Genomic DNA, 102,811 nt, shown 5'->3' with positions numbered 1-102,811 from the left:
TAAAGATGCAGTGTCCAGATAAAATAGATCATTTATATTAAGTTGCTCTTTTCCAATAGGTTAATAAAATAATAAAGTGCCTGCTCACACCTAGAGGCTCCCTTGTCTTTGCCTCGTGACTCCTATTAAACTTCTTTGCTACAGAACAGTAGACCCCACAGTGTTGTGATAACAGAAACATGTTTAAGAATAATAATTAGCAGTGAGATCATTATCCTCCTGGCTTTTCTAGTTCCATCAAAGATTTACTCGTGTGGAATGAAGTCAAATCAGTTGAGATTTACGGTGGTTAGGGTCAGGATGAGGGGAAAAGCTGCAGTTGGGACGAACTCGATCCAAATGAGTGACCACAGCGTTTTAGAGAGGGAGGTGTGGGAAAAACCAAGGTCATGTTGAAAGTTTTAGAAATATTTTTGTGAAAAAAAATTAATAAATAAACAAAGCTAATATTTTAATACATTTAATAGTGCACTTTGATTAACCTGTACAGCAATAATATTAATAAAAAAGATAAAACACATTATCTGTAACACAAAGCTTACCATGTACAATAAAATAACAAATGATACAAAACAAAACATATCTGAGGTATAAATATATTTACTTTAAATTAACTGTCATTGTCATGCGTTATATTTTGGCAGAGACACTGTTACAGGTATAAACTTGTAGAATATAAACAAATGGCTTAGTGAATTAATTACACACTCCACATGAACAGTCTGTGATAGAAGAGCGTCAAAGCTAGAAGTTACGTGGACCCAACTCTATATAATTACTTTTTAAACACTGTGAGATAAGAGAGATAGACGCTTACGCAAAAAGATTTGTATCCTTCTATAGAAAAACACATTCATTCTCCCCTCTTTACAGTAAAACCTGTAAAATCCCCGCCTTTATAAAAGGGCTTTTTTCTCTCATCTTTTCTTGTAGCTGGAGGTTTATGTTGCAGGTTTGAACAGTGTCTTCTGTTCTTTTGTGCACAAAGTATTGAATATGTATAGTATGTAATATATTTTAATAAAACAGAAATGCAAACAACAAACCGTAATTCAATCAACAAAACAGTGACGTGTTTGAGACTAAAACGAACATTGACACCTTCTAGGTTTAGCTTTCAGCTTTTTCTCCATTTGGTCCATTACACCTGGTTTTTATTTCCCTGCTGTTCTCTGTAAAGTCGCTAAAGATCTGGCTTTTGGCACTAGCTTGGAGGCTAAACCCATCGGTTGGATCTTTGCAAACAAAAATCGGCTTCTATATAAAACCCCTGACTCATTCAAATCCTTCTGTAGGGATTGGAGTGACTTTTATCTGTCAGTGAATGAGGCCCTGACTGATCAGTCCTTTCATTTTGGTGAGCCAGCCACCAGCCCTCCTCTGTCTACATCTAAACACTAAAACCCTGCTTGCAATCGCCCACCTGTCATCTCACCATATCCTATCTATTGTTCCAACTCAGTCTGTGGATTTGCATCTTTCTTCACCCACAGATTCATTCAGCAGCTCTCTATAATAACGTCTACCGCTCCTCCTGTGCTTTGCTGTAACAGAAATGTTGGTCAGAGGTAGCATGAGGTGGATGGTCAAAGCTACTTTTCTGACCCAAAATAGTTTGTATGTACACGGTTTCTTCTGCCTGTAAACCGACATGAGTAAATATGCATTCACCATTTGCTGCTTTGAACACATCCCGCACACACAAGTTCATGCATACCTTGAATCTTCTTTGCTTCTCAGAAGCAGTATCATCCCTTTAGATAAAGTCTAAACCACATGTCTTGAACTGACAACAAAAAGTTAAATCTGTGTGCGAATCCTTTTCAGCAGTCCCAACACGATCAGTTAACTCTTTCGACCCGGGACAAGCAAGTCCTTGAAACCAGGTTACAAACTTTGTCTTTTGTTTGTGGAAATAATGACAGTCTGACTGCTCCTTGAGTATTTTTTGCAGTCCAAGAATCTGTTTTGGTCCGAATTGCATCCTTCCTGCTTATTTGTCCATGGAAACCGTAAAGGAGTCTCTTATTCTTGCCACCTCAGCGGCACACAACTGTCCGTGGAGTTTGTTGTACCACTCTGGAAAACGACCCCTGAAAAAGGAGAAATAGAGATGGTCTTAGGAGGATTCAACTTTATGAAATGTTTGCATATTTATTTTCTAGTTATAAGATGCAGCTTTTTAAAATTATTTTATCATGTCAATATAGTGCATGAATCAGGAATAAATAAGTGGCATGCTCCTTGATAGGGGTAGCAGATCCAAATACATCAGATGTGAAAGCATTCTATTAAAGCCATTACGTAAATTCATGCCAATCAAATTGATCTGATTTGCACTCAACTCATAAAGCCCATCAAACTACATGCAAGTGTTTTTGGAATAAAGTAGTAAGATGTTGGATTGAATTCACCAAATCAATATGGATCAAATAGGCTGTCTGTCTCTATCGTCTAGCTACTTTCCAAAAAAAGTAAAAAAAAAAACAAAAACAATCCACTGGACTCTGTTTTCAAGTTTTTCAAGATTTTTCAGTTCAAAATGTCAGAATTAGTGTTGAAAAAAACTTGTTTTGGCTTAGAAAACATGCAAATTGAACCAGAAGAATGGGTCCGCCCCTCAGGAATTGATTTGGATTCTTTGTTAGCTTGCAAAACTCCTCTAGCTACATTCATCCTGGGTTCTGTGCAATTCACCAACCTGAGGTCGATTCTGGAAATGTGCGTGAGTCTGGATTTGTTGGCTCCACAGGGTTCTACATAGTAGCGTGAGGTGAGCACATTGGCACGGACACCCACCACTGGAACCCCTTCATGGTCCACAGACGTAGAAACAAGTGCGCACGCACCCTTCGGCAGGTCTGTGATCCATGTTCTGTTAACAAGCATCAAGATACTATTAATTAATTGACAATATTAAGAAAGCAGAGATGCACTGAAACAGGAACAACAAAATAGCAAGAGAACCCACGATGAGGAGAAAAGAGTCTACCTTAGCACCAGGTGGTCTCTAGTGGGATGTGGTGCCATGGCGTTTCGGACATACTGGTAGATCTCCGTCCGCTCATCCAGGGTCTCCACCACTCTGCTTTCCAGTAGGTCCTCATCCCAATGCCCTTGCTCTCGTAGTACTCGTGTCAGAACCTCATCGGGACTTGCTGGAATCTCTACTGTTACTTTCCAGAGTCTGAGTGGAAATCCATCGTGCACCTACAGGAAAAGGCCAGATGACATTACACCAAGAACACCCAGTCATTTATGATGGATCTTCTATCTACTTGTTAGCAAACATACAGTGACTTCTAACAGCATTCAGCTCTTCAGTTTATTGGCATACTTCAACCACAAGCTAGAAATGTTTCCTTTGTATTTCATGTGGTAAACCAACAGATGACACGTGGTTTTCTATTTTTAACAGATAAAGAATCTGAAAAGTAGGAATCAATTGTCTGTCTGTAGCCTCCTTGGAACCATAGTTTGTAAAAACCACCTCTCTACCTTTACAGATGGAAAGCCTTTGTTATATTTCTCTGTAGGTTTTAAAATTAAAAGACTGCACATAGCCAATTCACAATAAATAAGAGAGGCAGGTACAGACGTTATTAGCAGTATTCTACCAGATGGATATGCTTCGATCTAAACCAATCATTGATAGCTCTAGCTGTCAAGTAGGGATGTCCTGATCCAGTTTCCGATACAATGCCATTTTGAAAAATAAGCTAAAATACCAATATTAACATGAATTATGCATACTTTTATGACTTAATTTATACTGTATAATGTTAGAAAAGCTTTATCAAGTGAACAGAGAACCGTAATCAACAACAAATCTACCATAATCTACTACTATCAGCATGAAAAGATGCTGGCCGATAAAATCGGATATTCGGATAGTGGTTTTTGGGCTAATATCAGACCAATATCCGATATTCATATCAGATCAGAAAATCCCTAATATTTAGGTAATTCTCCTGTTTGTTCAAAGCCCCCACTAAAGTCTAAACACAGCCTTTGTGTTTTCTTTAACTCCCTCAACTCTAAGCAGCTTCCCCACGGCATGATGTTTCACCACCATGTTTCACCATAGGAATAGTACAGGGTGATTCTTTTTGTTTTATCTTGTTTTGAAGGCACAACCTTCTGCTTGTGTGCAGAATCCCTTAATGTTTTTTCTCAGCTATCCAGATTCGCTACATGATGTCAGTCAAACTGCAAGCAGGATTTTTCAATGTCTTTTAACAAAAGCTTTCTTTGCCACTTTCCTATAGAGGTCAAGGTTGTTGAGCACATCTTAACGTTTTCTTGTCAGATAATTATTTAATCAAAGCTGTAGGTAAAGATCCCCTAGATATATCATGGCCTTCTGGGTTGCTTCTCTGATTAAAGCCATAGTGTTTTAATCTTCTGGTGATGATTTGATAGTAAATAGGAATGAGCATATTTCACCTATTTATATAAAATTTTAAAGACCCTGAATTTTTCCTTTTTCACTTCTGTCTTGTCCTACTTTGAGTCGGTCAATCACAGAAATAAATAAAAAATTGAAGTTTGTGGTTGCTAAGATACAAAAGGTGAAAAGGTGAGAGTGGAAATCCAGTGTCAATCATTTTCCATCTGAGAGTAAAACATGCAGCTGCTGTGCTGCTGCGACTTTCAAACTGGAGAAAAGATAAGCCTACCCAGGCCTTTAAGCATGTTCAGCACAGGAAACGCAGGCCTAGGAGAATGAAAAAGTTGTGTTTGTGTGTGTTGGGTGCTGAGGCTGATGTCATTCTGGGACAGAGTCCAGAGCAGATGGGATGGTAGCGAGAAGCCAAGAGCACAGCCGTTTTCACACGGATTCCTTTCTAGACAGGAAACCCTAACTGCTGTTTTTCCACTCACTATTTAAAGTTGCAAGGCGAACGGGAAGGCGAAAGGAAACAGAGGTGGCAGCTTGTTTACACACCTCAGACAAAATAACTCATCTTTCTTTATTTTTCAGGATTTTCATAGGTTAATTGTGTGGGCTTACCTTCCTGTAGGCCAGCTCTGCATGCTCAGGCGTGGAGCAGCTGTCGTAACCTTTGAACTTGTCTTTGGCCTCCTTCAGGAGCTGGTCCAAGCTGTCCTGAAGGCAGGCTCTGTAGCCCCCCTGTCCTGCCTCCTCACCAGCCAGCTCCTCAAAGCGCTGCGGCAGCAGAGCCTGCTCCACGTAGGAGTTCCTGCAACGGTTCATCTCTTCGGGGATCTAAGAGGAGGAACCCAGTAAACGCAGGGTCAGGGCGTAACAAACTGATGTAGTAACAGATTTTGTTCCACAGTAGCTTTTGAGAGAGGCTGAAATAAAGTTCTGCTACAACAGTGTAGTATTTTAGAACTTGTAATTAGCGCTACCTGGTTAAGCATCTGAAATTAAAGCAGAATATGGTTTCTTTCTATTTATAGGCCTGTGGTTCTCATTCTTGTTCAGCTTTAGTGCTCAAATTAACTCCCGACAATGCAGATAAATAAGATCCTCTTAAAGGTGAGCTCATATCTTGATAAATATATGTTCATTTCACCCGTCCTTCCTTCTGAGTACCGTACAATATAAATCTAATTAGAGAGCTTCCTCCCTCATTTAGAGGCTTTATTGAGTTTACTTGCTGGATATGAGCCTGATGGGAAGGCAGGAAGTTGGTCCTAAATTGAATCAAGCTTTAAATTATAGTGATAACTCAGTGTGTGCCTTTTTAGCTTTTACATGTCTGAGGTGAGGGTATAAGGCAGAATATGGTTCAGATAACGTTTTTATATCGGATTATTTGAGACCTTGCAGAGCGAACATATAGTTCTCACAGGTATGTTCTGTGCAAATAATTGTTTAGGGATAAACTGAAGATAAACAAAATAAATTAGACTGGATGAAGTTAGTCGGGACATTCGTCACCAAGCTACTTGCACAACGTCAGCATGATTTGCAGGAATGAGTTGTACAACTCGGAGTGTTTACACAACATATGCATGGATGAAAGGCATGTGACAATGACATTAGGTTTGCTCTCTAAAGACTTTGGAATTGAGGGTCACTGTAACTCATGCTGTGAAAAAAAAAAATCTGTAATCTGTCATTAAGAGAGAAAACCATAACAGTTTATTTCTTCTAGTATGCCTTTTGGACGTGGGGTGCTTCAGGGGCCTATATTAGGACCCGACCTTGGGTTTATTTTGAAATGTAGAATTTAATTTTAATGTTTTGTAGGTGATTGCCAATGCTAACATTCCTCTAAAATAAAAACTAAAACTAAACAGGATACTCATGCTGTTCATTATTGCTCTGAGTTCCTACATGAATTAAAGTTTGAATGGCCTGGATTGATTGATTTTAATCTTAGATTAATTAAGCTTAAAGTTTATTTCCTGCTGTTTTGCAGAACTGACCCTGAAGAGTTTTCTGCAGTCCTGGATCATGTGGGCCAGTCCATGAGTGGCAGCCAGGTTCTCATTCAGATCCCTCTGGTCAGGTTTGCCCAGCGTCTGCTTCCGGTTCATTACCCTGTCACAAGCCAGGAGAGAGAGAGAAAAGGGTTATTCATCATGAAAGAGTAGAAAAAAAACAATCTAACTGTAACCGGCTAATGTTGGTTTCTGTATGTGAAACAACATAAGTTTGTTAAAAGGTTTACGCAAACTTTCCGAGCTTCCTTTCCATCTCAGCCCTCCACCTAAAGGATTATACCCTTTTGTTTTCGTGAAGTGGCCTCTTCCTGTTTTTAGAACCTAAAGCATGTTAAATGTTATGTAACCAAAATAGAAAAATGGAGAGAGCTTGTCAATCGCCAACAAGATCCCTACCAGCATCATTACAACAGTCTACAGAGATGTGCATAAGAGTTTTTGGATGCGATTCATCTCCAAAATGTAGACAGGAGAAGTTCTGCAATGATTAGTGCGGGAAGCTGAGGGTGTTACTGGGGTGTAGGGTAAGCTGCATGAACAGCTTCTAGAGCCAGAAACTCTATCACCGTTTTTAACAGGCGTTACATCTGACTTTTTGCAAAACTGGCTGTTTTCTAGATTTCTTTAAGGTATTTTTATATATCCATTTCATTAATTTAAAGAAAACAACATAATAAAAGCTGTGCACGTGACAGATGAAATCATGACTGAAAGAAAAGGAGCAGAAAGAAGTAAAAAAAAAAAAAAAAAAAACATCTGCCCCCATTTTCATTAAATACTCATTAAAATTTGATAATAACAACCATACAAAAAAAACAACAAAAAAACAACTGAAATTGTTGATATCTGTTAGATTTGAATAGATAGAAATACATTTAACAAGAACAAGTGATCACAGATCAAAGCAACCCCCCCACCCCCCAAAAAACTGTCCCATTCTAATCTTTTGATGATTAATGAGTCCATCTGTAGGCAAACAGTACCATGGTTTACAACCTGACATATTTTAAAAGGATAAACTTATCAATACAATATGGTGGTGAAGACTCTCAGTCATCCAGGTCATAGTCATTCCAAGAAAAAAAAAAGTTAAAAATAAAACACTGGACTTTGTTTCCAAGTTTGAAGATGTTTCGCATCCCACCCAGGAAGTTTTATTTCCTATTTAAAGTGTTATCAATACAATACATCTGTCATTTTCACCATTCCACTTTTTTCTCTTTTTCGTTGAAATAGTCTGTCTAAATAGCTGCCACATTTAACACGCTTTGCATTAATATCTACTGGACAATAAGAGGCACATATCATTTTAAACCTTCTATACAATAAATTTGAAACAGCATGGTAACCTTAATGCACCATATTGTTCGACTGAGCTGCAGAGACAAAATAAATGCAATATATGGTATTAAACTAACTAATTAACAATTTAATGACCCTCCCAGAGAACGGGTGTCTACTACTTTAGAGGCTTCTCTAGGATCTGACAAAGTGAGGCTGTCTGGAATCACACACCTGGGAGAAGAGCTCTCCTTGCGGCGCAGGGTGTTAAGATGGAAGAGTGACGGCGCTAAGCACACGGCCAGGTTGGTGGGCGTCATCTGGTTCTCAGCCACACACGCCGTCACGTCACTAAGCAGGCACAGCAGTGTGCGCAGCGCCTCCCTGTTCTCATCTGGCAGCAGCAGCACAGCGGCACGGGTAGCCTGGAGGCGGAGCTCTTTGGGCATGTCTGCAGGAAGGAGGAGGAGGCATTTTTTGTTACATCTTCTTATTAATTCAGTTACCCGCAGTCATGCTGCATCATGTCATCGATTTATGCAGAAACTGGTTAATTCAATAAGGATATTGTGTTGGGAGCCACTTTGGCTACAGAACAGTTGAATATCTGTTATGTAAGGCACAAAGTCTATAATATATTTCTTTGTTTTTGTATGACTTTATTAGCTTAATTCCATTTAAATACTTCAGAGACCAGAGGTTAAGAGACTCATTTTGCTAAACAGGATCATACAGAAGAGGGAAAACTGCTATCATGTGATTTAAAGACTGATTTTTTGTTTTCTTACATTGATAAATCTGCAGGAAGGTCTCAGACAGCTTGCTTGTGAGCAGTGGCTCGGGCAAATCCCTGAAATACTGCTTCAGCATATCAGCTACATCATAGGCCGACTGGCCCTCATAGCTGACCCCTCCACCATCGGCGCCGCTGGCCTCGTTCATTTGGCGAAGAGCTTGGATGCGAGATTTAACTCCAGATTTTCTGAAAAGGCCCACCTTTGAGGAGGAGGAGGAGCAAAGGGAGAAAGAAGAACATCATACATCCAGTAAAAATAAACCCTGAAGTAAGCCCTTAACTGATTGCACTGGATTAGCTGTGAGAGTATAAGAGTGTATTGAGCTGGCTTCCCAACTATGCAATACTTTGTGGGGAACTAAATTAAAGTTTGTGGTTGGAACATGACTATGCTATAACAAAGCACACAAAGAAAACCTAAAGTCCAAATCCCTTATCAGCCTTTGCAATAAAACTGATTTAAATGTTTTGATCTCATAATTAGGTGTATCTAAAGTGATTCATGCTAAGCTCATCTTTTCAATGGATAATTTGCTTTGTAAAAAAAAACAAAAAACAAATAAGTACATTCTTGAATCATCCAGTAATCTGGAATTTAGAGTTAATTGGAGTTACATCACAACAGAAAATGTTGACTGTTTTTTGCCAGACGCTTCCATGACACCCTTCCTAACATGCATTCTTGAACAAAAATTAGAAAAATAAAGCATTAAAATGCTTTTGGGAGAAAAACGGGGACTAAATGTCCAGGCTGAGTGTTTTCCAGCAGCTTTTGCCACCTCTTAACAGAGGCGCCTTGTCCTGCTTTGAGAAGAAAGCCATCGTGCTTAAACAGCTATTTTCTACACATAGGCCCATTCTGCCCCTCATGAATGCACACACACACTTTTGATCTTTTACTAAAGGAAACAAAGCCATAACGCATGGCCTGTGCCTTACATAGTATTAAAAACCTTTTGACTTTTACACATTTTCTTCCACACAGTATTCAGGCATATGAATGCTGTATGTTTAAGATGCAAGGAAAACAACATTGGGAAGGTTTTGGGATCTATATTTCTCATTTAACTAAGTTCATAAACTGATATAGAGTAAATAATAGTGATTGGAAATTTGATCAACATGATTTTAATGAACAAAAATACAATTTGCACATATCTATCTACAAGTGTACATCTGTGAAAATAGCATACCTGGTCAAGACATTGATTGCGCAAATAGCGCATGGCCTGCTGGATACCCTGAGGGAGGGGCTGACCAGTCCGCTGGACGATGACCTGGAGTGGCACGCCAAACACGTTCCGGTCTTTGTAGTCGCGCACTTTGATTCGCTTCATAAACTTTGGCACAGCCCTGAAACATAAAATGGCACAAAGGAAAATAACAGTAATGTATATTAATTCAGATTTAAGCTAAGGACATTCCCATCTCTTTACAGAAAAAAAAACAGTTAAGGTTTCTATAGAAATAACCAAAAGCACGCCTTAGAGCTTAACGTGAGCTGCTCTGCATTTTTCCGTCCAGTGAGATGGAGATTTTAAATGGAGTTGCTTTTAGTGCCTGGTACTTTGTGTCCAGAGATATTGATGCTTGTACCCAGCATGCCTAAAGCCACGATCAGATCATACAGAACCGTTTTGTTTCACGCAAAACTGCCCACAGATTTATGGATGTGTTCCTGCATGGGTGTAAGTGTGTTTAGCAAAGTGCCTGTGTGCGTGACTCAGGACAAGTATATCTTTGTAGGACCAGCTCACAAGACTGGAGTACTTCTGAGAACCCCAGTTTGTGAAAAACAAAAAAGAAGAAGCTTTTTATGATCTTGGACGGAATTCTGAATATGTAGTGAGCAACAATCGGACTCTGTTTTTCAGAAAGACCCTGACCCGTCATATGACTGTCAAGACGCCTTCTGTTCCTAGAGGAAGAATGGCATCGAGTGAGAGAAAAACATGAAAACAATCCCAACTGCTTTCGTTCAAGTTTTCATCAGAAAATATATAAAAACTGGAGCCTGGAATCCGTTGTTAGATTTCAATTTTAAGGTACCACTAACACTATTGGTCGCCCCAACTGTGAAGACATTTTAGGGCCCCCTGGGCTCTCTTTTTTTTCTATAGAGATGCATGGACAGCTGGGCTGGAGACCATAATCACCTGATTTTCCTCTTCATCAGACCTGACCCATAACCAATGGGTCAGAAGCTTCAAAATGAAATCTTTTCCTGTGAGTATATAAACCACAACAGTCTTCAGTTTGGCTGCTGTTACTTTTGAACAAGACCCAATTTGAACTATGTTCAGTGTCAATGAGTTTAACAAAGAAAAAAAAAGCCAGAAAAGTACAGAAGTTGTGAAAGAATATTTAGGAGAAACCCATTATTTTCTGTTTTCTAATGCAAGTCTCAGAGGCAGCAGGAGAGTTACCCTTTAGCAGATAACAGAAAGGTCAGGACAGTTTAAAGCTGCCATTTTTTTTGAGCATCTACTCCATCTGTTTTAACAGATTCTCACTTAAGGTAAATTAAAGTAAGAAATGTAATGCTAACTGCACTGAGTTCTAATATGAGAACCAGCGTTCACTTTTAACTCTGTTTTTTTGTCAGTTATCCCTTTATCATAAAAAAAAAACTTTTAAGAAGACAAAGGCTAGACAGAATGTGTCTGGCATTCCCTGTTGCAAATCATATTATATAGCTTCTATAGAGAAATCAGAATTAAATTAATACCTTAAATTATTTTTCATCTTTCAGGTTTAATATGACTTTTAAAAAAAAAAAAAACAGAGATATTAGGTTGAAATGGGTCAGAACAAAGAAAAAAAAAAAATACAACATACGCACAAAAAAAACAAACTGCAGCAGTTGTCTGAGACAGACTTATCCACCACTGATATTTTATAAAAGCGAATTATGCGCCTCAGCCTTTTAACTTAAAGGGCATTTTGGAAAAGATAAGTTAAGAAGGGGGCAGATTTTTCGTGCCTCCAGCACAGCACCTTGCGTGTGAACAGCCATAATTGCGCCGTTAAAAAGAAGACAATATGCACCCCTTCCCAGCAATTATGGGCCTGGGAAAAGAATGTGAAACCCAACCTCTGCGGACAGCCGTCACAGCACCATACAACAACTTGCAGATGGACTGGACTCGGGTGGGGGGATTGTATGGAGTGGATTATATTTTGGGGACTGGGAGTGGTGGGGGCATAAGTTACATGAACAAATGTGACCAGATGCAGGCAGAGAGAAAACAAGTTAAGACTCCTCTAAAGGGCTTTATCAATTTCAGTGCAGCCACTCACCAACTGAAGCCATGCTTGTTTGTTGGAGTGTGTTTCTCCAGCAGAGCAGTGAGCTGCAGAAGGGAGAGTTTCTGCAAAAGATTCATCTGCAGAACAGACTGGCAGCTGATCTGGAGCTGGGCTGAAGCCAGGCTTGGCCGATGAGAGTTCTGGAAGCTCGGCCAGCGGAGCTTCTGCGGTCTGGAAAACAAGAGGAAGGCATAAATTGAGAACTCAGAACGTAAAGCTGTGTTTAACAGACAAAGGAGTTAACCCCCTTGGACTTGTGTCATGCTTTTGTGTGTACAGGAATGCTTAATAAAAAACAAAAAAAATAAAACAAAACACACTCTGTATACAAATACTGTGTGTGGTCGAGTGATCCCTGTAGGGATTACGAAGACGTATGCATGCAGCAATTATGAGATTATCCTAAAGAAACCAAGAGTAATTCTGTTGGTAAATTCCCTAGAGTGTAGAAACAGTTCCCATGGAGACAAGGCGGCATTCCTAAGAACCCAGCACCATCATGTAAGAGGAGGAGAAGTCTCAGCTTGTTCCTCTGTTTATTTAGTGCCAATTTTTTTTTTTGGAAAAACGCTTTAGTTATTGGTAACTAAGTGTCAGCAACATGTAGTATATCAGTTAAGAAAAAGCAATACTATTTTTGAAGAACTTGGTTTGTTTTACTGACCTGCTAGTTCGAGTCAGAGATGCTCCCACGCCTGAATCTCTTCGCTCCCTCATCCCATCCTCAGCATCTCCCAGTGGGTTTCCTGTGCTGTCCTGGTCACTTCCGTTCTCTGTCTCTTCCAGCCTGTTCTGCATAGGGGAGGATGGGCATGGTGACGCAGAGTCTAGAGCAGAATCCGAGTCCCCCTCTTCCTCTTCATCCTCCTCTTCCTCCTCCTCACCGGCCACGGCCTCTGACCAGGCATTGACGAAGCCTGTGACATGTTGAAGCACCTCGTCCAGTTTGTGTTCGTCTCCTTCCTCCTCCTCTCCCTCATCTCTTTCGTCATATGGAACGTTGTCGTAGAAACTAAGCCGGCTGTCGACTGACCCTGAAGAAGCGCTGCGCTGGCGCCTGCTCTGCCGACCCCTTAGGATCACAGAATTCCCGTTGTCGTTTCCGTTGTTGTTACGCAGACTCCCATCCTGCAGGGCTTTGGGGAACGTTCCAGGCTTGTGGCCCTCTGGCAAATAAAAGAAGATCATGCCACCTTCTTCATCCTCCTCCTCTTCCTCTTCTTCTTCTTGTCTGCTTTTGGGTTGAGCTCTGCATTTGTTTCTGCGGTTCTGCTCATTGATGCACATCCCATCACTTGACTGGCAGGGGATGGGCGGTGCCGATTTGGGCATGGGCGGCTGGTGATTCACCTCCTGCTGGAGAAGGCTAAATGGATCAAAGCCTTCCAGATACATCCCTCCTCTCTTACTGGAACCTGCTGCCGTGCTATGACTGCGCGCTCGAGTCACCGGACTGGGCGTGCTCACGGCGCTGCCACTGCTGGCCTCGGACTGGCTGCTTCCAGTACTTCCTGTGCTCCCGTTGCTGGTCTGAGTGGAGTACGATACAGAGCGGTTCCGGTTGAGAGTCATGGTCTGAGTGGGGTTGTGTTGGTGATTTAGATTCATGCTTGAGATGTCCACGCAGTTCAGCCTCCTCAGTTTGTCGTCATCGAAGCCTTGTTTCATGACAGGTCCGCTGATTTCTATTTTCCCTAAACCAGTGCTCCCCTTCTTCTTCCTCTTGGAAGAAACGCTGCCGCGAAGTCGCAAACTCTCCATCCTCTTCAGGAAGCTTTTAGCTCTTGAACGAGTGTTTTTGCCACCATCTCCTCCTCTGTCCAAACCACCTCCAACTGTCCCTGATTTGACATCAAAGGTGAAGTGCCCGAGGGTCTCCAAGGGTGACGGAGGCAACCCATCAGACAGAGAGTCTTCATTATGGCCTGCTGATCCTCCTGTGCCTGAGGATGAACACATGCTAGCTACTGAGCTGGCCCTGGTGGCACCAGCAGGTACCGCCTCATTTACAGAGGCGGCGCCATTGATCTTCTCCTCTCCTCTTCCTCCACTCCCGCTGCTGTGGATGGAGCCCACCTCGGGCTGTTCGCTGAGGTCAGTCAACACACTCTCTGAACTGTTCCCTTCACGCAGGGTGAGCTTGCCCTTCTGGGTTACTTGGTCTTTGGGAAAAGAGCTTTGTGCTGCATCTGTAGAGAATGACGAAAAAACATCCAGCTCCTCCATGCGGGACCATCGCTTGCTGTCCCTCTGGAATGTCCAGCGGCCACTGATGGCACAAGGCTCATCCTCATCCGAATCCTCACTCTGAATAGGAAGCAAAGGAGGGGACATGAAAGTGAGGAAGCAGCATAGAGGAAGGGGGGCATAAAGGAGCGGGAGGGGTAGATGGTTAGGGGACATTTTCCATTTCTTTCACAACATTCCTCACTGCAATCCAGGAAACTATCTGGAGTTATGGATTCTTTTTTCCACAAGACATCTAAATTTAACCTAACTGGAATATAATTATATACAATCGCTGACAAATCCTGTCATAACACAGGAAACTTTACTAAAAGTTAGAGGATTTATCAACTAACAATGATCTAAGTTCAGGATATGATAAGTTGACTCAATTTCACATTGATTGACAAACACATATTAGATAACAAAGGTGGTGCCTTTGCTAAGCTTCAATTAATATAGCAGCATCAGGTCCAAAAAAGTGTATATCCCCCCCTCCAGTTTAGTTAATCTATCGCAGACCCTGAAGGGAGTTCAGGAAATTCCATTATGACCCCCATAGCTCACAATGTAGCCAGCCAGACTGGGGTCACCACCCCCATCCCGTTGTCAGATAGAGACAGACTTATCCACCACGAATGTCATTTAGAAAAAAAAAATCTGATAAAGAGCATTGATGTATCTGCAAACACAAAGCTGAGGGGCCACATTTAAAATAAACTCTAGAGCTTTTAAAATAAGGCTATAAGCAATTTATACCTTAGCTTTAGAAGATGGTTATCTTGGTATCTTCATACAATATAAATTCATATTGGTTAAACATGCACGATGAAGTTGGTGATCTAAGACAGGCCAGACAGAATTACACTTCTGGGGTTATACATATCGAAAAAAAACACGTTCAAATATTCTATATTTAAAGCTGGAATTCAAATATTTGCAGGTTTTCTCTTTTACTTTGGTTAAAAACTCTAATCTAAGCTTCATTTTCAACTTTAATATATTAAAAAAAATAAATAAAATACAGCAGAAGCTGACAAGTTTTGCCGACTTACTGTTAAGCTAAATTATGTCAGCCAAATAATTGTCAAAGTATATATTTACAGGTCCTCCATCAAATTTTGAAAACATATCACTAAAAGATACATTTATAGCTAAAAGATACATAATACAGAAAAAGAAAAGATATAAATTTAAACAATGCCTCTACAGTCAAGTTGGGCGTTGTTTTAAAGAAAATAAGTCAAGCTTTCTTTCATCTTTCCAGAGATCTAATTTGTTTTTCTCTTACTTTTAAACTCTTTACTTGGTCATTTATTAGTGGAAATCTGAGCTAATCTGTTTTCTAATAAAAATAATGGTGGTGCGGTTCAACTTGATCATTTTTATTATATAATAAAGATTTAATGGCTTCTTTTGTTTGATAAGATATATACCGTAATTACCCAAATTTCCATGGATCATAAACAGTGTTTTAACTGTCATCACATTATTTTGGAAGTTTATCTTATCCTTATCCTATTTTCCTTTTCACCCCCTGTCTAATCTAAAACTGAGGTAAAAAAAAGAGGTATAAAAGCAAAAATATTTTAGTATTATATACAAACACGGATTTCTTTATATTTAAACTGTGTTAATTCTATTACGTGTAGGCGATTCATTTTAATTTGATACGAAATAAGCCATTAAAGGTAATTAATCCCACTAGTTGTTACTACTAGTTATTGAGTAAATACCTACCAAGAGCAAATAAAATGAAAGCTTGTTGTAGTATGTTTTAGGTTATAGCATAAACATAATCAGCATAAACAGCGATAAAGTTTGAATGCTGGAATATTTTTAAGATGGCGGAAGTCTGATTAAGTCTGTTACCCTTCTCCTTGGATTAGACATTGTCTTCATCTTTTAAAACCCAACTAATATGGATTTAGACTGAACAAAGAAGAGAGTTTTATACTGCAGGTTAAACATGAACTGCTTATAATCTTTAACTGAATCAGCTTAAAAATCGAGATTTTTCTTTTTAGGCAGCAATTTAGCCATGCTGCTCTGATATTGGCCAATTAAGCAAAAAGATCTAAGTATCCAAATACCTGTAGGTGTAATTCAACATAAACATACCTCTCTGTGATGGTTTAGTTAAGCTAGGCAATCTCAAATAAATAAATTAAAAAAGCAAACAACATATCGATGGCTTGGGTGTCTAGTTATACTCGCAGAAATGAGAGATAATCATGTTTGAATTGTTGCACACAGAAAGAAGCAACTCCTCTGTAGAACTGAGCCATTTGTCAAAGTTTAGTAGAAATCTTATCCACAGACATCAACTTAAAGCATCTGCTGCAACAGTGACCAATTTGAAGTTTGCAGAGTGAAAATGATTTTCTCCCCACCAATAAATCTAACATGGAGCAGAAAACCACAAAACTCGGGAGACGGGGAGGTGATTTTAAAGGAACGGGGAATGTGAAGACGTGAAGAGATCAATGCATTCCTAAGTAGTCTGGGCAGGGGGTGGGGGGGGGTTGGAGGGGTGCAGCGTCTCATAAGTGTAGAAGGAGTCAAAGAGGTTATTTGCCTCCTTGGCTCCTCTACCTTTCTGTTGGCTCCTGAAATGAAAGGTGACACAGGGAGGGTCATCCTAATGAATACCACCACCCACCAAAAAAAAAAAAAAAAAGGATGTTACTATGCAGCCCTTCAGGCTGTTATGGTTGATTTGAAACTGGGTAATTACTGTCACAAACTGTCAGTGTTTTTGTCAAGATTTTTAAACTGAACACTGACTGGACTTTCTGTTGAAGAGGGTCCTGGAGTTTTTAAGACAAAGTCTCTAAATACTTCTAAACAAAGACTTTCATTTATAATTTATGAAAAACAATTGAACTTTATTGATCTCAAATAGGACAGATTTACCATTTCATTAAACGCATCCCCTTGGGGAGCAGTGGACTGCCATTGTTTAAAGGTTTATGAGTGTTTTATTTGTGGACGTATATATTCTGATACCACCAAATGAAATCTGGTGCAAATGCGTTTATTTCACAGATACTGCTATATCAATCCCATGAAAATGGAGAGGGTATGGCCCATCTTCAAACCTATAAGGACAGCTATATATTCAGCTATAATGATCAACCAAGTAGATGTGGCATTAATCAAATTAGAGGCTGAGATGTCCTCTCACGTTTTGGAGTGTGACCAACAGAAAAGAAAAGTTTCTGACCTATATATAAAAGTCAGTGTGTGTCAGGAAATAAACACTGGACAGCCCCCTGAGCACCCCCCACCCCAACTGTGAAAGATTGTGGTTACAACATTAAGCCATAGGGATGCTTTCCTTCAGCTCAGACAGGAAAGCTGGTCAGAGTTGAGTGGAAGATGGATGGGGTTGATCACATGGTAAACACAGGACTATGAGCATCTACTAGAACTGTGACCCTAAATGTGTGACTAGAGCAAAAAAGTCAAGGTCTAGGTCAAAATGCAATTAAAAATCTGTGAATCTGTTGAGAATTTATGTTGTTTCATATTCTCTTCCAATCTGACCAAGACAGAGCTATTTTGTATAGGATATTAAACAACCATTTCAGTCTTCAGATGTACAAAGGTAGTTAAGATTTCGGAAAAACTGCAGATCACCTTTAAATATGCAGCTGTATTTTAAGTGAAGGAACTTTACATACAACCTATAAAATACGTTGAGGTTTGTGCTTGTAACTTAAAATCAGTCACATCTCACATGTGTTTACATAACTGCTTTGTTCTTGATTTTTCAGATGTACAAGAACAGAAGACATTAGGTTGTGTTAATGTGACCCCTTGAAGTTCCTCCCTCTCCCCTTAGGGTCCCTGCAGTCTAGATGTAGAAATGTATTCAACAGGTGTCTCTGCTTTAAAGATGAGAGAGAACTTAACCCTCCCCTGTGGCCAGCGACCAAACTGACAGTCAAGGTGAGGAAATGCCATTGTATTTCTAAAGAGGTTGTCTGAGCGGTTATGCGTGTGTACTTACTCTCTTTCTTTGGGGGGAGATCTCCAGTCTCATTAAAGCGCACTTGTTGAGAGTGTTCAGCCTCCTGCAAGCACAAACAAACGTTCAAAATAGGCCGGCTTTAAAAGTTCAAGCTCATTGACCTTTGCTGGAAAGTGCAACAACCAGAACGAACGGAAAAAGTGAGAAACATGAGGAAAAACTGAGCTGGTGGAAGAAAAAGAAAAAAAACGAGGAAGCTGAGGTGCAACCAGTCTGGCTAATGAGCTGCTGAAGGATAATCCTCTAGAACAACGGGAAGAGCCTGATAAGTAGTGAAATCTGCAGGAGTGGAGGAGAAAATGTGGGGAGGGGACAGAAAGCTTATCCCTGCTGCCACCTGGAGAAGGGTGCTGGGGTTGAGGTCCACCCTCTGCTCAGCTCTTAGAGCATATCATGTAACAATGGAGAGATGAAGCGATGGGAACTGAGGGATAGTTATGAGGTGGAGGATGGGGGTAAAAGCCCTCTAAGACAGGAGATACTGAGATGATAGCTTTCAGATGCATAGATAGACACCGGCTGGGTTTTATGACCAGGAGTTGGAATTTAATTAGCTGGTTGACTTAATTAAAGGAGCATCACCCAACTGCTAATGGATGCTTTAATACGACAGAGCGAACAAATGGTTTTTAAAGGGAATGCTCCTGCTGTTCAAGGCTCTTTTTCAGTGCAAAAACATATTCAAGATAGCAACCTCCCACTAAGTCCTATTTAGAGAAAAATCAAGTACTTATTCAAAATTTGAACAATTGCAAAGGATGTTTCAAAAACACAAAAGTGTTTTTTTTTTTTTTTTTTTTTAGGAAATTGTCCAAATTCATTCCTACACTGACTGAACTCCAGCTGAAGATGCTTTGCTAAAGTGCTATGCTACTATGCTTATCCTGTTTTCTTATGTGGTATCTGTGAACAAAACATTTCAAACAAAGTTGTTCATCTGTTTTACAAATTTTGCTACTTGGTAATGAGATGCATTTGGGGCTCTCTCTGGGCACATATGGTTCCATCGACTCATTTAAGAAAAAAAATACTGTCATGCATGACATATAAAAAAAAAAAAAAAAAAAGAATAACAATTAGTGCAGTTGTGTTTTGTTATCCGTTTGTGATCAGTGATTTTTTTGAAATAGAAAACAAATAGAATGTTACTCTGTTTTGCACTAAAAACCAAACCAAGCAACCTTGGGTCAACTTAAATGGGGGGGAAGGGGAGTAAAAGATTAATAGAGTTCAACAGTGAAAAACTGTCTCTCTTTACGTTACTAAAACACTGTGTATATCTGTTCGGGACTCAAAAGCAAAATAATTAAAGACTATAATCAAAAATTTATTGAAATATTTAGCAAATAAGAGAAAAAAGAGAAATAGGTTAAAATAATCAAATTATAAGGACCACTGTTTCTCATCTGAGCATGACACTGAGCAGCTTCACACTGTATAAACTGGAAGCTGCAGCATAAAAAAAAAACTATCATCCTTAAATCCTAATTTTTTTTTACATGATTTAATAATCTTTGTAGCCTTAAATAAAGTTTTGTTAAATCTTTTTTCACTGCTTATGCAGGCTACTGGAGATACAGTTAAAAAGATCAAACCAATAACCGACATGGGGTACCTGTTATTGTGAGTCATAATGCTTATAAATTCAAGACACCCCAACTAAAAACCTTTACTCCCACAATGCTGTTGCCAATCTAAAGCATTAGAACAATGTGAAATTCTGTGGAACGATGGATGAACCTCATTAAAAACCGAAAGGCAGGAGTGAAAAATCTGCATGCTGGATGCAAAAGCTGATTCCTTCTTATCCTACATTTCCTTTATCTAATAAGGAACATTCTGAAGCAAGTCTCCCTTTGAAGTTATCTGCTTCAGACTTTAAATAAGGGCCATAACATAACATCACAGAAACATAAAAAGCACCTATACCATCAGGGAAAAGGCTTAGGTAGGGGTTATCTCACCTGCAGAGAGCCTCAATAGCATCTCGATCAAGGAAGTCGTGGTCTCTGGTGACTGAGGATATGTTAATCGGAAACTGGGAATCTGAAAGAAAAATAAAGGAGGTGGGAGTTTCTTTTCAGTGTTGGCATTTCTCTGCTCCTGATTCAATCAGCATGTTGAGATAAAACTGAAGTTACCGTCCCAAAGACAGCCACCTGCTCAAACACCTAGCTACTCCCACCCCCCCGGCCAACCTTGATGAAAAGCTAAAAAAAGGAAGTGGCGTCTTAGCCGACCAAACAAACACAGCTGCAGCTTTCAGGCCGTGCAGGCAGGGGGGATGTGGAGCTCAGGGGGAGCGAACAGGGGATTGATTGAAGAATGACAATAGGTACTTCATTGCTGCTACTTCCCTCTCTGCTCCTCAGTAACAGGACCACTTCTTCAAGTAAGCAGTCCACTGGTACAGTATAAGCACAATGCCTTAGAACTGAAAACACTTGTTTTCTTTTAGTTAACGAGTTCTGCTGAGGATGGAAGGCATCTTAAGTTGTTGATGATGGAATGTGTTGTCAATACTTTGCAAAAATAATCTAAAAATGAGTAAAAATGTCTTAAATTAAGTGTATTTACCCTTAATTTGAGATTTGAGATCTCTAATTTCAGTTAAATAACATGATCTGCCAATGGAATTAGCATTTTTACTTACCGGTACTAAAATAAGCATAAAATAAGATGGATATCGTGCAGTTGACTGCCAATGGAATAAGGCAATTTACATTTAAAATAAGAAAAAAAAACCCCGCTAAGAATCTCACTTACCTGTTTTAATCAAGAGAAATGGTTCATATTTTAAGAAGATTTACTTTTTTTTTTTTTTTTTTTTGTAGTGCAACCCAAACAGGGTTTTTGGATCTACATTCTTCAGGGCCATGATAGGAAAGTGCCAGACATTTAAGACTAGAATCTTTAACCTACTGGTGCTGATTGAAGCTGCTCTATCAGTCTGTTTATCTTTAGTGGGGCAATACTCATGACCGCACAGATAATCCAGATCCTTCCACACAGACACAAGGGGACAAAAATGAGCACTGCATGATGAGTACTGTTGTTCCTCTTAAGTAAAGATGACAGCAACATATGAGGTGACTCTACCCTAAAATGTTTGTTTTTTCTGTTAATTAATGCATAAAAAGGTCCCCAACAGCTGCATAGAAACACAATAGCCATTCAATTCAAATAGAAACCCTTTCACGGTTAGGTGCAAACTTGCAGCGACCCGTTGATAGGCGAAGCTTAGCTCTTCTGTCATCATTATGTAATTACATAAAGGCAAATGGTATGCTACATAAACTGCTGGATATGCTTTGGTTAGGCTGTATTTTAAAGCTCAACCGGAGCCGGCAATGGGGCCGTTTGTTCGATTTTGGGTGTGTTTACGAGGCAAGTGTTTTGGTTCTCAGCAGTAACTGTACACAATATGTTTGAAATGTGGAGCACACTAATGTATGGATGGAATTCCTTCCTTTCATTTGTACGTTAGGAGAGAAAAGAGCTGCTGCTAGGAAACACTGAGGAGGAATGTTATACTATGCAAAGAGTGTGTGTCTGCACAGATGCATATGTGAATGCTGATCCTTTGTGTTTCAAACAAAGAACACGTAGAAGGGTGTGTGAGTGCTGTACGATTACATAAAAATAAAACACTCTGGACTGAGCAAGGGGCGGTTTTTCTTATCAAGGAAAACCAAGGCGTTTCTACTGTTCCAACATTCCATCCATTCAATTAAAATGACAGAGAGAGAAAATGACAGAAATATGAGATTATCACAGAAAGGACAACTGATTGCATCCGTTTAGCATGCTTTGGGTGTTTTAAGTTTCTCAACGTGTTTTTTACCTTCATAAAGCTGGGCATATTGTGGGAACCCCGCAGCTCTGAGCCAGGTGCAGGCCTCTTTGGCTTCGATCTCTAAAAAACAGAGGCACAGGACCAGTAGAAATACGTCAGAATAGAACAATAATGGATAATATAACAAAGATGATAAGAAAACACATAATATCAACATAAAAAAGGTAAAAAAAAAATAAATAAACCAAGCCTGACCATGATTATTTTATTAAATGTTAGATTTGGACGATTTACGGAAAAACATCTCCACCCCATCCCATCAGGCCTCCTTAAGTAGTATTTGATACAAATCTGAAATCGCAACAGAAAAATGCCATGCCTATGTTTAGCATGTCCTTGTTAGTAGTTGATAAACCAGTTGGATTTGCCTATTTGTGCGGCGCTGACTATCATAAGCAATAACAGCTGACTTCCTGTGTCACAGAATGGAACAAACTACATACGGATATTTAGTAGCTATAATAACTGTAGGGAATTGTAGTAATGTGACTCCAATATATGAAATCCACCAGACGGTTGTTTCTTAAAGTTATTTTGTTTCTTCAGAGGTCATGAGGGAGAAAAAAAGGGATAATTCAAAATAAACTATTAAATTAAGTTAGCCATGACAATTTCTGTAAGTACTTGAGTGAAACAAGACTCTGCATTTACAAGCACAGAAAGGAGATAGAAATGGAAAAAAATTAGGTATAAAATGGGAAAATTACTTTGAAAACATGTAACTGTGCTGCTTACAAGCCTCTGATGATGAAGCCATGGAAGAAAGAAAGAATAAAGACTTTAAAGACTTCCCTCTATTGAAAAGAATTATAATATACTAAATAAATTATATAAAATCAGGCATGTTGCTTTTAACTCTCTTTCTGCTACCTAGCGTATTTACCACACTGCCAAACAAACTCTTTCAAAAGTGCCTTTAAAGACAGGGTGTGACATTCAGACTCGCTATGCTAAGTGATGTGACTGAATGCAGAGGTTCTCTGTGTGTCAGAGGAGCCTGGGACAGTCTCCCAATTATGTGCGAAAGCCTTTTAAATGATATATGCCAAATGGCCACCAACACCCCATCAGGTCTGTATAGGCAAGCTCTTGGAGAAAGAGAAAAAAAAAAACAGCTTTAAGGCCTTTGAACACTGACTTTACGTAAATTATCACTGTGGCGACTGGACAGAGAGCACAAATGTGGCACAACAAAGGCAGGAAAACAAAAATGATGACCGACAGTAGAAAGTTAGGCTTTGTTTGCATTTAGCTTCTGCAGTTTTTTTAAGCATGGCTTATATATTATTTTTCAGTTTTCTTACCGTGTTAACAACTTTCTACTAGGAATAATAAAGAAATGAATTCAGAAAACAGTGGCAGACAGGTGTGTTTACAAATCAGCATTAACATTTGTTTCTTGTAAACAAATGATTTAACTATAAAACCCTCAGACAGACAGAGAGGAATCCTGTGAAAGGTCTAGTCTACACATTATGCTAGCATTTACATACCAACAACAAGCCTAGACGGCAGATAACCTCTATAACAACAAGGTGTGACACGACCACAACAAATTTTCTCCTCTGTCACTGCAGGGGCAGACAGCTTCTGGAACGTTCAACAAACTGACCGTTTGAGAACCTTCCTCTGTTCCCTTATGACCATAAAATGACATGTCTCAAAAAAAAAAAAAGAATGTGTGCCTGCTTAGTTCTGTATTTTTAGAGCATAGTAAACTCAAAGAAAAATAGAAACCAAGCAGTAATTATACCCATATTCCTCAAAATGATGGCTAGAGATTCCTGTGCTTGTGAATCGGTTGCCATTTATGTGTGCAAAAGCCAATCCCTATGTTTGCAAAAACCAACCACATGTTTAGGGACAAATCACTGTGAACGCAGGAAGGCTACTGAAATGCAAATTAGACATTCAAACAAACTGAAAACGTCCTAACCAAAAGATCCAGAATAAAATAAACAAATATGGGATCCAGTGAGCTGTTTTTGTGGCTACCTATCCGCAGACATCTGCTGGCTTAGCATGTATATCAAATCTATTTCAAGTAATATTACATGATTTTCCAAGCTGAGGAGACATTAAGCTGAATAATCTGTCAAGAAAACTTCCAAATATGAAGCAGAGCTTTGTGTTTAGTTTTTGTTTGGCCCCAGGAACTAGACGGGGCTATGAGGCATCTGGAACAAACAACTAAACAATAGAGCTGCTCTACGCATGCTTGAAAAGCACCTAGCGAAGCAAGACTCATCACTGCAACCAAAGGACCTTCCACCACCCTTACCAACTACCCCAGCCAACTGTCTGACATGTTGCTTTTAATTTTATTTTGCTACCAAATATCCATCCCAAGCCCTCACCAGGGAAACTACTTCACTTCCCCTTCCCGCTTCCCACACAGGAAGAGAACTGCTATGAAGTGCCACGGCCACTGACCGACCACTTGGCTGGAAGGGCCCTGCCTTCATTTGTTCCTGGCCAGATAATAGGTGGAGAGGCAGCCAAGGCAAACATGAGCTCCGGTGATTGTGTGCACAAAAAGAAAACCTCGTTGCGGTTAAAGACAGAAACAAAGCCACACCGGACGAATGTGTTAGAGCACACACTTAGAGCTTAAACTGTGACGGCAATGAGGGTCAAACACTGGGCTAATCCACAATTAGAGCGAAGCTTTAGCAACTCCTGTTCATCTTTAGAAGCATAGTAAATCCAGATTACAAAAAGAAATCAGTACTGAATCAAGTCCTGAAACCAATTGTAATGGAGTATTCAATATGCCGTGGATATTAAAACCACATTCTTTTTCTGTCAAACAGCACAATTAGATACATCTTAACAAACGATTTTACATCCTTGACTTCAAGTTTTTTGTTAAAGGAGGAAAATCAGTGGTGTGAAACTTCCAAATCACAAAAGCAACATGACAAACTTTTCTTCAGAATCTAAAGTTAAAAAACAAATCTAGACCAAAAAATTTTAAGTTACAGACCACAAAACAGCCTGTGTTTCTGAGGGGCCAAACAGGATGCCTGGAACCTCCCTGTCAGCCAGCGGATATTTGGCCACAACTGAAGAGCCTACAGCACCATGTCAGCAGCAATAAGGTCATTGTTAACAATGTTTATACAATTTTGGCAGATTGCTTCATCAAACCTCTATTCTGCAAAGACTGATCTAGAAAAACCCTTTTAGTTGGAGTTTTTTCCAGCCTTAAATCACCTCAGGTTGATATGCCTAGGAGAATCAGCTGAGAAGGATCATTATTATAAAATATGCAAACAACTCATATGAGAGGTGTTTATTCAAACACTGCAGACAGAGATCGTATATCAAATTCAAAACATCCACTGCTGATGACTGTATCAACTTCTAAAATTATCCATTGTGGTTGCTCTTTCTTTTTGCCTCCTCTTACCCTGTGTTGTCTTTTGCTTATTTCGACTCTGCTGGCCCCTTCTCCTCTCTTGTCTCCCTTCCGGAGGCAGGAAATTCTCACAATTGCCGGCCACAGCTTCCCTCTATCGCGGGAGGCAATGGGGTCTGGCTAGACTGGCTCTGAATGCTCAGCTCCAGAGGGAGTTTGTCAGCAATGCGCAAACAAAGGATGCTGCTCACAGTCCCCCACCTTAAAAGGCTCTGCCATGGCAAACTGGAGGTCAAGAGTCTGAATACAGTTATCTTTACCACTAGTCCTTTGAAGCTGCAGATTGAGGAGAATGTTTTAGGTGACCTCTGTTGTGAACTGCGGTAGCTTATCTGAAATTGCTTGATCATTGGCGGGTTTCCGAAGGGGCGACTGTAAAGAAACCCCGAAGGGCAGTCGTAAGCGTTCTTATCAACATCAGGTCTGAGTAGGTCATTTTGAAAGAGCTGCAAAGTGGGTCTGGGCAGGTAGGGTGATAAACGTGTCTCTGACAGAGGTGTTGCAAGCAAAAAGAAAAGCCACAAGGAGGCCAGTTTGTTTGTCTGGATTTACAGGTGCTGGTCATAAAATTAGAATATCATGAAAAAGTAGATTGATTTCAGTAATTCCATTTAAAAAGTGAAACTTGTATATTATATTCATACATTACATACAAACTCATATATTTCAGATGTTTATTTTGTTTAATTTTGATGATTACAAATGACAACAAATGAAATCTCAAATTCATCATATCAGAAAATTAGAATATTACTGAAGACCAATAAAAACAAAGGATTTCTAGAAATGTTGGCCAACTGAAAAGTATGAACATGAAAAGTATGAGCATGTACAGCACTCAGTATTTAGTTGGGCCTCCTTTGGCCTGTATTACTGCAGCAATGCGGCGTGGCATGGAGTCGATCAGTCTGTGGCACTGCTCAGGTGTTATGATAGCCCAGGTTGCTCTAATAGTGGCTTTTAGCTCTTCTGAATTGTTGGGTCTGGTGTATTGCATCTTCTTCTTCACAATACCCCATAGATTTTCTATGGGGTTAAGGTCAGGAGAGTTTGCTGGCCAATTAAGAACAGGGATACCATGGTCCTTCAACCAGGTACTGGTAGCTTTGGCACTGTGTGCAGGTGCCAAGTCCTGTTGGAAAATGAAATCTGCATCTCCAAAAAGTTGGTCAGCTGCAGGAAGCATGAAGTGCTCTAAAACTTCCTGGTATGTGGCTGCGTTGACCCTGGACCTCAGAAAACACAATGGACCAACACCAGCAGATGACATGGCACCCCAAACCATCACTGACTGTGGAAACTTTACACTGGACTTCAAGCAACGTGGATGAAGTGCCTCTCTTCTTTTCCTCCAGACTCTGGGACCTTGATTTCCAAAGGAAATGCAAAATTTACTTTCATCAGAGAACATGACTTTGGACCACTCACCAGCAGTCCAGTCCTGTTTCTCTTTAGCCCAGGCAAGACGCTTCTGACGCTGTCTGTGGTTCAAGAGTGGCTTGACACAAGGAATGCGACAGCAGAAACCCATGTCTTTCATACGTCTGTGTGTGGTGGTTCTTGAAGCACTCACTCCAGCTGCAGTCCACTCTTTGTGAATCTCCCCCACATTTTTGAATGGGTTTTGTTTCACAATCCTCTCCAGGGTGCGGTTATCTCTCTTGCTTGTACACTTTTTTCGACCACATCTTTTCCTTCCCTTCGCCTCTCTATTAATGTGCTTGGACACTGAGCTCTGTGAACAGCCAGCCTCTTTAGCGATGACCTTTTGTGTCTTGCCCTCCTTGTGCAAGGTGTCGATGGTCGTCTTTTGGACAACTGTCAAGTCAGCAGTCTTCCCCATGATTGTGTAGCCTCTAGAACTAGACTGAAAGACCATTTAAAGGCTTTTGCAGGTGGTTTGAGTTAATTAGCTGATTAGAGTGTGGCACCAGGGGCCATCAATTTTGAACCTTTTCACAATATTCTAATTTTCTGATATGATGAATTTGAGATTTTCATTTGTTGTCATTTGTAATCATCAAAATTAAACAAAATAAACATCTGAAATATATGAGTTTGTATGTAATGTATGAATATAATATACAAGTTTCACTTTTTAAATGGAATTACTGAAATCAATCTACTTTTTCATGATATTCTAATTTTATGACCAGCACCTGTATGTTTTATAGTAGAAAGAATGAAACCTATGACTTGGAGTCTCAACCACTGGGTGCAAGAAAGGAAGGCACAGCTGGACACTGGAGTTGATGTAAGCAAGATGTGCACTGAAATCTAAATATGTACAACAGATTTTCTCTCTCCTGCTGGGTATCATGTTTTGTGATTTCCATTCAGAGACAGTTGGTGTTCATGGAGAGGGTCTGCTTGTCAGCTAAGTGATATGGTGGCAGAGAAATCACCATCTGGTTGGCCTCAAGCGTTGCCTCTTCAACACACATGGACAAAGCGAAGAAAAAAATTAGGTTACTCACATCAACCATTTAAGTTATTTACCACCAGCTGTTGCAGGAACGCAGGCGTAGATCCACAGGAACATACACATGCAAACCACACAGCTGGCCCAGATGGATCATCGCTTCGCTAACCCCAAAGGCCCCTGTGGCCCTGATGACAGATTTATGCTCTCAAAGAAGCCCTTGGTCCCTAGATCAGGTGACCAGGCCTTCTCCAAACCCTCAGCAGAGCTTTCTCCTGCCAGATGATGATCTTCCATCCCATAAACATTCAAAGACGTTCACAAGGAAAGTAAAAGCTGAACATATGGTTACACTCGCCTGGCACACAGACCCAAGCAGGATGTAAATATCCCAGATAAGGTAACAGCTCACTTCCTGTTTCACAGAGTGCAGATGAGGCGTGCTTCCTACTTCAGCTTCTCTTAGAAACTAAATTCTCTTCAGATTTTAGTTAAATCTCCCGAGTCAATTAAGCCAAAACTAAACAATCAAACCATTGATATCTTCAGTATCTCTACATTGGATCAGGATAGATGGACCTGTGTTGGTGTGGTGTGTGTGCCTCAGAGCACGTTCCTAACGGCTTTATGGTTTAAGTGAACCTTTCTGAGCTCATATCTGACCCTGACGTTCGTGACTGATAAGAAGCTGTTATCCTGGAACAGACACAACTGTTGGGACAAAAGTAAAGACCGGAGAAAAGTAAAAAAAAAAAAAAAAAATTCCAGTCAGGAGAAAAGAAAAAACTGAAAACAGGATTCCATACAGCTGTGACACAAGGTCAAAAGGCACAACCAGCTGAGAGAGCTATAAGCACTGAGAACAAAGATTTCTACTATAATTTAAGGGACGTATTGTGCCTAACATAGAACAATGAGAAGAGATTGTGTATCAGGTTATTGAAGAACTAAATCTTTACCATCAGCTAAACCAAGTGCTTTTCTGTTAAACTAAACATGGTTTGAACAGAACATATCATTGCCATTGTAGTTTATTTTAATTATCAAATCAAGCAAAATCTATGCAACAAAAGAAAAGATAAACATATTTTAATGAGTTTATTTGGGATAGGTTCCTATTCTTCTTCAGGACTTTCCACTTCATTGCTTTGCTGTCAGTCAAATTACTGATTTCATGCCTGATTATTGTCTTTCTTGTGATATAATCTCAAAGAGGCAGGATATTTATTTTTCTTTAGGACACTTGCTTAAAAAAAAAAAAAGCTTTTTGTGTGAAATCATACAGTGAATTACGTAGTTCGTTCCGTTTTTGTATAAATGTATTGGTAAATGGAAAAATTACAGCATCTTTAAGGCAGAAACTTCCAACTGAACTCAGTGGCGCTGATCTCTGCTGGAAACTTATTTTCTGGCTGCTGTGTGTATTAAAAAAAAGAAAGAAAGGGAGGACCTGGAGAAGATTTCTATCAGGGTAGAGAGGCATCTCTGACATGTGTGTTTCTGCTTATGTTTGTGTGTCTTTGTGTAGGTTGGAAAAGGTTATCAGGTAAACAAAACCCCAGGATATTCAGTGGATTGTAAACAGGACTGGGGACGTGAAGGTATGCGACAAGAAGGGGGCAGATTTCTTATCTGACAGCCTGCAGCGTAATGCGCCTTCTAGACGGCAAGAAGGAAACTTATGCGCAAGGGTCGGATTCTAGAAAACTGTGACATAGACATAACTGTAAATATGTATAGAAAGGTCACATTTCAATGACAGAAAACACAGGAAACTGGGAAATGGCAAAAAGTAATACAAGTTAAAAATGTAAAGGTAAGCCATTAGAACCGTTGGTTTCACCGACTTACGTGTTAATATCATGTTGAAACGTCAGGGTCCTGATATCCGCTCAGATCCACCCGCTCTCAGTACAAAGTCCGCATAATAAATCCAGAATGGGCAAAAAAAAAAAGTAAAAGAAAAAAAAAACGCTATACAGTTGTTCGGAAATGTCCTTTTTTCATTTTGCAAAGCAATATATCCATTTGTATATCTGGTTATATTCAAAGTTTTCCCAACTTCCAGCTCCTTCCGACGCGCAGGACGCAGCTCCCAGCAGGAATGTGAATGGAGAGCTGTGTGATTCAAGCTTTAGGAATGGGTAACTCTGAGGTGGCTCCACCCCCCATCCACATCCACTCTGCTGCGCTTCCCCACCTGATAAGGAGCAGCTGCAGACTCATGGAGTTACTAACAAGTAAAGGAGGGGGGGTTACAGATCTTTCTAAGCGCAGAAAGTGGTGCGCTCATCTCTTTAGACTCCATCAAAGTGATGAACTTCCCTCCAACTAATTCCTCTGTGCTCACTTTCAACTCTACCACTCCCCTAATGAGCTGCATTTGACTCCTGGGTTGAAACCCAGTTTGCATATCATTAGGAATGAGTGGAGACAACTGTGAGACGCTCCTTTGTGTTGCCAGATTAGTCTGAAAAGCGCAAGTGGTGCCGTGAAAGGACTGTGGCTGCAGGTATGACAATGCGTTAATAGCGACCGCCCTTCACCGTGACGCGCACCCTGCGCACGTACGCGCACACCACACTGACCCCAGCCTGATCTAAAAGCCTGATCTTCAGTCTTAGATTAAATAAATTTTTTAGATTCTCCTGATTCTTTACATTCTGTTCGACTTTGATTAGGAGGCCCACCACTGCAGCACCCTCATTGTTTCGATGTTGAACCCTTATCACAAAAAACAAAAAACAGTCTCAACAAAATAAGTTAAAATATCATTTGCAGAGTTGGAAACAATATTAGACAACAATTTCAAAACCCTCAGGCAACCACAACTCCATTAACACACACCTATTCACTAATTGGAATTAAAATACAAAATACCATCCATCCATCTTCTTTCACTGATTCTATCAGGGTCAGGTGGGTGGGGGGCAGTGCCTACGTCCGGCACCAGTCTGCCCCAGGGCAACTCAGAGACCCATAACCATGCACACACACACCTAAGGAGTATTTAGAGAAGCCAATTAACTCAACAATGTTTCTGAACTGTGGGAGGAAGCCAGAGTTCCTACAGAGAACCCACACATGAAAAGGGAGAACATCCAAGCTTCTTGCAGAAACATCCCCAACTAGAACCTGGAACTTCCTTGCTGCAAGGCAACATCACTGCTCCACCATGGAGCCCTAATCTATATTTGTAAAGTTGATAGTATACAGATCACCATGAGTAAATTACACATTATTCTAAAAGTATTGTCCTGAAACCTTTCAGAACACTCTAAGTTTGAGATAATGCTAAAGATGCTGACCAGAGCCCAGAAACTATTAGCAGCATCTCTAAATAGCAACATGAATTGCTCTTGCCTCTGAGGTCAACTAAGAAGCTATAAAGTCTGCAGAGCGAAATAGCTATGTTCCACCACAGGTTCATCCCTTATGGAATGAGATTGTTTGATTTAAACAAAAACCCCAGGCCCCACCTCTAACTCTCTTCAACATCATCTTCAACATTCTTCTTCAAGGCGGCTCTGAGTGCTGCTTCAGTTATGGGAGGTTATAGAAAGGGGCCAGTGCCTGTTTGACGGGGCAGTTTGACAGGCACTGGCCGTCAGGCACTGGCCCTTGTTGTGACGGCTTTACTAAAAAATAAATAAAAATAAAATAAATAAATTAACAGAATAGACTAACTGACTGGTTGCTTGATCCAATATAATCTTTTACCTTTACTGTTTACTTCAACTGTTGTTTAGAAACGAAGGCGTGTCACTTTAAGCTTTAGTAATATTATGATCGAATCCCAGATTTAATCTGCTAGATCAGTGGTCTACAACCTTAGCTTGGTGGCTAACTTAATATACTTAACTATGATCTGTGTTTTTGTATTTATCGTTTCATAATCAGCCCCTATGAAAACAACACTGCGCCCCCTTTGAAAATCTGTATAATGAAATGATGTTGTGCACTGAAAGTGTACCTGAAGATTCCCATTGTCCATCCATGGGCCTGACAGCCGGAGCTCCTGCTATGCTTCTCACTATCCTCACTCTGCTTTCTTCTCCAACTTTGTTAATAAAAAAAAAGCCATCCAGAATTTCCCCTCGGCTTAAATTCACAATTGACTTTTTATTTTTACTGGTAATGTTCATATAACACATATTTTCTAAATCTTTACAGAATCTTACCTGGTTTAGTCGAAATTAATACCGTATTTTGATATTCATATAATATTTTCAGTGGAGTTCATGTAGTGTACAAAACAATCCCAACTCTGTAGCATTAAACAGATTTTGTATACTTTTTTAAAGATCCTGCACTTTAATCACATTCTAATATCCGCATTATGCTTTGTAAAAACAAGGTATTTGTTAGATAAAAGTTAGTTTTGGACTCCTTTGGTTGTTTTAAAGGAAACTAACCTTTGTTGTTCTTGATAGGCTGTGTACTTGTTTTCAATTTTAATGCTAGTTTTTATTTCATACCCAACAGACAGTCTCAGAGGAGGAAAGAAAAGGGCAAAGGTGTGTCTTTTTCCTAATCTTTTCTGCTCAGACTGTGTGGGATTCAGCAAGCAAGATGCAAGAGTAATTGCATAAATGGCATTGATTATTTGTTTTAAAAAATCGTATTTTAAATAACTCAAACACAGCCATTTGTGCTGCCTGATCTGCAGCCACTGAGAATTGTCACGGTGCTCCTGATAGCCAGTCATCCCCTTAATATTACTAAAAGTTAATCTAGTTTTATCACTTAATAGAACATTCGGTACTGGCTGAACAAAAGAATTCAGCAGCAGAAGGGTACATCACTGTGTGCGGCAGCTTTTAAAAGTGAGAGAAACCTTTGGTATCCTCCCAAAGCTGCAGTTATCCCTGTGACTATTCTTTTAACATGCTATGACAGAGAACACAGTGAATAGCTCTAAGATAACATTTCTGTTTTCATAATCTTGTTTTGTTAAAGATGATGTATCATTTCACATTTTTCTAAGAAACCGGATTATATGTTTTATTAACTGTAAACTGGGCTCATTATAGTCACAGGAATCAATGTTTGACATGCATCTCTGATTATACTGTAACTATATGTTAAAATTTTACATTTTGTGCTGACAGAAATGTACATTTGCTGAAAAAAGGGCATTGCATAGTGACATACACAAAGTATTACTGTAGTAGTTTTAAATTGACCCTATCAACTGAATTTAAGACATAAAGTTATCTATGATTATGTTAACTGGTAATATTTTCATACATTTTTGATGCTTTAAAGATAAAGTTCTTTCATCTTACTCAAAAATCTAGCTAATTAAAATGTCCCTTTAATTCATGATCTTGGCACTGATCTTGGCTCATTCCATTCACATGTCTAACTCTGCCTGGTTTCTCATCACTGCTCATCTGATCCACCTGCTCCTGCCTCTATTTAAGGGGCTTGTACCGAGTCATCAGAGCCAGATTATTCTTGTTCTCTCTAGCCAGTGGTTAGAGTGTTTTTTGAGTTTCTTAGTGTTTCTGATTTCTGATCCTGCATCTCAACCATAGAGTATGTTCATGTTCTGATCTGTTTGCCTGACCTGGCTTCAGACTCCTGGACCTCTGAGCCTTCCTGTTCCTGTTCTGATCTGTTTGCCTGACCTGGCTTCAGACTCCTGGACCTCTGGGCCTTCCTGTTCCTGTTCTGATCTGTTTGTCTGACCTGTGTCCGGACTCCTGCCTGGGAGGCGCTTGCTGCACTAACCAGGTTTGTGACTCATGTTCATAATATTCCCCCATTAGATTTACGTGGTCACTAACCCGTGTTTCCTCTCCCCAAAGTTTCCTGCCTCTGACGCCCTAGCTGCAGCCACTGCAGATCTGCAGAACCATTGTTTTTGAATAAATGCTTTTGAAGTTATTACATTGTCTGTCTGGCCAGAATATTGGGTTCTCTGTTCTGAGTCGTGACAGCTTTGTCTCGATGAATATGAATGCAAACAACAGATTAGGAATCCAATAGTGTCTTGGAGAAGAAATTTGGCTCCTTAAGAAGCAGCTCAGTTTGCTTATACTTTAGAGAGGCTCTTAGTATCACTTTGGCTCCTTCCATTTTTCTTCACACCACATCCTTTTTTCCACGATCTCACAGTGTTAAGGTGGGGCAAGAAAAAGGGAAAGCTGGTAGAGTCGCCGTGTGCCAGGAAATGTCTGTTTTCCAAAAGTTGGAAAGCGAATGAATGGGGTGGAAAGGATGATGCAGAAAATCCTGGATAGCTGTGTAGTTTGTTGTTGGCTGCCATCGCAACCCCAGCTGACGCTTTTGTCAGAGTCGATTCAGTTCACTCTGGGTTTTTTTTCCCCCTCTTACAGAGGGAAATTTGGTCAGTCAAAGACAGTCATAGCATAATCCACACACATCAAGATGATTTCCACATTTATTGATGATCAAAGGTATCATAAAGGAAACGAAAACAAACCCAACATAATAAAACAGCTTAAATGTAGCCAGAAACAGAGATCCTGCCAACTGAATTAAAGAGTGTGTGTGTATGAAGCAATGTAAAAGGTTGCATATATGTATATAATATGAAAAGTGATTTCTATTTTTTAGCGATAAATTGTTTTTGACTTGTTCCAAGTAAACACTGGATACTGAGACAGCGTAAAAATCGAACCTCAATATTTTATATGAATCTCAATTATCCGTTAAAAACCTGGAAAATAATTACATTTGCTTTTTCAGTAGCATAGATTTGATTGACGCCATATTTTCATGCACTTATGTCATTTCAAAAATCTTTCGTTTTTAGGACAGAAATGTTACCATATGTTCAGTCTGTTTATTTTATTTTATTTTTTGGCAAAACCACTTAGCTCCCTAAACCTACATTAAAATGATTATATGTGATCTATTAACAAAAAGTAGTGATAGTTGTAAAGCAGAAAGAAAATTTTATATTTTTTTTATGATGCTGTTGTATGCCTATATCAGCTTCACACATAAAGTAATAGAGTTGTAGTAGAGTAGTAATTTTTCCTTTTCTTTCTTTGAAAACATCTCGCTTAGTCAGACTGTATTAGTCCGGACTTTGACTGGGCCATTCCGACACACAACCTTTAATCTAATCCATTCCATTTGAATTGTGTCTTTATTTTTTCCTCTCCTACTGGAAGGTTAACCTCTGTCAAATCTCTGCTCTTTTTTCTAACAGGTTTATCTCCACAGTTGTCCACTATTTAGCGTCATACATCTTCCTATCAACTCTCAACTGCTTCCATGGGTTTTTTCAAGAAAAGCATGATGCTGCTAAGATCATTTTTCACGCTGGAATATGTGCTGTGCTATTTTTTCACAGCTTTCCACATATTGACCTAAAATAATTAATTGATCTTGCTTTGGAATGTGTCAAGATGAGAAAAAAGGCAGAGGGATGCTCTTGCATGATGCTATGTCTTCACATTTTCCGAAATTACCACTGCAGGATAATTTGCAATATCTCAAGTCCAGATCTGTCTGGAACTATACCTATATCTGTATTTTTCTATTGGATATAAGTATTTACTGCTATCTGCTTCAGAAGCATCAAAGGTTTAAACAAAAGACTCACTTTGACAACAATGCACAATCCTATCACCAAAACAAAATGAAGAAGGTGTCATTTTTATGAGCTCATTAAATTAAGAAAACTTCTGCAAAATTCGTACCTGCCAGAAGAAGAAGAAAGGTAATTGCCTTTTGTGGGGGTGCAAGTTGCAAAGAGAGAGAGAAAAAGAGAGGAAGTGCAGATGAAGAGAGATTACCAAACAAGGCCAAATCTTGGAGCTTAAAAAAAAAAACGACCACCCAGAGTCTGCACCCAAAAGACCCAACCCTAAAACCTCTCTCTTCTAAGATGCGTCCACAGCGCCTTTGAGGAGACGAGGAGGCTCTTGCTCTCCAAGATGTTTTCTGGTGATAATTGCGCAAGAATAGCCACGACTGTTGATGAATGCGTGTGGTAAAGTGTGAGACATCACACAAGGAGTCGGGCCGCTGCTGCCAGTAGCTGCAGGGCAAATGGTCGTGTGTCTTCTAGGGAGTCTACAGTTTCCATTCATCAAAGCTCATTGGAGTGCTTGGCTTATGATTCAGATTAAAGTCAAATACAAGTATAATAAGGGCGCGGGACAAAGAAAGGAAATGACGAAAGGCAGTGATGTTAGAGGGATTAAAACCAGAACTCCATGAAACTGTTCCCCAGAAAGGGAATTAGAAATACAGACTAATTTAATACGCTTGGTTTATTGGATTATTTTAGGTTACACCTCTAAGTTAAGCACAATCTGGCATTTCATTTTTTTATTTCTTCAGGTGCTGAACGTTAAGCAAAGCTACTGTTGCGAGCAGTAAACTTTACAGTCACCTCTGACCTCTAAACATAAACTGAGAAGAAACCCAAGCAAATCAGCACTAGAAATGATAAATCAATAACTTAGTAAAGATCGAGGGAATAATAATAGGAGGAAGCATAAGAAGTGAAAGAAAATGTCTTGCAGCTTCAAAGAGCCATCCTCTGAGTTACAGCCCTGGGCTTTACCAGCCCTAACCCCAAGCAGAGGGGCCAAGTGAAGGTCAGTGGATGAAGGACTCAGTCCAACACACACACACCCAAGGCTGTGTCAACAAACATTCCCAGTGGAGATAATGTAAAGGTTATAGCCATCTTTAGGGAAAAAAAAAAAAAAAGATTGGGTTGTCTGTTCTCTGTGTATAAACAGTAGTAAACCATTTTACTCTCACTTAGTTGCAGAAAAAAGAAAGAAAAACCTCCAAAAATATAATTGCTTATTTGTTAAAATGATTCTTTAGACTCTATGTGAACAGCACCTTGCAAAAAATAAAACAAACAATAAAAAACTTCAAATTATCCTGCATGTTGTCATGATTAGTGTACTTGACTGACCAACAAAATATGCTGCAGGGAAAAATACTGCATATCTACCTGAACATAGTTGGTCGGCCACTCAAAGATGGCGGGATGAGCAAGGAGAGAATTACTCAAAGAAGCAGCGAGCATCTCCTATTGTATGTGTGGAAAAGCTGCAGAGATCAACAGCTTGGATGGAGGAATTTATTCAAAGGCACAAGTTTGGTTATTAATTAATTAATGGAAACTTTTGTCAAGAACAAAACTTTTATTTATCTTGTTTTGATTTTTGAGGAATATTATAGAAAGAAAAGAACAGATGACTAAAAAGATTACTGATAATTTTGTTTTCATTCTGTTTTCCAAAATTCATGCAATAATTACGGTACACGAAATGGATGGATAAAAACAAAAAAATAAGCAAAATTACATAAAAAAAAGGCCAAAGTTCTTGATAACTTGTGGCTCCAAAGCAACAGTTTGATGACCTGTAGTCTATCCAATGAAATTGTAATAAAATACATTTAACACTTTGTTTAGGAGTAAGTTAAAGGTATATAAAGTATAAAGTCCATGTACTTTTCCTTTCAATGATGTAGGTTAAAATAATGTGTGAAACTATGGAGACATAAATAGAAAGGGTGGAGGCAGTGTTCATAATCTTTTCATAACAGGAATCTTCAGAAATAGCCCATCTATAGTCTCTGGGATCAGTCCAATAAGACACTGATTAGAGGTAGAGAGGGAGAGAACATGCTCGCAAACGCACAATGGTGAGGAGGAAGTGCAAGCAGGGAAAGGCTCTCTCTGTCTCACACACACAAGCACACCCAGAGGATGTTTGAATCTGACAGACGACCAAGCGTCTCACCAATAGTCTCTCCGGGCCCTGATGGACTGACCGTGATCACAATAGAGGCAGAAGCCTGACACGCAGTCTTTACACAAACAATTAGGCGGTGTGTTTCTGTCAAAGCTAGTGTTTTAAATTGGATTTATTTATCATAATATTCTCTTACATCCCCCCGGGAGTAAAGGCTCTATGGAACAAGGGGCTGTTAAAACATCCAGCTTTAGCAGGAGCTTTAATTGACATTAATTTTGCCTGCACATCTACTTATAAAGTTGAAACCTAAATCGTTGCATCTATGCAATAACTTCCTGGCACGTTCAACGTCTCATTTTTCTTTTACTGCTTCCCTTCAGGCTCCTTGTTGGTAGTGTTCAAGCAATTTTCTCTAATATTGGTCTTTAATCAATCGTCCAATAAATTATAAAACCACACAAATTTACATAGTAGTGAGATCCTGTCCTGACGCTTCCACTTGGTTCCATATGTGTAGACCAGATTCAAAGCTTGACAACTATTACTTAGAATATTTAGCGTTAGAGGGGATCCTTCAGCTTAGAATAATAACTGAGGAGTGGAAGATGGAATATGTGTTTAACTGATTTGGGTAATATCAGGGATTAGGTAGAATCTGTACCACCTGAGAAAAATATTATTTACATTAAAGAAAAAAGCTACCGGCAATGGTATGCCAATAAATTTCTTTTAGACCAAACAGTTCTGGGGGCTCCCTCAGGAAACAGTTAACAGGCCAACTTCCTGAAAACCTATTTTTTTACCTCCTCTGTTTGCTTTTATCCTGTTCATGCTAAAGTAGTCAACTGAAGACACGAATAAGGCCTCAGTTTTGAACAGAATAGAACATAAGTTTATTGATCTCCAATGCCGAAATTCACTTTTGACATCGGCTCTTTGACTTGTGCTCATTCAGCAGACAGTTATGTGATCTAGATCAGTCTGGACACATTTTGAACTACGTTGGTACTCAGAGAGTCCTAATTGATGGAATAAAATGTAATTTATAAAAATGAAATTGGGATTGTTTGTAGTTCTGAATATTTTTTTGGTTCAAACCACTAGAAGGATAGAAAAAAAGATTTGCAGTATATTAGATATGCATCACTTAATCAATCAGACATCACAAAAAGCCAATTTTCCCCTTCTTTGGCTCCAGTTAGAAATCAACAGCTGAAATTATAAAAAAAGACAAGAAAAAAACAAATAAAATGACTGCAGGTCCACCTTTGTAGTTTTATATATTTATATTTTATGTTTATTAAAAACATTTGCATCTGTAGAAAAATAAATCTACATCACAATCCTGAAAGATTATTTGAATTTTTTTGCTGTGATAACTGATTAGTTTATCTCTTTTTATTATAAAATACTTAATTAAAAATACATTTATAACACTGACTGTTTATAGCCCGGAGATATAACAAAACAAGGCCCCTTTCTGCTATCCAAACTTCAAAATAGGAAAGACGAGCACATGGGATTAGGTTAAGCCAGATGTGCGTTGATCTTCTAAAGTCGGAAAATAGATACTCACTTAAATGTTGCCCCTATTATAGTCTGAACAATAATGAAAGAGTTTAAAATAACAGGAAATCTCACAAACAAAGCGGGATTAGGATCCAGGTTTATGTTAGCATACAGGGAGCAGGATAGTCTGTTGGTAAAACAATCTATGAACCGTGAACTGGAGCATTATTTCCCAAGTTTGACCTTTTGTTAATTCAAAAACATAGATAATTAATTTAAGGTATTTTTACATTTCTTTAACAGGGTGCCAGTGATTAAACCTTTGAGTATAATATTATATTTACAGTTCTGTCCTCTCAAACATCAGCAAGTTAGCAGTATGGTGGGTCAGAAAAAGCCTTGTTGACATGACAAGAAGATAAATTGTTCTGAAAATGCAGGTGTTTTTTCAATCTTATTACATTTTTAAAAGCATAAATTGTGAGTCTGGGTCTGCCAGCACAAATAAAGACCTTATGATTCATGGTAAAACATGTTTCATTTTAGTTTAATGTATAACCCTGAGCAAAGACCCTTAGCCCCACACTGCTCCCCGGGCGCCACACAATGGCAACCCACTGCTCCCCAAGGGGATGGGTTAAATGCAGAGATTTAATTTTATTGCTCTGTACTTGTGACAGTGTAATAACAAAAAAAGCTGTTATTACACTATTATGAGAAAAAATATTTTGTTTTTGAGAATCCTCCTAAACTCGACATGTTGGGATAAAAACCAGATCTTCTTAAGCCTGGTTTATGCTTAGAAACCAGGTTGTCTGCTTGTGTGTCGCAGTAAACGCGGATATATCTCCCCAAAATTGTAGGTGACCACAGACAGTGTTGCAGATAGTGTCGCAGAGAGGAGAGAAAGGAGGCCTCTGATTGGCCAGCTAGAACAACGATTCTGCAAAGAAGTGAACAACTCTAATTTTCCACGCCACAAGGACAGCACATATACAAGCAATTCACGGAAGAGAAACATGGCACCCACCACACCCACAATCCTAGCTGGTCCCTCTTGTGTTTTGGCGTGGAATAACATAGCGTAGATCATACTTCAAAATTGGGCATAAATTAAAAATATCTGAGTCACACCTGCGTCACACTGCTGCGGGAGTATACACAGCCCTTAAGAACACTCAGGTTTTACTTGTCTTCCCTCATGCTTCCTTGTGTACAGCTGTTTTGACTTTGCCGGTGGTAGGTTTTGCTCCTCTGAAGCTTTGAACACCATCGTAATGAGAGTGATACATGTGTAAAAATTCAGACTGTCAAACAGAGGTTTATAAGTGCCTTGGGTTTGCCAAGAGGAGATTTTCTGTACCTCAGCTGTCTGTAAATGATTCCCTTAAGCATGCCTAATGCAGCTAGATCAACTCTCTTTGTAAAATGCTACCATATGACTGTCGACTTTGCACATGTACACAGCAAATTCAACTTTTTTGCCTGGAGTTGCAAGATTCTCTAGGAAACTCTTAAAATGCACTTCTTCCTTCTTCCCTACCTGTTAAGAAGGTGAAACTACAAACAAACTCATAGAAATCATTGTTTTAATGGGAACTTTTACTTATTTCACTGAATGAGTTGATTGGTATCTCAACAAATATAAATGTCCAGGGATCTATTTTATTGCTCAGATTTCTTCTATTAGTCATGGTTAAGGAAAGCAGAGGAGGGGAGAGTTTGCTTTAGGGTGAGAAGGAGATGACAGAGGAAGGAAGAGCAAACCCAGAAGGCATTTTTAAGAGCTTAAAGAAAAAGGCAGACACATGCTATGAATTAGAAAAAAAAAATATCTTTGAAAAAGGCAAACAAAACAAGAAGTTGCCAACAATTTGGACTACCGGATAAAGCTAATAATATAAAAATGCATTTAGAATATTTTAAGTATCAAACATTTTAAAAAGTCACAAAAAAAAAAGATTGTGTTCCCAGAAACACCAGATGACTGCGAAGGTTTATATCACCAAGACTGACAATGTTAAAAGGGAACATCTTAAGACTGACAGAAGGAAACGATTTGGTTGGATATTTCTACAGGCTCAGAGAGAAGAGGAACAGCTTTTCATTAGCCAAAGAGTTTGGCCACATTTTCCAAGAATTACAAGAGGTAGCGGTCTGCTTCGGAAACCAACATGAATATTTGGGGAGAGGTTAATGATAGCAGCCATATGGCTGTGAATGGAGGAGCGTTCAGAGCTTTCCCACTGTGCCTGGAAACTTCCAGCTTTCCTGTTCCAGACCAAGTGACATATGATAATTGCATTTTTTTTTAATTAACATGTGTTGCACATTGCTCCATTTTCCAAACACCCCTGTTTATCAGACACATGAAAGGAAACCTACAAGAATGCTGGTGTTTATCGCTCTATATGGTTTTAACATTAATAAAAAAAAGGAAGTTATATATTTATATTTGATGCTGTTTTATATATCAAAAGATTCTTTTTGTAATATCATGGCATACAAGCTTTGTATTTTTAAGTAATCCATGCCTTCATCCTTTACTGTTTTATTTTTCAACTGTGTATAACTGTATTATATAGATTTCATATCGAATTATTTTGTTGAACAAATACTATATATATATATATATATATATATATATATATATATATATATATATATACATACATATATATATATATATATAAATAATCAAAGTGGCTTCACACTTAAAATGACATAAATTAACATTCCTCCCGTGTCCACATGTTGTTGCTATACTGCTGCTATACTGCTGGGGAGCAGATGAAACTATGGTTTATGAAGCAGGAGAATAATCCCTTAAGTGATTTTTGTCCACACATGATTAACTGTAATTTCATTCTAATATGTTAGGAGCCAGCTTGTAATAAAATTTTAAAACAGAAAGTCAGTGATTTGTTTGTCTCTTTTCAATGAAGATGGGGCATTTCTGTCCCTCCTCTAAGCACTCACAGATGGGCCTGTGGAAGATGTTTATCAATCCAAATCTAGATTACAGATTAATCTAACAAGCAGGAAATCTCTACTGCCTGGGCAGCTGTTGTTTAAATCTTTGATATTGTCAGTTATTGCCATTTTTTGACAGTCCCAAATCTGGGTAAAAAATGGTGGAAGGAATTGGGACAAGATATATCCAAAAAAATTGAGAATCAAAAAGATAAGGTTAATTTGTAGTTTTAAATATATTAATTGCATTTTCACCCTATTTTTGTTTCTCACAATGTAATTTCACTTGCAACATATAAAAACATATAAAACATATAAAAATACCAATTACGCATTGTAGTCAATTCTGACCCCTTGGACCCCTTTCTACAGAAAGGGGTCGAATAAACTGGCCCTATGGTACTTACTGGGTGTGCCTTTAAAAATCTTTCATAACAATCTTTTGCATTGCTTTTAACAGAGTATTAGATTAGGAATTAATATCCATACAAGCTATTTCCATACAACCAATATTAGTAATGCAGAAAAAAAAACCCTGATTGAGATATATGCCTACCTTTCAATGTTTATTTCATTCATATGCCACTTGTGTAAATCCATTGTATTTTCATAACATTTCATAAAATCTGAGAACTCAAATGTGCCCCACAAGGCAAGAAACCTACATTTCATTTGAATAAATATTGCCCAAAAGGTGCAGTACGGCAATATTTATTACAAAGCCAAACAATAATGAAAGGTAAAAATATATATTGAAGAATATCATCCAGGTTTTGATATTTTTATAATAAAACTACTTCTCTGACTTTGTTTTTTTTTTTCTTTTTTTTTTTTTAATAGAATAGAATTAAATAGAAAATCCCTTTATTGCCCCACAAGGGGGGAATTCTGGTGTTTACAGCAGCAAAATGAATATAGAAAAAATGGTGAAATAATATGGACCTTGGAAAAATGTATAAGAATAAAATAATAGTGAAGAGTTTAAAACTAAACAATAAAATACTGTAAGTGTTTTAACAATTTAGAATTGTGCACCTGGAGAATAAATAACCAATATACAGCTATGGACATTTTTACAGTAATAGATATTTGAAAATAGTAGCAACATCAGAGATGTAATAAATGACAGCAGCATGTTATTTAACTGACTATGATAGAAACTGTGAAAAATCAGCATGAATGTTACAACTTATTGAGGTTGTTGGGAAAAGTGGTGGTTATAGATTCCTACAGCTGTTGGGAGGAAGGATCTGTGATAACGCTCCCTGGTGCATTTAGGGTGCAGCAGTCTATCACTGATGGAGCTCGCCAGTTCTGCAATAGCTTCATGCACGGGGTGGGAGACATTATCCAACAGAAATGTTAGATCATTTGTCAGGTAATGGTATATTTATGCAGCCCCATTATACTCATCAGACAGCTGTTTGGGTTCTAAAGTACCAATGGACTTCTTTCCAAAAGCAGAAAAGGGTGTATGCATGTTAGGATCATGTTTTATTGCCAAAAGGCATTCTACAGGTTCAGCTACCGTTTTAGCATAAAGCAACAAGTGCAAAATTGTAAAGATTCAGAAAACCTGATTAGTTAAAAACGTAAGCTGTCATTTCTTTTTTTTTTAACCTTCCATTTTCATGCTACAAAACAGTTTCCTCAATTATATAAACTGTTAAGTAGCCTGGATTTTAGATCTGGTTGTTATTATTATTATTATTATTATTATTATTATTATTATTATTATTATTATTATTATTATTATTATTATTATTATTATTATTATTATTATTATTATGCCTCAATTGAGGCAAAGACAGCAGCTAAGTTAGGTTCCAATGTATATAGAACATAGAGCATGTGCTCCTGCTCACTTTGCAGTTTTGTTCCTGAAACCAGGCCACCTAAGCTTTAAAGGAAATACAGGTGTGAAGTACTTCTTTAATGTGCATCACAAAAATAGAGTGACAGTGATCTGTAAGAATGTAGAGTCTGCTGATAGCATCTGCCACTGTGATGATTTGTTTGGAATGAAAGCAGAGTTGGCGAAGGCATAGAGGAGCTGGCATTGGGGAACATCGGTCAGTGCCAAGTGGCTTTCAGCAGCAGTGAATCACACAGACTTGGGTGCAAGTTGTGAGCTGCAAAAGGTCTGGAATGAACCCTGCGGCAAAGTTTCTGTAAATTCTGTAGCTGGACGTGTGAGTGTTAGCATTACAGAGGAGCAGAGGAAAAAATACAATGAAGGTAGAAATTATTGAGTTACATTGTTTCTAGTGTCCTTTTTTTTTTTTTTTTTACAGGAATTCTGTTTGAAAATTGAAATTCTCCAGTTAGTTTTTCTTCCTGTTTGCATTATCTAGCAGCAGACAGGGCAGGAAGTTGAAGCTTTAGTGTTCTCCGCTTTGACCTGTGACCTCGTTCCAACCTCTGACCTCCTTAAAAGTCACATGACAGACTGTGCAGATGTGAATCCTGTCATGTCGAACACAAACCAGGTTCACCTGGGAGACTGCTTCCTGATCCTTCAAGTCAAAGTACCCCGAACAGGATCTGAATTTCAGATGGATCTCTGCAAGCATCTAACATCTAAAGACTTGGAATGAAATTCAGAGCTTTGGACAAGAGTGAGTGATGCATATCAAAGTAAGATATTGAAAATGACAGGACGAGTAAAGAAACCTACAGATTTAACGGCTTAGTATCTCTTTAGATGTCTGGATTTACATCCCTGTCTGTATTTATTGGTTGTTTATGTATGGTGGAAATATTTAAGAGAGGAAGAGAAAGTGAAGGAGATGGACTCGTCTAAATACAGGGAAAGTTGAGATACAGATTTTAAAGCTGTGAATAACGTTATTTACTTCAGAATTATTTGTGTTGGTCTAAAATCACAATAAAAACCTTGACATTCATGATTCTAATGTGACAATTTGAGAAATCATTCAAGAAGTATAAAGCCTTTAATAAGGCAAAGAGACTAACTTTGGGATTTTTACAGTTGCAACTTTGATTATTGCATAAAATAACATAAATATAAAAGGTATGTCAAAATCTATTTTCAAAAACACAGGCATATGTCACTATTGCATGTATGCCAGTATTTTGGAAACTTTCATATCCACCAAAAATTCCCAGCACTGGATCACTTGAAATAATTGCTCCTCAGTCCTTTCACAAGTGCCTGTTCTCTTATTTGCTTCAAGCACACTTCAGTTTTAAGCTGTCAAAACACAACAGGAAAGAAGAGAAGAGCCAGCCATCATTGCTTGGTTCCTCGTGAGACAACATTCAGCTACTAACCTTGGGATAGATATAGTATTCCCAAGGCAAATGCCTCCAGTATTCAGAAATCACAAAAACTCAATAAGAAATAGTTTCTTTTTTCAGTTTCTGTCAGCCACCCCTGGCAAGAGCAAATTATTTTCAGGAACTCCGGCGAAAGTCAACAAAAAGGGGTTTTGATATGATCATGAAGGCGCTTCCTTGTGCTTGAATATCTAAATATTTATTCATATGCATACCTGACCCAAATCCAGCATGATGGAATGCAGGGAATCTGATGAACTGGGCTAAATGTAAATAAAGAGACTGAACTTAGGATAAGTGAGCCACTGCTTAAAGGGATGGTATCCTGATGCATGGATCATTTTTAGCTGTTTCTTTTTTATTATGCCTTTAGCATCTTATTGAAGTAGTACATCTTCCAATCCTTGTATAGAGTATTGAAACAATATGAATGCCTCATTTAAAACTCAATGCCTTATTTTAGTCCATTTTTAAGGTTTTGTCCTACAGACAGACATCACTAGTTTATTTATTCAGGAAGCTAATGGATGGCACTGGCTTGTTTTTGGGTGGAGACACTGGGTGATGAACAGGAGCCACAGTCAGACTTGTGGCTCCTCCTCATCCTTCTGCTTCCTATTGGTCCCAGGAGGATATCTCAGCCCCTGAGTGCGGAGGAGGACTAATCCTGTCCAGCTGGAGTTTTGGGCTAGAGAAATCAGAGCAGCAGTATTTCTAACTCTCTGGAGTCTGGATTGCATCACTGACTCTCCTCCATTTGTTCAGTGCCTTTATTTTCTAAATTCAATAGGTGTATGATCATAGTAAGTTACAGTATTAGCATTAAATGCAATGTATGTATGTAGATGTAATTAAAATGATCTTGAGAAGCAGAATTATAATGGGTAAAAAAAAGTTTTTTTTATAGGTGAAACCAAACACAACATAAACAAAACAGACCAACATGGACACCCCCAAAGGTCAGAAGTCCAAATTGAAAAGTGAAAGTAGACTATAAAAACAGCAAACAATCCACAAGAAAGGCCTTATGGGTAACTATAATCAGTTATAGAAATACACTTGGAGGTAAAGTAACAAAAACATTGTAAAATAATTTGTACATTTTATCCCATGTTTATTCACTCAAAAAGTATCTACCGCTGAAGGCTCAACCAAAGGGAGAAATATGTTTACTTAATTATGTGTAGCACCTCATCATCAGTTAGGTAGTAAACCTTACTTGGCAATAAAAGCACTTTTAAATCTGATTCTAGAAAAGAATGAAAGATTTGACAATTTGGAACAAACTTGAAATTCCTCACCTTTTGAAATTACAAATCAGAATATGTTTTTTTAAGGATTCTTTTAGCTGATGATTCGTTGTTTATATTAAAACAGTCACAAAAGTGTCCCATTTGGCAGGCTGCAGAAAGACAGACACAAAGGGGGAAAGACCCAACATGTTTACTCATAATTATGTTTTAAATGGACTCTGTCTGAAAGAAGGGATACTGTCAAGAAATGTCTAAAAGACATTTTAAAATTGACATGTGGTCAACTTTAATTCATTGGGAATTGGCCGTCGAATATGATGTCTCAGGTAGTGAAGGGGAAATGTGTGATCTGTCAGAGCGGTTAGACTAATTAATGCTGGACGTGTATAAAGTTTGCTGACCCTGACCTCACCCACACATGCACAAAACACATTAAGTTGTCAAAGTGTCACTTTGCCGACAAGCAAGTGCTAAGTGCCCCAGCACTTCTATTATTCCTGGCTGTAAAGAGCTAAATTAGAGGCTGGCCGAGACATGGAGGGTGACAACGCTCAGCCAGTTGCTTTGTATCCACCTATTTAAAGAGCCAAAGGGGTTAGTATCTCAGAATGACTCTAAGGTAAAGGGTCACTGCCACCACCTCTAATTCTGCAGGAGAAACAAACATTTAATTGCTGACTAGTCAAGATTATACTCAACCAGTATTAAGGTGTGTGCTTTGACTAAATTCTAAGAAGTTAGAAATTCATCAGCAGTAGCCTCATATAGAAAGTGGCAGCTAAACTTTTGTCATGTTTGTGTTTCCTCTTCCAAATTGTAAGAGTTCTATACATAATCACTAACAAAAAAAATTATCACAAAACAGATTTAGACAATAAGTGGTTCTAAAATATGCTTGTTTTTTGTCATGAAAATAATTTATTTTTTTATATTATCCCTTTCCGTCTTCTTAGCAGTCAATTGAAGGATTTGGGGTAAAAGTAGAAATTATTTAGAACTATTTCTGTCAGTTCACATTGCTAAAATTAGACAAAAGGTAACATTTGAGACCAGGCCAGCTGACAGCTTTTCTAGGGTCACAGTCATTTTGGACCGACCCTGCCAATTGTGTTATTGTGTTGCATGTCAGGATTATTCAAGATCATGACCTGACTTTGGGGACATAAAATGTGAGGACATACATTGAAAGCTGAGAACTCTGTGAAGGATTCGGACAGCTTCAGTTGGGGCTGCGAGCATCAGTTGTAAATATGGCACAGTGAACCCCAAACTTAACAAAGCATCAAAACTCTCATTCTGTTTTTATGTATGTTGTATGTTTAAGGTTCAACCTAGACCTTTCTTACAATTCTCCTAGAGAAGAAGCGATTTTTTTAGACTATAGACCTGTTTCCATCATGTTTTGTGTCCATTTGATGTATAGCCTTAGAAGAGCAAATATTTGACTGGAACTTGAATAACTGTGATTGAAAATGGGTCAGTATGTTGATGTTTCTGTTACATCTGAGGCTCTGTACCTACTGTCTGACTATTCCTGATGACAGCACGCTAACTGTAGAAGCTTTCACTAACAAGCAGTTCTAACACCAAAAATTAATCATATTTTGGCTGTTATTGAGCTTTCTTTCCCATATACAACAGACCCAGGAAGTAAGGAAGCATCTGTCATGTTATACATCTAGTTCATTTGACATGAATGATTGTAAAAAGATACTGCTTTAGCTCTTCTGTTGCCCATTTGAGAGTCTTTGCGATTGCTTTTGGTTTCTTTTCTACAGTCATATGTATTGCTCCTATCACTGACATTTGCATGATCAAAAACATCACCCTAAGGATTAGCCTGTCATGTCCGGTAGGCTAACTCAGTAAATTAAAAATGGCTCACCCACTGACTGCTTAGAGTCCCTAAAAGCAGCAGGCATGCAGGAAATGAAGGCGCACCGGAGAGTAAACAAACCATGAGATCAGGAACCCAGAGAGGCATTTAAGTCACCAGAGATGATAATGTTTTAATGGGGCTCTATAAGTTGGCTTAAGCACCCATCTGGAATAGATTGTGTCAGAATGTGCTTGTTTCACAGCTAATGATGAGTGACGAGTCACGCTATCACACCACCCCTCATCATTATGCTTACAACCAACCCAAATACTCACACTCTCTGCTTCTTACACAGAACCTTAAAAACAATACATGTGTCCTTTACTTTCTCACAATTATTCAAGTTACAGCCTCAAACTCTAATGTAATTAATTGGGGGTTGTGACATTGACATGTTGCATAACTTTGTAGTTAAGGGGAAAAGTAAAAAATCTTTTTGAAAAGTGTGGTTTACATTAGTATTCCCCTGTACATTCCTATAAAAGACAATGCAACCAATAACCTTCAGATGTCACCTTATTTAGTAAAGAGATTCTACCTGTCTGTAGTTTAACCTTTGCATAAATCAAGACGTTATGTGAAAGCCCCAGAGGTTTGTTAAAGAAGATGAATCAACAAACTTATGAAGACTGGGAACACAGCTGACATGTCAGGGATAAAGTTGTGAATGGCAGGGTTAGATTCTAAAACACTATCCTAAACCTTGAACATCCCACAGAAAGTGGTAAAATCCATCACCTGATAATGAAAAGAGCCTAGCATTACTGCAATCCCACCAAGGCATGACCGTCGACCTAAAGTGACAGGGGTGCAAGGAGAGCATTAATCAGAGAAGCAGCCGAGAGGCCCCTGGAGCTGTACACATCTCTAGCTAAGGCGGGGGAAATCTGTTGTAGGGACAAGGCCATGCAAAAACCTGGAAGAGTTAGAGAAGGTAAGTAATTAAAAAGGCCATGACAGGTCCCCATTTGCAATTTGGCGGAACCCATGAGGATTCAGAAAACACGTGAATAAAGGCAGTTTACCAAATTGTATTAGGTATTTACACCTTCCAATATGACAGCATCCCCTCAATATACAGCCATGGCTGCAATACTGGTGAAGACTCTCAGTCATCCAGGTCATAGTCATTCCAAAAAAAGTTAATAAAAACAAACCACTGGACTTGGTACGAAGTTTGAAGACATTTTGCTTTCCACCCAGAAAGCTTTCTCAATTCAAAATGTCTTGAGTAGAGTTGAGTTCCAGACTTATAGAGTGGCCCAAACAAAAGCCTTATTATGGCTTAGAAAACATGCCAATGTAACTGAAAAACAGGTCCACCCCTCAGTAACGGGGAGTTGTTGAGGTTGTTGTTCGTCTGAAAAATCGGATACTGGCCCATGCCTCTTTATAGAGGAGTCTTTAGGATCGTTGTTTTGGCCTGGCTAAACAGGCGAGATGTTGAAGGAAGTCATTTATGTTAAGAGAGAAAAAACAACTTTAAACAGAGTGGGTGGACTCAGATTTCAGCTCTCAAAAACTTATAACGTAGGGATAGAGTTGATTCCTTTCTGCCATCATCTCAATCATCTTTACCATGCAAGGGATCAAAAAATCTCACCTGTTTAGCCAGGCCAACAACAACCCTAACGATTCCCCTTTACAGAGGCACGGACCAGTATCAGGTTTTTCATGCCAACAATGACCTCAACAACTCCCCATTACTAAGGGGTGGACCGTTCAATTTGCATCTTTTCTAAGTCATAAGAAGGTTTTTGTTTGGCATGGCTATAATTGCATGGTTTGATCAGTAGTTTTTATTCGTGGTCCTCATGTTCCACTGCCCCACATATTTTAGATTTTTTTTTTTTCTCACTGCCACACACCTGACTTCTATAAAAGAATGACTGAGGGTCTTCTGAAGCGCTTGAAGCTGCTGAGGAGGTCATGCGATCATTTGAATCAGATGTGTTCCAACAGAGAGACATCTAAAACATGCAGGGCACTGGTGTTTGAAGAACAGGCTTGGGAACTACTGGTTTAGATCAAAAAATATTTATGTGTTGGAATGGCCCAGTCAAAGGCTAGAAAACAAAATAAGAATCATTTTCCAGAAGACTTAAAAACAGGTGTTCAACAATGCTCTCCCATAACTGTGACAAAGTTAAAGCTTGTAGCAAGAACAAGAGGTCTCCAGATGTGTAAATGTGGTAGATATTTGAATGAATGAATGAATGAATGAATGAATGAATGAATGAATGAATGAATGAATGAATGAATTAATTAATTAATTAATTAATTAATCAATTGCTATCTCAAGTAAAAACTTTAAGATACAAATATTAAAATGAATGATGTCTTTAACTGGATGTTAGTGCCCATGTGTGGAAAAAAAATCATACGCCTCACAGTTGTAATGCAGCTAAAGGTGATTCCTTAAAGTATTGTCTCTGAAACATTTATTAATTTATTTAATTATTATTTTCTTTCACCATAAACTACTTGTGTGTTAATCTTTCTATAAAATACCACAAAACAATAACTGGTGTATATACTATCAATAACAATGCAAAAGCGTGGAGGTTTCTTGGCTTCTCACAACCACTGCTGAACATTTTTTTGATATATTTAAAACTGCACACATACCCACACCTGTAGGGTTTCACTATTCCAGTATGGATTTTCCACTGACCTCCATTCATTTGTGGGTTAGTTAGACAGCCTAACCGTTACCCTTACCATGAACTAACCATTACAGGTACATACCTAACCCTAAGCAGAACTCAATTCACACCTTAGTGTTACCAGCCAACCTGAAGAATGGCTGGTCCCCATGATGTGGCAGTATAGGAAAAATCTGTCCTCGCCTTGTAGGAAAAACAACTACAAACCCCCACACACACACACACACACACACACACACACACACACACACACACACACACACACACACACACACACACACACACACACACACACACACACACACACACACACACACAGGTGTTTAGATAAAGGTGTTTACAGACAAACAAACTTAAAATATATTTCCAAATGGGGCTGCCACAAGATACATCTTTTAAGTAGTACTGCTTATCTTTTTAGTGATATTTTGCTTATATATAGGTTAGTTGTTTGTCCCTGAGACACTTTACCTGTTTGTTCTTTGTTATTTTCTCTCTCACTCTCCCTACATGTATAAAAGCGGACTTGTAGTCACTTCACGCCTCTTTCTATCCTCTATTCTTGTCTCCTTCCTAACTTTTACTCGCCTCTCTTCCTTTCCTTTTCACTTTTTTTCTGTTTACATTGCTTTTAAAATATCCCCCAGTCAATAAAATATCTACTAACATATATATCCACATGCATATAGATCTTTCTTTCTTTCTTTCTTTCTTTCTTTCTTTCTTTCTTTCTTTCTTTCTTTCTTTCTTTCTTTCTTTCTTTCTTTCTTTCTTTCTTTCTTTCTTTCTTTCTTTCTTTCTTTCTTTCTTTCTTTCTTTCTTTCTTTCTTTCTTTCTTTCTTTCTTTCTTTCTTTCTTTCATCTCCCAGAGGACAATGCCACAGTGCTACATTGCCAAACAGGTCACATAAAAACATAAGTGAAGAACAATTCATAATTGTAGAAATATGTTTACAATGTCATTACTGTGTGCAGTCCATGTAAACATAAGCCTATGTTCCTTTGATTTTTATTACTTCCCCCTGATCTCCCACTGAGGTCCCACAACTGTGCCGCCCAAACATTTGAAAATGCTTAAATGTACACATATGTGCCCACTCATTTCTCACGTTATAAAACATAAACTGAAAGTTAATGTTTTATAACGTGAATCGTAAAACTAAAAACAAAAATTCTATACATTCAGATAATTTATAAGAACATGATCTGTGAGGACTACTTTTTCTGAGATTTTTTTCTCTGAAGTAAAAAGCTATCTTTATGCATATTGATTTCCTATAAAAACAAATTCTAGTACTGCCTTTAACAAGAAACAAATTCGCCACACAGCCTCCAGGTAAAATAAATCACACAAAAACTTGTATTCACTTTAACACATTTTCCTTCAGTTCAGCATACCATGTTCTTTATAACTGTTAGCTCCTCATCCCTCCCTCATGTGCTTCATCCCTTCCGGGGGCCTTTGTCAACAAAGGATGACTTTCCTCTAATAAAAGCAGCCCTGCAGTATTGATTAAAGCTGGTGACGCAGCTTCTTCACAGTGATTCAGACTAATAAAGACAGTTCTGTCTATGTCAACAAAGAAGCACCTCTCCACACAGCTCGCATGCTTTCCTGCTGACGGATAAAGCAAGGGGCTTCTAAGTATACTGGAAAAAAGGTTTAGCATGAACTGATTGCTGCGGTAGGAGAGAAGTCCATAATTTAGACAAATATTTGGAAACAGCATTCTTGGAATGCAAAATCAGAATTTCTGTGAATGTTAGCACTCAAGGAACCAACTCTCCATTAGTGCACGTTAGCTGCCTCTTGAAATGAAGAGATTCCTTGTTCTGGTCAGGTTCTTAGTCTGCTGTTTGGGTCGCTGAGCAAGTCAAGTGAGGGGGACTGAACAAGTGAAGCGAGCACAGCAAATTAAACAAGAGGAAGTCAAGAGGACTACTTGCTGAAAAGTGTACAACATCCTTCTTTAGTTAGAAACACATAAAAAGGGCACTATTGAAGTTTTTGTTTATGAAAAAAAGACTAAATCTACAGCTATATGCTTTATTTAGACAATTATTAGGCACAGAAAAAAGAATATACACCCCACAAATGTGTCACCTTTTGGTCAGATCTAACATGAAACAACTGACATGAAAAAGTAAAATCTTAAGCAAATATAATTGTGTGGAAATGTTTGGTACATTTTTAGATTAACTTTGCTTTCCAGCATCTTAGACACATTAAAGTTGAGTACTAGACCTGCAAAAGCATTTAGATCATTATAAGGCTAAACATATTCTTATGAGAACTGTTTCAAAAATGAAATATTTGGCTCATAGAGCTTTGCTTACTCAAAACAATCTTCCACTTTCTCTTCAGCTGAACACACAAATTAAACCTTGATCAATTAGACCAATAAGAATTAGACACATCTCTTCGGTAATAAGTCAAAAAGCAAATCTGTGTCTCAACTAGGAGAAAGTGGGGAAAGACAGGAGGAGAGGGAGAGCTGTACAGCAAGCAAAGCAAACAAGTTTGGCTCAAGATTTTTGGAGTCACTGAGTTTAGCAAAACATTCCTGAGTCTTTGAAACAAGTGGCCTTGTGAGACAGACACAAGAGGGCTTTAAATCACCCAACAGGAGCAGAGCTGAAGGACTTGAACTCAGACATAAATATCTCCAGAGTTTTGCCTACCTGTCAAACTAAAACACCACCAGTAAAAATCTACATTTTGGTTAAAAGATGTACTGTATTGAAGTGATAGATAATAAGAGATAACATGCCATTAATAGCATTACGAGTTTAAAGAGTCACAGGTGATTGAAGGACAGGATTTTTTTAAAACATCACATTTTGCAGGTAACAGTTTTTAAATGTTATTCACTAATTGTGCAGCAATTTTTCAAAATTTCCTTTCATCAGATTTGATCTGTGATTTGGCTTCCGCTGGTAGAACACATCTAAACTTAAAAGATGTTGTGTATCAAACTCTAACAGGGTTGGAAAGGTTCATATAGCATAAAAAAGGAACCTAAGGTTTAGATTTCATTGTGATTTTCTCAAAAAATACAGCTAAACGTTGATTTAATACAAGTAAAAGATTTTACAAAGGTGCTTTTGGTTAAGTACATAAATAATGAAGCATAATCATCATTCCATTATTTCCTGCTTAGTATTTGTCAGGGTCGCTTGGGGCTGGTGCCTATCTCCGGCAGTCTATGGGCGAGAGGCGGGGTACACCCTGGACAGGTTGCCAGTCTGTTGCAGGGAAACACAGAGACACACAAAGACACCCAAACTATTACCAAAATATATCTAGACCTAACCCTAACCCTAACCAACTCAAAGAAGAGAACTTTACCTGTCGAATGTCCCCATTTGGACCACTTTGGACGTATAGCTCTCCACAATGGGTGATATTTGACAATGCACTGTCCCCAGTTGTAGCTCAAATAAAATCAACCATGCACACACACACTCACACCTAAGGACAATTTAGAGAAGCTAATTAATCCAACTGTCATGTTTTTGGACTGTGGGAGGAAGCCGGAGTACCCGGAGAGAACCCATGGATGCACAGAAAAAACATGGGGCCAGGAATCGAACCCACAACCCTCTTCCTGCAAGGCAACAGCACTACCCACTGCCTCACCATGCAGCCCTGAAACATAACCATATATTTCAATATTTCAAAAACAAAAAGGGAAAAATAAGCTTTGAAGTTTTGTTCACATCGGGAAGTATGTAGACATTCACTTAATAGAGCAGCCTTTCCAACCTAATAGTGGTGTTACATTTCTATACCCCCCCCCCCCCCAAAAAAAAAATGCACATGCACAACCCTGTACCTGCTCCCAGGAAGGAACGCCATTTAAATGTTGGTGAGAACATGCATTAGTCCATTTCTCCTTGTGCACGCTGTGTTTAAAAGTTGCTGTTTGCATCGGTCATACAAGCCTACTTTCCGAAAGATCTGCAATTTTCCACTATGTCAGACTCACCACTGGTTAGTGAAAATGGGGACGAGCACGTAGGATGGCCCTTACGTAAACGTATCACCAAAATGATTGACAATTAGGTTGACCACTTATTTTGATGATCCAGCCGGAAAAAAAACATCCTCCACTATACCTATAATAGCTAGTTATAGTAATATGCTAGATATTCATGCTAATAAACTATTAATGCCTTTTTAGTGTAGTCCAAACAATTTTTTGCACACTCTTTTCCTTCAACATTGAGCAATTTCCTCATGAGACGCACAAGGGCTTCAATAAAATCTCTGGCATAGACTGGGTCGACAGATAAGAGAGGGATGCTCTTGGCCTACTTTTCTTAAAATCTCATGATGGGGATGTGAGGCCCAGTGGAACAGTTGGTAAAATAATAAAGAGGAGTACTATATTTAGCCTAAATGTCAAAGCATTCTAAAACATGACCTTGCAACTGGGAAGCTGGTGCCCTGCAAAAAAACTACACAGGCGTCTCTGAAGAGTGAGTCACAGAAAGCTTTCAAAAGGACAAGAAGAATGAGCACAAATCAGAACCATCAGGGAAGTGTGAGGTAACAGTGCTTATCTAATTACAGTGACAATCAATTGTACAAAACAGGCTGAACATGCGGTTGTGGGAGTTGATATGCTTTAATAAGGAAAAGATGCCGCATGAGGATCTGATTAATTTTAACAAGAACCAAATGTGATGGCAAAGTATCTGCAAAACAGCCTTCTGGAATATTTATAGTGGTTTCAGCTTGAGTGGTTTTAAGAAGTAGGAATTCACTTTGGAACACGACCCATTCTGCCTAGTAGCAAGTTTTACAAATGTTTTAATTACCTTCACAATCTCAGAGTTATAAAAGATTTCACATCAACCTTAATTGCAGGAATGTTCTCTGAAGTTTTGATTGTGAATACTTTTGATCCCTGAGTAATGCTACATCATCAGGGGGACTGTTGATTGTTTATTCCATGATTCTATGATGTTGAAAGACACAGCGCTTAAAGTTTTCTTCTGTGATTAATGTCCTGATCATGAGCAGACGTTAATGGGTTTGTGTAAAGGTGACATTGAAAACGTCACCTTTTCAGGGAGAATGTTAGGATAATTATCATTGAAGATGTTTGAGTTTATTACACCTTGGTATTGGCTGCCTGTTGCGTGTCAGAACTGATGTTTTCCACAATAGTTTATCTGGTTAAGACGGTTCCTCTGTCCAGATATACAGTTATAATCTTTATTCTGCACATGGCAAATATTTGAGAATGGAATGAGAGCGGTGTCCTTCAGCTAAGAACAAAATGTAATATTTTGATAAGGATGGAGCCATGGACGCCTAATCATCTGCTAAGGTGTATGATGTAAAATGTGATGATGCGGTAGACTGGAGATGTATTCTCAGCAGAAGGCAGATCACACTGAGCCTCATTGTACCAGAGGCTTCTTACTGTTAAAAGGAAGTCTTTCTTCTTCACTGGCACTGCTTGCATGCTCAATGTGAGGGATTGCTGTAGAGCCATTCAAACATCACAAAAAAAAAAATCTACTGTCAACACACGCTACATGCATGGATCCAACGTGACTTACACGCACTTCTTAACTATAGCTACACTCACCGGCCACTTTATTAGGTACCCCATGCTAGTAACGGGTTGGACCCCATTTTGCCTTCAGAACTGCCTCAATTCTTCATGGCATAGATTCAACAAGGTGCTGGAAGCATTCCTCAGGGAGTTTGGTCCATATTGACATGATGGCATCACACAGTTGCCGCAGATTTGTCGGCTGCACATCCATGATGCGAATCTCCCGTTCCACCACATCCCAAAGATGCTCTATTGGATTGAGATCTGGTGACTGTGGAGGCCATTTGAGTACAGTGAACTCATTGTCATGTTCAAGAAACCAGTCTGAGATGATTCCAGCTTTATGACATGGCGCATTATCCTGCTGAAAGTAGCCATCAGAAGTTGGGTATATTGTGGTCATAAAGGGATGGACATGGTCAGCAACAATACTCAGGTAGGCTGTGGCGTTGCAACGATGCTCAATTGGTACCAAGGGGCCCAAAGAGTGCCAAGAAAATATTCCCCGCACCATACCACCACCACCAGCCTGAACCGTTGATACAAGGCAGGATGGATCCATGCTTTCATGTTGTAGACGCCAAATTCTGACCCTACCATCCGAATGTCGCAGCAGAAATCGAGACTCATCAGACCAGGCAACGTTTTTCCAATCTTCTATTGTCCAATTTCGATGAGCTTGTGAAAATTGTAGCCTCAGTTTTCTGTTCTTAGCTGAAAGGAGTGGCACCCGGTGTGGTCTTCTGCTGCTGTAGCCCATCTGCCTCAAAGTTCGACGTACTGTGTGTTCAGAGATGCTCTTCTGCCCACCTTGGTTGTAACGGGTGGTTATTTGAGTCACTGTTGCCCTTCTATCAGCTCGAACCAGTCTGGCCATTCTCCTCTGACCTCTGGCATCAACAAGGCATTTCTGCCCACAGAACTGCCGCTCACTGGATGTTTTTTCTTTTTCGGACCATTCTCTGTAAACCCTAGAGATGGTTGTGCGTGAAAATCCCAGTAGATCAGCAGTTTCTGAAATACCAGCCCTTCTGGCACCAACAATCATGCCACGTTCAAAGTCACTCAAATCACCTTTCTTCCCCATAGTGATGCTCGGTTTGAACTGCAGGAGATTGTCTTGACCATGTCTACATGTCTAAATGCACTGAGTTGCCGCCATGTGATTGGCTTCTTAGAAATTAAGTTTTAACGAGCAGTTGGACAGGTGTACCTAAAAAAGTGGCCGGTGAGTGTATATATAATCTGTAAATCTTTTATCTGCTATCATCTGTCATTGTTGCTAATAAATATATATATATACATATATATATATGGCCTGAGCAGTCACCAGATCTGAACCCAATTGAGCTGCTGGAGCAGCTTGACCGAATGGTACGCAAGAAGTGCCCATCCAACCAATCCAACTCGTGGGAGCTGCTTCTGGAAGCGTGGGGTACAATTTCTCCAGATTACCTCAAAAAATTAACAGCTAGGATGCCAAAGGTCTGCAATGCCGTAATTGCTGCAAATGGAGGATTATTTGACGAAGCAAAGTTTGATGTTTAAAAAAATCTTATTTCAAATACAAATCATTATTTCTATCCTTGTCAATGTCTTGACCCTATTTTGTATTCACTTCACAACGTATGGTGGTGAATAAGTGTGACTTTTCAGGAAAACATAAAATTGTTTGGGTGATCGCAAACTTCTGAATGGTAGTATATATATATATATATATATATATATATATATATATATATATATATATATATATATATATATATATATATATATATATATATATATATATATATATATATATATATATATATATATATATATATATATATATATATATATATAAATAACCATTTATAGTCAATACATACATTCTCCGTGCGTATTTAAATAAATATTTATATGTATAGCACTTCTGATAGATACAAACTACATTTCGTTGCCTGTACTTGTGACAGTGTAATGACAATCAAGTTGTGATCTATTCTATTTTATTCTATTCTATCCTATTCTGTTGTATTCTAATCCAGGGGGAGCATATACTGTACTTTTAAGTCAATGACTCAATGTAACCTTTTTTACATTTTACTCAATGTAAAAAAAAAAGACCAATTTCTTTGCATGATTTGATAAAATGTTCTATGTAAAGTGCCTTGAGATTGCATGTTGTAAGTTGACGCTGTATAAATAAGCTAAACTAAATTGAGAAATGTATCACTTAACGACCACTGAGGAGGCCTCCTAAGGTGGCGAGTGGGGAGTGGCGGCCTAGGTTAGGGCATAGAGCTTGGAATCCTGAGGTTCTGAGTTTGAGCCCCACTCCCACCGACTGCAACTCTGGGAATCTGAGCAAAGACCCTTAACCCCACACTGCTCCCCAGGCGCCCCTCGATGGCAGTCCACTGCTCCCCAAGGGGATGCGTTAAATGCAGAGGTTAAATTTCTCCAATGTTAGATCAATAAAGTTCAATTATTATTATTAAATCATTTCTAATAACTACTGTATAATTTGGGCTGATAAAATCACCACATCGCTCTTGTCAAACTAAAGCATTGATTAAACTTTAAAGTCTTGCTGTGAAATCATCTTTTTTTCAGCTAATTTGTCACATAGTTGCTTGCTGTGTCTTTCTTTCACTCAGCCCTCTGCTGATGTCACACTGTTGTGCCCTTTTTGACTTCCTCTCTTGGCCCTCTTCAGCCATGAAATGATCCTGCTGGGTCCTTGTATAGTCCTGCGGGGAACCAATAGACCCATAACATTTGTGTGGTTTAACAGAAGCAGGGTGTGAGTGGACCGGAACATGTCCACTGGCCTCCTCCTGACCTATACACAAAAGCCTGGTTGCAACTCAACAATAATACATTCATATGCAAGTGGTCATTGGTCCTCAAGTATGTTTAATCAAAACAGCTTTTATGAAACTAGTCTTTCCTGCTCTAAATGACCTTCAATAGTGTCTCTTCAAAATGAATCCATAACAAGCTCTGTGTTTAAGCTCCTGGTTTAGAGCTTCTAATGCTGAATCATTTCATTTTGAGATGCGTCAGACTGTTAGATGACATCACACTGCTACAGTAATCCACAGGATGTTGGTTGAAGGCAGACATGTCAAGACTTGGGTTGTCTTGTTATTAAGTTAAAAAGGAACTACCTGTTCCTAAAAACATCCTGGAAAAATGTCCCTATTATCTTGACTGTGGAAATATAAAAAGACAGCTGGATAAAAATGTTTTTTTTTTTTTTTTTTATCTACTTAAAATGACTTCAGGAAATTTATTAGATTAATGAGCTCTTGTGATTATCTTCTTGCACATCCGCCGTGAACTTTTTTGCCTCAGGAATCATTTGTCAGATGGGAAAAAGAATAATCTTTAGTGATAAATGGAGAATAGTTTACAACTGCTGATGAAAGAGGAAACTGTTTAAATGGTAGCCCAGATGGCTGAGGATGGAGTGAGTGAGGGTGCTCCGAATGCACTTGCTCTTCGAGATGGAGGCCGGATAGTAGATGTGTTCTACATGAACTGATCTAAACAATGCTCTCCACTTCTACTTCCACTTCCTGCTCTTGAATTATTAGTAAATGCACATCTGCAATACAAGTCCCCTGTTTCCTAAAGCTTAAATGTTCTTTATTAGATCTGCTGACCATGATGGTTAACAATCTTTGTGTTGTTTAGAATAAATCTGTTTGAAATTTGAGGCATCTGCTGGAAAAATGGCCAGAAGAATGGTACACTGGGTTATAGAAGAGATGATCATTGTCAGTCACATTAGCCCCTTGAACCCTACGGACCCACCGGCGGGTCCAGCTGCTACGTGACCTCGTAATTTTACCAAACCCCCAGTATTGATGTAAAAAACATATTTGGCACAGTTTGGTGACATTTATGGATAAATGTGCCAAAATGGCCTCTCCGCCTAAGAAATTTCTCACTAATACCATTCTAAAATAAATATGATTCATCTGATTGAGTCCAAATTTGGTATATTTTTACACAACATTTAGATTTGAAAGTCTGTACTACTTTTTTGTGCTATAAATAATATTTTGGTAGTGGTTTGCAATGTTTATTTCAAAGAAAATTTTGGCGAGGTTCAAAAAATGCAAAATATTTTGTATTTTGTCCCTAATATTTCAGGCAGGGTCAAAGCTACAATGGTGCTGACACCAGAAAACCATTCTATGACATCTTACCTTTACAGACGTATCAAAAGTTTCTTCTTAAATCTAATAGCTTTGAGGCTATAAGTTATTTACTTTTGTGTGTTTTTGTCAGGCAGAAATTTATTTATACCCCCTTAGGGTGTAAGAGGTTAGTTAGACTGCTGGTGTGATTTTAAAACAATGCTAATTAAGTAATAGCTTTCCCAAAGTATGCTAAAGTCATATTTATCATCCCAGTATTCCATTAAAAACAACCTGAAACAGCTGCCACTAACTGGATATTATTTCCTTTTGGATATTTATCTGTAAACCCTTGAAAGGGTTGTGTGTAAAAATCCTGGTAGCATTTTTGAAAAAGGTGCAAAATAATGCACAATCCTAAAAGGTTGAGACTAGGTGGTAATTATACACTAATTATACCTTCCCAGTTGGTTTTCACCAAAAACAGTGATGTTTCGGGCCATACAAAAGGTCACTGTTCTCACTATTCGGAGGAAGGAAATGTGGCCCCACACGTCTCTATTTTTGGTGATTAAACCAACTTGGGAGGTAAAATTAGAATGCTGATCGATTTTTTTCATTTAATGTCACCTTTTTAACCATTCTAATGCTTTGTCTGTAATTAATATGTTGCCTAAAACCACACAGCAGAGCCAAGCTTAAGGTCCTATTTGTGTTAACAACTATTTAACCAGGTGAGATTTAAGAAAGAATAATTAAAAACTCATTGCTGTAACATTTTTAATCCTGAAACATTGAGATTAAAATATGAAAAAGGTAGAATGAAATTCTTGAAATTAGTTCAATTTCTTGATTGGAGTCCATCCGATTATCTTTCCCTAATTACCAGCTTAAACAGAGACTGTTACACAATGTCCAGGTCACAAAAGTGGTTTTTAATTCATGCTGAGTGCCAAGTGGGGGGGAGGTTGTCAGCACAAGTGGCACAGAGGGCATTAAAGCTAAGTGTTGCTGACACAATTGCGCAAGAATTTTCTGAACACTTTGTACTGAGTGTTGCTACATGTGAATAATCAAAACTAGCCATCTGTTCTTTTCCTTCTATCACTCAGTTGGTTCACACCTTTGCTTTTAATAAAAACATTCTGTCCTGTACCACCCAAGTTTAACTGTGTGCTCCAGTTTTTAACAGATAATGTGGGATTAGTGGGGATCTGCAGTAGTTCTATGTATAAATTAGCCATATTGGCTATCATCACACATATTAAACTCACAATTATACAATTTTCTGTAGTGTTGGTGCATGGTAATAGACTGGATTAAATCGTTACAATTTAAACAAACAATCTGGATGTAAACATTACTTTGTACTAGATTTGCATTGGCCCACACCCCTTCCCTACAAGAAAGTTGTCAGTTAAACATTTGCAGACAAAGCTGTGCAATGTTAGAAAAAAAAGAGAGAGAGACACAACAAGGACAATTGTATGATGAATCAGTCAGCTTTCTAATTACACCTTTTAGTGAATATGCTGATGAAGGTTCTCAGTCATCCAGGTCATAGTCATTCCGTAAAAATTCGAAAAATATCCACTGGACTTGGTTTTCAAGATTTGAAGACGTTTCGCCACCTCTCCAGGAAGCTTTCTCAATTCAAATGTCTGGATCCGCAGTGAGTTTGAGTCTTATATAGACAACGCCTTGTATCGCTTGGAAACATGCAATGGTAACCGATGAATGGGTCGTTAGTTCCATCGTTAGCCTGTAATATCTGAACCTGTCTATGATTCTAGGGGTCGGTCGTTAAAGGGGGGATAGCCATTAAGGGGGGGATTGTCTCCTGTAATACCTGAAACCTGTCTATGATTGTTAAGGGTTGGTCGTTAAGGAGGTATTGTTCACCGGCTGGGGCGGGTAGGTCCCTCGTTCCTCTGTGATGGGGTGGGGGGTGTGGTGATATCTGGAAGGGATCATGTCTATGATTGAATTGTATGTTTTTGGAAGCTGGAATCTGAGTCCACCACCTCTGTTTAAAGTTGGTTTTTCTCTCTTAACATAGATGGCTTCCTTCACGCCCCTCTCAAACCACCTATTTTCTTTATCCAGAATATGGACATTCTGGTCCTCCAAAGAATGTCCTTTGTCCATAAGGTGTAGGTGTACACCTACACCTTATGTAGAGAGAAGATGATTGCTCAATCTGTCAGGATTTTTATTCAATCTGGAGAGATTCTATAGACACCAATGAGATTAAATCTCATTAGGTCTAATTTCAGCTATTGATAGGGGTCCTAAATGGAAACAAAGCACATGGAAAAATATATAAAGTTTGAGCATTTTAAATGAATGAATGAATGAATGAATGAATGAACGAATGAATGAATGAATGAATGAATGAATGAATGAATGAATGAATGAATGAATGAATGAATGAATGAATGAAAGGTCAAATTATTTGTTTATTGGTATGAAATAAAAGAGGAAATGCATCAAATTTATAACAAGTTTGTATGAAATGGAATGGAGACATAATACTTGATGAGCAATCCTATTCCACTGTTGTTTAAGAAGTCTCGGCATTGCAACTTCAGGCTATCCTGACCTAGGAATGTACTAGAATAAATTTAAACATCTGTAACCCAACAACTTTTGTTTTAGTCTCTATTTGGTTACAACCAGAAGAAATAGGTAACACCGTTTCCATATAGCCTACTTCATATATATGTTCATTATGAAAAATAAATAAATGAATTATCACAACAATAGAGGTACAAATACATGACAATGAGTTTATGAACTACATCAAAAAAATAAAAAGTAAAGTAAAATTAGATCTTTAAAGTCCATGGGGTTAATTTGTCGACAATTTAAAGAAAAACGAGGGACACCCACCTGAACTTCCAGGATTAAGAATTCCCATAAATATTTACTGTCTGCGTGTACTAATTTTAAATAGCTCAAATATTGATGAGGATGCCTCAGTTTGGGTTAATTACGAAACTTCTGAACACTGTATTTAAAATAGACTAATGAACACCTATGCTTATGTGGAGGATAATTAGATATCGTAATCAAACTTCTGCCATCTCTAACCCCAAAAGATGATTGTAGCTCCCCTCAAGATTGTCAGAGTGCCTGATGTGTTTTATCTCTGCCATCTGGAGGCAACATAAAAAGCATTTCTGTGGCTCTGTGGCAACTCTGTCCTCCAGCTGCTGCTCTTAGGAGACATATATTATTAAGAGGCAAGCTAGATAGAGTTGGGTAGTCTGGTGTAATGGATGTCTATCTGGTTCATAAGTTAAACATGGAACAAACCACACCTAAAGCATCTGTAGGAAGACTGGTGACAGGCAAAATGCCAATACTACTTTTCTGGGGCACTGACAGGGAAAATAAACTAAAATGAATCACAATGTTCCTAAAATAGGCTTGAAAATATCTTTAGAATCCAAACCCTTCTGATGAAGATACAAGCCTCTAAATCCATATAGCTGCTTGTCAGTTGATTTAAAAACAAAACAAAATGAAAAACAAACTTGAAGTGATCTTGTAATTCCTTACAATGACAATGCATTTTTAATTTAAAGTTGCTGCCTAAAAAAAATCAAAGACTCTACAGAGAATAACGAATACAGAAAAGAACCCAGACACACCAAGCACATACACCCATTATCTGAGCCCATATTCTTACCTGCAAGTCGATTTTCTCTGGCAGGCTTGCTGAGCATATCTAGAGCTTTCGTGGTGGAAGTCCTGATGTGGTCACTGAAGGACCTCTGCAGCAGCAGCAGCCTCATAGATTGAGACATACTGCACCTTACCACACCTGTTTTCTACGACAGATCCACCTTGTCCCGCTGCTAGACTTTCCTAGACTCAATTTATATTTCTAGCCATATATCTGTCTTTATAATTTCCACCTAGCGTTGTTCTCCACCTCTCTGTTTCTGCTGTTTGAGTCCAGACTGTACACTCCTGTTTGCTGCAGGAAGCATCAGTGCAGTAACTGCTGGGACACATCCAGTCAGTGCTGCAACGTTCTCATATTCTATTCTGCCAGTATGTGTGTCTGGGAGAGTGTGCTAGTAAATGTGTGTGGAAGTGGAAGTGCTTTTTTTAATACAAGCTCCAGTCCTCTCTGGGAATATCTGAGTAGTTCTCAGTCACGACAAGCATTTCATCTCAACTCCAGCTCTACCTCACTTCCCATTTGATGCTTTTCTTCGTCACATTCATCTTCACATGCTTGGCTGCCAAAACCTCTCCAGACACAGGAACAGCAAAGGCAGTTATATAAGCAAATTCCGTTATGTCCAGCTCATTAGGAACTTCTACCTGTCCAGATCAATTTGCACTTTAGGAACAAGTCGAACTAATCAGGAAAAGGATGTTTAGAAGAACTATATCAGTTATACTTGCATCATTCTAGAAACTTTGAAGCATTTAATCTAGATGATAAAATGGTTGATACCACAAACAAACCAAAATTCTGCATATATGAACTGTACATATTTAATGCTCTAAACTTCCATATCAACGTGTCTTTTACACCATGTTTTTTTTCTCCCACACTGTTCAAATTTGATCACTGCTGCACCTAAAGGAATGGAAATTTATGAAAGCTGTACAAAACAAAAGGACAATAAAAGCTGTCTAAGTCCAAGTCTGAACAAATATCTAATCTGGAGTTTTAACTACTACATGGTAACTTGAGGGTAATAATCTACACCATGTTTCGACTTATTTCCTGTAAATTCTTACTGTAACACGTGGTGCTAACCCACAAACAAGCTTGAGTGCTAATAATTCTTACCATTATGTAACAAACAGGTTTTAGCTGCTAAGATGGACAAAATGAACACAATGGATCCATTACTGCTGCTGAGTTGATCGGATAATGCTGATTTAGCTTCTATTAGGCAAGCCTGGCTCTCTGGGGTCTGTGAGAAAGCCTTAGCCACGAAATGAATCGACAGAAAAGCAGAAATCTCAGAGCACCTCTAACCTTACAGAGGTTTCATAATATGGTGTCTATATACTGCAATCTTTCCAATCTGGTTTTGTTTTTACTGTGACTGATATGTTGTCCCAACAACATTCTCTGCATGTTAGCCTGACTATCCTACTCCATTATAAGTTGACCTTGTTAAGGCATCTCACCAATTACGTAGCTTCACTGTTTGAATCTTACTGGTCACATACCGTTTTAGCTGCTAATAAACTCAGATCTTACTCCTGATGACAGTGTTTTCTTGAGAACCAGTTCACAAACAATGGGACACTAATGCTGGTATGCTCATTTGTTGTTTAGGAGAGACTGTAAACTATTTGGCTACTAAAAAATACTCAACTTCCAGGGATGATCTGATGACACAGAGGAATCAGGAAAATGTTTTTGCTTTTCTTTTTGATGACAAACATCGAAAAATGCCAAAACTATTTTTGAGATTAAATGTGGTCAACATCTGATAACAATGTTTTGATAACAACATTGATTATTCGAATGTTATCAATAAAATTGTTTAGTGTAAATCTCAATTTTAAACACAGACTCAGCAAAGAAAAATATCACTTGAAAATGTTAGCTTTTTCTATAAGATAGCAATAATGCTGCAAGCTAGACTATGCTGTATAAGATATGTGTAAATAGAAAATGATTACTGTTTATCATTCTGCTCTTTCTGGAATAATACAAACTGATATAAGAAAGAGAAACAGTTTTTTTATTGGCCCAACTTTACTTATCTTACCTGTATGCTTAAAAATGACCAATATTTGCAGATACTGATATCAATGCTGATATGTCATGCAGTTCTAGTCTTTTGCAACTGTAAAGATTTCCAAACATGACTACAGGTAGGTCTCCATACAGCCGGAGAAAACATGTCATTTCAGCAGTCCTCTCATTAAAAGGCCTGTCTGACAGGTGGTTTTGGTAACTACTTCCAACCAACCTTAGTAGCAAACATGCAGAATTAACGCCACAAGCACATTGGTACTGCTGCACCTAAAGGAATGAAAATGTTATGAAAGCCACAAGCACATTGGTAGGCCTTTTCAGCTCAGTGTTGCTTGGCTTATTGTGGCCAAGCGACCCGCACACCACCGTACCCAATTCCTATTCCTATTCCACATGGGGCACAGAGAAAAGCAACGGCTTCCAACAGTGAAACATGAGACCTCCCGTTCTCAGAAGGTGGGGCTAAACCCTTCGCTAAGATACAACATGAGTCTATAAGACAAAATTACGTCTTTGATCCAAAATGACAGACATCCTGCATGGTTTGGACCACAGCTTCAGGAGACTTTTTTGTGCATCCTGTTGGGTGATACATGTGTACGAAATTTCATAATCGTCAAAAAAAAAATCATGGCTTGGGGCTTGTTTTGTTTTTCTCTTATTGTAAGAAGCCGGAATTTGAAGTTTGGCCACTCCAAAATGCTTTGTCTCTTGGTAGGAAACAAGCAGAATGAATATTCCTAAGGAGGTGGTGAAATACTTAGAGAGATTAAATGTCAGTATTTTCTTGACAAGAGTTAAAAAGCAACTACAGTAATAGAATGTGTAATATAAAACAAAACTCAACATGATAAAAAAAAATGACTAAAGTTCTATTTTGCATTCATATGCTTCTGTTAATAATTGACCTGAAATCTAAAATGATATCAAAAAAAGCTGATTTGAACCTGTTTTTTTTTTTTTAACAGTTCATTTAACCATTCAAAATGCCCTCCCTTTTAAAGTTTATCAAGCCCATACGGTTGAGTTCAGGTTATGCACTTTATTACCAAAGTGTTTGTCGTTGCGAGCAGGATGTACCGTTCAGGCCGTTACATTCCACACTAAGCTTCACGCTTGAGAAAATGAGGCAATCAGCATGATTGCCTCAGCAAGTAAAGGTAATGTACCCAGCATACGGTTTATTTCAGCCTGCTGATAGCATTTTGGCCATCATGGACAATTGACTTTATGGTCCCTCAAGGTTTGCAGAGAGTGATAAGACTGGATTCCTGGGTTTTTACTTTCATTACGTGTCTCTGGGGCTGTGGACTGACCTCTCTGATAGAACTGTGAAACAGTTTTAGGTAAATAAAACTTATCTTTTAAAACCAGGGTTATAATTTCTTTCTTACATAGTGTTTAAATCACAAAAGGATTTTTCTTTCAAAACCAAACTCCTTGTGTCGTACTGATATTCTTACAGCTAGTTATATACTCTGTTAGCCAAGTAGAACAATCCATTAAAGGTTGGAACAAGAGAGAACGACAAGAGAGATAGTTCAGTTTTCAGTCTATACATCCGCTGTCAAACAAGTGCCACAAGCATTTATCTACATACATCTGTCCCGGTAGAAAAAGAGAAGGCTACTTGAAGACACATTGACCCACAAATCAAAACACGATATGGGGGATGGGGGTCTCTGGGTGGGCTTCAAACACTGCACATAAACAGTACGTGAAGGCCCTTATGATCAAAACATCAGTGAAAACAATGCACTTCTCTGTCTTTTACAGCAAGGCCAACAATGTGTCACCTCTAATATGAATGTCTGGGTGTGCCTGATTTTGGTAGACCCTTTGATGTGATGATCTGCTTTAGGTCTTACTCTGCTTTCAGCCAGGAACTCTCCATTTCCCTCAGATCTATGGCTCCACAGATGACATTCCTGCACCTTGTCAAACTCTAACTAGACTTCCAAAGATTTATGACTCTGTGTGTACCAGAGTTTAAGAACAACACAGCAAAGTGGTGTGAAAACAATTACTGAAAGTAAAGTAAAATGTAGTTTAACAGACTTCTTTACTTAAACTCCCTTATAGTGGCACATTGGAGCCTCTCTTTGCTTTAGGAACTGTCATAATTATTTAAGTTATAGTGATCCAAAAAGATATTGGAAACGTAAATTCGGGTCCATATTAAAATGAAGGCATCGTGGACAAATCTTCTGTTCTATGACATACCAAAGGTATTGTTAACTTGTTGCCACGTACGAGAAACCAGTTTGAGATTATTTGCATTTCTTAAATGGTACTTTATTTTATACTGTTCCGTTGGGTCAAAAAAGGGATTGAGGAATAAAATTTCCACTATCTAGACAGTTGTGGTAAAACATCATATCACAATCACTAAATGCTTTTTGTAAGATAAAGGTTTGTGTTTGGGAAAGACATTTGCAAGCTGGATATTATGTTCCAAGCTGATCTACTAATCTGACCATAAGCACTAGATGCTTTTGATACTGTAAATGTTTGTGCGTGGAAAATAATATGTAAACTTAACAGTGCTGATTGAACCAGTGAAAATCATGGTGTGTCTAAAATACATGGAACAGCAGGCGCAAACTTTTTTGCATGTTTGCCAACAAAAATATACAGAATATGTGCTTCTAACTTAACTACTCAACTGTAATGTAATTTCCGATCGTCCAAACCACCATTGGACAAATCTAAAACTGAATGCAGGTTATTTTCTATGCCTATGTTTAGTGAGATCTTAAGGTCAGGTGCCACCTCGCCCACAATAACTTCCATTTAAAATGATCTAATTAAAAAAGGGCACTCTGAACTGGTTTTACACCTGTTATGCATAAATAGTGTTCCAAATAAATTTGTTGTAGAAAGGGTGGTTGAGCTCCTGTTGCCTTTCTGTCACCTCAAACTAGTCTTTGTCTCCTGAAAACAGCAGTATTTATTGTCATTATGAAAGTCTGTAAATTGTATGTCAAAACATAAACTAAAGCACAAAGATGAAGGTATAGAGCTGAGATAAGATTTAAGATTATGCAAATGCTATACTGTATACTACACATAAGGAACTGCAACTTTCTATGTTGTTATTCTGATTTTATAATAATAAAAAAAAGGATAGAAAATCCCTTTTATTGTCCCACATTGGGGAATATCTGTTTATAGCAGCAAGAAGATTATAGAAAAAAATAACAGGAAAAATGAATAAAAATGAAATAATAATGTTGTGTTCTTTTAATGTGCAATCTTAATCTATTTGAATTTCTCTTGCTCAAAACTAAACAAGTATTATTTCAGAATAAGAGGTCGGATTTTTTATCTACTAAAAAGTTAAAACCTTAGAAATTATAAAGTACAAAGGCTGAAGTGAATGTGAATCATATGGTTTTCTTTAGCATAGATTATCTCAATTGAAAAGGGGGAAGTTGAACATTAAAACTTTATAATGGTTAAAAAAATTCAATGAAAAAGTGCCATTCATTGGTCATAGTACATGGATTACACTGGTAAAGCTCCCCCCACACCCCCATTGTCTGTCCTTTGAGCTATTTTCTTTGCAGCTTATTAGGGAAGTCAAGTGGACTAAGACACTTGACTCCTCTCCTCCCCTCTCTTTCATGGGTGAGGGTTTTCAGGGACTGTTGTGTACACACTAATGACCCCCACCTCTTAAACTGGTTCTTCAGTATTCAACAGGCAGGAGGTCCATAACAGCAAATACATTTAACAAACAGAAAGCTGGCTCCTAGCTGAAAGAAAAACACTCACCTAAAATTCTTCCGTTTCACTGATTTGCATTTTGACCACGAAAATACTGCGGTCACATGTTCGACTTAGGTTATTTAAACACAATTCTAAAGATGCAAATTGATGCACGTTTTTTGGGGAAAATCACATTGCTTATCAGTATTAAATGTTATGTTTTAAGCAGCAACGGTTAGTCTTCACGGTGACAGAAAGCAATGTCACAAGTAACAGAAGCAAGTCATAAGTTTTTTTACTGTCCTCTGAATTAGAAGAAAAGTGGTGTGAAAATGTGACCAATTGGAGGGATGAGGATGTGCTCTTTTGAAGCCACAAGGAAAGTCACAAGATCTAGGGTTGGGGAAGGGGGGTTTAATCACCATCTCTACTAAGATGCACTTTTTTAGAAGACAGATCACAAGGACATCATAGCTATATGTAAAAAAAGTAATGTTTAAATCTATTTACCTCTGCTTCAAATTTGTGCTTTCAATTATCAAAGGTAAGAACATTAGTCAAACAGATGCAAAATTGGAGTAAAGAACTTAAAGCCATTCAAACTTTTTTCATATTTGTCTCCTGTTTTTGTGCAATAAGAAAAAAAAATGCTGTGGGAAACTCAGGCTCAAGCATGGCCTTAAAATCAATTTAGCAAAGAATTTGATCACCAGATAAGCAAAACATTCATGGATTTGCTTTACAATGAAATGGGTCTTGCACACAATGTGAAAGCTGCACACATTACTGCCATAGGACAGCAAAACTGTGACTTAGACATAACAGCAATGAACCAATAATAACCTTACATAACCTTACATTAGGCTTTGTTTTCTGCACTAAAAACGTCTCACCCATCTTGATTGACAACACTTTTATCTGAGAGCCCAAATGACAGTATGAACCTCTTTTGAATTCAGTAGATGAGTACTTATCTTACCCTTTAGGGGAATTCATAGAGTATTTAAATGTTGTTCCCCAAAAGTGTGCATACTAATGTTGATGTTTCACTTGAAACCCTACGGAGCCATGGTGGAGCACATTTACCACAGATTCATTGCTAGAACATAGCCACCATTTAATGGTCAATCTTATATCAAACAATACCCATCCATCCATTATCTTACACGCTTGTCCCAATTGGGGTCACGAGGGGTGCTGGTGCCTATCTCCAGCAGTCAATGGGCGAGAGGCGGGGTACACCCTGGACAGGTCGCCAGTCCATCGCAGGGCAACACAGAGACACACAGGACAAACACACACACTCACACCTAAGGACAATTTAGAGAAGCCAAGTAACCTGACAGTCATGTTTTTGGACCGTGGGAGGAAGCCAGAGTACCCGGAGAGAACCCACGCATGCCCAGGGAGAACATGCAAACTCCATGCAGAAAGACCCTGGGCCAGGAATTGAACCCAGAACCTTCTTGCTGCAAGGCAGCAGTGCTAACCACTGCGCCACTGAGCAGCCCAAACAATACCCAATTTAGCTTAAATATAAACTAAATATATAGATTTTTATCAGTTAAATTGTTCTTTATAGAAATTAACAATCTCTACTTCATTTAGATGTGCTAGATAGCATCCATCCATCCATTTTCTCCTGTTTTCTCCTTGTCAAGGGTTGCAGTTGAGCGGAGGGAAACACAGAGACACACAAAGACACATACCATGCACACACACCAACTATCCTAAGAGTCATGTTGTTTTTTTCTTGGACTGTGGGAGGAAGCCGGAGTACCCGGAGCGAACCCACACATGCACAGGGAGAACGCATGACCTACTTGCTGTAAGAAGCGCTACCCCTGCTAGATAGCAATAAGACAAATATCTTTCATCTAACATTAATAAATTCATGCAGTAATGGGTTCTGTATAAACAGTGTAGGTGAGCGGTATACCACTCTTACACAGTGAAACAATTATTTCATGATTTCAAAACATACACAACAATAGAATCAGAAGCAAAGGACACAAAGCTCCATACACTCCAATTTCCAGTTTCACTTTCAGAGCCACATAGAATATTTTTCTCAGTACATCTGCATACATGACTAAACAGCACACTACTTCAGAGCAGCTTCAGAATATAAAAACATGAGATAACTAAGTATTAACCCTTCATGATCAGTAGTTAAATATTAGGGAAATAAAACAAAGAAACAACAATGACAAAAACATTTGGAAAAAATTGGAAGCAGGAACCACCATATCCCCAATATTAGGGCTTGCTTTTTATATGGGAGCTCAGGGAAAGTGTTTAAGCTAGATCCTTGATTTCCTCAGATCTCTCTTCCTCCATTATCCAATCACAGTTTAAATTGAAGGTAAAAGGTTGAGCTTTAAACTCTTTGTCTGGTGCACAGCATTGAGTTCTTACTGGATTATATTTAGACTGGCAAAATAAAGCAGGATGCCTTGGATCGGAACTACAAATAACAAGAACATGTTAAACACTAAATAAATGTAAATTTAGTGTTCTGTTTACCATCTCCAATGTTAAAAAACTCAACACAGATTTTTAACCCTCAATTCTCAATATTTTTGTGTTGCATGGTTATTAAGAAGGATGAACCAATCGCAAATGACCTGTGTAATAGGCAGCAAAGATTATTAGGTGGTTTATTAAGTAAGTCACAATCTGAGTGGTCATGGATTAAAGTGGGCATAATGTGCAAAATGCAGCATGACATTATTATTTTTTTAAAACCTAAGATTTGAGGGAAACTCAAGCAAATTACCATAGATAGACCTGGTCTTAGGTCATGCCCAATTCCCCCCCTGAAAAATAAAAACATCAGAATAATGCTTCCATTGTCATACTGCTTCACAGTGAAGATCATGTTCAGGGTCATGTGCAGAGTTGCTTTCAGTTTTGCCAATAAATTTAGGAAGCTTACAAAAAGTTGTGGTTATAGAATCCTGCAAAGCTGATGTCAATGTTTGTAACACAATAATGCCACAAATCACAGTCACCGAAAAAATCTGTTCCAGATAAAAATGACACAAGTTCACATGTTGAAACTATTGACACCCAGTGTTGTTTCCATCAATGACGAGATGACGAAATTATTTTGTTGACGATCCTTTTTTTCATGACGATTACAAGAACTGATAACTAAAGCATGACTTGTCATAGGTTTGAGTTTTACTCAACGAGACGAGGCAAGACTAAAGAAAAAATAGCGTGTCGTCGGTCAGACAAAGATGCATCATTGTGCTGTAATCTGTAAGACAAGCTAAGCAGCATCAGCTGTGCTGCTGCTTCCTGTTAGATTCTGCCGCCCACCTGGTGTGCAGCGTTACAAATTCTGCCTGACCACAGATGCATCATGGCGGCAGGAGCAGGATCGGAGAAAATAAACCGGAATGGTCTGGTACTGCTCACTCACCTCTGACAAACTCTGCACTTCTAGCTGCATTGGTGCAGAAATGCATCTTCGCACTCTAATGGTTCTTCTCAGTGGTATGGCTCTGCCTGCTCTTGCTACTTAATACATTTTGTGGCTGAACATAAACACCCAGGTGAAAAGGTACATAGATCTTTGAATATTTCCTTCATATAGTTCTTGTTTTTATATATGAAAAAATGATGTAAATGTTTCCTTGTATTTTTCTTTGTTTCCGTTGAATATTTCAACATTTAGTTAGCATATTCAACCAATCAGGTCTGGATTTCCATGGCAATTATGTAGGTTCTCTCTGTTTTTTTTTATATCAAAATCTTGAATTTAATCTTGAATTTAAATCTACTTTGACCCCGGAGCAGTGGTAACTAAGTAGCAAATTCTCAGAAATAAAGCCAAAATTGCCAAAGTAGAGAGACTAATGTTTTTGTTCTTCACTTTTTTGGAGCAATAAAGATTTTATTGATCTGTGTGTAATGCATAATTCATAGTAGATCAGGAAGTGTTAAAATTTTTTGCAACATAACACTAAAACTAGACTAAAACCTTTGTAAGACTAAAGCCGACTACAACTATCACATATAATGACTAAAATGCCACTAAGATGGCTATCAAAAACAACACTGTTGACACCACTCTCAAAAATCCTTAGAGAAATCAGCCATTATAGCAATGGCTTCATCAATTTAGCTTTTTTGCACCATTGCTATTATGACAACTCATCCTTTAAGATAAGCTGTTAATCTTTGAGGTTGGATGTCTTCCTTGCCATCGCCCTAATGTTTAAGATTAGCGTAACCCATAGTTGGCAGAGTAACTCTAGCTGGCAGAGTATGAATATTTTGGGCAAAAATGTATCAATCTGTCTCACTTCGAATTCACACAACATATACATACAATTTAATGTAAGGGCATTGCAAATGGATGTTAATTGTGGGGTTAAGAGGATCCCAGATATGGATCTGCTTGGTTGAGCTTCTTTTTAATGTTTGTAAATATAGATAAATAGATATATATAAATATGTATTGTAATATCAAAATGCTATCTCGCTGTACTTTCAGTTTTTAGCATTTTGTATATAGCTGGAGCTATTTGCCATTTCGGTGAAAAGGTAGATGCAGGTTAGATAGTAAGCCTCAGCATTGACTGCTATTTTGAATTTTACATTAAGACCTTATTAGACAAAAAGGAAGCTATTTTCCCAGATGTTTAGTGATTGCAGGAAGGTATAAATGAACAGCATAGAAATATAAATGTCAGTGGGTTGTGTTAGTTGTGTTCAACTTCATTGATTTTAACGGTAGATCAAGAGTAAGTGGTTTGTCCTCCACTCTATCTCTGATGTTTTGTCTTTAGCAAGATGTTTTTCCCACCTTGCCTTCTGTTGATAGTCTGAGGGCCCAGTGGCACCAATATGGCAGCTTTGCTTCTGTTAGTCTGACACAGGACAGCTGCTTTTACAGTGTAGCTTACCAGCACCAGCTTGTGAATGGGCTAATCAGTAAATGTTCGGCGACAAGTTTTGAAGTCCTTGAACTTGATAAAGCGCTACTATTCACACTTTGATAAAAAAAAAAAAAAAAACTGAACTGATAATGTTGCTATAGACAGATACATTTTCTTTTTTTTTATGTATTAAGTTTGATTAGTTTTCCAAAATCCAGAAGTTTGTATTGAATTTAATTTCTCAGTTTTAGAATGCATCGTTCAGAGCCATGGACTGACTTTTGACTCATCCACTCAAAGAAAAGTTGCTTCTCTGGTCTTTGTGTCCTTAAAAATGCCTCTCTTTTTAACTCCTGGATTTATCGCTTGTGTTTTGCTTTTCTCTATTCTTTATTTCTGTAGCAATTAATAGCAAATATTATTTTAAAAAGATAGGTCCTTCCTAGGCATTGTAGTCTTCATTCATGAGGGGTTAACCTTGAGCCTAATATATGATGTGGAAATATGAAGTGAACTAGTATGTTAAATCATAGCAATGAGTGAAGAATTACTATTAAAACTTAACCATACACATAAAACCTTGTTTGACAGACTTCAAAGAAGAGCTTCTGAGAAAAATGTGAACCTTGCACCTCTCTTTGTTCTCCTGCATCCCAATCTTACCCTCTTTGTATTTTCACTCACAAAAGCTAAAGCTGTCAGCGTCCTGGTTTGGAGGATGTGAAGTCAAACTAAACAAGGTGTCTCAAAAGATAAGCACACAGTGAACACAAATCAGTGCCCACTAAAGGGCCCATAGAGACAAGAAATGTTCTAACTATGGCATCAGATCAAGGGGGCAAAATCCATCAAATCATAACTGTAAAACCTGCATTTATTCCCTATGGTCCTATTGTTGTATTTGGTGATCACATGGTCACTTGCATAAGTATCCATAAGACTGAGCCAGAGTAGTGGTACATAACTGTAAAATTAAAGGGACAAATGTTTTTCTTAATTTATTCAAAAAGTGTTATTAATTCTAACAATGGCAAATGGGTCATTGTCAAATATATTTAAAAATACTTCAGTGTTATTAAATTCATATGAAATGCTTATTGTTGCTTTTGACAAACAAAATATCGGTAGTACAGGCATTCTTTTTCAGTGTTATGCCTATTTCATATCTAGCTGGAGCATTGTAACTTGCATAATATGACATTCCAAAACCTTTATCTTGCTTCATTTGTTTGATTTTAGACATATTTATATTTGCGTGTATATATTTTCATTGTATGTCTTGACTCACTTGATCCATGGCACACAACAAAATGATGCAGATTAGTATATACTGTTTTCACACATGTAGTCCTCTTCATTCATTGCTTTGTTCGTTATTTAATTAAATAATATTAAAAAAATTTTAACAAATTTGAACTGTGGTATTCAAAGTTCAGATGTCAGGGAAGACATTCAAATCAATAACATTTTATATTATGATAAATGACTGCATAGTTTCCTTCCCTAGTGACTAGTTACTACTTTGCTTTCACAGTAAATGAAATTCTAACTAAAATAAATAGTTGCATTTTAAGTAATCTGTCCAACACAAGCTTTACGCATTTAAAGGTTGAAAGTTTGGGCCAAACTTTATTTCAAAATAACTCAAGCTTAGTCAGAATGAATGGAGAGTGTCCATGGTGATCAAATCTTACACACTCCTTCAGTTTCTCTTTTTCTTCTTTGAATTTGTTCTGTGTTTGACTGATTCATTTTCACATAATTATATGCTGTGATACAAACCACCTGCATTTTGACCTTGTAATGTTGTCAGCATGCTGCTGCCATCGCCATAATGCTTCACGGTGAAGATCATGTTCAGGATCATGTGCAGTTTGTTTTGGTCTTGGCAATAAATTTAGGAAGCTTACAAAAAGTTTTACTCAAACCAGTGTCAGTACTGTACTTTAGTATTGTAAGCTAACAGCAACAGTCTGTGTATGTTTGGTAGTAACTAAAGTAAACTGTAACAAGACCGCCCCCTCTGTAAACTGACATAATCATACCACACCAGTAAGAAGTGGAGTCATGCAAACTTGATCTCTGAATGTCCTTATCATATCTGTATAGCCTAACTTGTGTCATATCTTGCTGCTCTAATCCACTGATGTTCTGGGGGCCTCGTGAAGCTCAGCTTGTGACTGGGCACACAGAGGAAACAGTTTGGCAGCAATGGTCACATTGTGTGCAGGAGACACGCTGGCCACTCACTAAGATACAACCAGCACAGCAGGGAGTTCCTAAACTGCTCCAATAGTGAGAGATGACCATGGAAAATTCTAGTTGGCCACTTTCAGGCCTCTGTTTGTGTCCATGAGGGTAAAATTAACCATGAATGAGCCATCTTTCATGCAGTGAGGCAGAAGCCTTCAGGGCCTGTTCTGTGATGTAACACTGTCACAAATGTTCCATTCCCAGGCGCTTATATGGTGGACACACAGAGAGGCCTTTGAAGCGTCACAATGAACACAAGGCTTTGCCCCCCACCCCCAAAAACACAGGATACTCCTATCTCCAGCTCCAGAGTGGTGGGCTCTGTCATAAACACAGAGAGATGGTTGTTACATAACTTGCTACCAGGGCGTCTGCTTGATTTAAATGAAGAAAAACTACCAAGAATGTGTGACCCTTTGAAGCTGGCATTGCACATTTTACAGAAAAAGAGAGAGAGAGAGAGAAAGCAAAGAAGTTTGTAATTTGCAATAAGTCATATGAAAGCTGTTGCTTGGATGTAAATCAAAGAGGTCTGAGCAAAACAGGCGCCTTTAATACATAATAAGTTGCTCTCTATTATTTCACTTAAAATCAGTTTATTTAAATAGCAGCTATCCGCAACACATGTCATCTAAAGGCACTTTACAGAGAAGATTCAATCAGATCCTCCTTTCAGACTGATTAAAAACCTACAAGATCTAAGGGAAATGGATGAACATGTGGTGACAGTAGAGTTCAGCTAGCATTGATTCTACCACAGTCCCTCATACTGTGTGCATGCATGCAGTGACAGTGGAGAGGAAAAACTCTCTTTTAACATGAAGAAACCTCCAGCGGGACCAGGCTCAGTGTGAACAACAGAAGGCTCATAGAAAGCTGCTCACACTGAAGTAGTCAACATGAAGTAGAAATTACCAGAAAATGTGTGTTTTTATTGCAATGACTAAAAACTGTAACTGGATAATTGATAAGCCAGCTCATTCAATGAGGAATCTGCAATACTTGGAACTTGCTGCTATAGACGTTGTCCAGCCTGTGTGAAAAAGCCTTAGTCATTTGCAGAACAATGGTCAAACATTAGAAATAAGACATGCCCCAAAGGACATGCACCTATTTTGCTGGAAGTTGCGGATTTACAAAATTGATTATTGGCCATGATCTTTTTTATAAGCTGAATTTATAAATGCATTAATTTGAAATATTATTTCAAATTCATGCTCTGTTCTGTCTTTTTTGTTTTTCATACAAAATCCAAGTCATATACATTAAACTTTGATGATGACACATGAGAACTGCGAAAAAGAGTGCCTTTGGTACCTTCGGAAGGCAGTATCAAGTACTCATTGAGAACTCTATTTCTAAATACTGAAATACTTTTGAACTTCTGGTGAAGGTGAACTGAACCATGAGGACAAAGGTGAATGAGGGAATGGTTCAAAAGTGCATCAGGCTCGACATTCAGTCTAGCTCTTATCGTCAAAAGGCAGCAGACTTGATGGTCAAGAAGATGAGTCTAGTGCCTTATCTACATCTTTTACCCTCTGTCTCAGAGTCTCCTGTGAATTGTTATCTCCTGCTGCTCTGAGTCCTCTTTGGCCTCAAGTTGTGAAAAAGGTTATCAATGAGAAATGCTCTAGAATTTTCTAATATGACTTCAGCATAACATAAGACCTCAGACATAAGAAAAACTTAAGGAAGGGAATAAATGCATGATATATGAGAAGAATCCAGATTTTCATCAACAAACTTCAAATCAGCAAGGACTTACCTGCTTTTTTCTTCTCAGAAGTAGGGGATAAGTTCTGCAATAAAAGACCAGAAAAAAAGATCATGTTGAGATATGTTTGCCGTCAGGGATTCCCTAAAACTGAGTTTAGTCACTGTCTGATGAGGTGAAACTACATATCTGTAACAGCTGCAAGTTAAATGTTTTATTAACATCTGTAGCATACTAACCTAAGAACACAGTTTGATTTAGACTGTAATTGAATAATTACTGTCTAAATTATTATTAGAAATTTAAATAAGAAAAGGTCCAGAGACTTGAGGGTCTTTAAAATAAGTCTGCATAGTTTTCTGATGAGAGTATGTGTTAAATAAATGGTCACAGCTGATAATGAACCCACCAGAGACCTCCGACCAAATATCACATCATTAATAGTCTGAGCAATCATTTTTTTCATGAGTCTATGTTGTTTCAGTTCTTACGTAGCCCAGCCTGGGGACACATTGCTGATAAAAATCACAACATAGTGGATTCTCATCATAGTGTGCACTTAATATGTCCTTCTTTGGAGTTATTTTGGTTTTTTAGGAACAACAACTGCATTACTGGATAGAGAGTAGTAAGAATAGGGCAGTGAATTGTACATGTTTGTGGCTACAAGCATCTGCGTGTGTCTTTTTTTGTGTGAGTGTATGTGGGGAGTCACATGGAATGCAAAGGTCTTTCTTACTCCTGACCTTTGACCTCAGGGTCTCCGGCTGAGCTCCGCACCCTGACCTGTTTTAATCTACACTCCTCTACAAGAGATTAAAGCTATGAAGAAACATTCCTGTAATACACTGACAATGTGGCTGTTTTCCTTGAACAATGGTAAATATAGACAGACATTACAGGAAGGAGAAACAAACATGCACAAAGGAGCAATGCTGCCCTACTCCAACTCATTGCTACATGCTGCCAGTAAGGTGGCTGGAAGACAGCTACTACATTTTTACATATCTTGCAAAAAAAATAAATAAATAACGGACAAATTTGGCAAATAGTTTCCTAACATGAAAGTGTGAGTGACAGGGGTAATCTAAATGTTTTAATTTAGGTCACTGGATAATGTTAAAAGTTAAAGTACGATCCAGCGATCATGGGTATGTTTTGGCCAGTATTTATATAGAGCTTTATCAATTCAGAGGATTTCACCAAAGTGCTGTATACTACATTCAGTCATTTACCCATTTACGCACACACTGATGGTGACAAGCTACATTGTAGCCACAGCTGCCCTGGGGCTCACTGACAGAAGCGAGGCTGCCGTACAATGGCTCCACCAGTCCCTTTGACCACCATCAGTAGGTAATGCACGTGAAGTGTCTTGCCCAAGGAAACATAGACACTGAAAACCGGAGCCAGGGATTGAACCAACAACCCTCCAGTTGGAGGGCAAACTCCTTAACTTCAGCTGTGTTTTAATTCTTTGAGTGGTCTGCGGAGGACTGGGGTTTATATCTTGGTTGTGGAATTGGGTTCAAATCTTTGAAAAGTCTGACTTACAAGTCAAAATAATCTTGTGATGATCTAAGGAAACAGCTGAAAGTGCACAGACAAGACATAGTTTACGAATACATTATGTAATAGGGTCACTATTGCTCAAGATTTGTATATTATTGGCACCAGAAAATGTACATTTAGAGCCTTTAATTCATCATGTCTTGGTAAAGTGTTTGTTCATAATAACAATATTGCATTCATTGATACTGCAAAAGAATCAGTAATTTTTTTTGGTTAAAGATTGTTTATTTTAGACATACAATTATATAATAAATACAGTATATGTCCACATAACATAAATTAAAACAGTCTGCATTTGCTTTATTAGGCACCTTTAATACGAGTTGTTTTACCTCTGAATGTCATGGTCTTGTTTCTGTTGTGCTTTACTTTACTCCATGTTTCCTAGTTTTATTGGTTTAATTCCTGTTTTGTTGTAATTTCTAGATTTATGTTAGTTTTCATGTTTTTCTATTCTCTGTTGCCCTCTTGTGTGTGTGTGTTCCTTTCCCTTTGGCTCCCTCGTTGTGTCCTCTCACACCTGCTCCTTGTCAGCTCGTAACCCTGCCTTTGTCTCAGGCCCTGTCCACACAAAGTCAAAACGAACACGAAACACTAATATTTTCCAGAACGTTTGTCGTAAAGACTGAGACGTAAAATAAATGTGATCTTCCACACGAATGCATGAAAACGCTGCAAAATGTATGCCAGGCCTGTAAGTGGCGCTGTGGTGCCAAAGCAAAAATAGGCGAAAACAGGCAACGAAATGTTGGGCATGCGCAGTAATATTTATACATGGTTGCCCTGCGGGTCCATTTTTGTGGTTCAGTCAAATTGAGGTGATGAACTATGTCATCGATATTGCTCTGTTCTTCCTGGAGATATTCCAGAAGAAGAAGATTCAGTTGTAAGCCCGACAGCAGGGTGAGTAGCATGAGCAGCAACCATTCAACACAGTACGGCGCCATTGTTGTTGTGATACTGTGTTGCGCATGTGTGTTTAGAGGCGACGCTATGACGCATGCGTGTAAGAAAAAAAATGCGGTTAGAGCTTAAAGATGGAAATGCGAAAACGGCGTTTCAAAATCTTCCCACTCTGAAGGCTTAATAAAAAAAAGATCGTTTACAGACCCCGATACACCGGCTTCGTGTGGATAAGAGGCTGGTTTGGTGAAAAATTCGTGAATTTAGGCCAGGGTTTGAATTCGTGTGGACGGGGCCTCAGTCAGCTACATATGCTCTCCCTCTGCTGTCACTCTTTGTTGGTTCCTTGTCGCTGCTGGATCTCCATGCTGTTTTCATTCTACTTCGTCTCTCCCTGGCTCCTCGTGATTATTTCCCCCTGATGTCTCCATGGTTCTGGTTGGGTTTACATTATTACCGGTAGTTGTTTTTTGGATTCCTGCCTTTGTTTACAATTTTTTTCCCCATTAAACTGCAAGAAATCTCCCCAGCCTCTCTACCTCTGCATTTGGGTCCTCAAACCTCAACCAAACGTGACACTGAAAAGCCCCATGAACTATAGTTGTTTATGTGTTTATATAGTAGAACAAAATTAATTAGATTAAGCTTTTTTTGTATAAATAGTTTAGGACAAAAATAAGATATACGAGGAATTTAGAAAAAACTTTTTTTTTTTTTTACTATATAGCTTTTTTTGACAAGGAAAACAAAGGATGAAAATCATCCATGTGTCTGTTTATCCTTCATCATTTTCATCCATCCTGCTCAGTAATTAAAGACACTGAAACAATTTAATCCAAAAAATTATTTTACATAAAAAGAGAAAAATAAGATGGTTTGTCTTTGTGGCCATCTCTTGGTTGTTTTTTGGATTCTTTTTTTTTTAACCACAAACTTTTGATGTTTGCCTGTTCTCTCTTTCTGGCATGTCACAGAGCAGGTTCTCACAGTGTGGGATTGGTCCAGAAAGTGTCAAGTGTTCACTGGGGACCTGTGGGCTGCAGAGCAGTGTCAGCTGTCTCATTTACTGCCACTAATTTCATGGAAGTGACCTGGTTTGGAGCACAAGAGGAATGGTATGTGTTAGATTTACACATGTCTAAAGAGACCTGCAAGCCTGCACGTTTATATGCCATATGGTAATTATTTTCAAGACCGCAGCCTGCAGTTTAGTAAAACACATTTTCCCACGAGTTGTTTTGGTATGGTCCAAATACCTCAGAAATCTTGTCTTTGCATCTACATCTGAAAATATTTTCTCTGAGGTAAAAACTTAATAATCATTATTGGTTTCTATGAAGGGCCTTACATCTGCTTTAGAATTAAAATTTTTAAGGTTTAAAGGAGAAAATGGTTTACTACATATCATCATCTGTTGAACAGTGATTATGACACAATTTTATGAGTTTTATCTGATAAGAAAAAAAGCACAAATACATTTAGAACTTTGCCTTACAAAAAAATGTCATTTTGTTTTTCCCTAACAGAGTGCATATCATGTGTGCCTATATGACCGTGATAAGTCATAAGTTAAGTAATCATTAGCATGTGGTCCTTACCCAAACCCATGAAATCCAACAAGCCTGTTTCTTTTCCTCCTTCAGCTTCTTATCCCTCTCCCCACCTCTGCAGCTTGTGGGTGTGTGTGGGTGTGTGTGTGTGTGTGTGTGTGTGTGTGTGTGTGTGTGTGTGTGTGTGTGTGTGTGTGACCACCCATGGTCTGTGCTGGCTGGGGATTAGGTGGCTTAAGCAAACCCAAACCTTTTCTCAACCACTTAGCGTAAATGGCTAAATTGGTCCAAACGGCTAATGGTCAGTGTCTACACTAGATATACAAGAGAACTGACTGTGACTAGGGAAAGGGAGTCAGTGGGTGCATGAGTATCAAGACAAACAAACTATCTAGAATCTATCTAGAACAGGGGTCGTCAAAGTTTTCCAGGCCAAGGACCCCCAAACTAATGGCGAGATGGAGCTGGGGCCCCCTAATTATATATATTGCATGAAATTGTGTTATATCAAACTGGTCCTATAGTCACTATAGGACCATTACAGATGGAGTCATTTAATGAAAGTAATTTCGCCCTGGGATTATTAAAGTATTTCTGATTCACATTCTTCTTTGATGGGGCAGGTGTTGCGACTGAAACCGTGCCCAGCTTGAAAGAGGTCCTGTGTGTCGATGAATGTGTGCATCAATGACTGAAAGATCACTTCTGTCTCCATTTATTTGTTTACTACAGTGTGCTGAATTTATGTTAATGTATATTTAAAGACATTTCAATTCAAAAAATTGCAGGGGGGGAATATTAAAAAAAAAGTCAAACAAAACTTTCGCAACCCCCATGCAGTACCTCTGTGGACCCCTGATGAAGACCTCCGATCTAGAATATAGTTCTTAGGCATTACCATTATGGATGTGGTATAGTGCACTTGTGTATGGATATGGTACCTTGCAAAATCATTCCTATTCCTTCTACATTTTTGCATTTTGGCAAATTAAAACCACTTGTCGAAGCTTATCTACTGGGATGCTTTTTCATCTTAGAGATCTCAATGGTGTAACAGAAACTAGAACAATGTTTTAAACTGGAAACAAATTGACAAATGCTTTGAGTTTATTATAAGAATATAGAAGCTGCAGTTGCTCCCTCTCAGTATTTCCCTTCAAGTGCAGCCTGTTAAAAAGCTGTTCTGTAAAGGATATTCTAAAGCAGTTACAACGACTAATATCTTGGAGTTTGTCTTTTGCAGCTTTGCACATCTACTCACTACAATGTTTGTTCCAGTATTTTCTCAAGCACTTGTAAAGATTAGCTTATGACTTGCCACACCCAAGCTAAACTCTTTATGAATTTTAATTAGTATATATATATATACTAATATATAGCCACGCTATCACACGATCATAACTGGAGCTAAACTATTTTATTGTAGCTCCAACTACGAGGAACACGTTTCTTAATTCGATTCCCATTTGTAATATTCTATAAAGCAATTATTCTCTTTCTAATCTACAGCTATACGTACATCTAGAATGGCTTGTAAATGATACAAATTATACAAAGAATAGATTGTAAATTATACAACTGAAGTGTGTGATTGTAAGGTGGATGAACATCTTTGCAAAATATAAGGTGTGCAACTACTTATCAGGGCACTGTAAAGGCTGTTCCAGTTAGGTGAAAAAGTCTATGTTTATCCCAAACACACAGTGAACACTTGGTCTCGGTCAAGTGGGACCTTGTTACCCAACCTTGCGAGCAGATTTATGGACGCTATATCAGCTGAAAGAAAGCAAGAAAACAGAGATTCAAATACAGCACCCTTTTTCGTGAATGTTTACAAAAGTATGCTGTAGGACATGGTTTCTAATCTTTGGAGTGTCTGTAGGGATTCAGACCTGGATTTATGGAGCATAAACTGAATCACACATGATTGGTCTTAAAAGTCCTTACTTGTAATTGTAGAAATGTTTCAAAAATAATAACTCTGTATCAGGAGAAAGTAGAAAAAAAAGACCTACTCATCAAAAATATTGCTTGCAATATTGATCTAAAAACAAATTATTGTTGGACACAATTCTAAATCCAAGTTAATAAGCTCAGTAATTTATATACTGATGCCACATTCACACTGAACATGATTTGAGCAGCAGAAGCAGCTGATTTAAGTGCAAAATCAATGATTTACGCACATCAAGGCACATCAAAAGGTGCTGCAGTGTGTCTCGGGCAGCAGGAGCAGTGTATTATGGGCTTCAAGAAGAAATAATATATGTTCTGTTTTTGAAAATGGACACATATAGGCACAAAGGACGATGACCTCAGTTCCTTCTCTTTCGACAGTGTTTTCCTATGCAGATTGCTGGAGTGGTTAGCTACTGTAACACCTACCTTTGTACTCTCTTTTTGTTTTAACTTGATAATTTCCATTTAATGTACTGGACGATGTAGAGGGATCTTAAGTCAAAAGAAGTTACAGTATTAAAATTAAGTAATATTTTTCATCAAAGTAAATTGTAATTCAGAAAGCACTATGCATTACAGACAACTCTACGTGAAAGTAAATAACGTCTGTGATACAGTAAGGGCCGCACTCCTGCAGGTCGCACGGCCAACACAGGTTCCAGTCCAGCTTGTGAAAATCTGTATCACTCATATTAGTAATTGTCATGGTGATCCGATGGGTCTTCTCACTATTTGCACTCTGTTTTTTATTTATTTGTATATTTTTCTGAAATTCAGCTTCATATAACAATTGTAAAAGGAACGAGTGAATGCCAGGGGTGTATAAGGACATTGTCTAGCAAAAACAAATACAGATTAGTAAAAGGTTGAGCATTCAAGCTCCCACAGATTCTGCTTAACTGATTTCTTTGATTTGGCACTGATCAGGCCTGGGTGTGGTTAAATAAACTGATCGAGTTGTTCACAGTTGATTTAAAATTGAACATGAAGACCAATTATGTTTTCACAGCACTGTTTATATGATTAATGCTATAAAAAGTGAGATATAAAATACCTCATCTGTCTCCTTCCAACAAGTTTATTTTTTTGGGCTTAAGAGAGGTAATAAGGATAAGCCTGAATCCCCAACTGCATCAACAATACTGGCTGGTGGATTAGCAGCTCACATTTTGGGAAGAAAGCACATAGCCGGTTAACAAGAGGGATTAGACCGTCAAAACCTCTGTGGGACCAGAGGTTCCAGTCGGAGACATACTGGGCCAAAGTCTTAAACACTGATTGAGCCTCGCTCTTTAGAAGTAATGTCATTTAGCCAGTCTAGGCCAGTGTGAGCTTGAGTGCTCACTATCATGAAACAAACACCCTGCATAACTTCATCACATTCCTTTAACACAGTATTAAAAAAAACATGGCAAAGACGATAATCTGCACTGAAATGAACTATCAGTGAGGTAATTTAACTTTCAGGCAAACAAGAATGAAATCACTTGAAACACGCTGCAGCTAATAACCCTGCGCTGAACATTGCTCCACACACACGAATAAGCATCTATGTTAATTAGCAGTTTTATTGTGCATTCCTGCACACCTGTGTATGAGAGTAAATTCAGTTTGTTTTCTGCTCTTTGATTTATGACGCTTCATTATCTGCGGGCTACAGGGGTATTTTCAGATGCTTGTATCTTCCAGTCATCATTGAGATTTACAGTTAACATGTACCGTCATCCTGCAACTATTGCTGTACCGTTTATTGTCCCCATCATGCAGCAGATGCATTTTTTACAAGGTAAGCATACTGTACAAATGTCTTATATTGCGAATGCTCATAAATGCTGTTTAAATAAAAAAGTCAGAAAATCAAGAGGAAGTTATTTAACTGTATCATCTCCGGTTGTGCTGATTTGATTTAGGTTCCACGATATAGAAGAATGACTTGATGAGGGATAATTATAGCACTGTGAACGCTGCAATTCATTTATATGTTTGACTTTCATAAAAAAGGCGCTATAACTGAAAAGGTGAATGATTTAATGTATCATAGTACAAATCTGTTTAGACAAAACGCCGAGCACGTAAACTGAGTCATGCTCACACGTTTTGACTGCAAGTTTTGACTTTGTGAGCTGCGTTCTTTTAGATTTAATGTCTGATAATCCTTAAGTTATAAAAGAAAAATATACAAACTGTGTGTTTCTTTCATGTTTTTTTTGGACCTTTATGCAACAATATGGGGTTGAACTGACAGGAAAAACACATTTTCTTGCAGCAGTCGAGAAGTTGGTGTTCTACATCCTGTTCCCGACATTAGCCAATCTGTTTTTTGGGGGGTTTTGTCTTTTTTTTCTGATTCTCTTATTGTAAGCCACAGAGGGCCTGTGTTTGTCTCCCTGTTACAGCTGCACTCAACAGCAAAGTGACCTTGGGGACAATGACACAACACAAAGCAGCTAGAAGTGTGGCCATGACCAAAACCCCAGCAGTCCAGTGCTTGTTGGACTGAATGGCGGTTAGGCTCACTGCTCGCTGACTCATTCCAGCGGCCTTTAAGCCAAATGTGTGGGTGGAATGTAGGCAAACATGATTACGCCTGTCGCAGTCTATGTTGACTATTGACTGAGAGCAGGAATGCAGAAGAAAATGAGAAGATAAATAAAAGGCAGTGAAAGTAGCAAAATCCCAGGGCATTTCTGACCAGGACACTGGGAAGGTGTGGCTTTGGATGAAGGATGTTTGGGGACTGTGAGGCTGCCAGAGCGGAACATGGCGGAAGGACACAGTGGACATCTGTTACTGACCTTAGCACGCAAACTGCACCAAATCTATTGTACACACTGAGCAGACAGATAGAAAAATTAAGTTCATCCATAACCAACTGACAGGGGAAATAATCTGTTTCTCATTGTGTAATAAAAATAACTCAGAGGTAATTATCCTCTGAGAGAAGAAAAACTAACAGTGGCTTGCAAAATTGTTTATACTTCTTAAACCTTATTGCAATGTCTCATTTCACAACCACAATGTTCATTGTTTTTATTGGGGTTTGACTGAAAAGATCACCATAAATTAGTGTGCAGGAGAAAAGACTTCATACAGTCAGTCAGTATCATGAATCACATTACACCATAACTAAAATAACAAGGTTTTAGATAAAGTCTTTACTAGCTTTGCCTATTTACAAACAGGCATTTATATTCATTCTTCTTTTAAGAATAGGTAGGTTCAGTCAGACTGGATGAGCGGTTAAATTTTGAGTCACAAACACAACCATACACCCGCATTACAAAAATACCCTTTATTAAGACATAAATGACATAGAAAAGCTTCCCCACAGCATAATGCTGCTCTGACCATGCATCATAATTGGGATGGTATGATTAGTTTGATATGTAGTGTCAGTTTTTCCTCTACACGCTGATGTTTTAATGTAGGCCAAAAAGGTCAGCTGTGGTCTCATGTCGACCAGACTGACTTCTTTCATGTGTTTGCATCGTCCTCAAATAGCTTTTGGCCTGCTCCATACAACATTTATGAAGGCTTCCTTTCAAGAACACCTCTTGCCACTTTTCCATAATGCACATGTTTATGGAGAGCACAACTAACAGCTGTCATGACAAGAGATTCCATCAGTGAAACAATCAATCTCTGCAGTTGCCGAAGGAAACCATTAGTATTTGGGCTGTTTCTCTGACTTTAATCAAATGCTTTTGTATAGCAAAACAATACAATAAAACAATAAGCACTCAAACTGCTGCTCATAGTGAGAATCTTGAAGGCCCAAACAGAAAATACACTGGAGCCATAAAGGTTTAAAGATTACGAACATTAACTAACTTAAGAGACCACATTCCTTCCAATGCTGTTATAACTTAAGTAGAAAAGGTTCATTCAAAGACCGTATTTAAAATTTTCTAAGGGAATTAACACACTTGGTCATGTCTGGGTTTTTTTGTATTGTTTTAGGAAGAACAGGGAGAAGTTGATAAGGAGACCCGAGGACCCCAGAGTGGATAAACAACTCTAAATAGATCTGAGGGGAACTGAGATGCTAACGCATTCAGACATTTAAAACAAAATGCAGAATTTTATAATTAATTGGGAAAACAACAAGAAGCACATGTAGTTGTCAAAACAAGATCATGCTTATTCTGCTGTTGAAAAAAAATCTGTAAAAAATAACTGCTTATTTACTTTCACCTAAATATGCATTTATTTGAAGCTTTAAACAAAGACATGCTCTCTTTCCTATTGCTAGGGGCAGCATGAGAGCTATAAAGCTTGGAATCGTCTTTTATTCATAATTTCTCCCAAACTTTCTCCCTGATCTATCTGCTAATTTTCAAACTCTTCTTGTCTTCTCTCTATTTGCCAAATTGGTAGAGTCAAACGTTGATGTTTGTGGCAAAGAAAGGGGATAAAATGCAGAAAACAAAATGTTCACTGAGCATGAGTACGGTACCTTTACGAGGCACTGTATGTGCATACAGCCAGAACCTGCATTAAAACACCAGGCCATGTTTACAGCAGACGGAGAGGCTGGTACAGAGCAGAGCAGCACCTTTAGCGTCAACACATGCATGACACGTAGAAACACCCACGTGCTAAATTTAACACTCAGCTATGTGCTTTGTTCAGCAGCTCCTCTGGGTTCTTTGGGAGATTCTCTCTCCATAAGCTGTGCTGATGAGAAAGGACGATGCCGTATGTGAGCGATGTGTTGTTTCCGACTGTAACACTCAGAGGAAGGTGGTCAGGGGTCGACAGTCTCCGCCCGCCTCTGCTGCTTGACACATCCTGAGCAGGACACTAAAAATAGAGACTTGCAACAAATGCTTTCAAAACATTTCGAACTTCAATTGCCACTTTTGAAAGATTTGTATTAAACGATTTGACTGAAAATAAGCTTTACTGTAAGTGCAGACATAAGCTAAATATTCTGTGTTTTAAAGTAAACCTCAAATGTGTTTGTGCAACAGTGGTACAAAAAACAAGAGCAAAAGACACCTGCTACCCGCACTAAGCACTAAAGTACTGCCAACAAAAAGAGCCTTGACAAAAAAATATAGCTGTTCCGGTAACAGAAAGAAAAAAATGATCTGCTGTGGCACAACATCCGCTAGATGTAATCCCTTGTAGACGCAATTTCAACAGCCACCTGCCCAAGGCTCATAATAGACTGCAGCTAGTGAGATGCTAGGAATGGACTGATGTGAACAACGTTAACATAGAACATGCTCTTGAAAATTAATTCTCCTTCAAATCTGTTACCTTTCCAATAAAAAATTTTTTGTAATTTAACACCATAACATGTCACTATGTGACAGGAGACTGTCAATGAAATCCAATTACCAGCCATTACTTACAAAATGGTTTCTATGATGACAGGAGTGATCAACATGTGAGCAGATACCCAACCTATGCAAACATAAATATTAAAGTACACAAAGACAAGCAGCGGTTCCGCAGGTAGTAGGAAAACATGTATGAACCTTCCATTGATACTTTATTTTATAGTTAATTCACCTTTGTTGTTCATATACAAAGCAAATTAGATATTTTAAGTTGATTTATGTTGTTCTAATCTACACAGCCAGTCATAGCAGATTGTCGCAAGCTGTTGTTTAGGGTCAACACTTATACTCCTGATATCTTTTCTGAGTATTACAGAATTTTCCGTTATATTTCACAAGAAAGCTGTTTTTTTTTTAGGTGTTGCCTTACAATATGTCCAAAGATGTGCCTTCATTTAAATAATGTTTTGATTTAACTAATCAGAATCTTGCAAAACCATAACATTATCATTGCCTGGAGTTTTGTAAGTCATTTAAAGACTGAGTGGAAGAACAAAAAGGTGCAGATTTCATAAGGTGTACAACCTTCTGAATTTAAAGAAAGTGGTCAGTTCTCTTTCCCTTTATTCTGGCATTTTCGAAATATATAAACAATGTTAGCTTTCCTAACTAATCTAAAAATTTTTTTATATATAATGTCAAACTTAATTCAAATGGTGAGCGAGCCAAATTGCCATATGTCTCTATAACACAGTATACATAAATAGCTGTTCTTTATCAATCATTTTATAATTATCTTGTGCAAACTTGTAGACATATTTAGTAAAAAACATAAAGATTGTATGTTTACTTTGCGCAATAAATTTACATTTTAAATGTTTTATATGATTTTTGGAAACAGATTTACAAGTAAAGTAAATAAATTGTCTATGTCGTCACCAAGTAGAAGAATTCTAGTTTCTACTACATGTACAAAGCTTCCTTTCAAACGCAGAACTTTCCCCAGTGGAATAGGGACCTTTGAATTAAACCTGCTCATTTCCACAGCAGGAGGCAAATTATTCCTAATAAATATTTTCCATCTATGTTCTCCCTGATCAGGGTGAATATAGATAAAGTCATCTCAATTTTTATCTTAATAAGCATATGCCAAAATCATTTGTTATTTAACAGATTCTTCTAAGACTTCAAAGTCTTTTTTTGTCTTTATATCTAAGTTATCTGTTGCTATTGCACCAAATTGTACCCACTGCTTGTAAAATGTACCATTAGGTAATCCTGTTTATTATATTTTGTGGATTCCCATATTCCGGTTTCATGTACTTGTACATCACATTACTTCAGCATGTTATCCTACTTCATACAAAAACTATACTTCAATCAAATTTAGTAGGTCTTCCTCAATAAAAACAGAAAGTGGTATGGATAACATAAGCATGATCAATGAAAACTAAATTTACAGCAGCTACCTAAAGAAGAATCAGACCTACTGATAGTTGATTGATATCTGAAGTCATTTCAATTATGGCTTAATAACTTGCTTTACTTTAAAAAGCTAGAATGCTGACCAATTTATTTGAAAGAATAATGAACGTGTACAGGGTCAGTTTATTTAGCACCATAACATGAGATAACTCTCACGGTGAAAGAAAACAAAGGTTAGACAGTCAACCCAGCAAACCTTGAGGAAAATGTGACATCCTAATTGCCAGGTTTATGACTTTCACTTTACTCTGAACAAAGCAGTGTTTTTCTTCATAGAGATCCTCCTGCCTCTGAATATTTCAACTAATTATAGATGATGTCTTTTTAACTTCAGCATATCATCTTGTAAACCTTAACAGTCAGGCGACTGAAATAAGGTTCTAACCTCAACTTGTGCTTTTCCTCGACTCACGTATGTCTCGTGTTTACATCATTTAGAAGATTTGTTTTGTCTAGCTGAATAGATTAAGTGTGCGTCACTGGTTTTCTGGGCTCAACAGCTCTTTGAAACTAATTACTACCTCAAAACCCTTTTACAAAGTCATCAACGTTTGGCTTTAATCAATCACCCCAGAGCTTCCTATTAAGCACAATGAAAATAGTTTTTACCAAAGTTTAGTGAGTTTCCTTGAATAAATGTAGTCATAAGTAGCTTGCTGCAGTTAAATGTGCTGTACATCATGCACTTATCTTCCATCTAAAAAGTAATAAGATCCAGGAAGAGACGTCACAGTCAAAATGATAATGCAAAGACAGTTGAGGAATGTCATTTAAGTCAGTATATTTCTGGTCAACAAAACATTGCCTTTCTTTCTCTATTTAACAAGGGGACTGCTTGGCGGCAGAAACATCCTTTTTCACTTTTATGGTTCTTCTCCTTGTTCTCCTATGGTGAGATACAGACCGGTAAAGTCCATGTTCGCAGACTTTAGGACTACTTTTTGAACCAGAGTGTTGACTAATCATAAAATGAGCAAGCAAAGGAGCATAAAGACGTGTCTCACTTGAAGCGTGTCCCCATTGTTCCCCCCGCAAGGGCTTTTCACCTTCCCGACTCCCCCTTCTGACCCCTTTGTAGGAGTGAAAGGCGGTAGATCTTTGCAAGCAGCTAATTATAGATTCTTAGCTTCTGCTTGGTTAGCTCATAAGAGTAAAGAGTCTTTCCTACAGCTGAGAGACTAACTTAAGGGGTTGGACCTCTTAATGCCTTTAGAGCTGTTTCCTTTCAACGAGGTGGTTGAAGCATTTCTTTAGAGACTTTGGACCATGCCGACATGATAGTTACTGCGATTTTATTGGTATCATGTAAATCTCCTTTTACATAATAATCCATAAATGCCTTATTCCAATTAAATATGAAGACTTTTGGCACAGATTGAACTTTGTTGCGATCAAGACGCCAGTCTGAGAAAAAAAACAGTGACATGGTTCATTATACTGCTGGAATTATTCTGCTGGAAGCAGCCATTAGAAGAGGGTTGCAACGTCTACTGAGTAGTGGGGCAAATTATTGAGGGAGACTTTCCTGTTTAAATAGTGCTCTGTTGGTACTAAGGGATAAAGTAATCTAAGAAATTATTTCTCTAATCAGTACACCAGCAACAATAATGTGACCTGCTTATGCAACATATAATGGTTTTATGTTAAGAATGTAAAAGTTGAAGCGGTCCTTAAAGAACAATCCACTCCAAAATTGCCTTTACGCCAAGCTCACACTAAACATGGTATGGAAGTGCTACCGAAAGTCACTCACAATGGACTCTGCAACCAGATTTTCTCTGCTGTGGTTACAGCTGTGGAAATGGTGCTTAAAAAAATTAGTAAAAGTTGAAATGGATTCAGTCTCTTTCCAATAGTTGTCAGGTAAAACTTCTTATTGGTGCACAAAAACATACAGTACCGTTCATTGTTCAATAGAACCTCTGTTTCTGTTTTCCCTCTTTTGTCTCGCTAGTAAAGCTAGCTTGGGTTGATTTTGTTCTGAAAGTCTAGCTGAAACACTTGATTTGTACAGCTTCAGTAACCATAACCACACTGTGCCATGGCTGATGCGAGTGTACAAATGAATTTCAATGATCTGGGTTCCATGCGGTGCCCCACTGCAGTCGCAACACATTCAGTTTAAGTCCAGTATTATTTAGCTAATAATTTGCATTCATCAATGTCTGATATTGCTGTCTACATATCCTGGGAATTATTATGACAATGTTGCTTTTATATATAAAAGCCATCTGTTTGGCACCCTCCTCAGATTTACAGGATTTATGCCTCCTAATTTTTCACCAAGAAATACTCACATTAATACACGTGCCACTCTAGGTCATGTAGAAAAGCAGGTGCTTCCAAATGTGGTAATTTGAAACAAGTCTAAATACAAAATATAGTTTTACCTTTAAACCTCCCCAAACCCTGCAATGAATGAGACATGGGTATATGCTGAAGTTGCTAGGAAGCATTACTCACTGTGGTGTTTATTGGTGGTGTTTATCATATGTGCGTACATTATACCAATTTAAAGATTTGTGTAAATGAATACTATACATCTGATATTACAACTTCTAGAATACGTGACCCAATGAGAAGAAAAAATGCCTAATTTACAGTAGCAGACTCCCTCACCAACTGTCATATTTTGCAGACCAATGTTTTTCTCTAAGACTGTAACTCCTAGACATTTTAAGATCTCAAAAATCCAAAACATACCAGAAAGCAGAGAAAAAGGCTTGTGACCCTACAGTTGTAATTACAGTTTCCCATTGGGCTTCAGCAACACTGTGACCATCCAATAACAGACCCGATTCAGTGGCGCATCAGATTTTTTTTTGAGTGAGTTTCTCAGGAGTGACAGCAGTGACAGCCCATCATACAAGAAAAGAGGGTCAATCAGGAGCTTGTAGGCAGTCTTAAATCAGGGAAGTGGTCTTCAGCTTGTGCTCTGGTTTTCCGTTAGGTGCTAGTGCTCAATGTGTGTTGGTGTAATGTAGCACAACATTGTTTTTGGACAGAAAAAAAGTGAAGGGGACCAAAAAAGCATTTAATGCCTTGAGGACCTTGGCCCCACCAGTAGCCTAAGGCATCTTTAGAGCTAGGAGTCGAACCACTACACATGAGGGTCCCTGGCTCATCCACAGCCTCAGTTTCTTGTTCGTATGGTGCTTTCCCATCAAACCTTGCGAGCATTGTTAAAAACATAACTGGTTTCTACAGTGGATCATAAAAATGCATTTTCACTTGGCAGAGTGGCAACTGTCCATCTTTGCATAGTTTATCTAAAGCCAAGGGATATTTAACTTTGTGTGAATATTTACCAAAAGCAGGAAGATATCATGTGAAAGAAGGATAGAGCTTGAATCAGAAGATGAAATAGTTTGAAAAGCTGCATGAGGTAAATAAGGGTTGCATGCACAAAACTACATTTTAACCCAAAGTAGCAACATTGAGACAGACTTTATCCTTTGTGCTTTTCTTACTCTTGATCAGTGGAATATTTAAGCAGTACTGTCCCTAAAATAAATGTTGTAACTGTAAATTGTCGACTGTGACTGTTGTAACATTATTTTGCTAGGCCTAAGAAAATGTAAAAGGACTCCGGGTTGGTATTTTCTCACTAATCCCTTGACTGAACCGGCAGGGAGAATTCACCCTTATTTGACAGGAATGGGACAAAGGGTGGTCTGCTCCTGTAGCTCATCTGCTGCAGGGTTTAACATGTTTTGTGTTAGAAGATTTAAGCTTTAAGAAAAAAAAAGGGAAACAGTTTTGGTGCATAATGTGCTCTTAATGGCTGATTCCTTAGCTACTATTTTACCAGTTAGATTAGTGCATTTGTTTTTTTAAATAATCTATAATGCATAATATCTCAGAAAGATAAATAGCAAAATACAATGTTTTATAAGTTAATGCTGTATGCAGAAATATTACAATAGTATTCAAACCAAATAGCTACCCTCAAGTTAGATTTTCCAGAAAACATACAAAATATGTAAATGAATTTTCCATCTAAGTTTTATCAGAATACATAATATGCACTGTTAAAAAGACTTCCAATTTGCAATGCTTTTGGACAGATATAATTTCAATTCACCGCAGTATTGCAAATCAGATTACTAGCTTCCTGATTGGTGAACACCAGCCGAGTGCGAAAACAGCTACCTATAGGGCTTAGTGAGAACTGTTGGAACATGTGTCCCTTGAGGAAATGTTTCTATAACAGTAATTATGATATATACTATTCAAACAATTTACTGACTATCACGTTATCAAGGGTGATAAATGACATGAGCAAGACGTGTGGTATCCTCTATGTTAACAAATATTCTAAGAATGTAGACACTGTCAAGGAGGAGCGTCTTTACAAATCTCTAGATCAATCATAGATCTTCATAACTAAGTCAAATAGCTTACCAAGTCAATATCTTTCTCCTTTCAACTGTCTTGCTCTTTCTTTTTTTTCACTTGATATATATAACACACTAAATGCCACAATAAATAACCAGTTTATCCCAATAAATAGATCCTTTTTAAACACCACCTTGCAAAACTATCCATTAACTTGTATCTAAACAGAAAACTTGTGAGTCATCTCTTTGCTTCCTTCTAATCCTGTTTTTTAGTATATATTTACCATATTGATATAGGACATGAATATGGTAAATATGGACAATAAGGACATTGAAAATTAGCTCAGTAAATATCCTCCAGCCATGTTTTTAGTAGCACTTGATTACATTAAATGTCTTAATTTGGGTGTTCTTTGAACTTTAATTTTTCAAACAATGTTTTACATTCTTGTTATAGAAGGGAATATAATTTCTTTACTGTCTAGTCATCAAAAACACATTGTGTGCAGATTAAGCTGCCTTTATGTTTGAAAAAGTATAAAACTAAATCTTAATATAAACACGATTCTGAGGCTGTAGGAGCAAAGTCAGTAAGCTATTACTAACAAACATCTTGTAAAACAATTATTCTGATAATCTTACTGATACTGTAAAGTGAAGTAAAGCCCGCTCTACAAGCCAAGAATGACCATGGCTAGGCACATGAAAAAAAAAAAAAATGTGCAAAAGAATCAAACTGTAACTGTTTACCAACTTATTTAATGCTTTTGTGAATGTGAATTACATAATTTAATAATGCACAAAAAAACATGTCACCAAATTTGTATAACAGGCTCTGCAAAGATGCTGACCCCATGACTTACGCCACTTTTAGGTTTGCAGATTTTTGCAGATCTTGATGAGAAGGCAGTGGTCTCATTTGGAAGTGGGAGTGTCAGCAATGCTGCCGGTGTTTGCTCTTTATTGGTCACCTGCAAACAAATGAAACACAAACTTATGCTTGGAATATGATATTGAAAAGAGAGCTTAATTTTTTGCTTCTTATTTGAGGCATAAATTGCTGGCTATATCAATGACCACCTCTCTGATGAGGTCCTTCATTTTATTGTAGCATAATGTCACACAGAAAAAAATCAAACATCCTAATCCTCAAAGTTATTTAGTAGTTAAAAATTCCATGTTTAGAAGTAATTGCATTTTGCATACTTACTGGCGGCCCCTCCTGTCAAAATCTTTAATATCTGCATTTTAGATAAAGGACAGAATTTTGTCTTTCGCCATTTTCCACATTAAAAGGATTGTTGGCTAATCCTCACAATCTGCCTAGATAATCTGTAGTAATGGTATCTCTTCTATACCCTGTGTCTTCAGCTCTCTCCCTAATTTTTTTAGAGAATTTAGTTAAGTAGTGAGATGGTAAGAAAGCTGATTTTGCATTCGTAAACAATGCCTATGCTGATTTAGCAGTTCAGTTTTGTCTGTCTCCTAGTTGTGCCAATCAGAGTGTTTTTTTTAGATCTTATGGTATTTTAAGAGTGTATTATGCCATACAATCTCATAAAGCTTGTGGGACTGATAGAGACAAAATATTATTGAAGATCCCATGTCTACGGTAATGTCAAACACTAGGGTTTAAAGAAGCTCAATTTTACTATATGACCAAAACACAAGGCTCCGACTATAGTCCTCCTAGAGTTTCACAAACTGCAGGGTTTTGTATATTCTGTTTGATAATTCTATTATTTTTGAAAATTTTTAATATTGCAGTTGTGTGACCAGATACTAAAAGAAACAACCCTATTTGTATGGTCATATTAGTGTATGGATGAAGTCACGGGTTATTAATGTGGAATATCAGCTCTGTTCAACTGTATGGTTTTAGATATATTTGTTCTTAAGGATAGTTTTTTCACCAGTTGTGCACTAGTGTTTTTTTTTGTAATTAAAGATTATGCTGTTGCAGTAAGAGCATTTATATGCACAAGGGTGTCTGTTTCTTCCAACAAACTTTAACTCAATGTATAACTAAAGCAAATTCTTCTTTCTAAAGAATTTATACATTTTGGATGCCCACTTACATTTGGGTACTACAGTGAGTACTAAACATGTCAGCTATCTGGTATAAATTAAATATTTGCTCATAACTGTGCAATTTTAAAACTATGTCTAAATAAATAAATAAATTAATATATATATATATATATATATATATATATATATATATATATATATATATATATATATATATATATATATATATATATATATATATACTGTCTTAGAAAGAATGCATTTATAGGGTCTCAACAATAAATTCATAAACCAATCTCTGGAACGATATTACATACATTGTAAACTTCTGTGTCTGTGTTCTCCCCTAATTAACTAAATACGTTTTAAGAAGAAATAGTAAGAACTAAGTTGAGTAAATTGACGCACCAGGTGATGACGGCGATTAGGAGTAGGGGAACTGGTCATGGAGGAGGTGGTGCTGAGGGCATTCTCAATTTCCTGGTCCAGCTGATCCAGCTTCATTAGCAACAGCACCATGGAATCCAAACGAGCATGTTCACGCTAAATAAAGAAACCAATCTGTTAGAAAAATATTTAAGGTATTTTGCATACCTAGATAAAAATCTCTCAACGATCTGCAACAGTCCTTAAAGCATTTCTGATATTCAACATATCTGCATTCCTCGCCTAATTAATCCTTGTATAACAAGAGTCACACTGACCTCAGGTGGTTTCACTTCAGTAAGACAAGCTGAACAGCCCTACTATCTACTTAATACCATTCTTATGGAATTTTAAAAGCAATAAACACTGCACACTTGAAAAATTCTCCTCCTGTAGTTTTTCAAATATATTTTCTACTCATCTCTTATTATATTTCTGGGCGTACAATTGAGTCTGGAGATCTCAAACTACCCTTAACAAATTTAATAGCTGGCCTAATCGGCATGACAGACCCCTGTAAATATTTAACAAGGCACAATTTATGACACAAACACAGCTTTTGATTATATGTGCATTAAACTTGCAGCAGTAGGTCTGCTTCTTATGTTGTGACCGTTTCCTGCAAAACTAATTGTGTTATTTGGGATAAAGTAAGGTTTTTATTCATTTAATTGAAACATCCGTTGAAAATGAAAACATCCCCTGTAGTGGTAACTTTGGCTCAGTCTTCTGAGATCAGTGTTAAAACTGGGTGTGTATGGATGACAACATTAACTGGCTATGAAATGCGGGCAATGTTAATGTGTGGGGCTGATTGTTCCTGGCTGTAGCTTTGCGCTTTTCCTCGACCCTTCTGAACACATCACATGAATTTATTTTGCTGTTGGTGCCCAATTAAAAAAAACATGTTTTTAGTGGGTTTCCAAAGGGTGCAAATAATCAGGTCACATAATGGCACCACACTGATGCATTCAGCAGCATTCCTAGCTAAAGGGATTTCACATTACTACACTCAGTGTCCTTGGCAAAGTATCACAATGAAACATTGTACCACAGTAAAACAATGACATCTTTACGAGGCCTGTGTGAATGAACAAAAGTATCCGTCCCAGGATGGCAATAACAACCACCAAAATGCAGTGCAAGGGAAAAGTGAACAGGAGAAATTCAGATGTATCTAAAGCAGCGTTTGGATGTTATCAGAAGATTTTGTCCCGCCCCTTCTTTCAGATTCTGTACATTTCTCCTTTCTCCCATTTTTTATAATGTAAACAGCAAGGCTAAGTAACAGAGAGCACTCAGGGGGATGTTTGCCAAGTCATCTGGTCTGAGATAAATGACAGTTGAGCCATTTTGGCCCTGAGGGCTAGGATAAGCCTTGTTGCTAAAACAAATAAACACAGAAACAAAAGCCAATATCAGTTTAATCTCAAGCCATTTTGAAAACCAGATGGCTTTATTTTATAAGCTGAACCTGCAACACCCAGATGGTGGACTGAGGACTACATCATCCGTGAGCACAGGAGATCCTTCCAGCTTCTTGCAGCCTTTAAGAAATATTTACATAGAAAAAAATGTTGTCACTCTTTCGATTTTGCCTTCTTAAACTAGATATTGTCCATTACTAACTGTAGGAAAACCAATGTTTATTTTTTAAGCTTACATATTTTCATTACCTCTGACTAAATTTCCTTGATATGATGAGAAAAGTTATTACACAATGTTGGATGGATATTATAATAAAGTATTTTAGCTTTGGCATTTTAAATCTTTAATATACATCTCTGATCAGTTTTTAAGTTGTTTTTTTTAAACCAAAACATTAAAGGGGTGAAAAGGCAGTAAAATTCTTATAAATAATAATAATAATAAAAAAAAATCATAGTATCAGAAATAAAGACATTAAAGATTTAGTGGAAGATTTTCATGAATTTTTGAAAAGACCCACCCTCTCCATTTTTAATGAAATATGCATATGCAACCCTTGTATATGCAACCCCCTCCTGAGAGGGAACGCCTATTAAACGCTTGTGACAGCGTGCACAAGCCCATTTCTCCTTGTGCACACTCTGTTTAAAAGTTGCTGTTTGCATCACTCATACAACCTTAGTTTCCAAAAGAAGATTTGCAATTTTTCCACTATGTCAGACTCATCACCGTTAAGCAAAAATGGGGACGAGCACACAGGACGGCCTTACGTAAACATATCACTGGAATGATTGACAATTAGGAGGACCACCTATTATGATGATCCACCCAGTAAAAGAACATCCTCCACTATACCTTTAAGATATTGTTTAAAATTTCTAAGAAAGTCATACCCCATTGTTGCAAAGTACAAATCATGGACATACACAGTACTTCACAGGCTACTTTTCCCACTTCTATAGTACCTTATAAAAGTTTTTATTAACACTTTGAACTATTTTCCTTTTTCAAAAAAATCAAAAACAATCCACTGGACTAGGTTTCCAAGTTTGAAGATGTTTTGCTCCCCATCCAGGAAGCTTTTTCAATTCAAAATGTCAGGAATAGCGTTGAGTTTGAGGTTGTATACAGTAGCCCAACAAAGCCTTGTTTTTGTTTGGAAAACAAAAACAGATGAAAAGATCCACTCCGTAAGATGCAGAATGTTCTCAAAGTACAGCTATAGCTCAGCAATTTCAAAATACATTTTGGAGAGACAGCAAAGGTATGCCATTATATTAGCAGGATGCTTTGATTCTGTAGAGACAAGCAAGATATTCAGGGGTGTCCAGAAAATTGACTGAGGTAAATACAGTGCAAACATGAAGGAAACCTGATGGAGGTTCTGACTGACTTGAGATGGGTACTGATATTCACCATCTAGGATGTCCAGAAAATATCATAGATGAATCCAGTCTTAGGTTCTGTGCTCTGCTCTAACAGCCCTAAATCAAATATTTAGGTCCTTTTTTGAATTAAACTAAGGAGGCAATCTTGCTATTTGATTCAGGTGTTGGCTTAGGGAGATATCTAAACGTGGCCGGGTACTGGCCCTAGAGGACTTGAGTTTGACATCCCTGTTAGATGAAGGCATATTAAACTATTAGTTTGAGCTACTAAAAGTCCATGCATAAATTCCCTTGTGAACTTGTAGATGCTTACAGACTATAACTATCTAGTCTGACTGAACTGGTATAATTAACTAAAATGAATAAAGTAGAACTTCACAGGATTCATACCAAGTGATTAGACAGAAATTTCTATTTTTATTGGTTTACTCGTACTTTTACTCGTCAACTTCCACTTTATCTAGGAGGGTGGGGCAGCAGTCTTAGCAGAGACTCCAAGACTTCCTTCTTTGTTCATTTATATATTTCAAATTTGCAGCAACATTTTAAATCAAATAAAATAGATTTCTCCACAAATATAGAAAGGAAATGTAGAAAAAAAGCAGTATGTGGAAGTAAAACTCAAATGTTTTTTTCCTCCGTTGAATTGATTGCATTAAATCAAATTAATCTAATTAGAATGAGTAACTTTGACAATCTTATTCATTTGCGTTGAAGGTCCAAAATGAAATATTATATTTGCTTACAATACAACCAAAATGTGCAAAAGCAACTTCCCTAGAATTAATTCCCCATTGATAATTTTACACTATATTATATTCTCCTCCAGTGTTTTGTATCTGTTTTTAAACTGACTCATATTTGGGCTTTGGTTTAACTCTTAATCCAGTACCTTCCACAGGTGCATCCTAAACACACAATGCTAATCTTAAGCTCTGAAAACTGTTTCATTTTCCTTACAATTCACAATTATCTGTGCTACTTTGTGTGTGAGATAAAAAAAAAATACAGTGACGTCTAGCTATTATGTGTCAATTGCAAATAATTTTTAAAGGTACTAAGTTACGTCTATAATGTTTAAGGAATTTTCAGCTAAGTTGTCAGAGTTTAACATGAAACACAGAAAATGCTGCATATGAATTGTTCCTCTCATAATCTTAAACTTGCTCTTTTAAAGGTATTGCTAAGTTTGAACCCCAAGATTACATCTTCCTGCTATTTTAAATACAATATTACAGTTGATTAAGAAATTCTCTGACCGCTCCTTTTTTCCAGGAATTCAGAGTCTAAAAAGCAATATTTCTTTTCATTATACTATTGCAATGAGCATGCAACTATTAAAGTGTAAGCAGAAAAATGTGCAGG

The 102,811-nt window shown here is 38.0% G+C and overlaps 2 protein-coding genes across 5 annotated transcripts in view; both read right to left on the bottom strand.

The window, feature by feature from the left end:
- Positions 1–447: 447 nt before the first annotated feature.
- dlc1 (DLC1 Rho GTPase activating protein) lies at positions 448–79,145 on the bottom strand. Of its 3 annotated transcripts, none has more exons than XM_038269042.1 (14): positions 79,128–79,145; positions 21,913–21,984; positions 20,033–20,114; positions 18,048–18,111; positions 12,471–14,113; positions 11,798–11,977; positions 9,691–9,850; positions 8,490–8,697; positions 7,936–8,152; positions 6,403–6,517; positions 5,015–5,230; positions 2,993–3,210; positions 2,702–2,875; positions 448–2,093 (listed from the first exon to the last, which is right to left on the bottom strand). In XM_038269042.1, exons 4-14 carry the CDS (start codon positions 18,078–18,080, stop codon positions 1,994–1,996), a joined length of 3,264 nt encoding a protein of 1,087 aa, XP_038124970.1. In that variant the 5' UTR covers positions 18,081–18,111; positions 20,033–20,114; positions 21,913–21,984; positions 79,128–79,145; the 3' UTR covers positions 448–1,993. The 3 variants fall into 3 exon arrangements, with proteins under 3 accessions (XP_038124970.1, XP_038124968.1, XP_038124969.1); XM_038269040.1 differs by lacking the exon at positions 79,128–79,145 and adding an exon at positions 64,455–64,618; XM_038269041.1 differs by lacking the exon at positions 79,128–79,145 and adding an exon at positions 29,619–29,890.
- A 17,769-nt stretch (positions 79,146–96,914) lies between these two features.
- Positions 96,915–102,811, bottom strand: part of LOC119772588 — a 9,818-nt gene continuing 3,921 nt past the window's right edge. For both annotated transcript variants that reach the window (XM_038269043.1, XM_038269044.1), the window contains 2 exons: positions 98,613–98,747; positions 96,915–97,144 (listed from right to left, as the gene is read on the bottom strand). In XM_038269043.1, coding sequence (XP_038124971.1) covers positions 96,986–97,144; positions 98,613–98,747 — 294 coding nt within the window. In that variant the 3' untranslated portion in view covers positions 96,915–96,985. The remainder of the gene's footprint in view (positions 97,145–98,612; positions 98,748–102,811) is intronic.

Source organism: Cyprinodon tularosa, unplaced genomic scaffold (genome assembly GCF_016077235.1).
Source record: "Cyprinodon tularosa strain WSP-4 unplaced genomic scaffold, ASM1607723v1 ctg718, whole genome shotgun sequence".
Lineage (NCBI taxonomy): Eukaryota > Metazoa > Chordata > Actinopteri > Cyprinodontiformes > Cyprinodontidae > Cyprinodon > Cyprinodon tularosa.
The sequence above is the reverse complement of the archived record's forward strand: the minus strand, read 5'-3'. Positions and strand labels throughout refer to the sequence as shown.

Bases quoted from the DNA above. Each gene is read 5' to 3' on its own strand.
- dlc1 (XM_038269040.1), bottom strand. From the start codon at position 64,572: ATGTCTCAATCTATGAGGCTGCTGCTGCTGCAGAGGTCCTTCAGTGAC. The intron at 21,985-64,454 runs GTAAGAATATGG...TCTGTTTTTTAG, and splicing joins CAGAGAAAATCGACTTGCAG to AGATCGAAGCCAAAGAGGCC. The intron at 14,114-18,047 runs GTAAGTACACAC...CTTCCTATTCAG, and splicing joins TCTCCCCCCAAAGAAAGAGA to AGTGAGGATTCGGATGAGGA.